Source organism: Petromyzon marinus, chromosome 25 (assembly GCF_048934315.1).
Source record: "Petromyzon marinus isolate PM22_M1 ecotype Great Lakes invasive population chromosome 25, UKy_Petmar_22M1.pri1.0, whole genome shotgun sequence".
Taxonomy (NCBI): domain Eukaryota; kingdom Metazoa; phylum Chordata; class Hyperoartia; order Petromyzontiformes; family Petromyzontidae; genus Petromyzon; species Petromyzon marinus.
Window position 1 is genome coordinate 19,927,807 of NC_133691.1, and position 144,179 is coordinate 20,071,985.

Sequence of the window (144,179 nt, forward strand, 5' to 3'; positions counted from 1 at the left end):
TTCACATATGTCCCAGTAGTTTCACAGATGCCCCAATAGTTTCACATATGTCCCATTAGTTTCACAGATGTCCCCATAGTTTCACAGATGTCCCAATAATTTCACAGATGTACCAGTAGTTTCACAGATGTCCCAATAGTTTCGCAGATGTCCCAATAGTTTCACAGATGTCCCAGAAGTTTTACAGATATTCCAGTAGGTTAACAGATGTCCCCATAGTTTCACAGATGTCCCAATAGTTTCAAAGATGTCTCAGTAGTTTTACAGATGTCCCAGTAGTTTCACAGATGATCCCAGTAGTTTCACAGATGCCCCAATAGTTTCACATATGTCCCATTAGTTGCACAGATGTCCCCATAGTTTCACAGATGTCCCAATAGTTTCACAGATGTCCCAATAAGTTCACATATGTCCCACTAGTGTCACAGATCACCCAGTCGTTTCACAGATGCCCCAATAGTTTCACATATGTCCCATTAGTTTCACAGATGTCCCCATAGTTTTACAGATGTCCCAATAATTTAACAGATGTACCAGTAGTTTAACAGATGTCCCAATAGTTTCACAGATGTCTCAATAGTTTCACAGATGTCCCAATAGATTCACATATGTCCCAGTAGTTTTACAGATGTCCCAGTAGATTCACAGATGTCCCAATAGTTCAACAGATGTCCCAGTAGTTTAACAGATGTCCCAGTAGTTTCACAGATGTCCCCATAGTTTCACAGATGTCCCAATAGTTTCACAGATGTCCCAATAGGTTCACATATGTCCCAGTAGTTTCACAGATGCCCCAATAGTTTCACATATGTCCCATTAGTTTCACAGATGTCCCCATAGTTTCACAGATGTCCCAATAATTTCACAGATGTACCAGTAGTTTCACAGATGTCCCAATAGTTTCACAGATGTCCCAATAGTTTCACAGATGTCCCAGAAGTTTTACAGATATTCCAGTAGGTTAACAGATGTCCCCATAGTTTCACAGATGTCCCAATAGTTTCAAAGATGTCCCAGTAGTTTTACAGATGTCCCAGTAGTTTCACAGATGATCCCAGTAGTTTCACAGATGCCCCAATAGTTTCACATATGTCCCATTAGTTGCACAGATGTCCCCATAGTTTCACAGATGTCCCAATAGTTTCACAGATGTCCCAATAGTTTCACAGATGTCCCAATAAGTTCACATATGTCCCACTAGTGTCACAGATCACCCAGTCGTTTCACAGATGCCCCAATAGTTTCACATATGTCCCATTAGTTTCACAGATGTCCCCATAGTTTTACAGATGTCCCAATAATTTAACATGTACCAGTAGTTTCACAGATGTCCCAATAGTTTCACATATGTCCCATTAGTTTCACAGATGTCCCCATAGCTTCACAGATGTCCCAATAGTTTCACAGATGTCCCAATAGTTTCACAGATGTCCCAATAAGTTCACATATGTCCCAGTAGTTTCACAGATCACCCAGTCGTTTCACAGATGCCCCAATAGTTTCACATATGTCCCATTAGTTTCACAGATGTCCCCATAGTATCACAGATGTCCCAATAATTTCACAGATGTACCAGTAGTTTCACAGATGTCCCAATAGTTTCACAGATGTCCCAATAGTTTCACAGATGTCCCAGGAGTTTTACAGATATTCCAGTAGGTTAACAGATGTCCCCATAGTTTCACAGATGTCCCAATAGTTTCAAAGATGTCCCAGTAGTTTTACAGATGTCCCAGTAGTTTCACAGATGATCCCAGTAGTTTCACAGATGCCCCAATAGTTTCACATATGTCCCATTAGTTGCACAGATGTCCCCATAGTTTCACAGATGTCCCAATAGTTTCACAGATGTCCCAATAGTTTAACAGATGTCCCAATAAGTTCACATATGTCCCACTAGTGTCACAGATCACCCAGTCGTTTCACAGATGCCCCAATAGTTTCACATATGTCCCATTAGTTTCACAGATGTCCCCATAGTTTTACAGATGTCCCAATAATTTAACAGATGTACCAGTAGTTTCACAGATGTCCCAATATTTTCAAATATGTCCCATTAGTTTCACAGATGTCCCCATAGTTTCACAGATGTCCCAATAGTTTCACAGATGTCCCAATAGTCTCACAGATGTCCCAATAAGTTCACATATGTCCCAGTAGTTTCACAGATCACCTAGTCGTTTCACAGATGCCCCAATAGTTTCGCATATGTCCCATTAGTTTCACAGATGTCCCCATAGTTTCACAGATGTCCCAATAATTTAACAGATGTATCAGTAGTTTCACAGATGTCCCAATAGTTTAACAGATGTCCCAAATAGTTTCACAGATGTCCCAATAGTTTCACAGATTTCCCAGTTGTTTCACAGATGTCTCAATAGTTTCACAGATGTCCCAATAGTTTCACAAATGTCCCAATAGATTCACATATGTCCCAGTAGTTTTACAGATGTCCCAGTAGATTCACAGATGTCCCAATAGTTCAACAGATGTCCCAGTAGTTTAACAGATGTCCCAGTAGTTTCACAGATGTCCCAGTAGGTTAACAGATGTCCCCATAGTTTCACAGATGTCCCAAAAGTTTCACAGATGTCCCAATAGGTTCACATATGTCCCAGTAGTTTCACAGATGTCCCAATAGTTTAACAGATGTCCCAAATAGTTTCACAGATGTCCCAATAGATTCACAGATGTCCCAATAGTTTCACAGATTTCCCAATAAGTTTCACAGATGTCCCAATAGTATCACAGATGTCCCAGAAGTTTTATAGATATTCCAGTAGGTTAATAGATGTCCCCATATTTTCACAGATGTTCCAATAGTTTCAAAGATGTCCCAGTAGTTTTACAGATGTCCCGCTAGTTTCACAGATGATCCCAGTAGTTTCACAGATGCCCCAATAGTTTCACATATGTCCCATTAGTTTCACAGATGTCCCCATAGTTTCACCGATGTCCCAATAGTTTCACAGATGTCCCAATAGTTTCACAGATGTCCCAATAAGTTCACATATGTCCCAGTAGTTTCACAGATCACCCAGTCGTTTCACAGATACCCCAATAGTTTCACATATGTCCCATTAGTTTCACAGATGTCCCCATAGTTTCACAGATGTCCCAATAATTTAACAGATGTACCAGTAGTTTCACAGATGTCCCAATACTTTAACAGATGTCCCAAATAGTTTCACAGATGTCCCAATAGTTTCACAGATGTCCCAGAAGTTTAACAGATGTCCCAATAGTTTCACAGATGTCCCAATAGTTTCAAAGATGTCCCAGTAGTTTTACAGATGTCCCAGTAGTTTCACATATGTCCCAGTAGTTTCACAGATGCCCCAATATTTTCACATATGTCCCATTAGTTTCACAGATGTCCCCATAGTTTCACAGATGTCCCAATAATTTCACAGATGTACCAGTAGTTTCACAGATGTCCCAATAGTTTCACAGATGTCCCAATAGATTCACATATGTCCCAGTAGTTTTACAGATGTCCCAGTAGATTCACAGATGTCCCAATAGTTCAACAGATGTCCCAGTAGTTTAACATATGTCCCAGTAGTTTCACAGATGTCCCAGTAGGTTAACAGATGTCCCCATAGTTTCACAGATGTCCCAAAAGTTTCACAGATGTCCCAATAGGTTCACATATGTCCCAGTAGTTTCACAGATGCCCCAATAGTTTCACATATGTCCCATTAGTTTCACAGATGTCCCCATAGTTTCACAGATGTCCCAATAATTTCACAGATGTACCAGTAGTTTCACAGATGTCCCAATAGTTTCACAGATGTCCCAATAGTTTCACAGATGTCCCAGAAGTTGTACAGATATTCCAGTAGGTTAACAGATGTCCCCATAGTTTCACAGATGTCCCAATAGTTTCAAAGATGTCCCAGTAGTTTTACAGATGTCCCAGTAGTTTCACAGATGATCCCAGTAGTTTCACAGATGCCCCAATAGTTTCAGATATGTCCCATTAGTTGCACAGATGTTCCCATAGTTTCACAGATGTCCCAATAGTTTCACAGATGTCCCAATAGTTTCACAGATGTCCCAATAAGTTAACATATGTCCCACTAGTGTCACAGATCACCCAGTCGTTTCACAGATGCCCCAATAGTTTCACATATGTCCCATTAGTTTCACAGATGTCCCCATAGTTTTACAGATGTCCCAATAATTTAACATGTACCAGTAGTTTCACAGATGTCCCAATAGTTTCACATATGTCCCATTAGTTTCACAGATGTCCCCATAGCTTCACAGATGTCCCAATAGTTTCACAGATGTCCCAATAGTTTCACAGATGTCCCAATAAGTTCACATATGTCCCAGTAGTTTCACAGATCACCCAGTCGTTTCACAGATGCCCCAATAGTTTCACATATGTCCCATTAGTTGCACAGATGTCCCCATAGTTTCACAGATGTCCCAATAGTTTCACAGATGTCCCAATAGTTTGACAGATGTCCCAATAAGTTCACATATGTCCCACTAGTGTCACAGATCACCCAGTCGTTTCACAGATGCCCCAATAGTTTCACATATGTCCCATTAGTTTCACAGATGTCCCCATAGTTTTACAGATGTCCCAATAATTTAACAGATGTACCAGTAGTTTCACAAATGTCCCAATATTTTCAAATATGTCCCATTAGTTTCACAGATGTCCCCATAGTTTCACAGATGTCCCAATAGTTTCACAGATGTCCCAATAGTCTCACAGATGTCCCAATAAGTTCACATATGTCCCAGTAGTTTCACAGATCACCAAGTCGTTTCACAGATGCCCCAATAGTTTCGCATATGTCCCATTAGTTTCACAGATGTCCCCATAGTTTCACAGATGTCCCAATAATTTAACAGATGTATCAGTAGTTTCACAGATGTCCCAATAGTTTAACAGATGTCCCAAATAGTTTCACAGATGTCCCAATAGTTTCACAGATTTCCCAGTTGTTTCACAGATGTCTCAATAGTTTCACAGATGTCCCAATAGTTTCACAGATGTCCCAATAGATTCACATATGTCCCAGTAGTTTTACAGATGTCCCAGTAGATTCACAGATGTCCCAATAGTTCAACAGATGTCCCAGTAGTTTAACAGATGTCCCAGTAGTTTCACAGATGTCCCAGTAGGTTAACAGATGTCCCCATAGTTTCACAGATGTCCCAAAAGTTTCACAGATGTCCCAATAGGTTCACATATGTCCCAGTAGTTTCACAGATGCCCCAATAGTTTCACATATGTCCCATTAGTTTCACAGATGTCCCCATAGTTTCACAGATGTCCCAATAATTTCACAGATGTACCAGTAGTTTCACAGATGTCCCAATAGTTTAACAGATGTCCCAAATAGTTTCACAGATGTCCCAATAGATTCACAGATGTCCCAATAGTTTCACAGATTTCCCAATAGTTTCACAGATGTCCCAATAGTTTCACAGATGTCCCAGAAGTTTTATAGATATTCCAGTAGGTTAATAGATGTCCCCATAGTTTCACAGATGTTCCAATAGTTTCAAAGATGTCCCAGTAGTTTTACAGATGTCCCGCTAGTTTCACAGATGATCCCAGTAGTTTCACAGATGCCCCAATAGTTTCACATATGTCCCATTAGTTTCACAGATGTCCCCATAGTTTCACCGATGTCCCAATAGTTTCACAGATGTCCCAATAGTTTCACAGATGTCCCAATAAGTTCACATATGTCCCAGTAGTTTCACAGATCACCCAGTCGTTTCACAGATGCCCCAATAGTTTCACATATGTCCCATTAGTTTCACAGATGTCCCCATAGTTTCACAGATGTCCCAATAATTTAACAGATGTACCAGTAGTTTCACAGATGTCCCAATACTTTAACAGATGTCCCAAATAGTTTCACAGATGTCCCAATAGTTTCACAGATGTCCCAGAAGTTTAACAGATGTCCCAATAGTTTCACAGATGTCCCAATAGTTTCAAAGATGTCCCAGTAGTTTTACAGATGTCCCAGTAGTTTCACATATGTCCCAGTAGTTTCACAGATGCCCCAATATTTTCACATATGTCCCATTAGTTTCACAGATGTCCCCATAGTTTCACAGATGTCCCAATAATTTCACAGATGTACCAGTAGTTTCACAGATGTCCCAATAGTTTCACAGATGTCCCAATAGATTCACATATGTCCCAGTAGTTTTACAGATGTCCCAGTAGATTCACAGATGTCCCAATAGTTCAACAGATGTCCCAGTAGTTTAACATATGTCCCAGTAGTTTCACAGATGTCCCAGTAGGTTAACAGATGTCCCCATAGTTTCACAGATGTCCCAAAAGTTTCACAGATGTCCCAATAGGTTCACATATGTCCCAGTAGTTTCACAGATGCCCCAATAGTTTCACATATGTCCCATTAGTTTCACAGATGTCCCCATAGTTTCACAGATGTCCCAATAATTTCACAGATGTACCAGTAGTTTCACAGATGTCCCAATAGTTTCACAGATGTCCCAATAGTTTCACAGATGTCCCAGAAGTTGTACAGATATTCCAGTAGGTTAACAGATGTCCCCATAGTTTCACAGATGTCCCAATAGTTTCAAAGATGTCCCAGTAGTTTTACAGATGTCCCAGTAGTTTCACAGATGATCCCAGTAGTTTCACAGATGCCCCAATAGTTTCACATATGTCCCATTAGTTGCACAGATGTTCCCATAGTTTCACAGATGTCCCAATAGTTTCACAGATGTCCCAATAGTTTCACAGATGTCCCAATAAGTTCACATATGTCCCACTAGTGTCACAGATCACCCAGTCGTTTCACAGATGCCCCAATAGTTTCACATATGTCCCATTAGTTTCACAGATGTCCCCATAGTTTTACAGATGTCCCAATAATTTAACATGTACCAGTAGTTTCACAGATGTCCCAATAGTTTCACATATGTCCCATTAGTTTCACAGATGTCCCCATAGCTTCACAGATGTCCCAATAGTTTCACAGATGTCCCAATAGTTTCACAGATGTCCCAATAAGTTCACATATGTTCCAGTAGTTTCACAGATCACCCAGTCGTTTCACAGATGCCCCAATAGTTTCACATATGTCCCATTAGTTTCACAGATGTCCCCATAGTATCACAGATGTCCCAATAATTTCACAGATGTACCAGTAGTTTCACAGATGTCCCAATAGTTTCACAGATGTCCCAATAGTTTCACAGATGTCCCAGGAGTTTTACAGATATTCCAGTAGGTTAACAGATGTCCCCATAGTTTCACAGATGTCCCAATAGTTTCAAAGATGTCCCAGTAGTTTTACAGATGTCCCAGTAGTTTCACAGATGATCCCAGTAGTTTCACAGATGCCCCAATAGTTTCACATATATCCCATTAGTTGCACAGATGTCCCCATAGTTTCACAGATGTCCCAATAGTTTCACAGATGTCCCAATAGTTTCACAGATGTCCCAATAAGTTCACATATGTCCCACTAGTGTCACAGATCACCCAGTCGTTTCACAGATGCCCCAATAGTTTCACATATGTCCCATTAGTTTCACAGATGTCCCCATAGTTTTACAGATGTCCCAATAATTTAACAGATGTACCAGTAGTTTCACAGATGTCCCAATATTTTCAAATATGTCCCATTAGTTTCACAGATGTCCCCATAGTTTCACAGATGTCCCAATAGTTTCACAGATGTCCCAATAGTCTCACAGATGTCCCAATAAGTTCACATATGTCCCAGTAGTTTCACAGATCACCAAGTCGTTTCACAGATGCCCCAATAGTTTCGCATATGTCCCATTAGTTTCACAGATGTCCCCATAGTTTCACAGATGTCCCAATAATTTAACAGATGTATCAGTAGTTTCACAGATGTCCCAATAGTTTAACAGATGTCCCAAATAGTTTCACAGATGTCCCAATAGTTTCACAGATTTCCCAGTTGTTTCACAGATGTCTCAATAGTTCCACAGATGTCCCAATAGTTTCACAGATGTCCCAATAGATTCACATATGTCCCAGTAGTTTTACAGATGTCCCAGTAGATTCACAGATGTCCCAATAGTTCAACAGATGTCCCAGTAGTTTAACATATGTCCCAGTAGTTTCACAGATGTCCCAGTAGGTTAACAGATGTCCCCATAGTTTCACAGATGTCCCAAAAGTTTCACAGATGTCCCAATAGGTTCACATATGTCCCAGTAGTTTCACAGATGCCCCAATAGTTTCACATATGTCCCATTAGTTTCACAGATGTCCCCATAGTTTCACAGATGTCCCAATAATTTCACAGATGTACCAGTAGTTTCACAGATGTCCCAATAGTTTCACAGATGTCCCAATAGTTTCACAGATGTCCCAGAAGTTGTACAGATATTCCAGTAGGTTAACAGATGTCCCCATAGTTTCACAGATGTCCCAATAGTTTCAAAGATGTCCCAGTAGTTTTACAGATGTCCCAGTAGTTTCACAGATGATCCCAGTAGTTTCACAGATGCCCCAATAGTTTCACATATGTCCCATTAGTTGCACAGATGTTCCCATAGTTTCACAGATGTCCCAATAGTTTCACAGATGTCCCAATAGTTTCACAGATGTCCCAATAAGTTCACATATGTCCCACTAGTGTCACAGATCACCCAGTCGTTTCACAGATGCCCCAATAGTTTCACATATGTCCCATTAGTTTCACAGATGTCCCCATAGTTTTACAGATGTCCCAATAATTTAACATGTACCAGTAGTTTCACAGATGTCCCAATAGTTTCACATATGTCCCATTAGTTTCACAGATGTCCCCATAGCTTCACAGATGTCCCAATAGTTTCACAGATGTCCCAATAGTTTCACAGATGTCCCAATAAGTTCACATATGTTCCAGTAGTTTCACAGATCACCCAGTCGTTTCACAGATGCCCCAATAGTTTCACATATGTCCCATTAGTTTCACAGATGTCCCCATAGTATCACAGATGTCCCAATAATTTCACAGATGTACCAGTAGTTTCACAGATGTCCCAATAGTTTCACAGATGTCCCAATAGTTTCACAGATGTCCCAGGAGTTTTACAGATATTCCAGTAGGTTAACAGATGTCCCCATAGTTTCACAGATGTCCCAATAGTTTCAAAGATGTCCCAGTAGTTTTACAGATGTCCCAGTAGTTTCACAGATGATCCCAGTAGTTTCACAGATGCCCCAATAGTTTCACATATATCCCATTAGTTGCACAGATGTCCCCATAGTTTCACAGATGTCCCAATAGTTTCACAGATGTCCCAATAGTTTCACAGATGTCCCAATAAGTTCACATATGTCCCACTAGTGTCACAGATCACCCAGTCGTTTCACAGATGCCCCAATAGTTTCACATATGTCCCATTAGTTTCACAGATGTCCCCATAGTTTTACAGATGTCCCAATAATTTAACAGATGTACCAGTAGTTTCACAGATGTCCCAATATTTTCAAATATGTCCCATTAGTTTCACAGATGTCCCCATAGTTTCACAGATGTCCCAATAGTTTCACAGATGTCCCAATAGTCTCACAGATGTCCCAATAAGTTCACATATGTCCCAGTAGTTTCACAGATCACCAAGTCGTTTCACAGATGCCCCAATAGTTTCGCATATGTCCCATTAGTTTCACAGATGTCCCCATAGTTTCACAGATGTCCCAATAATTTAACAGATGTATCAGTAGTTTCACAGATGTCCCAATAGTTTAACAGATGTCCCAAATAGTTTCACAGATGTCCCAATAGTTTCACAGATTTCCCAGTTGTTTCACAGATGTCTCAATAGTTCCACAGATGTCCCAATAGTTTCACAGATGTCCCAATAGATTCACATATGTCCCAGTAGTTTTACAGATGTCCCAGTAGATTCACAGATGTCCCAATAGTTCAACAGATGTCCCAGTAGTTTAACAGATGTCCCAGTAGTTTCACAGATGTCCCAGTAGGTTAACATATGTCCCCATAGTTTCACAGATTTCCCAAAAGTTTCACAGATGTCCCAATAGGTTCACATATGTCCCAGTAGTTTCACAGATGCCCCAATAGTTTCACATATGTCCCATTAGTTTCACAGATGTCCCCATAGTTTCACAGATGTCCCAATAATTTCACAGATGTACCAGTAGTTTCACAGATGTCCCAATAGTTTAACAGATGTCCCAAATAGTTTCACAGATGTCCCAATAGATTCACAGATGTCCCAATAGTTTCACAGATTTCCCAATAGTTTCACAGATGTCCCAATAGTTTCACAGATGTCCCAGAAGTTTTATAGATATTCCAGTAGGTTAATAGATGTCCCCATAGTTTCACAGATGTTCCAATAGTTTCAAAGATGTCCCAGTAGTTTTACAGATGTCCCGCTAGTTTCACAGATGATCCCAGTAGTTTCACAGATGCCCCAATAGTTTCACATATGTCCCATTAGTTTCACAGATGTCCCCATAGTTTCACCGATGTCCCAATAGTTTCACAGATGTCCCAATAGTTTCACAGATGTCCCAATAAGTTCACATATGTCCCAGTAGTTTCACAGATCACCCAGTCGTTTCACAGATGCCCCAATAGTTTCACATATGTCCCATTAGTTTCACAGATGTCCCCATAGTTTCACAGATGTCCCAATAATTTAACAGATGTACCAGTAGTTTCACAGATGTCCCAATACTTTTACAGATGTCCCAAATAGTTTCACAGATGTCCCAATAGTTTCACAGATGTCCCAGAAGTTTAACAGATGTCCCAATAGTTTCACAGATGTCCCAATAGTTTCAAAGATGTCCCAGTAGTTTTACAGATGTCCCAGTAGTTTCACATATGTCCCAGTAGTTTCACAAATGCCCCAATATTTTCACATATGTCCCATTAGTTTCACAGATGTCCCCATAGTTTCACAGATGTCCCAATAATTTCACAGATGTACCAGTAGTTTCACAGATGTCCCAATAGTTTCACAGATGTCCCAATAGATTCACATATGTCCCAGTAGTTTTACAGATGTCCCAGTAGATTCACAGATGTCCCAATAGTTCAACAGATGTCCCAGTAGTTTAACATATGTCCCAGTAGTTTCACAGATGTCCCAGTAGGTTAACAGATGTCCCCATAGTTTCACAGATGTCCCAAAAGTTTCACAGATGTCCCAATAGGTTCACATATGTCCCAGTAGTTTCACAGATGCCCCAATAGTTTCACATATGTCCCATTAGTTTCACAGATGTCCCCATAGTTTTACAGATGTCCCAATAATTTCATAGATGTACCAGTAGTTTCACAGATGTCCCAATAGTTTCACAGATGTCCCAATAGTTTCACAGATGTCCCAGAAGTTTTACAGATATTCCAGTAGGTTAACAGATGTCCCCATAGTTTCACAGATGTCCCAATAGTTTCAAAGATGTCCCAGTAGTTTTACAGATGTCCCAGTAGTTTCACAGATGATCCCAGTAGTTTCACAGATGCCCCAATAGTTTCACATATGTCCCATTAGTTGCACAGATGTTCCCATAGTTTCACAGATGTCCCAATAGTTTCACAGATGTCCCAATAGTTTCACAGATGTCCCAATGAGTTCACATATGTCCCACTAGTGTCACAGATCACCCAGTCGTTTCACAGATGCCCCAATAGTTTCACATATGTCCCATTAGTTTCACAGATGTCCCCATAGTTTTACAGATGTCCCAATAATTTAACATGTACCAGTAGTTTCACAGATGTCCCAATAGTTTCACATATGTCCCATTAGTTTCACAGATGTCCCCATAGCTTCACAGATGTCCCAATAGTTTCACAGATGTCCCAATAGTTTCACAGATGTCCCAATAAGTTCACATATGTCCCAGTAGTTTCACAGATCACCCAGTCGTTTCACAGATGCCCCAATAGTTTCACATATGTCCCATTAGTTTCACAGATGTCCCCATAGTATCACAGATGTCCCAATAATTTCACAGATGTACCAGTAGTTTCACAGATGTCCCAATAGTTTCACAGATGTCCCAATAGTTTCACAGATGTCCCAGGAGTTTTACAGATATTCCAGTAGGTTAACAGATGTCCCCATAGTTTCACAGATGTCCCAATAGTTTCAAAGATGTCCCAGTAGTTTTACAGATGTCCCAGTAGTTTCACAGATGATCCCAGTAGTTTCACAGATGCCCCAATAGTTTCACATATGTCCCATTAGTTGCACAGATGTCCCCATAGTTTCACAGATGTCCCAATAGTTTCACAGATGTCCCAATAGTTTCACAGATGTCCCAATAAGTTCACATATGTCCCACTAGTGTCACAGATCACCCAGTCGTTTCACAGATGCCCCAATAGTTTCACATATGTCCCATTAGTTTCACAGATGTCCCCATAGTTTTACAGATGTCCCAATAATTTAACAGATGTACCAGTAGTTTCACAGATGTCCCAATAGTTTCAAATATGTCCCATTAGTTTCACAGATGTCCACATAGTTTCACAGATGTCCCAATAGTTTCACAGATGTCCCAATAGTCTCACAGATGTCCCAATAAGTTCACATATGTCCCAGTAGTTTCACAGATCACCCAGTCGTTTCACAGATGCCCCAATAGTTTCGCATATGTCCCATTAGTTTCACAGATGTCCCCATAGTTTCACAGATGTCCCAATAATTTAACAGATGTATCAGTAGTTTCACAGATGTCCCAATAGTTTAACAGATGTCCCAAATAGTTTCACAGATGTCCCAATAGTTTCACAGATTTCCCAGTTGTTTCACAGATGTCTCAATAGTTTCACAGATGTCCCAATAGTTTCACAGATGTCCCAATAGATTCACATATGTCCCAGTAGTTTTACAGATGTCCCAGTAGATTCACAGATGTCCCAATAGTTCAACAGATGTCCCAGTAGTTTAACAGATGTCCCAGTAGTTTCACAGATGTCCCAGTAGGTTAAGAGATGTCCCCATAGTTTCACAGATGTCCCAAAAGTTTCACAGATGTCCCAATAGGTTCACATATGTCCCAGTAGTTTCACAGATGCCCCAATAGTTTCACATATGTCCCATTAGTTTCACAGATGTCCCCATAGTTTCACAGATGTCCCAATAATTTCACAGATGTACCAGTAGTTTCACAGATGTCCCAATAGTTTAACAGATGTCCCAAATAGTTTCACAGATGTCCCAATAGATTCACAGATGTCCCAATAGTTTCACAGATTTCCCAATAGTTTCACAGATGTCCCAATAGTTTCACAGATGTCCCAGAAGTTTTACAGATATTCCAGTAGGTTAACAGATGTCCCCATAGTTTCACAGATGTCCCAATAGTTTCAAAGATGTCCCAGTAGTTTTACAGATGTCCCGGTAGTTTCACAGATGATCCCAGTAGATTCACAGATGCCCCAATAGTTTCACAGATGTCCCCATAGTTTCACAGATGTCCCCATAGTTTTACAGATGTCCCAATGATTTAACAGATGTACCAGTAGTTTAACAGATGTCCCAATAGTTTCACAGATGTCTCAATAGTTTCACAGATGTCCCAATAGATTCACATATGTCCCAGTAGTTTTACAGATGTCCCAGTAGATTCACAGATGTCCCAATAGTTCAACAGATGTCCCAGTAGTTTAACAGATGTCCCAGTAGTTTCACAGATGTCCCCATAGTTTCACAGATGTCCCAATAGTTTCACAGATGTCCCAATAGGTTCACATATGTCCCAGTAGTTTCACAGATGCCCCAATAGTTTCACATATGTCCCATTAGTTTCACAGATGTCCCCATAGTTTCACAGATGTCCCAATAATTTCACAGATGTACCAGTAGTTTCACAGATGTCCCAATAGTTTCACAGATGTCCCAATAGTTTCACAGATGTCCCAGAAGTTTTACAGATATTCCAGTAGGTTAACAGATGTCCCCATAGTTTCACAGATGTCCCAATAGTTTCAAAGATGTCCCAGTAGTTTTACAGATGTCCCAGTAGTTTCACAGATGATCCCAGTAGTTTCACAGATGCCCCAATAGTTTCACATATGTCCCATTAGTTGCACAGATGTCCCCATAGTTTCACAGATGTCCCAATAGTTTCACAGATGTCCCAATAGTTTCACAGATGTCCCAATAAGTTCACATATGTCCCACTAGTGTCACAGATCACCCAGTCGTTTCACAGATGCCCCAATAGTTTCACATATGTCCCATTAGTTTCACAGATGTCCCCATAGTTTTACAGATGTCCCAATAATTTAACATGTACCAGTAGTTTCACAGATGTCCCAATAGTTTCACATATGTCCCATTAGTTTCACAGATGTCCCCATAGCTTCACAGATGTCCCAATAGTTTCACAGATGTCCCAATAGTTTCACAGATGTCCCAATAAGTTCACATATATCCCAGTAGTTTCACAGATCACCCAGTCGTTTCACAGATGCCCCAATAGTTTCACATATGTCCCATTAGTTTCACAGATGTCCCCATAGTATCACAGATGTCCCAATAATTTCACAGATGTACCAGTAGTTTCACAGATGTCCCAATAGTTTCACAGATGTCCCCATAGCTTCACAGATGTCCCAATAGTTTCACAGATGTCCCAATAGTTTCGCAGATGTCCCAATAAGTTCACATATATCCCAGTAGTTTCACAGATCACCCAGTCGTTTCACAGATGCCCCAATAGTTTCACATATGTCCCATTAGTTTCACAGATGTCCCCATAGTTTCACAGATGTCCCAATAATTTAACAGATGTACCAGTAGTTTCACAGATGTCCCAATACTTTAACAGATGTCCCAAATAGTTTCACAGATGTCCCAATAGTTTCACAGATGTCCCAGAAGTTTAACAGATGTCTCAATAGTTTCACAGATGTCCCAATAGTTTCAAAGATGTCCCAGTAGTTTTACAGATGTCCCAGTAGTTTCACATATGTCCCAGTAGTTTCACAGATGCCCCAATATTTTCACATATGTCCCATTAGTTTCACAGATGTCCCCATAGTTTCACAGATGTCCCAATAATTTCACAGATGTACCAGTAGTTTCACAGATGTCCCAATAGTTTCACAGATGTCCCAATAGATTCACATATGTCCCAGTAGTTTTACAGATGTCCCAGTAGATTCACAGATGTCCCAATAGTTCAACAGATGTCCCAGTAGTTTAACAGATGTCCAAGTAGTTTCACAGATGTCCCAGTAGGTTAACAGATGTCCCCATAGTTTCACAGATGTCCCAAAAGTTTCACAGATGTCCCAATAGGTTCACATATGTCCCAGTAGTTTCACAGATGCCCCAATAGTTTCACATATGTCCCATTAGTTTCACAGATGTCCCCATAGTTTCACAGATGTCCCAATAATTTCACAGATGTACCAGTAGTTTCACAGATGTCCCAATAGTTTAACAGATGTCCCAAATAGTTTCACAGATGTCCCAATAGATTCACAGATGTCCCAATAGTTTCACAGATTTTCTAATAGTTTCACAGATATCCCAATAGTTTCACAGATGTCCCAGAAGTTTTACAGATATTCCAGTAGGTTAATAGATGTCCCCATAGTTTCACAGATGTTCCAATAGTTTCAAAGATGTCCCAGTAGTTTTACAGATGTCCCGCTAGTTTCACAGATGATCCCAGTAGTTTCACAGATGCCCCAATAGTTTCACATATGTCCCATTAGTTTCACAGATGTCCCCATAGTTTCACCGATGTCCCAATAGTTTCACAGATGTCCCAATAGTTTCACAGATGTCCCAATAAGTTCACATATGTCCCAGTAGTTTCACAGATCACCCAGTCGTTTCACAGATGCCCCAATAGTTTCACATATGTCCCATTAGTTTCACAGATGTCCCCATAGTTTCACAGATGTTCCAATAATTTAACAGATGTACCAGTAGTTTCACAGATGTCCCAATACTTTAACAGATGTCCCAAATAGTTTCACAGATGTCCCAATAGTTTCACAGATGTCCCAGAAGTTTAACAGATGTCCCAATAGTTTCACAGATGTCCCAATAGTTTCAAAGATGTCCCAGTAGTTTTACAGATGTCCCAGTAGTTTCACATATGTCCCAGTAGTTTCACAGATGCCCCAATATTTTCACATATGTCCCATTAGTTTCACAGATGTCCCCATAGTTTCACAGATGTCCCAATAATTTCACAGATGTACCAGTAGTTTCACAGATGTCCCAATAGTTTCACGGATGTCCCAATAATTTCACAGATGTCCCAGAAGTTTTACAGATATTCCAGTAGGTTAACAGATGTCCCCATAGTTTCACAGATGTCCCAATAGTTTCAAAGATGTCCCAGTAGTTTTACAGATGTCCCAGTAGTTTCACAGATGATCCCAGTAGTTTCACAGATGCCCCAATAGTTTCACATATGTCCCATTAGTTGCACAGATGTCCCCATAGTTTCACAGATGTCCCAATAGTTTCACAGATGTCCCCATAGTTTCACAGATGTCCCAATAATTTCACAGATGTACCAGTAGTTTCACAGATGTCCCAATAGTTTAACAGATGTCCCAAATAGTTTCACAGATGTCCCAATAGATTCACAGATGTCCCAATAGTTTCACAGATGTCCCCATAGTTTCACAGATGTCCCAATAATTTCACAGATGTACCAGTAGTTTCACATATGTCCCATTAGTTGCACAGATGTCCCCATAGTTTCACAGATGTCCCAATAGTTTCACAGATGTCCCAATAGTTTCACAGATGTCCCAATAAGTTCACATATGTCCCACTAGTGTCACAGATCACCCAGTCGTTTCACAGATGCCCCAATAGTTTCACATATGTCCCATTAGTTTCACAGATGTCCCCATAGTTTTACAGATGTCCCAATAATTTAACAGATGTACCAGTAGTTTCACAGATGTCCCAATAGTTTCACATATGTCCCATTAGTTTCACAGATGTCCCCATAGCTTCACAGATGTCCCAATAGTTTCACAGATGTCACAATAGTTTCACAGATGTCCCAATAAGTTCACATATGTCCCAGTAGTTTCACAGATCACCCAGTCGTTTCACAGATGCCCCAATAGTTTCACATATGTCCCATTAGTTTCACAGATGTCCCCATAGTTTCACAGATGTCCTAATAATTTCACAGATGTACCAGTAGTTTCACAGATGTCCCAATAGTTTCACAGATGTCCCAATAGTTTCACAGATGTCCCAGGAGTTTTACAGATATTCCAGTAGGTTAACAGATGTCCCCATAGTTTCACAGATGTCCCAATAGTTTCAAAGATGTCCCAGTAGTTTTACAGATGTCCCAGTAGTTTCACAGATGATCCCAGTAGTTTCACAGATGCCCCAATAGTTTCACATATGTCCCATTAGTTGCACAGATGTCCCCATAGTTTCACAGATGTCCCAATAGTTTCACAGATGTCCCAATAGTTTCACAGATGTCCCAATAAGTTCAAATATGTCCCACTAGTGTCACAGATCACCCAGTCGTTTCACAGATGCCCCAATAGTTTCACATATGTCCCATTAGTTTCACAGATGTCCCCATAGTTTTACAGATGTCCCAATAATTTAACAGATGTACCAGTAGTTTAACAGATGTCCCAATAGTTTAACAGATGTCCCAGTTGTTTCACAGATGTCTCAATAGTTTCACAGATGTCCCAATAGATTCACATATGTCCCAGTAGTTTTACAGATGTCCCAGTAGATTCACAGATGTCCCAATAGTTTCACAGATGTCCCAATAGGTTCACATATGTCCCAGTAGTTTAACAGATGCCCCAGGAGTTTTACAGATATTCCAGTAGGTTAACAGATGTCCCCATAGTTTCACAGATGTCCCAATAGTTTCAAAGATGTCCCAGTAGTTTTACAGATGTCCCAGTAGTTTCACAGATGATCCCAGTAGTTTCACAGATGCCCCAATAGTTTCACATATGTCCCATTAGTTGCACATGTCCCCATAGTTTCACAGATGTCCCAATAGTTTCACAGATGTCCCAATAGTTTCACAGATGTCCCAATAAGTTCACATATGTCCCACTAGTGTCACAGATCACCCAGTCGTTTCACAGATGCCCCAATAGTTTTACATATGTCCCATTAGTTTCACAGATGTCCCCATAGTTTTACAGATGTCCCAATAATTTAACAGATGTACCAGTAGTTTCACAGATGTCCCAATAGTTTCACATATGTCCCATTAGTTTCACAGATGTCCCCATAGTTTCACAGATGTCCCAATAGTTTCACAGATGTCCCAATAGTCTCACAGATGTCCCAATAAGTTCACATATGTCCCAGTAGTTTCACAGATCACCCAGTCGTTTCACAGATGCCCCAATAGTTTCACATTTGTCCCATTAGTTTCACAGATGTCCCCATAGTTTCACAGATGTCCCAATAATTTAACAGATGTATCAGTAGTTTCACAGATGTCCCAATAGTTTAACAGATGTCCCAAATAGTTTCACAGATGTCCCAATAGTTTCACAGATGTCCCAGTTGTTTCACAGATGTCTCAATAGTTTCACAGATGTCCCAATAGTTTCACAGATGTCCCAATAGTTTCACATATGTCCCAGTAGTTTTACAGATGTCCCAGTAGATTCACAGATGTCCCAATAGTTCAACAGATGTCCCAGTAGTTTAACAGATGTCCCAGTAGTTTCACAGATGTCCCAGTAGGTAAACAGATGTCCCCATAGTTTCACAGATGTCCCAAAAGTTTCACAGATGTCCCAATAGGTTCACATATGTCCCAGTAGTTTCACAGATGCCCCAATAGTTTCACATATGTCCCATTAGTTTCACAGATGTCCCCATAGTTTCACAGATGTCCCAATAATTTCACAGATGTACCAGTAGTTTCACAGATGTCCCAATAGTTTAACAGATGTCCCAAATAGTTTCACAGATGTCCCAATAGATTCACAGATGTCCCAATAGTTTCACAGATTTCCCAATAGTTTCACAGATGTCCCAATAGTTTCACAGATTTCCCAGAAGTTTTACAGATATTCCAGTAGGTTAACAGATGTCCCCATAGTTTCACAGATGTTCCAATAGTTTCAAAGATGTCCCAGTAGTTTTACAGATGTCCCGCTAGTTTCACAGATGATCCCAGTAGTTTCACAGATGCCCCAATAGTTCCACATATGTCCCATTAGTTGCACAGATGTCCCCATAGTTTCACAGATGTCCCAATAGTTTCACAGATGTCCCAATAGTTTCACAGATGTCCCAATAAGTTCACATATGTCCCACTAGTGTCACAGATCACCCAGTCGTTTCACAGATGCCCCAATAGTTTCACATATGTCCCATTAGTTTCACAGATGTCCCCATAGTTTTACAGATGTCCCAATAATTTAACAGATGTACCAGTAGTTTAACAGATGTCCCAATAGTTTAACAGATGTCCCAGTTGTTTCACAGATGTCTCAATAGTTTCACAGATGTCCCAATAGATTCACATATGTCCCAGTAGTTTTACAGATGTCCCAGTAGATTCACAGATGTCCCAATAGTTTCACAGATGTCCCAATAGGTTCACATATGTCCCAGTAGTTTCACAGATGCCCCAATAGTTTCACATATGTCCCATTAGTTTCACAGATGTCCCCATAGTTTCACAGATGTCCCAATAATTTCACAGATGTACCAGTAGTTTCACAGATGTCCCAATAGTTTCACAGATGTCCCAATAGTTTCACAGATGTCCCAGAAGTTTTACAGATGTTCCAGTAGGTTAACAGATGTCCCCATAGTTTCACAGATGTCCCAATAGTTTCACAGATGTCCCAGTAAGTTCACATATGTCCCAGTAGTTTCACAGATCACCCAGTCGTTTCACAGATGCCCCAATAGTTTCACATATGTCCCATTAGTTTCACAGATGTCCCCATAGTTTCACAGATGTCCCAATAATTTCACAGATGTACCAGTAGTTTCACAGATGTCCCAATAGTTTCACAGATGTCCCAATAGTTTCACAGATGTCCCAGGAGTTTTACAGATATTCCAGTAGGTTAACAGATGTCCCCATAGTTTCACAGATGTTCCAATAGTTTCAAAGATGTCCCAGTAGTTTTACAGATGTCCCGCTAGTTTCACAGATGATCCCAGTAGTTTCACAGATGCCCCAATAGTTTCACATATGTCCCATTAGTTGCACAGATGTCCCCATAGTTTCACAGATGTCCCAATAGTTTCACAGATGTCCCAATAGTTTCACATATGTCCCATTAGTTTCACAGATGTCCCCATAGTTTTACAGATGTCCCAATAATTTAACAGATGTACCAGTAGTTTAACAGATGTCCCAATAGTTTAACAGATGTCCCAGTTGTTTCACAGATGTTTCAATAGTTTCACAGATGTCCCAATAGTTTCACAGATGTCCCAGGAGTTTTACAGATATTCCAGTAGGTTAACAGATGTCCCCATAGTTTCACAGATGTTCCAATAGTTTCAAAGATGTCCCAGTAGTTTTACAGATGTCCCGCTAGTTTCACAGATGATCCCAGTAGTTTCACAGATGCCCCAATAGTTTCACATATGTCCCATTAGTTGCACAGATGTCCCCATAGTTTCACAGATGTCCCAATAGTTTCACAGATGTCCCAATAGTTTCACATATGTCCCATTAGTTTCACAGATGTCCCCATAGTTTTACAGATGTCCCAATAATTTAACAGATGTACCAGTAGTTTAACAGATGTCCCAATAGATTAACAGATGTCCCAGTTGTTTCACAGATGTTTCAATAGTTTCACAGATGTCCCAATAGATTCACATATGTCCCAGTAGTTTTACAGATGTCCCAGTAGATTCACAGATGTCCCAATAGTTTCACAGATGTCCCAATAGGTTCACATATGTCCCAGTAGTTTCACAGATGCCCCAATAGTTTCACATATGTCCCATTAGTTGCACATGTCCCCATAGTTTCACAGATGTCCCAATAGTTTCACAGATGTCCCAATAAGTTCACATATGTCCCACTAGTGTCACAGATCACCCAGTCGTTTCACAGATGCCCCAATAGTTTCACATATGTCCCATTAGTTTCACAGATGTCCCCATAGTTTCACAGATGTCCCAATAATTTACAGATGTATCAGTAGTTTCACAGATGTCCCAATAGTTTAACAGATGTCCCAAATAGTTTCACAGATGTCCCAATAGTTTCACAGATGTCCCAGTTGTTTCACAGATGTCTCAATAGTTTCACAGATGTCCCAATAGTTTCACAGATGTCCCAATAGATTCACATATGTCCCAGTAGTTTTACAGATGTCCCAGTAGATTCACAGATGTCCCAATAGTTCAACAGATGTCCCAGTAGTTTAACAGATGTCCCAGTAGTTTCACAGATGTCCCAGTAGGTTAACAGATGTCCCCATAGTTTCACAGATGTCCCAAAAGTTTCACAGATGTCCCAATAGGTTCACATATGTCCCAGTAGTTTCACAGATGCCCCAATAGTTTCACATATGTCCCATTAGTTTCACAGATGTCCCCATAGTTTCACAGATGTCCCAATAATTTCACAGATGTACCAGTAGTTTCACAGATGTCCCAATAGTTTAACAGATGTCCCAAATAGTTTCACAGATGTCCCAATAGTTTCACAGATTTCCCAATAGTTTCACAGATGTCCCAATAGTTTCACAGATTTCCCAAAGTTTTACAGATATTCCAGTAGGTTAACAGATGTCCCCATAGTTTCACAGATGTTCCAATAGTTTCAAAGATGTCCCAGTAGTTTTACAGATGTCCCGCTAGTTTCACAGATGATCCCAGTAGTTTCACAGATGCCCCAATAGTTTCACATATGTCCCATTAGTTGCACAGATGTCCCCATAGTTTCACAGATGTCCCAATAGTTTCACAGATGTCCCAATAGTTTCACAGATGTCCCAATAAGTTCACATATGTCCCACTAGTGTCACAGATCACCCAGTCGTTTCACAGATGCCCCAATAGTTTCACATATGTCCCATTAGTTTCACAGATGTCCCCATAGTTTTACAGATGTCCCAATAATTTAACAGATGTACCAGTAGTTTAACAGATGTCCCAATAGTTTAACAGATGTCCCAGTTGTTTCACAGATGTCTCAATAGTTTCACAGATGTCCCAATAGATTCACATATGTCCCAGTAGTTTTACAGATGTCCCAGTAGATTCACAGATGTCCCAATAGTTTCACAGATGTCCCAATAGGTTCACATATGTCCCAGTAGTTTCACAGATGCCCCAATAGTTTCACATATGTCCCATTAGTTGCACATGTCCCCATAGTTTCACAGATGTCCCAATAGTTTCACAGATGTCCCAATAGTTTCACAGATGTCCCAATAAGTTCACATATGTCCCACTAGTGTCACAGATCACCCAGTCGTTTCACAGATGCCCCAATAGTTTCACATATGTCCCATTAGTTTCACAGATGTCCCCATAGTTTTACAGATGTCCCAATAATTTAACAGATGTACCAGTAGTTTCACAGATGTCCCAATAGTTTCACATATGTCCCATTAGTTTCACAGATGTCCCCATAGTTTCACAGATGTCCCAATAGTTTCACAGATGTCCCAATAGTCTCACAGATGTCCCAATAAGTTCACATATGTCCCAGTAGTTTCACAGATCACCCAGTCGTTTCACAGATGCCCCAATAGTTTCACATATGTCCCATTAGTTTCACACATGTCCCCATAGTTTCACAGATGTCCCAATAATTTAACAGATGTATCAGTAGTTTCACAGATGTCCCAATAGTTTAACAGATGTCCCAAATAGTTTCACAGATGTCCCAATAGTTTCACAGATGTCCCAGTTGTTTCACAGATGTCTCAATAGTTTCACAGATGTCCCAATAGTTTCACAGATGTCCCAATAGATTCACATATGTCCCAGTAGTTTTACAGATGTCCCAGTAGATTCACAGATGTCCCAATAGTTCAACAGATGTCCCAGTAGTTTAACAGATGTCCCAGTAGTTTCACAGATGTCCCAGTAGGTTAACAGATGTCCCCATAGTTTCACAGATGTCCCAAAAGTTTCACAGATGTCCCAATAGGTTCACATATGTCCCAGTAGTTTCACAGATGCCCCAATAGTTTCACATATGTCCCATTAGTTTCACAGATGTCCCCATAGTTTCACAGATGTCCCAATAATTTCACAGATGTACCAGTAGTTTCACAGATGTCCCAATAGTTTAACAGATGTCCCAAATAGTTTCACAGATGTCCCAATAGATTCACAGATGTCCCAATAGTTTCACAGATTTCCCAATAGTTTCACAGATGTCCCAATAGTTTCACAGATTTCCCAGATGTTTTACAGATATTCCAGTAGGTTAACAGATGTCCCCATAGTTTCACAGATGTTCCAATAGTTTCAAAGATGTCCCAGTAGTTTTACAGATGTCCCGCTAGTTTCACAGATGATCCCAGTAGTTTCACAGATGCCCCAATAGTTTCACATATGTCCCATTAGTTGCACAGATGTCCCCATAGTTTCACAGATGTCCCAATAGTTTCACAGATGTCCCAATAGTTTCACAGATGTCCCAATAAGTTCACATATGTCCCACTAGTGTCACAGATCACCCAGTCGTTTCACAGATGCCCCAATAGTTTCACATATGTCCCATTAGTTTCACAGATGTCCCCATAGTTTTACAGATGTCCCAATAATTTAACAGATGTACCAGTAGTTTAACAGATGTCCCAATAGTTTAACAGATGTCCCAGTTGTTTCACAGATGTCTCAATAGTTTCACAGATGTCCCAATAGATTCACATATGTCCCAGTAGTTTTACAGATGTCCCAGTAGATTGACAGATGTCCCAATATTTTCACAGATGTCCCAATAGGTTCACATATGTCCCAGTAGTTTCACAGATGCCCCAATAGTTTCACATATGTCCCATTAGTTTCACAGATGTCCCCATAGTTTCACAGATGTCCCAATAATTTCACAGATGTACCAGTAGTTTCACAGATGTCCCAATAGTTTCACAGATGTCCCAATAGTTTCACAGATGTCCCAGAAGTTTTACAGATATTCCAGTAGGTTAACAGATGTCCCCATAGTTTCACAGATGTCCCAATAGTTTCACAGATGTCCCAATAAGTTCACATATGTCCCAGTAGTTTCACAGATCACCCAGTCGTTTCACAGATGCCCCAATAGTTTCACATATGTCCCATTAGTTTCACAGATGTCCCCATAGTTTCACAGATGTCCCAATAATTTCACAGATGTACCAGTAGTTTAACAGATGTCCCAATAGTTTCACAGATGTCCCAATAGTTTCACAGATGTCCCAGGAGTTTTACAGATATTCCAGTAGGTTAACAGATGTCCCCATAGTTTCACAGATGTCCCAATAGTTTCACAGATGTCCCAATAGTTTCACAGATGTCCCAATAAGTTCACATATGTCCCACTAGTGTCACAGATCACCCAGTCGTTTCACAGATGCCCCAATAGTTTCACATATGTCCCATTAGTTGCACAGATGTCTCCATAGTTTCACAGATGTCCCAATAGTTTCACAGATGTCCCAATAGTTTCACAGATGTCCCAATAGTTTAACAGATGTCCCAATAGGTTCACATATGTCCCAGTAGTTTCACAGATGCCCCAATAGTTTCACATATGTCCCATTAGTTTCAGAGATGTCCCCATAGTTTCACAGATGTCCCAATAATTTCACAGATGTACCAGTAGTTTCACAGATGTCCCAATAGTTTCACAGATGTCCCAATAGTTTCACAGATGTCCCAGAAGTTTTACAGATATTCCAGTAGGTTAACAGATGTCCCCATAGTTTCACAGATGTCCCAATAGTTTCACAGATGTCCCAATAAGTTCACATATGTCCCAGTAGTTTCACAGATCACCCAGTCGTTTCACAGATGCCCCAATAGTTTCACATATGTCCCATTAGTTTCACAGATGTCCCCATAGTTTCACAGATGTCCCAATAATTTCACAGATGTACCAGTAGTTTCACAGATGTCCCAATAGTTTCACCGATGTCCCAATAGTTTCACAGATGTCCCAGGAGTTTTACAGATATTCCAGTAGGTTAACAGATGTCCCCATAGTTTCACAGATGTTCCAATAGTTTCAAAGATGTCCCAGTAGTTTTACAGATGTCCCGCTAGTTTCACAGATGATCCCAGTAGTTTCACAGATGCCCCAATAGTTTCACATATGTCCCATTAGTTGCACAGATGTCCCCATAGTTTCACAGATGTCCCAATAGTTTCACAGATGTCCCAATAGTTTCACAGATGTCCCAATAAGTTCACATATGTCCCACTAGTGTCACAGATCACCCAGTCGTTTCACAGATGCCCCAATAGTTTCACATATGTCCCATTAGTTTCACAGATGTCCCCATAGTTTTACAGATGTCCCAATAATTTAACAGATGTACCAGTAGTTTAACAGATGTCCCAATAATTTAACAGATGTCCCAGTTGTTTCACAGATGTCTCAATAGTTTCACAGATGTCCCAATAGATTCACATATGTCCCAGTAGTTTTACAGATGTCCCAGTAGATTCACAGATGTCCCAATAGTTTCACAGATGTCCCAATAGGTTCACATATGTCCCAGTAGTTTCACAGATGCCCCAATAGTTTCACATATGTCCCATTAGTTTCACAGATGTCCCCATAGTTTCACAGATGTCCCAATAATTTCACAGATGTACCAGTAGTTTCACAGATGTCCCAATAGTTTCACAGATGTCCCAATAGTTTCACAGATGTCCCAGAAGTTTTACAGATATTCCAGTAGGTTAACAGATGTCCCCATAGTTTCACAGATGTCCCAATAGTTTCACAGATGTCCCAATAAGTTCACATATGTCCCAGTAGTTTCACAGATCACCCAGTCGTTTCACAGATGCCCCAATAGTTTCACATATGTCCCATTAGTTTCACAGATGTCCCCATAGTTTCACAGATGTCCCAATAATTTCACAGATGTACCAGTAGTTTCACACATGTCCCAATAGTTTCACAGATGTCCCAATAGTTTCACAGATGTCCCAGGAGTTTTACAGATATTCCAGTAGGTTAACAGATGTCCCCATAGTTTCACAGATGTCCCAATAGTTTCAAAGATGTCCCAGTAGTTTTACAGATGTCCCAGTAGTTTCACAGATGATCCCAGTAGTTTCACAGATGCCCCAATAGTTTCACATATGTCCCATTAGTTGCACAGATGTCCCCATAGTTTCACAGATGTCCCAATAGTTTCACAGATGTCCCAATAGTCTCACAGATGTCCCAATAAGTTCACATATGTCCCAGTAGTTTCACAGATCACCCAGTCGTTTCACAGATGCCCGAATAGTTTCACATATGTCCCATTAGTTTCACAGATGTCCCCATAGTTTCACAGATGTCCCAATAATTTAACAGATGTATCAGTAGTTTCACAGATGTCCCAATAGTTTAACAGATGTCCCAAATAGTTTCACAGATATCCCAATAGTTTCACAGATGTCCCAGTTGTTTCACAGATGTCTCAATAGTTTCACAGATGTCCCAATAGTTTCACAAATGTCCCAATAGATTCACATATGTCCCAGTAGTTTTACAGATGTCCCAGTAGATTCACAGATGACCCAATAGTTCAACAGATGTCCCAGTAGTTTAACAGATGTCCCAGTAGTTTCACAGATGTCCCAGTAGGTTAACAGATGTCCCCATAGTTTCACAGATGTCCCAAAAGTTTCACAGATGTCCCAATAGGTTCACATATCTCCCAGTAGTTTCACAGATGCCCCAATAGTTTCACATATGTCCCATTAGTTTCACAGATGTCCCCATAGTTTCACAGATGTCCCAATAATTTCACAGATGTACCAGTAGTTTCACAGATGTCCCAATAGTTTAACAGATGTCCCAAATAGTTTCACAGATGTCCCAATAGATTCACAGATGTCCCAATAGTTTCACAGATGTCCCAGAAGTTTACAGATATTCCAGTAGGTTAACAGATGTCCCCATAATTTCACAGATGTTCCAATAGTTTCAAAGATGTCCCAGTAGTTTTACAGATGTCCCGCTAGTTTCACAGATGATCCCAGTAGTTTCACAGATGCCCCAATAGTTTCACATATGTCCCATTAGTTTCACAGATGTCCCCATAGTTTCACCGATGTCCCAATAGTTTCACAGATGTCCCAATAGTTTCACAGATGTCCCAATAAGTTCACATATGTCCCAGTAGTTTCACAGATCACCCAGTCGTTTCACAGATGCCCCAATAGTTTCACATATGTCCCATTAGTTTCACAGATGTCCCCATAGTTTCACAGATGTCCCAATAATTTAACAGATGTACCAGTAGTTTCACAGATGTCCCAATACTTTAACAGATGTCCCAAATAGTTTCACAGATGTCCCAATAGTTTCACAGATGTTCCAGAAGTTTAACAGATGTCCCAATAGTTTCACAGATGTCCCAATAGTTTCAAAGATGTCCCAGTACTTTTACAGATGTCCCAGTAGTTTCGCATATGTCCCAGTAGTTTCACAGATGCCCCAATATTTTCACATATGTCCCATTAGTTTCACAGATGTCTCCATAGTTTCACAGATGTCCCAATAATTTCACAGATGTACCAGTAGTTTCACAGATGTCCCAATAGTTTCACAGATGTCCCAATAAATTCACAGATGTCCCAGAAGTTTTACAGATATTCCAGTAGGTTAACAGATGTCCCCATAGTTTCACAGATGTCCCAATAGTTTCAAAGATGTCCCAGTAGTTTTACAGATGTCCCAGTAGTTTCACAGATGATCCCAGTAGTTTCACAGATGCCCCAATAGTTTCACATATGTCCCATTAGTTGCACAGATGTCCCCATAGTTTCACAGATGTCCCAATAGTTTCACAGATGTCCCAATAAGTTCACATATGTCCCACTAGTGTCACAGATCACCCAGTCATTTCACAGATGCCCCAATAGTTTCACATATGTCCCATTAGTTTCACAGATGTCCCCATAGTTTTACAGATGTCCCAATAATTTAACAGATGTACCAGTAGTTTCACAGATGTCCCAATAGTTTCACATATGTCCCATTAGTTTCACAGATGTCCCCATAGCTTCACAGATGTCCCAATAGTTTCACAGATGTCACAATAGTTTCACAGATGTCCCAATAAGTTCACATATGTCCCAGTAGTTTGACAGATCACCCAGTCGTTTCACAGATGCCCCAATAGTTTCACATATGTCCCATTAGTTTCACAGATGTCCCCATAGTTTCACAGATGTCCCAATAATTTCACAGATGTACCAGTAGTTTCACAGATGTCCCAATAGTTTCACAGATGTCCCAATAGTTTCACAGATATCCCAGGAGTTTTACTGATATTCCAGTAGGTTAACAGATGTCCCCATAGTTTCACAGATGTCCCAATAGTTTCAAAGATGTCCCAGTAGTTTTACAGATGTCCCAGTAGTTTCACAGATGATCCCAGTAGTTTCACAGATGCCCCAATAGTTTCACATATGTCCCATTAGTTGCACAGATGTCCCCATAGTTTCACAGATGTCCCAATAGTTTCACAGATGTCCCAATAGTTTCACAGATGTCCCAATAAGGTCACATATGTCCCACTAGTGTCACAGATCACCCAGTCGTTTCACAGATGCCCCAATAGTTTCACATATGTCCCATTAGTTTCACAGATGTCCCCATAGTTTTACAGATGTCCCAATAATTTAACAGATGTACCAGTAGTTTAACAGATGTCCCAATAGTTTAACAGATGTCCCAGTTGTTTCACAGATGTCTCAATAGTTTCACAGATGTCCCAATAGATTCACATATGTCCCAGTAGTTTTACAGATGTCCCAGTAGATTCACAGATGTCCCAATAGGTTCACATATGTCCCAGTAGTTTCACAGATGCCCCAATAGTTTCACATATGTCCCATTAGTTTCACAGATGTCCCCATAGTTTCACAGATGTCCCAATAATTTCACAGATGTACCAGTAGTTTCACAGATGTCCCAATAGTTTCACAGATGTCCCAATAGTTTCACAGATGTCCCAGAAGTTTTACAGATATTCCAGTAGGTTAACAGATGTCCCGATAGTTTCACAGATGTCCCAATAGTTTCAAAGATGTCCCAGTAGTTTTACAGATGTCCCAGTAGTTTCACAGATGATCCCAGTAGTTTCACAGATGCCCCAATAGTTTCACATATGTCCCATTAGTTGCACAGATGTCCCCATAGTTTCACAGATGTCCCAATAGTTTCACAGATGTCCCAATAGTTTCACAGATGTCCCAATAAGTTCACATATGTCCCACTAGTGTCACAGATCACCCAGTCGTTTCACAGATGCCCCAATAGTTTCACATATGTCCCATTAGTTTCACAGATGTCCCCATAGTTTTACAGATGTCCCAATAATTTAACAGATGTACCAGTAGTTTAACAGATGTCCCAATAGTTTAACAGATGTCCCAGTTGTTTCACAGATGTCTCAATAGTTTCACAGATGTCCCAATAGATTCACATATGTCCCAGTAGTTTTACATATGTCCCAGTAGATTCACAGATGTCCCAATAGGTTCACATATGTCCCAGTAGTTTCACAGATGCCCCAATAGTTTCACATATGTCCCATTAGTTTCACAGATGTCCCCATAGTTTCACAGATGTCCCAATAATTTCACAGATGTACCAGTAGTTTCACAGATGTCCCAATAGTTTCACAGATGTCCCAATAGTTTCACAGATGTCCCAGAAGTTTTACAGATATTCCAGTAGGTTAACAGATGTCCCCATAGTTTCACAGATGTCCCAATAGTTTCAAAGATGTCCCAGTAGTTTGACAGATGTCCCAGTAGTTTCACAGATGATCCCAGTAGTTTCACAGATGCCCCAATAGTTTCACATATGTCCCATTAGTTGCACAGATGACCCCATAGTTTCACAGATGTCCCAATAGTTTCACAGATGTCCCAATAGTTTCACAGATGTCCCAATAAGTTCACATATGTCCCACTAGTGTCACAGATCACCCAGTCGTTTCACAGATGCCCCAATAGTTTAACATATGTCCCATTAGTTTCACAGATGTCCCCATAGTTTTACAGATGTCCCAATAATTTAACATGTACCAGTAGTTTCACAGATGTCCTAATAGTTTCACATATGTCCCATTAGTTTCACAGATGTCCCCATAGCTTCACAGATGTCCCAATAGTTTCACAGATGTCCCAATAGTTTCACAGATGTCCCAATAAGTTCACATATGTCCCAGTAGTTTCACAGATCACCCAGTCGTTTCACAGATGCCCCAATAGTTTCACATATGTCCCATTAGTTTCACAGATGTCCCCATAGTTTCACAGATGTCCCAATAATTTAACAGATGTACCAGTAGTTTCACAGATGTCCCAATACTTTAACAGATGTCCCAAATAGTTTCACAGATGTCCCAATAGTTTCACAGATGTCACAATAGTTTCACAGATGTCCCGATAAGTTCACATATGTCCCAGTAGTTTCACAGATCACCCAGTCGTTTCACAGATGCCCCAATAGTTTCACATATGTCCCATTAGTTTCACAGATGTCCCCATAGTTTCACAGATGTCCCAATAATTTCACAGATGTACCAGTAGTTTCACAGATGTCCCAATAGTTTCACAGATGTCCCAATAGTTTCACAGATGTCCCAGGAGTTTTACTGATATTCCAGTAGGTTAACAGATGTCCCCATAGTTTCACAGATGTCCCAATAGTTTCAAAGATGTCCCAGTAGTTTTACAGATGTCCCAGTAGTTTCACAGATGATCCCAGTAGTTTCACAGATGCCCCAATAGTTTCACATATGTCCCATTAGTTGCACAGATGTCCCCATAGTTTCACAGATGTCCCAATAGTTTCACAGATGTCCCAATAGTTTCACAGATGTCCCAATAAGGTCACATATGTCCCACTAGTGTCACAGATCACCCAGTCGTTTCACAGATGCCCCAATAGTTTCACATATGTCCCATTAGTTTCACAGATGTCCCCATAGTTTTACAGATGTCCCAATAATTTAACAGATGTACCAGTAGTTTAACAGATGTCCCAATAGTTTAACAGATGTCCCAGTTGTTTCACAGATGTCTCAATAGTTTCACAGATGTCCCAATAGATTCACATATGTCCCAGTAGTTTTACAGATGTCCCAGTAGATTCACAGATGTCCCAATAGGTTCACATATGTCCCAGTAGTTTCACAGATGCCCCAATAGTTTCACATATGTCCCATTAGTTTCACAGATGTCCCCATAGTTTCACAGATGTCCCAATAATTTCACAGATGTACCAGTAGTTTCACAGATGTCCCAATAGTTTCACAGATGTCCCAATAGTTTCACAGATGTCCCAGAAGTTTTACAGATATTCCAGTAGGTTAACAGATGTCCCCATAGTTTCACAGATGTCCCAATAGTTTCAAAGATGTCCCAGTAGTTTTACAGATGTCCCAGTAGTTTCACAGATGTCCCAATAGTTTCACAGATGCCCCAATAGTTTCACATATGTCCCATTAGTTGCACAGATGTCCCCATAGTTTCACAGATGTCCCAATAGTTTCACAGATGTCCCAATAAGTTCACATATGTCCCACTAGTGTCACAGATCACCCAGTCATTTCACAGATGCCCCAATAGTTTCACATATGTCCCATTAGTTTCACAGATGTCCCCATAGTTTTACAGATGTCCCAATAATTTAACAGATGTACCAGTAGTTTCACAGATGTCCCAATAGTTTCACATATGTCCCATTAGTTTCACAGATGTCCCCATAGCTTCACAGATGTCCCAATAGTTTCACAGATGTCACAATAGTTTCACAGATGTCCCAATAAGTTCACATATGTCCCAGTAGTTTGACAGATCACCCAGTCGTTTCACAGATGCCCCAATAGTTTCACATATGTCCCATTAGTTTCACAGATGTCCCCATAGTTTCACAGATGTCCCAATAATTTCACAGATGTACCAGTAGTTTCACAGATGTCCCAATAGTTTCACAGATGTCCCAATAGTTTCACAGATATCCCAGGAGTTTTACTGATATTCCAGTAGGTTAACAGATGTCCCCATAGTTTCACAGATGTCCCAATAGTTTCAAAGATGTCCCAGTAGTTTTACAGATGTCCCAGTAGTTTCACAGATGATCCCAGTAGTTTCACAGATGCCCCAATAGTTTCACATATGTCCCATTAGTTGCACAGATGTCCCCATAGTTTCACAGATGTCCCAATAGTTTCACAGATGTCCCAATAGTTTCACAGATGTCCCAATAAGGTCACATATGTCCCACTAGTGTCACAGATCACCCAGTCGTTTCACAGATGCCCCAATAGTTTCACATATGTCCCATTAGTTTCACAGATGTCCCCATAGTTTTACAGATGTCCCAATAATTTAACAGATGTACCAGTAGTTTAACAGATGTCCCAATAGTTTAACAGATGTCCCAGTTGTTTCACAGATGTCTCAATAGTTTCACAGATGTCCCAATAGATTCACATATGTCCCAGTAGTTTTACAGATGTCCCAGTAGATTCACAGAAGTCCCAATAGGTTCACATATGTCCCAGTAGTTTCACAGATGCCCCAATAGTTTCACATATGTCCCATTAGTTTCACAGATGTCCCCATAGTTTCACAGATGTCCCAATAATTTCACAGATGTACCAGTAGTTTCACAGATGTCCCAATAGTTTCACAGATGTCCCAATAGTTTCACAGATGTCCCAGAAGTTTTACAGATATTCCAGTAGGTTAACAGATGTCCCGATAGTTTCACAGATGTCCCAATAGTTTCAAAGATGTCCCAGTAGTTTTACAGATGTCCCAGTAGTTTCACAGATGATCCCAGTAGTTTCACAGATGCCCCAATAGTTTCACATATGTCCCATTAGTTGCACAGATGTCCCCATAGTTTCACAGATGTCCCAATAGTTTCACAGATGTCCCAATAGTTTCACAGATGTCCCAATAAGTTCACATATGTCCCACTAGTGTCACAGATCACCCAGTCGTTTCACAGATGCCCCAATAGTTTCACATATGTCCCATTAGTTTCACAGATGTCCCCATAGTTTTACAGATGTCCCAATAATTTAACAGATGTACCAGTAGTTTAACAGATGTCCCAATAGTTTAACAGATGTCCCAGTTGTTTCACAGATGTCTCAATAGTTTCACAGATGTCCCAATAGATTCACATATGTCCCAGTAGTTTTACAGATGTCCCAGTAGATTCACAGATGTCCCAATAGGTTCACATATGTCCCAGTAGTTTCACAGATGCCCCAATAGTTTCACATATGTCCCATTAGTTTCACAGATGTCCCCATAGTTTCACAGATGTCCCAATAATTTCACAGATGTACCAGTAGTTTCACAGATGTCCCAATAGTTTCACAGATGTCCCAATAGTTTCACAGATGTCCCAGAAGTTTTACAGATATTCCAGTAGGTTAACAGATGTCCCCATAGTTTCACAGATGTCCCAATAGTTTCAAAGATGTCCCAGTAGTTTGACAGATGTCCCAGTAGTTTCACAGATGATCCCAGTAGTTTCACAGATGCCCCAATAGTTTCACATATGTCCCATTAGTTGCACAGATGACCCCATAGTTTCACAGATGTCCCAATAGTTTCACAGATGTCCCAATAGTTTCACAGATGTCCCAATAAGTTCACATATGTCCCACTAGTGTCACAGATCACCCAGTCGTTTCACAGATGCCCCAATAGTTTAACATATGTCCCATTAGTTTCACAGATGTCCCCATAGTTTTACAGATGTCCCAATAATTTAACATGTACCAGTAGTTTCACAGATGTCCTAATAGTTTCACATATGTCCCATTAGTTTCACAGATGTCCCCATAGCTTCACAGATGTCCCAATAGTTTCACAGATGTCCCAATAGTTTCACAGATGTCCCAATAAGTTCACATATGTCCCAGTAGTTTCACAGATCACCCAGTCGTTTCACAGATGCCCCAATAGTTTCACATATGTCCCATTAGTTTCACAGATGTCCCCATAGTTTCACAGATGTCCCAATAATTTAACAGATGTACCAGTAGTTTCACAGATGTCCCAATACTTTAACAGATGTCCCAAATAGTTTCACAGATGTCCCAATAGTTTCACAGATGTCCCAGAAGTTTAACAGATGTCCCAATAGTTTAACAGATGTCCCAATAGTTTAACAGATGTCCCAGTTGTTTCACAGATGTCTCAATAGTTTCACAGATGTCCCAATAGATTCACATATGTCCCAGTAGTTTTACAGATGTCCCAGTAGATTCACAGATGTCCCAATAGGTTCACATATGTCCCAGTAGTTTCACAGATGCCCCAATAGTTTCACATATGTCCCATTAGTTTCACAGATGTCCCCATAGTTTCACAGATGTCCCAATAATTTCACAGATGTACCAGTAGTTTCACAGATGTCCCAATAGTTTCACAGATGTCCCAATAGTTTCACAGATGTCCCAGAAGTTTTACAGATATTCCAGTAGGTTAACAGATGTCCCCATAGTTTCACAGATGTCCCAATAGTTTCAAAGATGTCCCAGTAGTTTGACAGATGTCCCAGTAGTTTCACAGATGATCCCAGTAGTTTCACAGATGCCCCAATAGTTTCACATATGTCCCATTAGTTGCACAGATGACCCCATAGTTTCACAGATGTCCCAATAGTTTCACAGATGTCCCAATAGTTTCACAGATGTCCCAATAAGTTCACATATGTCCCACTAGTGTCACAGATCACCCAGTCGTTTCACAGATGCCCCAATAGTTTAACATATGTCCCATTAGTTTCACAGATGTCCCCATAGTTTTACAGATGTCCCAATAATTTAACATGTACCAGTAGTTTCACAGATGTCCTAATAGTTTCACATATGTCCCAGTAGTTTCACAGATGTCCCAATACTTTAACAGATGTCCCAAATAGTTTCACAGATGTCCCAATAGTTTCACAGATGTCACAATAGTTTCACAGATGTCCCAATAAGTTCACATCTGTCCCAGTAGTTTCACAGATCACCCAGTCGTTTCACAGATGCCCCAATAGTTTCACATATGTCCCATTAGTTTCACAGATGTCCCCATAGTTTCACAGATGTCCCAATAATTTCACAGATGTACCAGTAGTTTCACAGATGTCCCAATAGTTTCACAGATGTCCCAATAGTTTCACAGATGTCCCAGAAGTTTTACAGATATTCCAGTAGGTTAACAGATGTCCCGATAGTTTCACAGATGTCCCAATAGTTTCAAAGATGTCCCAGTAGTTTTACAGATGTCCCAGTAGTTTCACAGATGATCCCAGTAGTTTCACAGATGCCCCAATAGTTTCACATATGTCCCATTAGTTGCACAGATGTCCCCATAGTTTCACAGATGTCCCAATAGTTTCACAGATGTCCCAATAGTTTCACAGATGTCCCAATAAGTTCACATATGTCCCACTAGTGTCACAGATCACCCAGTCGTTTCACAGATGCCCCAATAGTTTCACATATGTCCCATTAGTTTCACAGATGTCCCCATAGTTTTACAGATGTCCCAATAATTTAACAGATGTACCAGTAGTTTAACAGATGTCCCAATAGTTTAACAGATGTCCCAGTTGTTTCACAGATGTCTCAATAGTTTCACAGATGTCCCAATAGATTCACATATGTCCCAGTAGTTTTACAGATGTCCCAGTAGATTCACAGATGTCCCAATAGGTTCACATATGTCCCAGTAGTTTCACAGATGTCCCCATAGTTTCACAGATGTCCCAATAATTTCACAGATGTACCAGTAGTTTCACAGATGTCCCAATAGTTTCACAGATGTCCCAATAAGTTCACATATGTCCCACTAGTGTCACAGATCACCCAGTCGTTTCACAGATGCCCCAATAGTTTAACATATGTCCCATTAGTTTCACAGATGTCCCCATAGTTTTACAGATGTCCCAATAATTTAACATGTACCAGTAGTTTCACAGATGTCCTAATAGTTTCACATATGTTCCCTTAGTTTCACAGATGTCCCCATAGCTTCACAGATGTCCCAATAGTTTCACAGATGTCCCAATAGTTTCACATATGTCCCATTAGTTTCACAGATGTCCCCATAGCTTCACAGATGTCCCAATAGTTTCACAGATGTCACAATAGTTTCACAGATGTCCCAATAAGTTCACATATGTCCCAGTAGTTTGACAGATCACCCAGTCGTTTCACAGATGCCCCAATAGTTTCACATATGTCCCATTAGTTTCACAGATGTCCCCATAGTTTCACAGATGTCCCAATAATTTCACAGATGTACCAGTAGTTTCACAGATGTCCCAATAGTTTCACAGATGTCCCAATAGTTTCACAGATATCCCAGGAGTTTTACTGATATTCCAGTAGGTTAACAGATGTCCCCATAGTTTCACAGATGTCCCAATAGTTTCAAAGATGTCCCAGTAGTTTTACAGATGTCCCAGTAGTTTCACAGAGGATCCCAGTAGTTTCACAGATGCCCCAATAGTTTCACATATGTCCCATTAGTTGCACAGATGTCCCCATAGTTTCACAGATGTCCCAATAGTTTCACAGATGTCCCAATAGTTTCACAGATGTCCCAATAAGGTCACATATGTCCCACTAGTGTCACAGATCACCCAGTCGTTTCACAGATGCCCCAATAGTTTCACATATGTCCCATTAGTTTCACAGATGTCCCCATAGTTTTACAGATGTCCCAATAATTTAACAGATGTACCAGTAGTTTAACAGATGTCCCAATAGTTTAACAGATGTCCCAGTTGTTTCACAGATGTCTCAATAGTTTCACAGATGTCCCAATAGATTCACATATGTCCCAGTAGTTTTACAGATGTCCCAGTAGATTCACAGATGTCCCAATAGGTTCACATATGTCCCAGTAGTTTCACAGATGCCCCAATAGTTTCACATATGTCCCATTAGTTTCACAGATGTCCCCATAGTTTCACAGATGTCCCAATAATTTCACAGATGTACCAGTAGTTTCACAGATGTCCCAATAGTTTCACAGATGTCCCAATAGTTTCACAGATGTCCCAGAAGTTTTACAGATATTCCAGTAGGTTAACAGATGTCCCCATAGTTTCACAGATGTCCCAATAGTTTCAAAGATGTCCCAGTAGTTTGACAGATGTCCCAGTAGTTTCACAGATGATCCCAGTAGTTTCACAGATGCCCCAATAGTTTCACATATGTCCCATTAGTTGCACAGATGACCCCATAGTTTCACAGATGTCCCAATAGTTTCACAGATGTCCCAATAGTTTCACAGATGTCCCAATAAGTTCACATATGTCCCACTAGTGTCACAGATCACCCAGTCGTTTCACAGATGCCCCAATAGTTTAACATATGTCCCATTAGTTTCACAGATGTCCCCATAGTTTTACAGATGTCCCAATAATTTAACATGTACCAGTAGTTTCACAGATGTCCTAATAGTTTCACATATGTCCCAGTAGTTTCACAGATGTCCCAATACTTTAACAGATGTCCCAAATAGTTTCACAGATGTCCCAATAGTTTCACAGATGTCACAATAGTTTCACAGATGTCCCAATAAGTTCACATCTGTCCCAGTAGTTTCACAGATCACCCAGTCGTTTCACAGATGCCCCAATAGTTTCACATATGTCCCATTAGTTTCACAGATGTCCCCATAGTTTCACAGATGTCCCAATAATTTCACAGATGTACCAGTAGTTTCACAGATGTCCCAATAGTTTCACAGATGTCCCAATAGTTTCACAGATGTCCCAGGAGTTTTACTGATATTCCAGTAGGTTAACAGATGTCCCCATAGTTTCACAGATGTCCCAATAGTTTCAAAGATGTCCCAGTAGTTTTACAGATGTCCCAGTAGTTTCACAGATGATCCCAGTAGTTTCACAGATGCCCCAATAGTTTCACATATGTCCCATTAGTTGCACAGATGTCCCCATAGTTTCACAGATGTCCCAATAGTTTCACAGATGTCCCAATAGTTTCACAGATGTCCCAATAAGGTCACATATGTCCCACTAGTGTCACAGATCACCCAGTCGTTTCACAGATGCCCCAATAGTTTCACATATGTCCCATTAGTTTCACAGATGTCCCCATAGTTTTACAGATGTCCCAATAATTTAACAGATGTACCAGTAGTTTAACAGATGTCCCAATAGTTTAACAGATGTCCCAGTTGTTTCACAGATGTCTCAATAGTTTCACAGATGTCCCAATAGATTCACATATGTCCCAGTAGTTTTACAGATGTCCCAGTAGATTCACAGATGTCCCAATAGGTTCACATATGTCCCAGTAGTTTCACAGATGCCCCAATAGTTTCACATATGTCCCATTAGTTTCACAGATGTCCCCATAGTTTCACAGATGTCCCAATAATTTCACAGATGTACCAGTAGTTTCACAGATGTCCCAATAGTTTCACAGATGTCCCAATAGTTTCACAGATGTCCCAGAAGTTTTACAGATATTCCAGTAGGTTAACAGATGTCCCCATAGTTTCACAGATGTCCCAATAGTTTCAAAGATGTCCCAGTAGTTTTACAGATGTCCCAGTAGTTTCACAGATGTCCCAATAGTTTCACAGATGCCCCAATAGTTTCACATATGTCCCATTAGTTGCACAGATGTCCCCATAGTTTCACAGATGTCCCAATAGTTTCACAGATGTCCCAATAAGTTCACATATGTCCCACTAGTGTCACAGATCACCCAGTCATTTCACAGATGCCCCAATAGTTTCACATATGTCCCATTAGTTTCACAGATGTCCCCATAGTTTTACAGATGTCCCAATAATTTAACAGATGTACCAGTAGTTTCACAGATGTCCCAATAGTTTCACATATGTCCCATTAGTTTCACAGATGTCCCCATAGCTTCACAGATGTCCCAATAGTTTCACAGATGTCACAATAGTTTCACAGATGTCCCAATAAGTTCACATATGTCCCAGTAGTTTGACAGATCACCCAGTCGTTTCACAGATGCCCCAATAGTTTCACATATGTCCCATTAGTTTCACAGATGTCCCCATAGTTTCACAGATGTCCCAATAATTTCACAGATGTACCAGTAGTTTCACAGATGTCCCAATAGTTTCACAGATGTCCCAATAGTTTCACAGATATCCCAGGAGTTTTACTGATATTCCAGTAGGTTAACAGATGTCCCCATAGTTTCACAGATGTCCCAATAGTTTCAAAGATGTCCCAGTAGTTTTACAGATGTCCCAGTAGTTTCACAGATGATCCCAGTAGTTTCACAGATGCCCCAATAGTTTCACATATGTCCCATTAGTTGCACAGATGTCCCCATAGTTTCACAGATGTCCCAATAGTTTCACAGATGTCCCAATAGTTTCACAGATGTCCCAATAAGGTCACATATGTCCCACTAGTGTCACAGATCACCCAGTCGTTTCACAGATGCCCCAATAGTTTCACATATGTCCCATTAGTTTCACAGATGTCCCCATAGTTTTACAGATGTCCCAATAATTTAACAGATGTACCAGTAGTTTAACAGATGTCCCAATAGTTTAACAGATGTCCCAGTTGTTTCACAGATGTCTCAATAGTTTCACAGATGTCCCAATAGATTCACATATGTCCCAGTAGTTTTACAGATGTCCCAGTAGATTCACAGATGTCCCAATAGGTTCACATATGTCCCAGTAGTTTCACAGATGCCCCAATAGTTTCACATATGTCCCATTAGTTTCACAGATGTCCCCATAGTTTCACAGATGTCCCAATAATTTCACAGATGTACCAGTAGTTTCACAGATGTCCCAATAGTTTCACAGATGTCCCAATAGTTTCACAGATGTCCCAGAAGTTTTACAGATATTCCAGTAGGTTAACAGATGTCCCGATAGTTTCACAGATGTCCCAATAGTTTCAAAGATGTCCCAGTAGTTTTACAGATGTCCCAGTAGTTTCACAGATGATCCCAGTAGTTTCACAGATGCCCCAATAGTTTCACATATGTCCCATTAGTTGCACAGATGTCCCCATAGTTTCACAGATGTCCCAATAGTTTCACAGATGTCCCAATAGTTTCACAGATGTCCCAATAAGTTCACATATGTCCCACTAGTGTCACAGATCACCCAGTCGTTTCACAGATGCCCCAATAGTTTCACATATGTCCCATTAGTTTCACAGATGTCCCCATAGTTTTACAGATGTCCCAATAATTTAACAGATGTACCAGTAGTTTAACAGATGTCCCAATAGTTTAACAGATGTCCCAGTTGTTTCACAGATGTCTCAATAGTTTCACAGATGTCCCAATAGATTCACATATGTCCCAGTAGTTTTACAGATGTCCCAGTAGATTCACAGATGTCCCAATAGGTTCACATATGTCCCAGTAGTTTCACAGATGCCCCAATAGTTTCACATATGTCCCATTAGTTTCACAGATGTCCCCATAGTTTCACAGATGTCCCAATAATTTCACAGATGTACCAGTAGTTTCACAGATGTCCCAATAGTTTCACAGATGTCCCAATAGTTTCACAGATGTCCCAGAACTTTTACAGATATTCCAGTAGGTTAACAGATGTCCCCATAGTTTCACAGATGTCCCAATAGTTTCAAAGATGTCCCAGTAGTTTGACAGATGTCCCAGTAGTTTCACAGATGATCCCAGTAGTTTCACAGATGCCCCAATAGTTTCACATATGTCCCATTAGTTGCACAGATGACCCCATAGTTTCACAGATGTCCCAATAGTTTCACAGATGTCCCAATAGTTTCACAGATGTCCCAATAAGTTCACATATGTCCCACTAGTGTCACAGATCACCCAGTCGTTTCACAGATGCCCCAATAGTTTAACATATGTCCCATTAGTTTCACAGATGTCCCCATAGTTTTACAGATGTCCCAATAATTTAACATGTACCAGTAGTTTCACAGATGTCCTAATAGTTTCACATATGTTCCCTTAGTTTCACAGATGTCCCCATAGCTTCACAGATGTCCCAATAGTTTCACAGATGTCCCAATAGTTTCACATATGTCCCATTAGTTTCACAGATGTCCCCATAGCTTCACAGATGTCCCAATAGTTTCACAGATGTCACAATAGTTTCACAGATGTCCCAATAAGTTCACATATGTCCCAGTAGTTTGACAGATCACCCAGTCGTTTCACAGATGATCCAATAGTTTCACATATGTCCCATTAGTTTCACAGATGTCCCCATAGTTTCACAGATGTCCCAATAATTTCACAGATGTACCAGTAGTTTCACAGATGTCCCAATAGTTTCACAGATGTCCCAATAGTTTCACAGATATCCCAGGAGTTTTACTGATATTCCAGTAGGTTAACAGATGTCCCCATAGTTTCACAGATGTCCCAATAGTTTCAAAGATGTCCCAGTAGTTTTACAGATGTCCCAGTAGTTTCACAGAGGATCCCAGTAGTTTCACAGATGCCCCAATAGTTTCACATATGTCCCATTAGTTGCACAGATGTCCCCATAGTTTCACAGATGTCCCAATAGTTTCACAGATGTCCCAATAGTTTCACAGATGTCCCAATAAGGTCACATATGTCCCACTAGTGTCACAGATCACCCAGTCGTTTCACAGATGCCCCAATAGTTTCACATATGTCCCATTAGTTTCACAGATGTCCCCATAGTTTTACAGATGTCCCAATAATTTAACAGATGTACCAGTAGTTTAACAGATGTCCCAATAGTTTAACAGATGTCCCAGTTGTTTCACAGATGTCTCAATAGTTTCACAGATGTCCCAATAGATTCACATATGTCCCAGTAGTTTTACAGATGTCCCAGTAGATTCACAGATGTCCCAATAGGTTCACATATGTCCCAGTAGTTTCACAGATGCCCCAATAGTTTCACATATGTCCCATTAGTTTCACAGATGTCCCCATAGTTTCACAGATGTCCCAATAATTTCACAGATGTACCAGTAGTTTCACAGATGTCCCAATAGTTTCACAGATGTCCCAATAGTTTCACAGATGTCCCAGAAGTTTTACAGATATTCCAGTAGGTTAACAGATGTCCCGATAGTTTCACAGATGTCCCAATAGTTTCAAAGATGTCCCAGTAGTTTTACAGATGTCCCAGTAGTTTCACAGATGATCCCAGTAGTTTCACAGATGCCCCAATAGTTTCACATATGTCCCATTAGTTGCACAGATGTCCCCATAGTTTCACAGATGTCCCAATAGTTTCACAGATGTCCCAATAGTTTCACAGATGTCCCAATAAGTTCACATATGTCCCACTAGTGTCACAGATCACCCAGTCGTTTCACAGATGCCCCAATAGTTTCACATATGTCCCATTAGTTTCACAGATGTCCCCATAGTTTTACAGATGTCCCAATAATTTAACAGATGTACCAGTAGTTTAACAGATGTCCCAATAGTTTAACAGATGTCCCAGTTGTTTCACAGATGTCTCAATAGTTTCACAGATGTCCCAATAGATTCACATATGTCCCAGTAGTTTTACAGATGTCCCAGTAGATTCACAGATGTCCCAATAGGTTCACATATGTCCCAGTAGTTTCACAGATGCCCCAATAGTTTCACATATGTCCCATTAGTTTCACAGATGTCCCCATAGTTTCACAGATGTCCCAATAATTTCACAGATGTACCAGTAGTTTCACAGATGTCCCAATAGTTTCACAGATGTCCCAATAGTTTCACAGATGTCCCAGAAGTTTTACAGATATTCCAGTAGGTTAACAGATGTCCCCATAGTTTCACAGATGTCCCAATAGTTTCAAAGATGTCCCAGTAGTTTGACAGATGTCCCAGTAGTTTCACAGATGATCCCAGTAGTTTCACAGATGCCCCAATAGTTTCACATATGTCCCATTAGTTGCACAGATGACCCCATAGTTTCACAGATGTCCCAATAGTTTCACAGATGTCCCAATAGTTTCACAGATGTCCCAATAAGTTCACATATGTCCCACTAGTGTCACAGATCACCCAGTCGTTTCACAGATGCCCCAATAGTTTAACATATGTCCCATTAGTTTCACAGATGTCCCCATAGTTTTACAGATGTCCCAATAATTTAACATGTACCAGTAGTTTCACAGATGTCCTAATAGTTTCACATATGTCCCATTAGTTTCACAGATGTCCCCATAGCTTCACAGATGTCCCAATAGTTTCACAGATGTCCCAATAGTTTCACAGATGTCCCAATAAGTTCACATATGTCCCAGTAGTTTCACAGATCACCCAGTCGTTTCACAGATGCCCCAATAGTTTCACATATGTCCCATTAGTTTCACAGATGTCCCCATAGTTTCACAGATGTCCCAATAATTTAACAGATGTACCAGTAGTTTCACAGATGTCCCAATACTTTAACAGATGTCCCAAATAGTTTCACAGATGTCCCAATAGTTTCACAGATGTCCCAGAAGTTTAACAGATGTCCCAATAGTTTCACAGATGTCCCAATAGTTTCAAAGATGTCCCAGTAGTTTTACAGATGTCCCAGTAGTTTCACATATGTCCCATTAGTTTCACAGATGTCCCCATAGTTTCACAGATGTCCCAATAATTTCACAGATGTACCAGTAGTTTCACAGATGTCCCAATAGTTTCACAGATGTCCCAATAATTTCACAGATGTCCCAGAAGTTTTACAGATATTCCAGTAGGTTAACAGATGTCCCCATAGTTTCACAGATGTCCCAATAGTTTCAAAGATGTCCCAGTAGTTTTACAGATGTCCCAGTAGTTTCACAGATGATCCCAGTAGTTTCACAGATGCCCCAATAGTTTCACCTATGTCCCATTAGTTTCACAGATGTCCCCATAGCTTCACAGATGTCCCAATAGTTTCACAGATGTCACAATAGTTTCACAGATGTCCCAATAAGTCCACATATGTCCCAGTAGTTTCACAGATCACCCAGTCGTTTCACAGATGCCCCAATAGTTTCACATATGTCCCATTAGTTTCACAGATGTCCCCATAGTTTCACAGATGTCCCAATAATTTCACAGATGTACCAGTAGTTTCACAGATGTCCCAATAGTTTCACAGATGTCCCAATAGTTTCACAGATGTCCCAGGAGTTTTACTGATATTCCAGTAGGTTAACAGATGTCCCCATAGTTTCACAGATGTCCCAATAGTTTCAAAGATGTCCCAGTAGTTTTACAGATGTCCCAGTAGTTTCACAGATGATCCCAGTAGTTTCACAGATGCCCCAATAGTTTCACATATGTCCCATTAGTTGCACAGATGTCCCCATAGTTTCACAGATGTCCCAATAGTTTCACAGATGTCCCAATAGTTTCACAGATGTCCCAATAAGTTCACATATGTCCCACTAGTGTCACAGATCACCCAGTCGTTTCACAGATGCCCCAATAGTTTCACATATGTCCCATTAGTTTCACAGATGTCCCCATAGTTTTACAGATGTTCCAATAATTTAACAGATGTACCAGTAGTTTAACAGATGTCCCAATAGTTTAACAGATGTCCCAGTTGTTTCACAGATGTCTCAATAGTTTCACAGATGTCCCAATAGATTCACATATGTCCCAGTAGTTTTACAGATGTCCCAGTAGATTCACAGATGTCCCAATAGGTTCACATATGTCCCAGTAGTTTCACAGATGCCCCAATAGTTTCACATATGTCCCATTAGTTTCACAGATGTCCCCATAGTTTCACAGATGTCCCAATAATTTCACAGATGTACCAGTAGTTTCACAGATGTCCCAATAGTTTCACAGATGTCCCAATAGTTTCACAGATGTCCCAGAAGTTTTACAGATATTCCAGTAGGTTAACAGATGTCCCCATAGTTTCACAGATGTCCCAATAGTTTCAAAGATGTCCCAGTAGTTTTACAGATGTCCCAGTAGTTTCACAGATGATCCCAGTAGTTTCACAGATGCCCCAATAGTTTCACATATGTCCCATTAGTTGCACAGATGACCCCATAGTTTCACAGATGTCCCAATAGTTTCACAGATGTCCCAATAGTTTCACAGATGTCCCAATAAGGTCACATATGTCCCACTAGTGTCACAGATCACCCAGTCGTTTCACAGATGCCCCAATAGTTTCACATATGTCCCATTAGTTTCACAGATGTCCCCATAGTTTTACAGATGTCCCAATAATTTAACAGATGTACCAGTAGTTTAACAGGTGTCCCAATAGTTTAACAGATGTCCCAGTTGTTTCACAGATGTCTCAATAGTTTCACAGATGTCCCAATAGATTCACATATGTCCCAGTAGTTTTACAGATGTCCCAGTAGATTCACAGATGTCCCAATAGGTTCACATATGTCCCAGTAGTTTCACAGATGCCCCAATAGTTTCACATATGTACCATTAGTTTCACAGATGTCCCCATAGTTTCACAGATGTCCCAATAATTTCACAGATGTACCAGTAGTTTCACAGATGTCCCAATAGTTTCACAGATGTCCCAATAGTTTCACAGATGTCCCAGAAGTTTTACAGATATTCCAGTAGGTTAACAGATGTCCCCATAGTTTCACAGATGTCCCAATAGTTTCAAAGATGTCCCAGTAGTTTTACAGATGTCCCAGTAGTTTCACAGATGATCCCAGTAGTTTCACAGATGCCCCAATAGTTTCACATATGTCCCATTAGTTGCACAGATGTCCCCATCGTTTCACAGATGTCCCAAAAGTTTCACAGATGTCCCAATAGTTTCACAGATGTCCCAATAAGTTCACATATGTCCCACTAGTGTCACAGATCACCCAGTCGTTTCACAGATGCCCCAATAGTTTCACATATGTCCCATTAGTTTCACAGATGTCCCCATAGTTTTACAGATGTCCCAATAATTTAACAGATGTACCAGTAGTTTAACAGATGTCCCAATAGTTTAACAGATGTCCCAGTTGTTTCACAGATGTCTCAATAGTTTCACAGATGTCCCAATAGATTCACATATGTCCCAGTAGTTTTACAGATGTCCCAGTAGATTCACAGATGTCCCAATAGGTTCACATATGTCCCAGTAGTTTCACAGATGCCCCAATAGTTTCACATATGTCCCATTAGTTTCACAGATGTCCCCATAGTTTCACAGATGTCCCAATAATTTCACAGATGTACCAGTAGTTTCACAGATGTCCCAATAGTTTCACAGATGTCCCAATAGTTTCACAGATGTCCCAGAACTTTTACAGATATTCCAGTAGGTTAACAGATGTCCCCATAGTTTCACAGATGTCCCAATAGTTTCAAAGATGTCCCAGTAGTTTTACAGATGTCCCAGTAGTTTCACAGATGATCCCAGTAGTTTCACAGATGCCCCAATAGTTTCACATATGTCCCATTAGTTGCACAGATGACCCCATAGTTTCACAGATGTCCCAATAGTTTCACAGATGTCCCAATAGTTTCACAGATGTCCCAATAAGTTCACATATGTCCCACTAGTGTCACAGATCACCCAGTCGTTTCACAGATGCCCCAATAGTTTCACATATGTCCCATTAGTTTCACAGATGTCCCCATAGTTTTACAGATGTCCCAATAATTTAACATGTACCAGTAGTTTCACAGATGTCCTAATAGTTTCACATATGTCCCATTAGTTTCACAGATGTCCCCATAGCTTCACAGATGTCCCAATAGTTTCACAGATGTCCCAATAGTTTCACAGATGTCCCAATAAGTTCACATATGTCCCAGTAGTTTCACAGATCACCCAGTCGTTTCACAGATGCCCCAATAGTTTCACATATGTCCCATTAGTTTCACAGATGTTCCCATAGTTTCACAGATGTCCCAATAATTTAACAGATGTACCAGTAGTTTCACAGATGTCCCAATACTTTAACAGATGTCCCAAATAGTTTCACAGATGTCCCAATAGTTTCACAGATGCCCCAATAGTTTCACATATGTCCCATTAGTTTCACAGATGTCCCCATAGTTTCACAGATGTCCCAATAATTTCACAGATGTACCAGTAGTTTCACAGATGTCCCAATAGTTTCACAGATTTCCCAATAGTTTCACAGATGTCCCAGAAGTTTTACAGATATTCCAGTAGGTTAACAGATGTCCCCATAGTTTCACAGATGTCCCAATAGTTTCAAAGATGTCCCAGTAGTTTTACAGATGTCCCAGTAGTTTCACAGATGATCCCAGTAGTTTCACAGATGCCCCAATAGTTTCACATATGTCCCATTAGTTGCACAGATGACCCCATAGTTTCACAGATGTCCCAATAGTTTCACAGATGTCCCAATAGTTTCACAGATGTCCCAATAAGTTCACATATGTCCCACTAGTGTCACAGATCACCCAGTCGTTTCACAGATGCCCCAATAGTTTAACATATGTCCCATTAGTTTCACAGATGTCCCCATAGTTTTACAGATGTCCCAATAATTTAACATGTACCAGTAGTTTCACAGATGTCCTAATAGTTTCACATATGTCCCATTAGTTTCACAGATGTCCCCATAGCTTCACAGATGTCCCAATAGTTTCACAGATGTCCCAATAGTTTCACAGATGTCCCAATAAGTTCAAATATGTCCCAGTAGTTTCACAGATCACCCAGTCGTTTCACAGATGCCCCAATAGTTTCACATATGTCCCATTAGTTTCACAGATGTCCCCATAGTTTCACAGATGTCCCAATAATTTAACAGATGTACCAGTAGTTTCACAGATGTCCCAATACTTTAACAGATGTCCCAGAAGTTTAACAGATGTCCCAATAGTTTCACAGATGTCCCAATAGTTTCAAAGATGTCCCAGTAGTTTTACAGATGTCCCAGTAGTTTCACATATGTCCCAGTAGTTTCACAGATGCCCCAATATTTTCACATATGTCCCATTAGTTTCACAGATGTCCCCATAGTTTCACAGATGTCCCAATAATTTCACAGATGTACCAGTAGTTTCACAGATGTCCCAATAGTTTCACAGATGTCCCAATAATTTCACAGATGTCCCAGAAGTTTTACAGATATTCCAGTAGGTTAACAGATGTCCCCATAGTTTCACAGATGTCCCAATAGTTTCAAAGATGTCCCAGTAGTTTTACAGATGTCCCAGTAGTTTCACAGATGATCCCAGTAGTTTCACAGATGCTCCAATAGTTTCACCTATGTCCCATTAGTTGCACAGATGTCCCCATAGTTTCACAGATGTCCCAATAGTTTCACAGATGTCCCAATATTTTCACAGATGTCCCAATAAGTTCACATATGTCCCACTAGTGTCACAGATCACCCAGTCGTTTCACAGATGCCCCAATAGTTTCACATATGTCCCATTAGTTTCACAGATGTCCCCATAGTTTTACAGATGTCCCAATAATTTAACAGATGTACCAGTAGTTTCACAAATGCCCAAATAGTTTCACATATGTCCCATTAGTTTCACAGATGTCCCCATAGCTTCACAGATGTCCCAATAGTTTCACAGATGTCCCAATAAGTTCACATATGTCCCAATAAGTTCACATATGTCCCACTAGTGTCACAGATCACCCAGTCGTTTCACAGATGCCCCAATAGTTTCACATATGTCCCATTAGTTTCACAGATGTCCCCATAGTTTTACAGATGTCCCAATAATTTAACATGCACCAGTAGTTTCACAGATGTCCTAATAGTTTCACATATGTCCCATTAGTTTCACAGATGTCCCCAAAGCTTCACAGATGTCCCAATAGTTTCACAGATGTCCCAATAGTTTCACAGATGTCCCAATAAGTTCACATATGTCCCAGTAGTTTCACAGATCACCCAGTCGTTTCACAGATGCCCCAATAGTTTCACATATGTCCCATTAGTTTCACAGATGTCCCCATAGTTTCACAGATGTCCCAATAGTTTCACAGATGTCCCAGGAGTTTTACAGATATTCCAGTAAGTTAACAGATGTCCCCATAGTTTCACAGATGTCCCAATAGTTTCAAAGATGTCCCAGTAGTTTTACAGATGTCCCAGTAGTTTCACAGATGATCCCAGTAGTTTCACAGATGCCCCAATAGTTTCACATATGTCCCATTAGTTGCACAATGTCCCCATAGTTTCACAGATGTCCCAATAATTTCACAGATGTCCCAGAAGTTTTACAGATATTCCAGTAGGTTAACAGATGTCCCCATAGTTTCACAGATGTCCCAATAGTTTCAAAGATGTCCCAGTAGTTTTACAGATGTCCCAGTAGTTTCACAGATGATCCCAGTAGTTTCACAGATGCCCCAATAGTTTCACCTATGTCCCATTAGTTGCACAGATGTCCCCATAGTTTCACAGATGTCCCAATAGTTTCACAGATGTCCCAATAGTTTCACAGATGTCCCAATAAGTTCACATATGTCCCATTAGTTTCACAGATGTCCCCATAGTTTTACAGATGTCCCAATAATTTAACAGATGTACCAGTAGTTTCACAGATGTCCCAATAGTTTCACATATGTCCCAATAGTTTCAACGATGTCCCAATAAGTTCACATATGTCCCACTAGTGTCACAGATCACCCAGTCGTTTCACAGATGCCCCAATAGTTTAACATATGTCCCATTAGTTTCACAGATGTCCCCATAGTTTTACAGATGTCCCAATAATTTAACATGTACCAGTAGTTTCACAGATGTCCTAATAGTTTCACATATGTCCCATTAGTTTCACAGATGTCCCCATAGCTTCACAGATGTCCCAATAGTTTCACAGATGTCCCAATAGTTTCACAGATGTCCCAATAAGTTCAAATATGTCCCAGTAGTTTCACAGATCACCCAGTCGTTTCACAGATGCCCCAATAGTTTCACATATGTCCCATTAGTTTCACAGATGTCCCCATAGTTTCACAGATGTCCCAATAATTTAACAGATGTACCAGTAGTTTCACAGATGTCCCAATACTTTAACAGATGTCCCAGAAGTTTAACAGATGTCCCAATAGTTTCACAGATGTCCCAATAGTTTCAAAGATGTCCCAGTAGTTTTACAGATGTCCCAGTAGTTTCACATATGTCCCAGTAGTTTCACAGATGCCCCAATATTTTCACATATGTCCCATTAGTTTCACAGATGTCCCCATAGTTTCACAGATGTCCCAATAATTTCACAGATGTACCAGTAGTTTCACAGATGTCCCAATAGTTTCACAGATGTCCCAATAATTTCACAGATGTCCCAGAAGTTTTACAGATATTCCAGTAGGTTAACAGATGTCCCCATAGTTTCACAGATGTCCCAATAGTTTCAAAGATGTCCCAGTAGTTTTACAGATGTCCCAGTAGTTTCACAGATGATCCCAGTAGTTTCACAGATGCCCCAATAGTTTAACCTATGTCCCATTAGTTGCACAGATGTCCCCATAGTTTCACAGATGTCCCAATAGTTTCACAGATGTCCCAATAGTTTCACAGATGTCCCAATAAGTTCACATATGTCCCACTAGTGTCACAGATCACCCAGTCGTTTCACAGATGCCCCAATAGTTTCACATATGTCCCATTAGTTTCACAGATGTCCCCATAGTTTTACAGATGTCCCAATAATTTAACAGATGTACCAGTAGTTTCACAGATGTCCCAATAGTTTCACAGATGTCCCAATAAGTTCACATATGTCCCAGTAGTTTCACAGATCACCCAGTCGTTTCACAGATGCCCCAATAGTTTCACATATGTCCCATTAGTTTCACAGATGTCCCCATAGTTTCACAGATGTCCCAATAATTTCACAGATGTAACAGTAGTTTCACAGATGTCCCAATAGTTTCACAGATGTCCCAATAGTTTCACAGATGTCCCAGGAGTTTTACAGATATTCCAGTAAGTTAACAGATGTCCCCATAGTTTCACAGATGTCCCAATAGTTTCAAAGATGTCCCAGTAGTTTTACAGATGTCCCAGTAGTTTCACAGATGATCCTAGTAGTTTCACAGATGCCCCAATAGTTTCACATATGTCCCATTAGTTGCACAATGTCCCCATAGTTTCACAGATGTCCCAATAATTTCACAGATGTCCCAGAAGTTTTACAGATATTCCAGTAGGTTAACAGATGTCCCCATAGTTTCACAGATGTCCCAATAGTTTCAAAGATGTCCCAGTAGTTTTACAGATGTCCCAGTAGTTTCACAGATGATCCCAGTAGTTTCACAGATGCCCCAATAGTTTCACCTATGTCCCATTAGTTGCACAGATGTCCCCATAGTTTCACAGATGTCCCAATAGTTTCACAGATGTCCCAATAGTTTCACAGATGTCCCAATAAGTTCACATATGTCCCACTAGTGTCACAGATCACCCAGTCGTTTCACAGATGCCCCAATAGTTTCACATATGTCCCATTAGTTTCACAGATGTCCCCATAGTTTTACAGATGTCCCAATAATTTAACAGATGTACCAGTAGTTTCACAGATGTCCCAATAGTTTCACATATGTCCCATTAGTTTCACAGATGTCCCCATAGCTTCACAGATGTCCCAATAGTTTCACAGATGCCCCAATAGTTTCACATATGTCCCATTAGTTTCACAGATGTCCCCATAGTTTCACAGATGTCCCAATAATTTCACAGATGTACCAGTAGTTTCACAGATGTCCCAATAGTTTCACAGATTTCCCAATAGTTTCACAGATGTCCCAGAAGTTTTACAGATATTCCAGTAGGTTAACAGATGTCCCCATAGTTTCACAGATGTCCCAATAGTTTCAAAGATGTCCCAGTAGTTTTACAGATGTCCCAGTAGTTTCACAGATGATCCCAGTAGTTTCACAGATGCCCCAATAGTTTCACATATGTCCCATTAGTTGCACAGATGACCCCATAGTTTCACAGATGTCCCAATAGTTTCACAGATGTCCCAATAGTTTCACAGATGTCCCAATAAGTTCACATATGTCCCACTAGTGTCACAGATCACCCAGTCGTTTCACAGATGCCCCAATAGTTTAACATATGTCCCATTAGTTTCACAGATGTCCCCATAGTTTTACAGATGTCCCAATAATTTAACATGTACCAGTAGTTTCACAGATGTCCTAATAGTTTCACATATGTCCCATTAGTTTCACAGATGTCCCCATAGCTTCACAGATGTCCCAATAGTTTCACAGATGTCCCAATAGTTTCACAGATGTCCCAATAAGTTCAAATATGTCCCAGTAGTTTCACAGATCACCCAGTCGTTTCACAGATGCCCCAATAGTTTCACATATGTCCCATTAGTTTCACAGATGTCCCCATAGTTTCACAGATGTCCCAATAATTTAACAGATGTACCAGTACTTTCACAGATGTCCCAATACTTTAACAGATGTCCCAGAAGTTTAACAGATGTCCCAATAGTTTCACAGATGTCCCAATAGTTTCAAAGATGTCCCAGTAGTTTTACAGATGTCCCAGTAGTTTCACATATGTCCCAGTAGTTTCACAGATGCCCCAATATTTTCACATATGTCCCATTAGTTTCACAGATGTCCCCATAGTTTCACAGATGTCCCAATAATTTCACAGATGTACCAGTAGTTTCACAGATGTCCCAATAGTTTCACAGATGTCCCAATAATTTCACAGATGTCCCAGAAGTTTTTCAGATATTCCAGTAGGTTAACAGATGTCCCCATAGTTTCACAGATGTCCCAATAGTTTCAAAGATGTCCCAGTAGTTTTACAGATGTCCCAGTAGTTTTACAGATGATCCCAGTAGTTTCACAGATGCCCCAATAGTTTCACCTATGTCCCATTAGTTGCACAGATGTCCCCATAGTTTCACAGATGTCCCAATAGTTTCACAGATGTCCCAATAGTTTCACAGATGTCCCAATAAGTTCACATATGTCCCACTAGTGTCACAGATCACCCAGTCGTTTCACAGATGCCCCAATAGTTTCACATATGTCCCATTAGTTTCACAGATGTCCCCATAGTTTTACAGATGTCCCAATAATTTAACAGATGTACCAGTAGTTTCACAGATGTCCCAATAGTTTCACATATGTCCCATTAGTTTCACAGATGTCCCCATAGCTTCACAGATGTCCCAATAGTTTCACAGATGTCCCAATAAGTTCACATATGTCCCAATAAGTTCACATATGTCCCACTAGTGTCACAGATCACCCAGTCGTTTCACAGATGCCCCAATAGTTTCACATATGTCCCATTAGTTTCACAGATGTCCCCATAGTTTTACAGATGTCCCAATAATTTAACATGTACCAGTAGTTTCACAGATGTCCTAATAGTTTCACATATGTCCCATTAGTTTCACAGATGTCCCCATAGCTTCACAGATGTCCCAATAGTTTCACAGATGTCCCAATAGTTTCACAGATGTCCCAATAAGTTCACATATGTCCCAGTAGTTTCACAGATCACCCAGTCGTTTCACAGATGCCCCAATAGTTTCACATATGTCCCATTAGTTTCACAGATGTCCCCATAGTTTCACAGATGTCCCAATAATTTCACAGATGTAACAGTAGTTTCACAGATGTCCCAATAGTTTCACAGATGTCCCAATAGTTTCACAGATGTCCCAGGAGTTTTACAGATATTCCAGTAAGTTAACAGATGTCCCCATAGTTTCACAGATGTCCCAATAGTTTCAAAGATGTCCCAGTAGTTTTACAGATGTCCCAGTAGTTTCACAGATGATCCCAGTAGTTTCACAGATGCCCCAATAGTTTCACATATGTCCCATTAGTTGCACAATGTCCCCATAGTTTCACAGATGTCCCAATAATTTCACAGATGTCCCAGAAGTTTTACAGATATTCCAGTAGGTTAACAGATGTCCCCATAGTTTCACAGATGTCCCAATAGTTTCAAAGATGTCCCAGTAGTTTTACAGATGTCCCAGTAGTTTCACAGATGATCCCAGTAGTTTCACAGATGCCCCAATAGTTTCACCTATGTCCCATTAGTTGCGCAGATGTCCCCATAGTTTCACAGATGTCCCAATAGTTTCACAGATGTCCCAATAGTTTCACAGATGTCCCAATAAGTTCACATATGTCCCACTAGTGTCACAGATCAACCAGTCGTTTCACAGATGCCCCAATAGTTTCACATATGTCCCATTAGTTTCACAGATGTCCCCATAGTTTTACAGATGTCCCAATAATTTAACAGATGTACCAGTAGTTTCACAGATGTCCCAATAGTTTCACATATGTCCCATTAGTTTCACAGATGTCCCCATAGCTTCACAGATGTCCCAATATTTTCACAGATGTCCCAATAAGTTCACATATGTCCCAATAAGTTCACATATGTCCCACTAGTGTCACAGATCACCCAGTCGTTTCACAGATGCCCCAATAGTTTAACATATGTCCCATTAGTTTCACAGATGTCCCCATAGTTTTACAGATGTCCCAATAATTTAACATGTACCAGTAGTTTCACAGATGTCCTAATAGTTTAACATATGTCCCATTAGTCTCACAGATGTCCCCATAGCTTCACAGATGTCCCAATAGTTTCACAGATGTCCCAATAGTTTCACAGATGTCCCAATAAGTTCACATATGTCCCAGTAGTTTCACAGATCACCGAGTCGTTTCACAGATGCCCCAATAGTTTCACATATGTCCCATTAGTTTCACAGATGTCCCCATAGTTTCACAGATGTCCCAATAATTTAACAGATGTACCAGTAGTTTCACAGATGTCCCAATACTTTAACAGATGTCCCAAATAGATTCACAGATGTCCCAATAGTTTCACAGATGTCCCAGAAGTTTAACAGATGTCCCAATAGTTTCACAGATGTCCCAATAGTTTCAAAGATGTCCCAGTAGTTTTACAGATGTCCCAGTAGTTTCACATATGTCCCAGTAGTTTCACAGATGCCCCAATATTTTCACATATGTCCCATTAGTTTCACAGATGTCCCCATAGTTTTACAGATGTCCCAATAATTTAACATGTACCAGTAGTTTCACAGATGTCCTAATAGTTTCACATATGTCCCATTAGTCTCACAGATGTCCCCATAGCTTCACAGATGTCCCAATAGTTTCACAGATGTCCCAATAGTTTCACAGATGTCCCAATAAGTTCACATATGTCCCAGTAGTTTCACAGATCACCGAGTCGTTTCACAGATGCCCCAATAGTTTCACATATGTCCCATTAGTTTCACAGATGTCCCCATAGTTTCACAGATGTCCCAATAATTTAACAGATGTACCAGTAGTTTCACAGATGTCCCAATACTTTAACAGATGTCCCAAATAGTTTCACAGATGTCCCAATAGTTTCACAGATGTCCCAGAAGTTTAACAGATGTCCCAATAGTTTCACAGATGTCCCAATAGTTTCAAAGATGTCCCAGTAGTTTTACAGATGTCCCAGTAGTTTCACATATGTCCCAGTAGTTTCACAGATGCCCCAATATTTTCACATATGTCCCATTAGTTTCACAGATGTCCCCATAGTTTCACAGATGTCCCAATAATTTCACAGATGTACCAGTAGTTTCACAGATGTCCCAATAGTTTCACAGATGTCCCAATAATTTCACAGATGTCCCAGAAGTTTTACAGATATTCCAGTAGGTTAACAGATGTCCCCATAGTTTCACAGATGTCCCAATAGTTTCAAAGATGTCCCAGTAGTTTTACAGATGTCCCAGTAGTTTCACAGATGATCCCAGTAGTTTCACAGATGCCCCAATAGTTTCACCTATGTCCCATTAGTTGCACAGATGTCCCCATAGTTTCACAGATGTCCCAATAGTTTCACAGATGTCCCAATAGTTTCACAGATGTCCCAATAATTTCACATATGTCCCACTAGTGTCACAGATCACCCAGTCGTTTCACAGATGCCCCAATAGTTTCACATATGTCCCATTAGTTTCACAGATGTCCCCATAGTTTTACAGATGTCCCAATAATTTAACAGATGTACCAGTAGTTTCACAGATGTTCCAATAGTTTCACATATGTCCCATTAGTTTCACAGATGTCCCCATAGCTTCACAGATGTCCCAATAGTTTCACAGATGTCCCAATAAGTTCACATATGTCCCAATAAGTTCACATATGTCCCACTAGTGTCACAGATCACCCAGTCGTTTCACAGATGCCCCAATAGTTTCACATATGTCCCATTAGTTTCACAGATGTCCCCATAGTTTTACAGATGTCCCAATAATTTAACATGTACCAGTAGTTTCACAGATGTCCTAATAGTTTCACATATGTCCCATTAGTTTCACAGATGTCCCCATAGCTTCACAGATGTCCCAATAGTTTCACAGATGTCCCAATAGTTTCACAGATGTCCCAATAAGTTCACATATGTCCCAGTAGTTTCACAGATCACCCAGTCGTTTCACAGATGCCCCAATAGTTTCACATATGTCCCATTAGTTTCACAGATGTCCCCATAGTTTCACAGATGTCCCAATAATTTCACAGATGTAACAGTAGTTTCACAGATGTCCCAATAGTTTCACAGATGTCCCAATAGTTTCACAGATGTCCCAGGAGTTTTACAGATATTCCAGTAAGTTAACAGATGTCCCCATAGTTTCACAGATGTCCCAATAGTTTCAAAGATGTCCCAGTAGTTTTACAGATGTCCCAGTAGTTTCACAGATGATCCCAGTAGTTTCACAGATGCCCCAATAGTTTCACATATGTCCCATTAGTTGCACAATGTCCCCATAGTTTCACAGATGTCCCAATAGTTTCACAGATGTCCCAATAGTTTCACAGATGTCCCAATAAGTTCACATATGTCCCACTAGTGTCACAGATCACCCAGTCGTTTCACAGATGCCCCAATAGTTTCACATATGTCCCATTAGTTTCACAGATGTCCCCATAGTTTTACAGATGTCCCAATAATTTAACAGATGTACCAGTAGTTTCACAGATGTCCCAATAGTTTCACATATGTCCCATTAGTTTCACAGATGTCCCCATAGTTTCACAGATGTCCCAATAGTTTCACAGATGTCCCAATAGTTTCACAGATGTCCCAATAAGTTCACATATGTCCCAGTAGTTTCACAGATCACCCAGTCGTTTCACAGATGCCACAATAGTTTCACATATGTCCCATTAGTTTCACAGATGTCCCCATAGTTTCACAGATGTCCCAATAATTTAACAGATGTATCAGTAGTTTCACAGATGTCCCAATAGTTTAACAGATGTCCCAAATAGTTTCACAGATGTCCCAATAGTTTCACAGATGTCCCAGTTGTTTCACAGATGTCTCAATAGTTTCACAGATGTCCCAATAGTTTCACAGATGTCCCAATAGATTCACATATGTCCCAGTAGTTTTACAGATGTCCCAGTAGATTCACAGATGTCCCAATAGTTCAACAGATGTCCCAGTAGTTTAACAGATGTCCCAGTAGTTTCACAGATGTCCCAGTAGGTTAACAGATGTCCCCATAGTTTCACAGATGTCCCAAAAGTTTCACAGATGTCCCAATAGGTTCACATATGTCCCAGTAGTTTCACAGATGCCCCAATAGTTTCACATATGTCCCATTAGTTTCACAGATGTCCCCATAGTTTCACAGATGTCCCAATAATTTCACAGATGTACCAGTAGTTTCACAGATGTTCCAATAGTTTAACAGATGTCCCAAATACTTTCACAGATGTCCCAATAGATTCACAGATGTCCCAATAGTTTCACAGATTTCCCAATAGTTTCACAGATGTCCCAATAGTTTCACAGATGTCCCAGAAGTTTTACAGATATTCCAGTAGGTTAACAGATGTCCCCATAGTTTCACAGATGTCCCAATAGTTTCAAAGATGTCCCAGTAGTTTTACAGATGTCCCGCTAGTTTCACAGATGATCCCAGTAGTTTCACAGATGCCCCAATAGTTTCACATATGTCCCATTAGTTTCACAGATGTCCCCATAGTTTCACAGATGTCCCAATAGTTTCACAGATGTCCAAATAGTTTCACAGATGTCCCAATAAGTTCACATATGTCCCAGTAGTTTCACAGATCACCCAGTCGTTTCACAGATGCCCCAAAAGTTTCACATATGTCCCATTAGTTTCACAGATGTCCCCATAGTTTCACAGATGTCCCAATAATTTAACAGATGTACCAGTAGTTTCACAGATGTCCCAATACTTTAACAGATGTCCCAAATAGTTTCACAGATGTCCCAATAGTTTCACAGATGTCCCAGAAGTTTAACAGATGTCCCAATAGTTTAACAGATGTCCCAGTTGTTTCACAGATGTCTCAATAGTTTCACAGATGTCCCAATAGTTTCACAGATGTCCCAATAGGTTCACATATGTCCCAGTAGTTTTACAGATGTCCCAGTAGATTCACAGATGTCCCAATAGTTCAACAGATGTCCCAGTAGATTAACAGATGTCCCAATAGTTTTACAGATGTCCCAGTAGGTTAACAGATGTCCCCATAGATTCACAGATGTCCCAATAGTTTCACAGATGTCCCAGTAGTTTTACAGATATCCCAGTAGGTTAACAGATGTCCCCATAGTTTCACAGATGTACCAGTAGTTTCACAGATGTCCCAATAGTTTCACAGATGTCCCAATAGTTTCACACATTTCCCAATAGTTTCACATATGTCCCAGTAGTTTTACAGATGTCCCAATAGTTTCACAGATGTCCCAATAGTTTCACAGATGTCCCAATAGTTTCACAGATGTCCCAATAAGTTCACATATGTCCCACTAGTGTCACAGATCACCCAGTCGTTTCACAGATGCCCCAATAGTTTCACATATGTCCCATTAGTTTCACAGATGTCCCCATAGTTTTACAGATGTCCCAATAATTTAACAGATGTACCAGTAGTTTCACAGATGTCCCAATAGTTTCACAGATGTCCCAATAAGTTCACATATGTCCCACTAGTGTCACAGATCACCCAGTCGTTTCACAGATGCCCCAATAGTTTCACATATGTCCCATTAGTTTCACAGATGTCCCCATAGTTTTACAGATGTCCCAATAATTTAACATGTACCAGTAGTTTGACAGATGTCCTAATAGTTTCACATATGTCCCCATAGTTTCACAGATGTCCCAATAGTTTCACACATTTCCCAATAGTTTCACATATGTCCCAGTAGTTTTACAGATGTCCCAATAGTTTCACAGATGTCCCAATAGTTTCACAGATGTCCCAATAGTTTCACAGATGTCCCAATAAGTTCACATATGTCCCACTAGTGTCACAGATCACCCAGTCGTTTCACAGATGCCCCAATAGTTTCACATATGTCCCATTAGTTGCACAATGTCCCCATAGTTTCACAGATGTCCCAATAATTTCACAGATGTCCCAGAAGTTTTACAGATATTCCAGTAGGTTAACAGATGTCCCCATAGTTTCACAGATGTCCCAATAGTTTCAAAGATGTCCCAGTAGTTTTACAGATGTCCCAGTAGTTTCACAGATGATCCCAGTAGTTTCACAGATGCCCCAATAGTTTCACATATGTCCCATTAGTTGCACAATGTCCCCATAGTTTCACAGATGTCCCAATAATTTCACAGATGTCCCAGAAGTTTTACAGATATTCCAGTAGGTTAACAGATGTCCCCATAGTTTCACAGATGTCCCAATAGTTTCAAAGATGTCCCAGTAGTTTTACAGATGTCCCAGTAGTTTCACAGATGATCCCAGTAGTTTCACAGATGCCCCAATAGTTTCACCTATGTCCCATTAGTTGCACAGATGTCCCCATAGTTTCACAGATGTCCCAATAGTTTCACAGATGTCCCAATAGTTTCACAGATGTCCCAATAAGTTCACATATGTCCCACTAGTGTCACAGATCACCCAGTCGTTTCACAGATGCCCCAATAGTTTCACATATGTCCCATTAGTTTCACAGATGTCCCCATAGTTTTACAGATGTCCCAATAATTTAACAGATGTACCAGTAGTTTCACAGATGTCCCAATAGTTTCACATATGTCCCATTAGTTTCACAGATGTCCCCATAGCTTCACAGATGTCCCAATAGTTTCACAGATGCCCCAATAGTTTCACATATGTCCCATTAGTTTCACAGATGTCCCCATAGTTTCACAGATGTCCCAATAATTTCACAGATGTACCAGTAGTTTCACAGATGTCCCAATAGTTTCACAGATTTCCCAATAGTTTCACAGATGTCCCAGAAGTTTTACAGATATTCCAGTAGGTTAACAGATGTCCCCATAGTTTCACAGATGTCCCAATAGTTTCAAAGATGTCCCAGTAGTTTTACAGATGTCCCAGTAGTTTCACAGATGATCCCAGTAGTTTCACAGATGCCCCAATAGTTTCACATATGTCCCATTAGTTGCACAGATGACCCCATAGTTTCACAGATGTCCCAATAGTTTCACAGATGTCCCAATAGTTTCACAGATGTCCCAATAAGTTCACATATGTCCCACTAGTGTCACAGATCACCCAGTCGTTTCACAGATGCCCCAATAGTTTAACATATGTCCCATTAGTTTCACAGATGTCCCCATAGTTTTACAGATGTCCCAATAATTTAACATGTACCAGTAGTTTCACAGATGTCCTAATAGTTTCACATATGTCCCATTAGTTTCACAGATGTCCCCATAGCTTCACAGATGTCCCAATAGTTTCACAGATGTCCCAATAGTTTCACAGATGTCCCAATAAGTTCAAATATGTCCCAGTAGTTTCACAGATCACCCAGTCGTTTCACAGATGCCCCAATAGTTTCACATATGTCCCATTAGTTTCACAGATGTCCCCATAGTTTCACAGATGTCCCAATAATTTAACAGATGTACCAGTACTTTCACAGATGTCCCAATACTTTAACAGATGTCCCAGAAGTTTAACAGATGTCCCAATAGTTTCACAGATGTCCCAATAGTTTCAAAGATGTCCCAGTAGTTTTACAGATGTCCCAGTAGTTTCACATATGTCCCAGTAGTTTCACAGATGCCCCAATATTTTCACATATGTCCCATTAGTTTCACAGATGTCCCCATAGTTTCACAGATGTCCCAATAATTTCACAGATGTACCAGTAGTTTCACAGATGTCCCAATAGTTTCACAGATGTCCCAATAATTTCACAGATGTCCCAGAAGTTTTTCAGATATTCCAGTAGGTTAACAGATGTCCCCATAGTTTCACAGATGTCCCAATAGTTTCAAAGATGTCCCAGTAGTTTTACAGATGTCCCAGTAGTTTTACAGATGATCCCAGTAGTTTCACAGATGCCCCAATAGTTTCACCTATGTCCCATTAGTTGCACAGATGTCCCCATAGTTTCACAGATGTCCCAATAGTTTCACAGATGTCCCAATAGTTTCACAGATGTCCCAATAAGTTCACATATGTCCCACTAGTGTCACAGATCACCCAGTCGTTTCACAGATGCCCCAATAGTTTCACATATGTCCCATTAGTTTCACAGATGTCCCCATAGTTTTACAGATGTCCCAATAATTTAACAGATGTACCAGTAGTTTCACAGATGTCCCAATAGTTTCACATATGTCCCATTAGTTTCACAGATGTCCCCATAGCTTCACAGATGTCCCAATAGTTTCACAGATGTCCCAATAAGTTCACATATGTCCCAATAAGTTCACATATGTCCCACTAGTGTCACAGATCACCCAGTCGTTTCACAGATGCCCCAATAGTTTCACATATGTCCCATTAGTTTCACAGATGTCCCCATAGTTTTACAGATGTCCCAATAATTTAACATGTACCAGTAGTTTCACAGATGTCCTAATAGTTTCACATATGTCCCATTAGTTTCACAGATGTCCCCATAGCTTCACAGATGTCCCAATAGTTTCACAGATGTCCCAATAGTTTCACAGATGTCCCAATAAGTTCACATATGTCCCAGTAGTTTCACAGATCACCCAGTCGTTTCACAGATGCCCCAATAGTTTCACATATGTCCCATTAGTTTCACAGATGTCCCCATAGTTTCACAGATGTCCCAATAATTTCACAGATGTAACAGTAGTTTCACAGATGTCCCAATAGTTTCACAGATGTCCCAATAGTTTCACAGATGTCCCAGGAGTTTTACAGATATTCCAGTAAGTTAACAGATGTCCCCATAGTTTCACAGATGTCCCAATAGTTTCAAAGATGTCCCAGTAGTTTTACAGATGTCCCAGTAGTTTCACAGATGATCCCAGTAGTTTCACAGATGCCCCAATAGTTTCACATATGTCCCATTAGTTGCACAATGTCCCCATAGTTTCACAGATGTCCCAATAATTTCACAGATGTCCCAGAAGTTTTACAGATATTCCAGTAGGTTAACAGATGTCCCCATAGTTTCACAGATGTCCCAATAGTTTCAAAGATGTCCCAGTAGTTTTACAGATGTCCCAGTAGTTTCACAGATGATCCCAGTAGTTTCACAGATGCCCCAATAGTTTCACCTATGTCCCATTAGTTGCGCAGATGTCCCCATAGTTTCACAGATGTCCCAATAGTTTCACAGATGTCCCAATAGTTTCACAGATGTCCCAATAAGTTCACATATGTCCCACTAGTGTCACAGATCAACCAGTCGTTTCACAGATGCCCCAATAGTTTCACATATGTCCCATTAGTTTCACAGATGTCCCCATAGTTTTACAGATGTCCCAATAATTTAACAGATGTACCAGTAGTTTCACAGATGTCCCAATAGTTTCACATATGTCCCATTAGTTTCACAGATGTCCCCATAGCTTCACAGATGTCCCAATAGTTTCACAGATGTCCCAATAAGTTCACATATGTCCCAATAAGTTCACATATGTCCCACTAGTGTCACAGATCACCCAGTCGTTTCACAGATGCCCCAATAGTTTAACATATGTCCCATTAGTTTCACAGATGTCCCCATAGTTTTACAGATGTCCCAATAATTTAACATGTACCAGTAGTTTCACAGATGTCCTAATAGTTTAACATATGTCCCATTAGTCTCACAGATGTCCCCATAGCTTCACAGATGTCCCAATAGTTTCACAGATGTCCCAATAGTTTCACAGATGTCCCAATAAGTTCACATATGTCCCAGTAGTTTCACAGATCACCGAGTCGTTTCACAGATGCCCCAATAGTTTCACATATGTCCCATTAGTTTCACAGATGTCCCCATAGTTTCACAGATGTCCCAATAATTTAACAGATGTACCAGTAGTTTCACAGATGTCCCAATACTTTAACAGATGTCCCAAATAGATTCACAGATGTCCCAATAGTTTCACAGATGTCCCAGAAGTTTAACAGATGTCCCAATAGTTTCACAGATGTCCCAATAGTTTCAAAGATGTCCCAGTAGTTTTACAGATGTCCCAGTAGTTTCACATATGTCCCAGTAGTTTCACAGATGCCCCAATATTTTCACATATGTCCCATTAGTTTCACAGATGTCCCCATAGTTTTACAGATGTCCCAATAATTTAACATGTACCAGTAGTTTCACAGATGTCCTAATAGTTTCACATATGTCCCATTAGTCTCACAGATGTCCCCATAGCTTCACAGATGTCCCAATAGTTTCACAGATGTCCCAATAGTTTCACAGATGTCCCAATAAGTTCACATATGTCCCAGTAGTTTCACAGATCACCGAGTCGTTTCACAGATGCCCCAATAGTTTCACATATGTCCCATTAGTTTCACAGATGTCCCCATAGTTTCACAGATGTCCCAATAATTTAACAGATGTACCAGTAGTTTCACAGATGTCCCAATACTTTAACAGATGTCCCAAATAGTTTCACAGATGTCCCAATAGTTTCACAGATGTCCCAGAAGTTTAACAGATGTCCCAATAGTTTCACAGATGTCCCAATAGTTTCAAAGATGTCCCAGTAGTTTTACAGATGTCCCAGTAGTTTCACATATGTCCCAGTAGTTTCACAGATGCCCCAATATTTTCACATATGTCCCATTAGTTTCACAGATGTCCCCATAGTTTCACAGATGTCCCAATAATTTCACAGATGTACCAGTAGTTTCACAGATGTCCCAATAGTTTCACAGATGTCCCAATAATTTCACAGATGTCCCAGAAGTTTTACAGATATTCCAGTAGGTTAACAGATGTCCCCATAGTTTCACAGATGTCCCAATAGTTTCAAAGATGTCCCAGTAGTTTTACAGATGTCCCAGTAGTTTCACAGATGATCCCAGTAGTTTCACAGATGCCCCAATAGTTTCACCTATGTCCCATTAGTTGCACAGATGTCCCCATAGTTTCACAGATGTCCCAATAGTTTCACAGATGTCCCAATAGTTTCACAGATGTCCCAATAATTTCACATATGTCCCACTAGTGTCACAGATCACCCAGTCGTTTCACAGATGCCCCAATAGTTTCACATATGTCCCATTAGTTTCACAGATGTCCCCATAGTTTTACAGATGTCCCAATAATTTAACAGATGTACCAGTAGTTTCACAGATGTTCCAATAGTTTCACATATGTCCCATTAGTTTCACAGATGTCCCCATAGCTTCACAGATGTCCCAATAGTTTCACAGATGTCCCAATAAGTTCACATATGTCCCAATAAGTTCACATATGTCCCACTAGTGTCACAGATCACCCAGTCGTTTCACAGATGCCCCAATAGTTTCACATATGTCCCATTAGTTTCACAGATGTCCCCATAGTTTTACAGATGTCCCAATAATTTAACATGTACCAGTAGTTTCACAGATGTCCTAATAGTTTCACATATGTCCCATTAGTTTCACAGATGTCCCCATAGCTTCACAGATGTCCCAATAGTTTCACAGATGTCCCAATAGTTTCACAGATGTCCCAATAAGTTCACATATGTCCCAGTAGTTTCACAGATCACCCAGTCGTTTCACAGATGCCCCAATAGTTTCACATATGTCCCATTAGTTTCACAGATGTCCCCATAGTTTCACAGATGTCCCAATAATTTCACAGATGTAACAGTAGTTTCACAGATGTCCCAATAGTTTCACAGATGTCCCAATAGTTTCACAGATGTCCCAGGAGTTTTACAGATATTCCAGTAAGTTAACAGATGTCCCCATAGTTTCACAGATGTCCCAATAGTTTCAAAGATGTCCCAGTAGTTTTACAGATGTCCCAGTAGTTTCACAGATGATCCCAGTAGTTTCACAGATGCCCCAATAGTTTCACATATGTCCCATTAGTTGCACAATGTCCCCATAGTTTCACAGATGTCCCAATAGTTTCACAGATGTCCCAATAGTTTCACAGATGTCCCAATAAGTTCACATATGTCCCACTAGTGTCACAGATCACCCAGTCGTTTCACAGATGCCCCAATAGTTTCACATATGTCCCATTAGTTTCACAGATGTCCCCATAGTTTTACAGATGTCCCAATAATTTAACAGATGTACCAGTAGTTTCACAGATGTCCCAATAGTTTCACATATGTCCCATTAGTTTCACAGATGTCCCCATAGTTTCACAGATGTCCCAATAGTTTCACAGATGTCCCAATAGTTTCACAGATGTCCCAATAAGTTCACATATGTCCCAGTAGTTTCACAGATCACCCAGTCGTTTCACAGATGCCACAATAGTTTCACATATGTCCCATTAGTTTCACAGATGTCCCCATAGTTTCACAGATGTCCCAATAATTTAACAGATGTATCAGTAGTTTCACAGATGTCCCAATAGTTTAACAGATGTCCCAAATAGTTTCACAGATGTCCCAATAGTTTCACAGATGTCCCAGTTGTTTCACAGATGTCTCAATAGTTTCACAGATGTCCCAATAGTTTCACAGATGTCCCAATAGATTCACATATGTCCCAGTAGTTTTACAGATGTCCCAGTAGATTCACAGATGTCCCAATAGTTCAACAGATGTCCCAGTAGTTTAACAGATGTCCCAGTAGTTTCACAGATGTCCCAGTAGGTTAACAGATGTCCCCATAGTTTCACAGATGTCCCAAAAGTTTCACAGATGTCCCAATAGGTTCACATATGTCCCAGTAGTTTCACAGATGCCCCAATAGTTTCACATATGTCCCATTAGTTTCACAGATGTCCCCATAGTTTCACAGATGTCCCAATAATTTCACAGATGTACCAGTAGTTTCACAGATGTTCCAATAGTTTAACAGATGTCCCAAATACTTTCACAGATGTCCCAATAGATTCACAGATGTCCCAATAGTTTCACAGATTTCCCAATAGTTTCACAGATGTCCCAATAGTTTCACAGATGTCCCAGAAGTTTTACAGATATTCCAGTAGGTTAACAGATGTCCCCATAGTTTCACAGATGTCCCAATAGTTTCAAAGATGTCCCAGTAGTTTTACAGATGTCCCGCTAGTTTCACAGATGATCCCAGTAGTTTCACAGATGCCCCAATAGTTTCACATATGTCCCATTAGTTTCACAGATGTCCCCATAGTTTCACAGATGTCCCAATAGTTTCACAGATGTCCAAATAGTTTCACAGATGTCCCAATAAGTTCACATATGTCCCAGTAGTTTCACAGATCACCCAGTCGTTTCACAGATGCCCCAAAAGTTTCACATATGTCCCATTAGTTTCACAGATGTCCCCATAGTTTCACAGATGTCCCAATAATTTAACAGATGTACCAGTAGTTTCACAGATGTCCCAATACTTTAACAGATGTCCCAAATAGTTTCACAGATGTCCCAATAGTTTCACAGATGTCCCAGAAGTTTAACAGATGTCCCAATAGTTTAACAGATGTCCCAGTTGTTTCACAGATGTCTCAATAGTTTCACAGATGTCCCAATAGTTTCACAGATGTCCCAATAGGTTCACATATGTCCCAGTAGTTTTACAGATGTCCCAGTAGATTCACAGATGTCCCAATAGTTCAACAGATGTCCCAGTAGATTAACAGATGTCCCAATAGTTTTACAGATGTCCCAGTAGGTTAACAGATGTCCCCATAGATTCACAGATGTCCCAATAGTTTCACAGATGTCCCAGTAGTTTTACAGATATCCCAGTAGGTTAACAGATGTCCCCATAGTTTCACAGATGTACCAGTAGTTTCACAGATGTCCCAATAGTTTCACAGATGTCCCAATAGTTTCACACATTTCCCAATAGTTTCACATATGTCCCAGTAGTTTTACAGATGTCCCAATAGTTTCACAGATGTCCCAATAGTTTCACAGATGTCCCAATAGTTTCACAGATGTCCCAATAAGTTCACATATGTCCCACTAGTGTCACAGATCACCCAGTCGTTTCACAGATGCCCCAATAGTTTCACATATGTCCCATTAGTTTCACAGATGTCCCCATAGTTTTACAGATGTCCCAATAATTTAACAGATGTACCAGTAGTTTCACAGATGTCCCAATAGTTTCACAGATGTCCCAATAAGTTCACATATGTCCCACTAGTGTCACAGATCACCCAGTCGTTTCACAGATGCCCCAATAGTTTCACATATGTCCCATTAGTTTCACAGATGTCCCCATAGTTTTACAGATGTCCCAATAATTTAACATGTACCAGTAGTTTGACAGATGTCCTAATAGTTTCACATATGTCCCCATAGTTTCACAGATGTCCCAATAGTTTCACACATTTCCCAATAGTTTCACATATGTCCCAGTAGTTTTACAGATGTCCCAATAGTTTCACAGATGTCCCAATAGTTTCACAGATGTCCCAATAGTTTCACAGATGTCCCAATAAGTTCACATATGTCCCACTAGTGTCACAGATCACCCAGTCGTTTCACAGATGCCCCAATAGTTTCACATATGTCCCATTAGTTTCACAGATGTCCCCATAGTTTTACAGATGTCCCAATAATTTAACAGATGTACCAGTAGTTTCACAGATGTCCCAATAGTTTCACAGATGTCCCAATAGTTTCACACATTTCCCAATAGTTTCACATATGTCCCAGTAGTTTTACAGATGTCCCAATAGTTTCACAGATGTCCCAATAGTTTCACAGATGTCCCAATAGTTTCACAGATGTCCCAATAAGTTCACATATGTCCCACTAGTGTCACAGATCACCCAGTCGTTTCACAGATGCCCCAATAGTTTCACATATGTCCCATTAGTTTCACAGATGTCCCCATAGTTTTACAGATGTCCCAATAATTTAACAGATGTACCAGTAGTTTCACAGATGTCCCAATAGTTTCACAGATGTCCCAATAAGTTCACATATGTCCCACTAGTGTCACAGATCACCCAGTCGTTTCACAGATGCCCCAATAGTTTCACATATGTCCCATTAGTTTCACAGATGTCCCCATAGTTTTACAGATGTCCCAATAATTTAACATGTACCAGTAGTTTGACAGATGTCCTAATAGTTTCACATATGTCCCCATAGTTTCACAGATGTCCCAATAGTTTCACATATGTCCCATTAGTTTCACAGATGTCCCCATAGATTCACAGATGTCCCAATAAGTTCACATATGTCCCAGTAGTGTCACAGATCACCCAGTCGTTTCACATATGCCCCAATAGTTTCACATATGTCCCATTAGTTTCACAGATGTCCCAATAATTTCACAGATGTACGTGTAGTTTCACAGATGTCCCAATAGTTTCACAGATGTCCCAATAGTTTCACAGATGTCCCAGGAGATTTACAGATATTCCAGTAGGTTAACAGATGTCCCCATAGTTTCACAGATGTCCCAATAGTTTCACAGATGTCCCAATAGTTTCACAGATGTCCCAATAAGTTCACATATGTCCCACTAGTGTCACAGATCACCCAGTCGTTTCACAGATGCCCCAATAGTTTCACATATGTCCCATTAGTTTCACAGATGTCCCCATAGTTTTACAGATGTCCCAATAATTTAACAGATGTACCAGTAGTTTAACAGATGTCCCAAATAGTTTCACAGATGTCCCAATAGTTTCACAGATGTCCCAGTTGTTTCACAGATGTCTCAATAGTTTCACAGATGTCCCAATAGTTTCACAGATGTCCCAATAGATTCACATATGTCCCAGTAGTTTTACAGATGTCCCAGTAGATTCACAGATGTCCCAATAGTTCAACAGATGTCCCAGTCGTTTAACAGATGTCCCAGTAGTTTCACAGATGTCCCAGTAGGTTAACAGATGTCCCCATAGTTTCACAGATGTCCCAAAAGTTTCACAGATGTCCCAATAGGTTCACATATGTCCCAGTAGTTTCACAGATGCCCCAATAGTTTCACATGTCCCATTAGTTTCACAGATGTCCCCATAGTTTCACAGATGTCCCAATAATTTCACAGATGTACCAGTAGTTTCACAGATGTCCCAATAGTTTAACAGATGTCCCAAATACTTTCACAGATGTCCCAATAGATTCACAGATGTCCCAATAGTTTCACAGATTTCCCAATAGTTTCACAGATGTCCCAATAGTTTCACAGATGTCCCATAAGTTTTACAGATATTCCAGTAGGTTAACAGATGTCCCCATAGTTTCACAGATGTCCCAATAGTTTCAAAGATGTCCCAGTAGTTTTACAGATGTCCCGCTAGTTTCACAGATGATCCCAGTAGTTTCACAGATGCCCCAATAGTTTCACATATGTCCCATTAGTTTCACAGATGTCCCCATAGTTTCACAGATGTCCCAATAGTTTCACAGATGTCCCAATAGTTTCACAGATGTCCCAATAAGTTCACATACGTCCCAGTAGTTTCACAGATCACCCAGTCGTTTCACAGATGCCCCAATAGTTTCACATATGTCCCATTAGTTTCACAGATGTCCCCATAGTTTCACAGATGTCCCAATAATTTAACAGATGTACCAGTAGTTTCACAGATGTCCCAATACTTTAACAGATGTCCCAAATAGTTTCACAGATGTCCCAATAGTTTCACAGATGTCCCAGAAGTTTAACAGATGTCCCAATAGTTTAACAGATGTCCCAGTTGTTTCACAGATGTCTCAATAGTTTTACAGATGTCCCAATAGTTTCACAGATGTCCCAATAGGTTCACATATGTCCCAGTAGTTTTACAGATGTCCCAGTAGATTCACAGATGTCCCAATAGTTCAACAGATGTCCCAGTAGATTAACAGATGTCCCAATAGTTTCACAGATGTCCCAGTAGGTTAACAGATGTCCCCATAGTTTCACAGATGTCCCAATAGTTTCACAGATGTCCCAGTAGTTTTACAGATATCCCAGTAGGTTAACAGATGTCCCCATAGTTTCACAGATGTACCAGTAGTTTCACAGATGTCCCAATAGTTTCACAGATGTCCCAATAGTTTCACACATTTCCCAATAGTTTCACATATGTCCCAGTAGTTTTACAGATGTCCCAATAGTTTCACAGATGTCCCAATAGTTTCACAGATGTCCCAATAGTTTCACAGATGTCCCAATAAGTTCACATATGTCCCACTAGTGTCACAGATCACCCAGTCGTTTCACAGATGCCCCAATAGTTTCACATATGTCCCATTAGTTTCACAGATGTCCCCATAGTTTTACAGATGTCCCAATAATTTAACAGATGTACCAGTAGTTTCACAGATGTCCCAATAGTTTCACAGATGTCCCAATAAGTTCACATATGTCCCACTAGTGTCACAGATCACCCAGTCGTTTCACAGATGCCCCAATAGTTTCACATATGTCCCATTAGTTTCACAGATGTCCCCATAGTTTTACAGATGTCCCAATAATTTAACATGTACCAGTAGTTTGACAGATGTCCTAATAGTTTCACATATGTCCCCATAGTTTCACAGATGTCCCAATAGTTTCACATATGTCCCATTAGTTTCACAGATGTCCCCATAGATTCACAGATGTCCCAATAAGTTCACATATGTCCCAGTAGTGTCACAGATCACCCAGTCGTTTCACAGATGCCCCAATAGTTTCACATATGTCCCATTAGTTTCACAGATGTCCCAATAATTTCACAGATGTACTAGTAGTTTCACAGATGTCCCAATAGTTTCACAGATGTCCCAATAGTTTCACAGATGTCCCAGGAGTTTTACAGATATTCCAGTAGGTTAACAGATGTCCCCATAGTTTCACAGATGTCCCAATAGTTTCACAGATGTCCCAATAGTTTCACAGATGTCCCAATAAGTTCACATATGTCCCACTAGTGTCACAGATCACCCAGTCGTTTCACAGATGCCCCAATAGTTTCACATATGTCCCATTAGTTTCACAGATGTCCCCATAGTTTTACAGATGTCCCAATAATTTAACAGATGTACCAGTAGTTTAACAGATGTCCCAATAGTTTAACAGATGTCCCAGTTGTTTCACAGATGTCTCAATAGTTTCACAGATGTCCCAATAGATTCACATATGTCCCAGTAGTTTTACAGATGTCCCAGTAGATTCACAGATGTCCCAATAGTTCAACAGATGTCCCAGTAGTTTAACAGATGTCCCAGTAGTTTCACAGATGTCCCAGTAGGTTAACAGATGTCCCAGTAGGTTAACAGATATCCCCATAGTTTCACAGATGTCCCAATAGTTTCACAGATGTCCCAATAGGTTCACAGATGTCCCAATAATTTCACAGATGTCCCAGAAGTTTTACAGATATTCCAGTAGGTTAACAGATGTCCCCATAGTTTTACAGATGTCCCAATAATTTAACAGATGTACCAGTAGTTTCACAGATGTCCCAGTAGTTTCACAGATGTCCCAATAGTTTCACAGATGTCCCAATAAGTTCACATATGTCCCACTAGTGTCACAGATCACCCAGTCGTTTCACAGATGCCCCAATAGTTTCACATATGTCCCATTAGTTTCACAGATATCCCCATAGTTTTACAGATGTCCCAATAATTTAACAGATGTACCAGTAGTTTCACAGATGTCCCAATAAGTTCACATATGTCCCAGTAGTTTCACAGATCACCCAGTCGTTTCACAGATGCCCCAATAGTTTCACATATGTCCCATTAGTTTCACAGATGTCCCCATAGTTTCACAGATGTCCCAATAATTTAACAGATGTACCAGTAGTTTCACAGATGTCCCAATACTTTAACAGATGTCCCAAATAGTTTCACAGATGTCCCAATAGTTTCACAGATGTCCCAGAAGTTTAACAGATGTCCCAATAGTTTAACAGATGTCCCAGTTGTTTCACAGATGTCTCAATAGTTTCACAGATGTCCCAATAGTTTCACAGATGTCCCAATAGGTTCACATATGTCCCAGTAGTTTTACAGATGTCCCAGTAGATTCACAGATGTCCCAATAGTTCAACAGATGTCCCAGTAGATTAACAGATGTCCCAATAGTTTCACAGATGTCCCAGTAGGTTAACAGATGTCCCCATAAATTTTGATTTAAAGCTTTCGTGACTGCAGTAATTCATATTCTTAGTTTTTTCGGTAAAGTCACGTTGAAGAGAAACAACAAAATAACAAAATATATATAAAACAATAAAAAATTCTCACGACGTTTCGAAACGTCGTGAGAATTTTTTATTGTTTTATATATATTTTGTTATTTTGTTGTTTCTCTTCAACGTGACTTTACCGAAAAAACTAAGAATATAGATGTCCCCATAGTTTCACAGATGTCCCAATAGTTTCACAGATGTCCCAGTAGTTTTACAGATATCCCAGTAGGTTAACAGATGTCCCCATAGTTTCACAGATGTACCAGTAGTTTCACAGATGTCCCAATAGTTTCACAGATGTCCCAATAGTTTCACACATTTCCCAATAGTTTCACATATGTCCCAGTAGTTTTACAGATGTCCCAATAGTTTCACAGATGTCCCAATAGTTTCACAGATGTCCCAATAGTTTCACAGATGTCCCAATAGTTTCACAGATGTCCCAATAAGTTCACATATGTCCCACTAGTGTCACAGATCACCCAGTCGTTTCACAGATGCCCCAATAGTTTCACATATGTCCCATTAGTTTCACAGATGTCCCCATAGTTTTACAGATGTCCCAATAATTTAACAGATGTACCAGTAGTTTCACAGATGTCCCAATAGTTTCACAGATGTCCCAATAAGTTCACATATGTCCCACTAGTGTCAAAGATCACCCAGTCGTTTCACAGATGCCCCAATAGTTTCACATATGTCCCATTAGTTTCACAGATGTCCCCATAGTTTTACAGATGTCCCAATAATTTAACATGTACCAGTAGTTTGACAGATGTCCTAATAGTTTCACATATGTCCCCATAGTTTCACAGATGTCCCAATAGTTTCACATATGTCCCATTAGTTTCACAGATGTCCCCATAGATTCACAGATGTCGCAATAAGTTCACATATGTCCCAGTAGTGTCACAGATCACCCAGTCGTTTCACAGATGCCCCAATAGTTTCACATATGTCCCATTAGTTTCACAGATGTCCCAATAATTTCACAGATGTACCAGTAGTTTCACAGATGTCCCAATAGTTTCACAGATGTCCCAATAGTTTCACAGATGTCCCAGGAGTTTTACAGATATTCCAGTAGGTTAACAGATGTCCCCATAGTTTCACAGATGTCCCAATAGTTTCACAGATGTCCCAATAGTTTCACAGATGTCCCAATAAGTTCACATATGTCCCACTAGTGTCACAGATCACCCAGTCGTTTCACAGATGCCCCAATAGTTTCACATATGTCCCATTAGTTTCACAGATGTCCCCATAGTTTTACAGATGTCCCAATAATTTAACAGATGTACCAGTAGTTTAACAGATGTCCCAATAGTTTAACAGATGTCCCAGTTGTTTCACAGATGTCTCAATAGTTTCACAGATGTCCCAATAGATTCACATATGTCCCAGTAGTTTTACAGATGTCCCAGTAGATTCACAGATGTCCCAATAGTTCAACAGATGTCCCAGTAGTTTAACAGATGTCCCAGTAGTTTCACAGATGTCCCAGTAGGTTAACAGATGTCCCAGTAGGTTAACAGATATCCCCATAGTTTCACAGATGTCCCAATAGTTTCACAGATGTCCCAATAGGTTCACAGATGTCCCAATAATTTCACAGATGTCCCAGAAGTTTTACAGATATTCCAGTAGGTTAACAGATGTCCCCATAGTTTTACAGATGTCCCAATAATTTAACAGATGTACCAGTAGTTTCACAGATGTCCCAGTAGTTTCACAGATGTCCCAATAGTTTCACAGATGTCCCAATAAGTTCACATATGTCCCACTAGTGTCACAGATCACCCAGTCGTTTCACAGATGCCCCAATAGTTTCACATATGTCCCATTAGTTTCACAGATGTCCCCATAGTTTTACAGATGTCCCAATAATTTAACAGATGTACCAGTAGTTTCACAGATGTCCCAATAAGTTCACATATGTCCCAGTAGTTTCACAGATCACCCAGTCGTTTCACAGATGCCCCAATAGTTTCACATATGTCCCATTAGTTTCACAGATGTCCCCATAGTTTCACAGATGTCCCAATAATTTAACAGATGTACCAGTAGTTTCACAGATGTCCCAATACTTTAACAGATGTCCCAAATAGTTTCACAGATGTCCCAATAGTTTCACAGATGTCCCAGAAGTTTAACAGATGTCCCAATAGTTTAACAGATGTCCCAGTTGTTTCACAGATGTCTCAATAGTTTCACAGATGTCCCAGAAGTTTAACAGATGTCCCAATAGTTTAACAGATGTCCCAGTTGTTTCACAGATGTCTCAATAGTTTCACAGATGTCCCAATAGTTTCACAGATGTCCCAATAGGTTCACATATGTCCCAGTAGTTTTACAGATGTCCCAGTAGATTCACAGATGTCCCAATAGTTCAACAGATGTCCCAGTAGTTTTACAGATGTCCCAGTAGATTCACAGATGTCCCAATAGTTCAACAGATGTCCCAGTAGATTAACAGATGTCCCAATAGTTTCACAGATGTCCCAGTAGGTTAACAGATGTCCCCATAGTTTCACAGATGTCCCAATAGTTTCACAGATGTCCCAGTAGTTTTACAGATATCCCAGTAGGTTAACAGATGTCCCCATAGTTTCACAGATGTACCAGTAGTTTCACAGATGTCCCAATAGTTTCACAGATGTCCCAATAGTTTCACACATTTCCCAATAGTTTCACATATGTCCCAATAAGTTCACATATGTCCCAGTAGTTTCACAGATATTCCCAATCGTTTCACAGATGCCCCAATAGTTTCACATATGTCCCATTAGTTTCACAGATGTCCCCATAGTTTCACAGATGTCCCAGTAGTTTAACAGATGTCCCAGTAGTTTCACAGATGTCCCAGTAGGTTAACAGATGTCCCCATAGTTTCACAGATGTCCCAAAAGTTTCACAGATGTCCCAATAGGTTCACATATGTCCCAGTAGTTTCACAGATGCCCCAATAGTTTCACATATGTCCCATTAGTTTCACAGATGTCCCCATAGTTTCACAGATGTCCCAATAATTTCACAGATGTACCAGTAGTTTCACAGATGTCCCAATAGTTTAACAGATGTCCCAAATAGTTTCACAGATGTCCCAATAGATTCACAGATGTCCCAATAGTTTCACAGATTTCCCAATAGTTTCACAGATGTCCCAATAGTTTCACAGATGTCCCAGAAGTTTTACAGATATTCCAGTAGGTTAACAGATTTCCCCATAGTTTCACAGATGTCCCAATAGTTTCAAAGATGTCCCAGTAGTTTTACAGATGTCCCGCTAGTTTCACAGATGATCCCAGTAGTTTCACAGATGCCCCAATAGTTTCACATATGTCCCAGTAGTTTCACAGATGTCCCCAAAGTTTGACAGATGTCCCAATAGTTTCAAAGATGTCCCAATAGTTTCACAGATGTCCCAATAAGTTCACATATGTCCCAGTAGTTTCACAGATCACCCAGTCGTTTCACAGATGCCCCAATAGTTTCACATATGTCCCAATAGTTTCACAGATGTCCCAATAGTTTCACAGATGTCCCAATAAGTTCACATATGTCCCAGTAGTTTCACAGATCACCCAGTCGTTTCACAGATGCCCCAATAGTTTCAAATATGTCCCATTAGTTTCACAGATGTCCCCATAGTTTCACAGATGTCCCAATAATTTCACAGATGTACCAGTAGTTTCACAGATGTCCCAATAGTTTCACAGATGTCCCAATAGTTTCACAGATGTCCCAGGAGTTTTACAGATATTCCAGTAAGTTAACAGATGTCCCCATAGTTTCACAGATGTCCCAATAGTTTCAAAGATGTCCCAGTAGTTTTACAGATGTCCCAGTAGTTTCACAGATGATCCCAGTAGTTTCACAGATGCCCCAATAGTTTCACATATGTCCCATTAGTTGCACAATGTCCCCATAGTTTCACAGATGTCCCAATAGTTTCACAGATGTCCCAATAGTTTCACAGATGTCCCAATAAGTTCACATATGTCCCACTAGTGTCACAGATCACCCAGTCGTTTCACAGATGCCCCAATAGTTTCACATATGTCCCATTAGTTTCACAGATGTCCCCATAGTTTTACAGATGTCCCAATAATTTAACAGATGTACCAGTAGTTTCACAGATGTCCCAATAGTTTCACAGATGTCCCAATAGTTTCACAGATGTCCCAATAGTTTCACAGATGTCCCAATAAGTTCACATATGTCCCAGTAGTTTCACAGATATTCCCAATCGTTTCACAGATGCCCCAATAGTTTCACATATGTCCCATTATTTTCACAGATGTCCCCATAGTTTCACAGATGTCCCAGTAGTTTAACAGATGTCCCAGTAGTTTCACAGATGTCCCAGTAGGTTAACAGATGTCCCCATAGTTTCACAGATGTCCCAAAAGTTTCACAGATGTCCCAATAGGTTCACATATGTCCCAGTAGTTTCACAGATGCCCCAATAGTTTCACAGATGTCCCAATAGATTCACAGATGTCCCAATAGATTCACAGATGTCCCAATAGTTTCACAGATTTCCCAATAGTTTCACAGATGTCCCAATAGTTTCACAGATGTCCCAGAAGTTTTACAGATATTCCAGTAGGTTAACAGATTTCCCCATAGTTTCACAGATGTCCCAATAGTTTCAAAGATGTCCCAGTAGTTTTACAGATGTCCCGCTAGTTTCACAGATGATCCCAGTAGTTTCACAGATGCCCCAATAGTTTCACATATGTCCCATTAGTTTCACAGATGTCCCCAAAGTTTGACAGATGTCCCAATAGTTTCAAAGATGTCCCAATAGTTTCACAGATGTCCCAATAAGTTCACATATGTCCCAGTAGTTTCACAGATCACCCAGTCGTTTCACAGATGCCCCAATAGTTTCACATATGTCCCAATAGTTTCACAGATGTCCCAATAGTTTCACAGATGTCCCAATAAGTTCACATATGTCCCAGTAGTTTCACAGATCACCCAGTCGTTTCACAGATGCCCCAATAGTTTCAAATATGTCCCATTAGTTTCACAGATGTCCCCATAGTTTCACAGATGTCCCAATAATTTCACAGATGTACCAGTAGTTTCACAGATGTCCCAATAGTTTCACAGATGTCCCAATAGTTTCACAGATGTCCCAGGAGTTTTACAGATATTCCAGTAAGTTAACAGATGTCCCCATAGTTTCACAGATGTCCCAATAGTTTCAAAGATGTCCCAGTAGTTTTACAGATGTCCCAGTAGTTTCACAGATGATCCCAGTAGTTTCACAGATGCCCCAATAGTTTCACATATGTCCCATTAGTTGCACAATGTCCCCATAGTTTCACAGATGTCCCAATAGTTTCACAGATGTCCCAATAGTTTCACAGATGTCCCAATAAGTTCACATATGTCCCACTAGTGTCACAGATCACCCAGTCGTTTCACAGATGCCCCAATAGTTTCACATATGTCCCATTAGTTTCACAGATGTCCCCATAGTTTTACAGATGTCCCAATAATTTAACAGATGTACCAGTAGTTTCACAGATGTCCCAATAGTTTCACAGATGTCCCAATAGTTTCACAGATGTCCCAATAGTTTCACAGATGTCCCAATAAGTTCACATATGTCCCAGTAGTTTCACAGATATTCCCAATCGTTTCACAGATGCCCCAATAGTTTCACATATGTCCCATTATTTTCACAGATGTCCCCATAGTTTCACAGATGTCCCAGTAGTTTAACAGATGTCCCAGTAGTTTCACAGATGTCCCAGTAGGTTAACAGATGTCCCCATAGTTTCACAGATGTCCCAAAAGTTTCACAGATGTCCCAATAGGTTCACATATGTCCCAGTAGTTTCACAGATGCCCCAATAGTTTCACATATGTCCCATTAGTTTCACAGATGTCCCCATAGTTTCACAGATGTCCCAATAATTTCACAGATGTACCAGTAGTTTCACAGATGTCCCAATAGTTTAACAGATGTCCCAAATAGTTTCACAGATGTCCCAATAGATTCACAGATGTCCCAATAGTTTCACAGATTTCCCAATAGTTTCACAGATGTCCCAATAGTTTCACAGATGTCCCAGAAGTTTTACAGATATTCCAGTAGGTTAACAGATTTCCCCATAGTTTCACAGATGTCCCAATAGTTTCAAAGATGTCCCAGTAGTTTTACAGATGTCCCGCTAGTTTCACAGATGATCCCAGTAGTTTCACAGATGCCCCAATAGTTTCACATATGTCCCATTAGTTTCACAGATGTCCCCAAAGTTTGACAGATGTCCCAATAGTTTCAAAGATGTCCCAATAGTTTCACAGATGTCCCAGTAAGTTCACATATGTCCCAGTAGTTTCACAGATCACCCAGTCGTTTCACAGATGCCCCAATAGTTTCACATATGTCCCATTAGTTTCACAGATGTTCCCATAGTTTCACAGATGTCCCAATAATTTAACAGATGTACCAGTAGTTTCACAGATGTCCCAATACTTTAACAGATGTCCCAAATAGTTTCACAGATGTCCCAATAGTTTCACAGATGTCCCAGAAGTTTAACAGATGTCCCAATAGTTTAACAGATGTCCCAGTTGTTTCACAGATGTCTCAATAGTTTCACAAATGTCCCAATAGTTTCACAGATGTCCCAATAGGTTCACATATGTCCCAGTAGTTTTACAGATGTCCCAGTAGATTCACAGATGTCCCAATAGTTCAACAAATGTCCCAGTAGATTAACAGATGTCCCAATAGTTTCACAGATGTCCCAGTAGGTTAATAGATGTCCCCATAGTTTCACAGATGTCCCAATAGTTTCACAGATGTCCCAGTAGTTTTACAGATATCCCAGTAGGTTAACAGATGTCCCCATAGTTTCACAGATGTACCAGTAGTTTCACAGATGTCCCAATAGTTTCACAGATGTCCCAATAGTTTCACACATTTCCCAATAGTTTCACATATGTCCCAGTAGTTTTACAGATGTCCCAATAGTTTCACAGATGTCCCAATAGTTTCACAGATGTCCCAATAGTTTCACAAATGTCCCAATAAGTTCACATATGTCCCACTAGTGTCACAGATCACCCAGTCGTTTCACAGATGCCCCAATAGTTTCACATATGTCCCATTAGTTTCACAGATGTCCCCATAGTTTTACAGATGTCCCAATAATTTAACAGATGTACCAGTAGTTTAACAGATGTCCCAATAGTTTAACAGATGTCCCAGTTGTTTCACAGATGTCTCAATAGTTTCACAGATGTCCCAATAGATTCACATATGTCCCAGTAGTTTTACAGATGTCCCAGTAGATTCACAGATGTCCCAATAGGTTCACATATGTCCCAGTAGTTTCACAGATGCCCCAATAGTTTCACATATGTCCCATTAGTTTCACAGATGTCCCCATAGTTTCACAGATGTCCCAATAATTTCACAGATGTGCCAGTAGTTTCACAGATGTCCCAATAGTTTCACAGATGTCCCAATAGTTTCACAGATGTCCCAGAAGTTTTACAGATATTCCAGTAGGTTAACAGATGTCCCCATAGTTTCACAGATGTCCCAAAAGTTTCAAAGATGTCCCAGTAGTTTTACAGATGTCCCAGTAGTTTCACAGATGATCCCAGTAGTTTCACAGATGCCCCAATAGTTTCACATATGTCCCATTAGTTGCACAATGTCCCCGTAGTTTCACAGATGTACCAATAGTTTCACAGATGTCCCAATAGTTTCACAGATGTCCCAATAAGTTCACATATGTCCCACTAGTGTCACAGATCACCCAGTCGTTTCACAGATGCCTCAATAGTTTCACATATGTCCCATTAGTTTCACAGATGTCCCCATAGTTTTACAGATGTCCCAATAATTTAACAGATGTACCAGTAGTTTCACAGATGTCCCAATAGTTTCACATACGTCCCATTAGTTTAACAGATGTCCCAGTAGTTTCACAGATGTCCCAGTAGGTTAACAGATGTCCCCATAGTTTCACAGATGTCCCAAAAGTTTCACAGATGTCCCAATAGGTTCACATATGTCACAGTAGTTTCACAGATGCCCCAATAGTTTCACATATGTCCCATTAGTTTCACAGATGTCCCCATAGTTTCACAGATGTCCCAATAATTTCACAGATGTACCAGTAGTTTCACAGATGTCCCAATAGTTTCACAGATGTCCCAATAGTTTCACAGATGTCCCAGGAGTTTTACAGATATTCCAGTAAGTTAACAGATGTCCCCATAGTTTCACAGATGTCCCAATAGTTTCAAAGATGTCCCAGTAGTTTTACAGATGTCCCAGTAGTTTCACAGATGATCCCAGTAGTTTCACAGATGCCCCAATAGTTTCACATATGTCCCATTAGTTGCACAATGTCCCCATAGTTTCACAGATGTCCCAATAGTTTCACAGATGTCCCAATAGTTTCACAGATGTCCCAATAAGTTCACATATGTCCCACTAGTGTCACAGATCACCCAGTCGTTTCACAGATGCCCCAATAGTTTCACATATGTCCCATTAGTTTCACAGATGTCCCCATAGTTTTACAGATGTCCCAATAATTTAACAGATGTACCAGTAGTTTCACAGATGTCCCAATAGTTTCACAGATGTCCCAATAGTTTCACAGATGTCCCAATAGTTTCACAGATGTCCCAATAAGTTCACATATGTCCCAGTAGTTTCACAGATATTCCCAATCGTTTCACAGATGCCCCAATAGTTTCACATATGTCCCATTATTTTCACAGATGTCCCCATAGTTTCACAGATGTCCCAGTAGTTTAACAGATGTCCCAGTAGTTTCACAGATGTCCCAGTAGGTTAACAGATGTCCCCATAGTTTCACAGATGTCCCAAAAGTTTCACAGATGTCCCAATAGGTTCACATATGTCCCAGTAGTTTCACAGATGCCCCAATAGTTTCACATATGTCCCATTAGTTTCACAGATGTCCCCATAGTTTCACAGATGTCCCAATAATTTCACAGATGTACCAGTAGTTTCACAGATGTCCCAATAGTTTAACAGATGTCCCAAATAGTTTCACAGATGTCCCAATAGATTCACAGATGTCCCAATAGTTTCACAGATTTCCCAATAGTTTCACAGATGTCCCAATAGTTTCACAGATGTCCCAGAAGTTTTACAGATATTCCAGTAGGTTAACAGATTTCCCCATAGTTTCACAGATGTCCCAATAGTTTCAAAGATGTCCCAGTAGTTTTACAGATGTCCCGCTAGTTTCACAGATGATCCCAGTAGTTTCACAGATGCCCCAATAGTTTCACATATGTCCCATTAGTTTCACAGATGTCCCCAAAGTTTGACAGATGTCCCAATAGTTTCAAAGATGTCCCAATAGTTTCACAGATGTCCCAATAAGTTCACATATGTCCCAGTAGTTTCACAGATCACCCAGTCGTTTCACAGATGCCCCAATAGTTTCACATATGTCCCAATAGTTTCACAGATGTCCCAATAGTTTCACAGATGTCCCAATAAGTTCACATATGTCCCAGTAGTTTCACAGATCACCCAGTCGTTTCACAGATGCCCCAATAGTTTCAAATATGTCCCATTAGTTTCACAGATGTCCCCATAGTTTCACAGATGTCCCAATAATTTCACAGATGTACCAGTAGTTTCACAGATGTCCCAATAGTTTCACAGATGTCCCAATAGTTTCACAGATGTCCCAGGAGTTTTACAGATATTCCAGTAAGTTAACAGATGTCCCCATAGTTTCACAGATGTCCCAATAGTTTCAAAGATGTCCCAGTAGTTTTACAGATGTCCCAGTAGTTTCACAGATGATCCCAGTAGTTTCACAGATGCCCCAATAGTTTCACATATGTCCCATTAGTTGCACAATGTCCCCATAGTTTCACAGATGTCCCAATAGTTTCACAGATGTCCCAATAGTTTCACAGATGTCCCAATAAGTTCACATATGTCCCACTAGTGTCACAGATCACCCAGTCGTTTCACAGATGCCCCAATAGTTTCACATATGTCCCATTAGTTTCACAGATGTCCCCATAGTTTTACAGATGTCCCAATAATTTAACAGATGTACCAGTAGTTTCACAGATGTCCCAATAGTTTCACAGATGTCCCAATAGTTTCACAGATGTCCCAATAGTTTCACAGATGTCCTAATAAGTTCACATATGTCCCAGTAGTTTCACAGATATTCCCAATCGTTTCACAGATGCCCCAATAGTTTCACATATGTCCCATTATTTTCACAGATGTCCCCATAGTTTCACAGATGTCCCAGTAGTTTAACAGATGTCCCAGTAGTTTCACAGATGTCCCAGTAGGTTAACAGATGTCCCCATAGTTTCACAGATGTCCCAAAAGTTTCACAGATGTCCCAATAGGTTCACATATGTCCCAGTAGTTTCACAGATGCCCCAATAGTTTCACATATGTCCCATTAGTTTCACAGATGTCCCCATAGTTTCACAGATGTCCCAATAATTTCACAGATGTACCAGTAGTTTCACAGATGTCCCAATAGTTTAACAGATGTCCCAAATAGTTTCACAGATGTCCCAATAGATTCACAGATGTCCCAATAGTTTCACAGATTTCCCAATAGTTTCACAGATGTCCCAATAGTTTCACAGATGTCCCAGAAGTTTTACAGATATTCCAGTAGGTTAACAGATTTCCCCATAGTTTCACAGATGTCCCAATAGTTTCAAAGATGTCCCAGTAGTTTTACAGATGTCCCGCTAGTTTCACAGATGATCCCAGTAGTTTCACAGATGCCCCAATAGTTTCACATATGTCCCATTAGTTTCACAGATGTCCCCAAAGTTTGACAGATGTCCCAATAGTTTCAAAGATGTCCCAATAGTTTCACAGATGTCCCAATAAGTTCACATATGTCCCAGTAGTTTCACAGATCACCCAGTCGTTTCACAGATGCCCCAATAGTTTCACATATGTCCCAATAGTTTCACAGATGTCCCAATAGTTTCACAGATGTCCCAATAAGTTCACATATGTCCCAGTAGTTTCACAGATCACCCAGTCGTTTCACAGATGCCCCAATAGTTTCAAATATGTCCCATTAGTTTCACAGATGTCCCCATAGTTTCACAGATGTCCCAATAATTTCACAGATGTACCAGTAGTTTCACAGATGTCCCAATAGTTTCACAGATGTCCCAATAGTTTCACAGATGTCCCAGGAGTTTTACAGATATTCCAGTAAGTTAACAGATGTCCCCATAGTTTCACAGATGTCCCAATAGTTTCAAAGATGTCCCAGTAGTTTTACAGATGTCCCAGTAGTTTCACAGATGATCCCAGTAGTTTCACAGATGCCCCAATAGTTTCACATATGTCCCATTAGTTGCACAATGTCCCCATAGTTTCACAGATGTCCCAATAGTTTCACAGATGTCCCAATAGTTTCACAGATGTCCCAATAAGTTCACATATGTCCCACTAGTGTCACAGATCACCCAGTCGTTTCACAGATGCCCCAATAGTTTCACATATGTCCCATTAGTTTCACAGATGTCCCCATAGTTTTACAGATGTCCCAATAATTTAACAGATGTACCAGTAGTTTCACAGATGTCCCAATAGTTTCACAGATGTCCCAATAGTTTCACAGATGTCCCAATAGTTTCACAGATGTCCTAATAAGTTCACATATGTCCCAGTAGTTTCACAGATATTCCCAATCGTTTCACAGATGCCCCAATAGTTTCACATATGTCCCATTATTTTCACAGATGTCCCCATAGTTTCACAGATGTCCCAGTAGTTTAACAGATGTCCCAGTAGTTTCACAGATGTCCCAGTAGGTTAACAGATGTCCCCATAGTTTCACAGATGTCCCAAAAGTTTCACAGATGTCCCAATAGGTTCACATATGTCCCAGTAGTTTCACAGATGCCCCAATAGTTTCACATATGTCCCATTAGTTTCACAGATGTCCCCATAGTTTCACAGATGTCCCAATAATTTCACAGATGTACCAGTAGTTTCACAGATGTCCCAATAGTTTAACAGATGTCCCAAATAGTTTCACAGATGTCCCAATAGATTCACAGATGTCCCAATAGTTTCACAGATTTCCCAATAGTTTCACAGATGTCCCAATAGTTTCACAGATGTCCCAGAAGTTTTACAGATATTCCAGTAGGTTAACAGATTTCCCCATAGTTTCACAGATGTCCCAATAGTTTCAAAGATGTCCCAGTAGTTTTACAGATGTCCCGCTAGTTTCACAGATGATCCCAGTAGTTTCACAGATGCCCCAATAGTTTCACATATGTCCCATTAGTTTCACAGATGTCCCCAAAGTTTGACAGATGTCCCAATAGTTTCAAAGATGTCCCAATAGTTTCACAGATGTCCCAATAAGTTCACATATGTCCCAGTAGTTTCACAGATCACCCAGTCGTTTCACAGATGCCCCAATAGTTTCACATATGTCCCATTAGTTTCACAGATGTCCCCATAGTTTCACAGATGTCCCAATAATTTAACAGATGTACCAGTAGTTTCACAGATGTCCCAATACTTTAACAGATGTCCCAAATAGTTTCACAGATGTCCCAATAGTTTCACAGATGTCCCAGAAGTTTAACAGATGTCCCAATAGTTTAACAGATGTCCCAGTTGTTTCACAGATGTCTCAATAGTTTCACAAATGTCCCAATAGTTTCACAGATGTCCCAATAGGTTCACATATGTCCCAGTAGTTTTACAGATGTCCCAGTAGATTCACAGATGTCCCAATATTTCAACAGATGTCCCAGTAGATTAACAGATGTCCCAATAGTTTCACAGATGTCCCAGTAGGTTAACAGATGTCCCCATAGTTTCACAGATGTCCCAATAGTTTCACAGATGTCCCAGTAGTTTTACAGATATCCCAGTAGGTTAACAGATGTCCCCATAGTTTCACAGATGTACCAGTAGTTTCACAGATGTCCCAATAGTTTCACAGATGTCCCAATAGTTTCACACATTTCCCAATAGTTTCACATATGTCCCAGTAGTTTTACAGATGTCCCAATAGTTTCACAGATGTCCCAATAGTTTCACAGATGTCCCAATAGTTTCACAAATGTCCCAATAAGTTCACATATGTCCCACTAGTGTCACAGATCACCCAGTCGTTTCACAGATGCCCCAATAGTTTCACATATGTCCCATTAGTTTCACAGATGTCCCCATAGTTTTACAGATGTCCCAATAATTTAACAGATGTACCAGTAGTTTAACAGATGTCCCAATAGTTTAACAGATGTCCCAGTTGTTTCACAGATGTCTCAATAGTTTCACAGATGTCCCAATAGATTCACATATGTCCCAGTAGTTTTACAGATGTCCCAGTAGATTCACAGATGTCCCAATAGGTTCACATATGTCCCAGTAGTTTCACAGATGCCCCAATAGTTTCACATATGTCCCATTAGTTTCACAGATGTCCCCATAGTTTCACAGATGTCCCAATAATTTCACAGATGTGCCAGTAGTTTCACAGATGTCCCAATAGTTTCACAGATGTCCCAATAGTTTCACAGATGTCCCAGAAGTTTTACAGATATTCCAGTAGGTTAACAGATGTCCCCATAGTTTCACAGATGTCCCAATAGTTTCAAAGATGTCCCAGTAGTTTTACAGATGTCCCAGTAGTTTCACAGATGATCCCAGTAGTTTCACAGATGCCCCAATAGTTTCACATATGTCCCATTAGTTGCACAATGTCCCCGTAGTTTCACAGATGTCCCAATAGTTTCACAGATGTCCCAATAGTTTCACAGATGTCCCAATAAGTTCACATATGTCCCACTAGTGTCACAGATCACCCAGTCGTTTCACAGATGCCCCAATAGTTTCACATATGTCCCATTAGTTTCACAGATGTCCCCATAGTTTTACAGATGTCCCAATAATTTAACAGATGTACCAGTAGTTTCACAGATGTCCCAATAGTTTCACATACGTCCCATTAGTTTAACAGATGTCCCAGTAGTTTCACAGATGTCCCAGTAGGTTAACAGATGTCCCCATAGTTTCACAGATGTCCCAAAAGTTTCACAGATGTCCCAATAGGTTCACATATGTCACAGTAGTTTCACAGATGCCCCAATAGTTTAACATATGTCCCATTAGTTTCACAGATGTCCCCATAGTTTCACAGATGTCCCAATAATTTCACAGATGTACCAGTAGTTTCACAGATGTCCCAATAGTTTAACAGATGTCCCAAATAGTTTCACAGATGTCCCAATAGATTCACAGATGTACCAATAGTTTTACAGATTTCCCAATAGTTTCACAGATGTCCCAATAGTTTCACAGATGTCCCAGAAGTTTTACAGATATTCCAGTAGGTTAACAGATGTCCCCATAGTTTCACAGATGTCCCAATAGTTTCAAAGATGTCCCAGTAGTTTTACAGATGTCCCGCTAGTTTCACAGATGATCCCAGTAGTTTCACAGATGCCCCAATAGTTTCACATATGTCCCATTAGTTTCACAGATGTCCCCATAGTTTCACAGATGTCCCAATAGTTTCACAGATGTCCCAATAGTTTCACAGATGTCCCAATAAGTTCACATATGTCCCAGTAGTTTCACAGATCACCCAGTCGTTTCACAGATGCCCGAATAGTTTCACATATGTCCCATTAGTTTCACAGATGTCCCCATAGTTTCACAGATGTCCCAATAATTTAACAGATGTTCCAGTAGATTCACAAATGTCCCAATACTTTAACAGATGTCCCAAATAGTTTCACAGATGTCCCAATAGTTTCACAGATGTCCCAGAAGTTTAACAGATGTCCCAATAGTTTAACAGATGTCCCAGTTGTTTCACAGTTGTCTCAATAGTTTCACAGATGTCCCAATAGTTTCACAGATGTCCCAATAGGTTCACATGTGTCCCAGTAGTTTTACAGATGTCCCAGTAGATTCACAGATGTCCCAATAGTTCAACAGATGTCCCAGTAGATTAACAGATGTCCCAATAGTTTCACAGATGTCCCAGTAGGTTAACAGATGTCCCCATAGTTTCACAGATGTCCCAATAGTTTCACAGATGTCCCAGTAGTTTTACAGATATCCCAGTAGGTTAACAGATTTCCCCATAGTTTCACAGATGTACTAGTAGTTTCACAGATGTCCCAATAGTTTCACAGATGTCCCAATAGTTTCACACATTTCCCAATAGTTTCACATATGTCCTAGTAGTTTTACAGATGTCCCAATAGTTTCACAGATGTCCCAATAATTTAACAGATGTACCAGTAGTTTCACAGATGTCCCAATAGTTTAAAAGATGTCCCAAATAGTTTCACAGATGTCCCAATAGTTTCACAGATGTCCCCATAGTTTCACAGATGTCCCAATAGTTTCACATATGTCCCATTAGTTTCACAGATGTCCCCATAGATTCACAGATGTCCCAATAAGTTCACATATGTCCCAGTAGTGTCACAGATCACCCAGTCGTTTCACAGATGCCCCAATAGTTTCACATATGTCTCATTAGTTTCACAGATGTCCCCATAGTTTCACAGATGTCCCAATAATTTAACAGATGTACCAGTAGTTTCACAGATGTCCCAAAAGTTTAACAGATGTCCCAAATAGTTTCACAGATGTCCCAATAGTTTCACAGATGTCCTAGGAGTTTCACAGATGTCCCAATAGTTTCACAGATGTCCCAGAAGTTTTACAGATATTCCAGTAGGTTAACAGATGTCCCCATAGTTTCACAGATGTCCCAATAGTTTCAAAGATGTCCCAGTAGTTTTACAGATGTCCCGGTAGTTTCACAGATGATCCCAGTAGTTTCACAGATGCCCCAATAGTTTCACATATGTCCCATTAGTTGCACAGATGTCGCCATTGTTTCACAGATGTCCCAATAGTTTCACAGATGTCCCAATAGTTTCACAGATGTCCAAATAAGTTCACATATGTCCCAGTAGTGTCACAGATCACCCAGTCGTTTCACAGATGCCCCAATAGTTTCACATATGTCCCATTAGTTTCACAGATGTCCCCATAGTTTCACAGATGTCCCAATAATTTAACAGATGTACCAGTAGTTTCACAGATGTCCCAATAGTTTAACAGATGTCCCAAATAGTTTCACAGATGTCCCAATAGTTTCACAGATGTCCCAGGAGTTTAACAGATGTCCCAATAGTTTAACAGATGTCCCAGTTGTTTCACAGATGTCCCAATAGTTTCACAGATGTCCCAATAGTTTCACACATTTCCCAATAGTTTCACATATGTCCTAGTAGTTTTACAGATGTCCCAATAGTTTCACAGATGTCCCAATAATTTAACAGATGTACCAGTAGTTTCACAGATGTCCCAATAGTTTAAAAGATGTCCCAAATAGTTTCACAGATGTCCCAATAGTTTCACAGATGTCCCCATAGTTTCACAGATGTCCCAATAGTTTCACATATGTCCCATTAGTTTCACAGATGTCCCCATAGATTCACAGATGTCCCAATAAGTTCACATATGTCCCAGTAGTGTCACAGATCACCCAGTCGTTTCACAGATGCCCCAATAGTTTCACATATGTCTCATTAGTTTCACAGATGTCCCCATAGTTTCACAGATGTCCCAATAATTTAACAGATGTACCAGTAGTTTCACAGATGTCCCAAAAGTTTAACAGATGTCCCAAATAGTTTCACAGATGTCCCAATAGTTTCACAGATGTCCTAGGAGTTTCACAGATGTCCCAATAGTTTCACAGATGTCCCAGAAGTTTTACAGATATTCCAGTAGGTTAACAGATGTCCCCATAGTTTCACAGATGTCCCAATAGTTTCAAAGATGTCCCAGTAGTTTTACAGATGTCCCGGTAGTTTCACAGATGATCCCAGTAGTTTCACAGATGCCCCAATAGTTTCACATATGTCCCATTAGTTGCACAGATGTCGCCATTGTTTCACAGATGTCCCAATAGTTTCACAGATGTCCCAATAGTTTCACAGATGTCCAAATAAGTTCACATATGTCCCAGTAGTGTCACAGATCACCCAGTCGTTTCACAGATGCCCCAATAGTTTCACATATGTCCCATTAGTTTCACAGATGTCCCCATAGTTTCACAGATGTCCCAATAATTTAACAGATGTACCAGTAGTTTCACAGATGTCCCAATAGTTTAACAGATGTCCCAAATAGTTTCACAGATGTCCCAATAGTTTCACAGATGTCCCAGGAGTTTAACAGATGTCCCAATAGTTTAACAGATGTCCCAGTTGTTTCACAGATGTCTCAATAGTTTCACAGATGTCCCAATAGTTTCACAGATGTCCCAATAGGTTCACATATGTCCCAGTAGTTTTACAGATGTCCCAGTAGATTCACAGATGGCCCAATAGTTCAACAGATGTCCCAGTAGTTTCACAGATGTCCCAGTAGGTTAACAGATGTCCCCATAGTTTCACAGATGTCCCAATAGTTTCACAGATGTCCCAGTAGTTTTACAGATATCCCAGTAGGTTAACAGATGTCCCCATAGTTTCACAGATGTACCAGTAGTTTCACAGATGTCCCAATAGTTTCACAGATGTCCCAATAGTTTCACACATTTCCCAATAGTTTCACATATGTCCCAGTAGTTTTACAGATGTCCCAATAGTTTCACAGATGTCCCAATAATTTAACAGATGTACCAGTAGTTTCACAGATGTCCCAATAGTTTAACAGATGTCCCAAATAGTTTCACAGATGTCCCAATAGTTTCACAGATGTCCCCATAGTTTCACAGATGTCCCAATAGTTTCACATATGTCCCATTAGTTTCACAGATGTCCCCATAGATTCACAGATGTCCCAATAAGTTCACATATGTCCCAGTAGTGTCACAGATCACCCAGTAGTTTCACAGATGCCCCAATAGTTTCACATATGTCCCATTAGTTTCACAGATGTCCCCATAGTTTTACAGATTTCCCAATAATTTCCCAGATGTTCCAGTAGTTTCACAGATGTCCCAATAGTTTAACAGATGTCCCAAATAGTGTCACAGATGTCCCCATAGTTTCACAGATGTCCCAATAATTTCACAGATGTCCCAATAGGTTCACATATGTCCCAGTAGTTTCACAGATGCCCCAATAGTTTCACATATGTCCCATTAGTTTCACAGATGTCTCAATACTTTCACAGATGTCCCAATAGTTTAACAGATGTCCCAGTTGTTTCACAGATGTCTCAATATTTTCACAGATGTCCCAATAGTTTCACAGATGTCCCAATAGGTTCAAAAATGTCCCAGTAGTTTTACAGATGTCCCAGTAGATTCACAGATGTCCCAATAGTTCAACAGATGTCCCAGTAGTTTAACAGATGTCCCAGTAGTTTCACAGATGTCCCAGTAGTTTTACAGATATCCCAGTAGGTTAACAGATGTCCCCATAGTTTCACAGATGTACCAGTAGTTTCACAGATGTCCCAATAGTTTCACAGATGTCGCAATAGTTTCACACATTTCCCAATAGTTTCACATATGTCCCAATAGTTTCACAGATGTCCCAATAGGTTCACATATGTCCCAGTAGTTTCACAGATCACCCAGTAGTTTCACAGATGCCCCAATAGTTTCACATATGTCCCATTAGTTTCACAGATGTCCCCATAGTTTCACAGATTTCCCAATAATTTCACAGATGTACCAGTAGTTTCACAGATGTCCCAATAGTTTAACAGATGTCCCAAATAGTTTCACAGATGTCCCCATAGTTTCACAGATGTCCCAATAATTTCACAGATGTCCCAATAGGTTCACATATGTCCCAGTAGTTTCACAGATGCCCCAATAGTTTCACATATGTCCCATTAGTTTCACAGATGTCCCCATAGTTTCACAGATGTCCCAATAATTTCACAGATGTACCAGTAGTTTCACAGATGTCCCAATAATTTAACAGATGTCCCAAATAGTTTCACAGATGTCCAAGAAGTTTTACAGATATTCCAGTAGGTTAACAGATGTCCCCATAGTTTCACAGATGTCCCAATAGTTTCAAAGATGTCCCAGTAGTTTTACAGATGTCCCGGTAGTTTCACAGATGATCCCAGTAGTTTCACAGATGCCCCAATAGTTTCACATATGTCCCATTAGTTTCACAGATGTCCCCATAGTTTCACAGATGTACCAGTAGTTTCACAGATGTCCCAATAGTTTAACAGATGTCCCAAATAGTTTCACAGATGTCCCAATAGTTTCACAGATGTCCCAGAAGTTTAACAGATGTCCCAGTAGTGTCACAGATCACCCAGTCGTTTCACAGATGCCCCAATAGTTTCACATATGTCCCATTAGTTTCACAGATGTCCCCATAGTTTCACAGATGTCCCAATAGTTTAACAGATGTCCCAAATAGTTTGACAGATGTCCCAATAGTTTCACAGATGTCCCAGGAGTTTAACAGATGTCCCAATAGTTTAACAGATGTCCCAGTTGTTTCACAGATGTCTCAATAATTTCACAGATGTCCCAATAGTTTCACAGATGTCCCAATAGGTTCACATATGTCCCAGTAGTTTTACAGATGTCCCAGTACATTCACAGATGTCCCAATAGTTCAACAGATGTCCCAGTAGTTTCACAGATGTCCCAGTAGGTTAACAGATGTCCCCATAGTTTCACAGATGTCCCAATAGTTTCACAGATGTCCCAGTAGTTTTACAGATATCCCAGTAGGTTAACAGATGTCCCCATAGTTTCACAGATGTACCAGTAGTTTCACAGATGTCACAATAGTTTCACAGATGTCCCAATAGTTTCACACATTTCCCAATAGTTTCACATATGTCCCAGTAGTTTTACAGATGTCCCAATAGTTTCACAGATGTCCCAATAATTTAACAGATGTACCAGTAGTTTCACAGATGTCCCAATAGTTTAACAGATGTCCCAAATAGTTTCACAGAAGTCCCAATAGTTTCACAGATGTCCCCATAGTTTCACAGATGTCCCAATAGTTTCACATATGTCCCTTTAGTTTCACAGATGTCTCCATAGATTCACAGATGTCCCAATAAGTTCACATATGTCCCAGTAGTGTCACAGATCACCCAGTCGTTTCACAGATGCCCCAATAGTTTCACATATGTCCCATTAGTTTCACAGATGTCCCCATAGTTTCACAGATGTCCCAATAATTTAACAGATGTACCAGTAGTTTCACAGATGTCCCAATAGTTTAACAGATGTCCCAAATAGGTTGACAGATGTCCCAATAGTTTCACAGATATCCCAGGAGTTTAACAGATGTCCCAGTAGATTCACAGATGTCCCAATAGTTCAACAGATGTCCCAGTAGTTTCACAGATGTCCCAATAGTTTCACAGATGTCCCAATAGGTTCACATATGTCCCAGTAGTTTTACAGATGTCCCAGTAGATTCACAGATGTCCCAATAGTTCAACAGATGTCCCAGTAGTTTCACAGATGTCCCAGTAGGTTAACAGATGTCCCCATAGTTTCACAGATGTCCCAATAGTTTAACAGATGTCCCAATAATTTCACAGATGTCCCAATAGGTTCACATATGTCCCAGTAGTTTCACAGATGCCCCAATAGTTTCACATATGTCCCATTAGTTTCACAGATGTCTCAATACTTTCACAGATGTCCCAATAGTTTAACAGATGTCCCAGTTGTTTCACAGATGTCTCAATATTTTCACAGATGTCCCAATAGTTTCAAAGATGTCCCAATAGGTTCACATATGTCCCAGTAGTTTTACAGATGTCCCAGTAGATTCACAGATGTCCCAATAGTTCAACAGATGTCCCAGTAGTTTAACAGATGTCCCAGTAGTTTCACAGATGTCCCAGTAGGTTAACAGATGTCCCCATAGTTTCACAGATGTCCCAATAGTTTCACAGATGTCCCAGTAGTTTTACAGATATCCCAGTAGGTTAACAGATGTCCCCATAGTTTCACAGATGTACCAGTAGTTTCACAGATGTCCCAATAGTTTCACAGATGTCGCAATAGTTTCACACATTTCCCAAAAGTTTCACATATGTCCCAATAGTTTCACAGATGTCCCAATAGGTTCACATATGTCCCAGTAGTTTCACAGATCACCCAGTAGTTTCACAGATGCCCCAATAGTTTCACATATGTTCCATTAGTTTCACAGATGTCTCCATAGTTTCACAGATTTCCCAATACTTTCACAGATGTACCAGTAGTTTCACAGATGTCCCAATAGTTTAACAGATGTCCCAAATAGTTTCACAGATGTCCCCATAGTTTCACAGATGTCCCAATAATTTCACAGATGTCCCAATAGGTTCACATATGTCCCAGTAGTTTCACAGATGCCCCAATAGTTTCACATATGTCCCATTAGTTTCACAGATGTCCCCATAGTTTCACAGATGTCCCAATAATTTCACAGATGTACCAGTAGTTTCACAGATGTCCCAATAATTTAACAGATGTCCCAAATAGTTTCACAGATGTCCAAGAAGTTTTACAGATATTCCAGTAGGTTAACAGATGTCCCCATAGTTTCACAGATGTCCCAATAGTTTCAAAGATGTCCCAGTAGTTTTACAGATGTCCCGGTAGTTTCACAGATGATCCCAGTAGTTTCACAGATGCCCCAATAGTTTCACATATGTCCCATTAGTTTCACAGATGTCCCCATAGTTTCACAGATGTACCAGTAGTTTCACAGATGTCCCAATAGTTTAACAGATGTCCCAAATAGTTTCACAGATGTCCCAATAGTTTCACAGATGTCCCAGAAGTTTAACAGATGTCCCAGTAGTGTCACAGATCACCCAGTCGTTTCACAGATGCCCCAATAGTTTCACATATGTCCCATTAGTTTCACAGATGTCCCCATAGTTTCACAGATGTCCCAATAGTTTAACAGATGTCCCAAATAGTTTGACAGATGTCCCAATAGTTTCACAGATGTCCCAGGAGTTTAACAGATGTCCCAATAGTTTAACAGATGTCCCAGTTGTTTCACAGATGTCTCAATAATTTCACAGATGTCCCAATAGTTTCACAGATGTCCCAATAGGTTCACATATGTCCCAGTAGTTTTACAGATGTCCCAGTACATTCACAGATGTCCCAATAGTTCAACAGATGTCCCAGTAGTTTCACAGATGTCCCAGTAGGTTAACAGATGTCCCCATAGTTTCACAGATGTCCCAATAGTTTCACAGATGTCCCAGTAGTTTTACAGATATCCCAGTAGGTTAACAGATGTCCCCATAGTTTCACACATGTACCAGTAGTTTCACAGATGTCACAATAGTTTCACAGATGTCCCAATAGTTTCACACATTTCCCAATAGTTTCACATATGTCCCAGTAGTTTTACAGATGTCCCAATAGTTTCACAGATGTCCCAATAATTTAACAGATGTACCAGTAGTTTCACAGATGTCCCAATAGTTTAACAGATGTCCCAAATAGTTTCACAGAAGTCCCAATAGTTTCACAGATGTCCCCATAGTTTCACAGATGTCCCAATAGTTTCACATATGTCCCATTAGTTTCACAGATGTCTCCATAGATTCACAGATGTCCCAATAAGTTCACATATGTCCCAGTAGTGTCACAGATCACCCAGTCGTTTCACAGATGCCCCAATAGTTTCACATATGTCCCATTAGTTTCACAGATGTCCCCATAGTTTCACAGATGTCCCAATAATTTAACAGATGTACCAGTAGTTTCACAGATGTCCCAATAGTTTAACAGATGTCCCAAATAGTTTGACAGATGTCCCAATAGTTTCACAGATATCCCAGGAGTTTAACAGATGTCCGAGTAGATTCACAGATGTCCCAATAGTTCAACAGATGTCCCAGTAGTTTCACAGATGTCCCAATAGTTTCACAGATGTCCCAATAGGTTCACATATGTCCCAGTAGTTTTACAGATGTCCCAGTAGATTCACAGATGTCCCAATAGTTCAACAGATGTCCCAGTAGTTTCACAGATTTCCCAGTAGGTTAACAGATGTCCCCATAGTTTCACAGATGTCCCAATAGTTTCACAGATGTCCCAGTAGTTTCACAGATGTCCCAATAGTTTAACACATGTCCCAAATAGTTTCACAGATGTCCCAGTAGTTTCACAGATGTCCCAGTAGTTTCACAGATGTCCCAATAGTTTCACAGATGTCCCAGTAGTTTCACAGATGTCCCAATAGTTTAACAGATGTCCCAAATAGTTTCACAGATGTCCCAATAGTTTCACAGATGTCCCAGTAGTTTCACAGATGCCCCAATAGTTTCACATATGTCCCATTAGTTTCACAGATGTCCCAATAAGTTCACATATGTCCCAGTAGTGTCACAGATCACCCAGTCGTTTCACAGATGCCCCAATAGTTTCACATATGTCCCATTAGTTTCACAGATGTCCCCATAGTTTCACAGATGTCCCAATAATTTAACAGATGTACCAGTAGTTTCACAGATGTCCCAATAGTTTAACAGATGTCCCAAATAGTTTGACAGATGTCCCAATAGTTTCACAGATGTCCCAGGAGTTTAACAGATGTCCCAGTAGATTCACAGATGTCCCAATAGTTCAACAGATGTCCCAGTAGTTTCACAGATGTCCCAATAGTTTCACAGATGTCCCAATAGTTTCACAGATGTCCCAGTCGTTTCACAGATGTCCCAATAGTTTAACACATGTCCCAAATAGTTTCACAGATGTCCCAGTAGTTTCACAGATGTCCCAGTAGTTTCACAGATGTCCCAATAGTTTCACAGATGTCCCAGTAGTTTCACAGATGTCCCAATAGTTTAACAGATGTCCCAAATAGTTTCACAGATGTCCCAATAGTTTCACAGATGTCCCAGTAGTTTCACAGATGCCCCAATAGTTTCACATATGTCCCATTAGTTTCACAGATGTCCCAATAAGTTCACATATGTCCCAGTAGTGTCACAGATCACCCAGTCGTTTCACAGATGCCCCAATAGTTTCACATATGTCCCATTAGTTTCACAGATGTCCCCATAGTTTCACAGATGTCCCAATAATTTAACAGATGTACCAGTAGTTTCACAGATGTCCCAATAGTTTAACAGATGTCCCAAATAGTTTGACAGATGTCCCAATAGTTTCACAGATGTCCCAGGAGTTTAACAGATGTCCCAATAGTTTAACAGATGTCCCAGTTGTTTCACAGATGTCCCAGTAGTTTCACAGATGTCCCAATAGTTTCACAGATGTCCCAATAGGTTCACATATGTCCCAGTAGTTTTACAGATGTCCCAGTAGATTCACAGATGTCCCAATAGTTCAACAGATGTCCCAGTAGTTTCACAGATGTCCCAGTAGGTTAACAGATGTCCCCATAGTTTCACAGATGTCCCAATAGTTTCACAGATGTCCCAGTAGTTTTACAGATATCCCAGTAGATTAACAGATGTCCCCATAGTTTCACAGATGTACCAGTAGTTTCACAGATGTCCCAATAGTTTCACAGATGTCCCAATAGTTTCACACATTTCCCAATAGTTTCACATATGTCCCAATAATTTAACAGATGTACCAGTAGTTTCACAGATGTCCCAATAGTTTTAACAGATGTCCCAAATAGTTTCACAGATGTCCCAATAGTTTCACAGATGTCCCCATAGTTTCACGTATGTCCCAATAGTTTCACATATGTCCCATTAGTTTCACCGATGTCCCCATAGATTCACAGATGTCCCAATAAGTTCACATATGTCCCAGTAGTGTCACAGATCACCCAGTCGTTTCACAGATGCCCCAATAGTTTCACATATGTCCCATTAGTTTCACAGATGTCCCCATAGTTTCACAGATGTCCCAATAATTTAACAGATGTACCAGTAGTTTCACAGATGTCCCAATAGTTTAACAGATGTCCCAAATAGTTTCACAGATGTCCCAATAGTTTCACAGATGTCCCAGGAGTTTCACAGATGTCCCAGGAGTTTCACAGATGTCCCAACAGTTTAACAGATGTCCCAAATAGTTTCACAGATGTCCCAATAGTTTCACAGATGTCCCAGAAGTTTAACAGATGTCCCAGTAGTGTCACAGATCACCCAGTCGTTTCACAGATGCCCCAACAGTTTCACATATGTCCCATTAGTTTCACAGATGTCCCCATAGTTTCACAGATGTCCCAACAATTTAACAGATGTACCAGTAGTTTCACAGATGTCCCAATAGTTTGACAGATGTCCCAAATATTTTGACAGATGTCCCAATAGTTTCACAGATGTCCCAGGAGTTTAACAGATGTCCCAATAGTTTAACAGATGTCCCAGTTGTTTCACAGATGTCTCAATAGTTTCACAGATGTCCCAATAGTTTCACAGATGTCCCAATAGATTCACATATGTCCCAGTAGTTTTACAGATGTCCCAGTAGATTCACAGATGTCCCAATAGTTCAACAGATGTCCCAGTAGTTTCACAGATGTCCCAGTAGGTTAACAGATGTCCCCATAGTTTCACAGATGTCCCAATAGTTTCACAGATGTCCCAGTAGTTTTACAGATATCCCAGTAGGTTAACAGATGTCCCCATAGTTTCACAGATGTACCAGTAGTTTCACAGATGTCCCAATAGTTTCACAGATGTCCCAATAGTTTCACACATTTCCCAATAGTTTCACATATGTCCCAGTAGTTTTACAGATGTCCCAATAGTTTCACAGATGTCCCAATAATTTAACAGATGTACCAGTAGTTTCACAGATGTCCCAATAGTTTCACAGATGTCCCAATAGGTTCACATATGTCCCAGTAGTTTTACAGATGTCCCAGTAGATTCACAGATGTCCCAATAGTTCAACAGATGTCCCAGTAGTTTCACAGATGTCCCAGTAGGTTAACAGATGTCCCCATAGTTTCACAGATGTCCCAATAGTTTCACAGATGTCCCAGTAGTTTCACAGATGTCCCAATAGTTTAACACATGTCCCAAATAGTTTCACAGATGTCCCAGTAGTTTCACAGATGTCCCAGTAGTTTCACAGATGTCCCAATAGTTTCACAGATGTCCCAGTAGTTTCACAGATGTCCCAATAGTTTAACAGATGTCCCAAATAGTTTCACAGATGTCCCAATAGTTTCACAGATGTCCCAGTAGTTTCACAGATGCCCCAATAGTTTCACATATGTCCCATTAGTTTCACAGATGTCCCAATAAGTTCACATATGTCCCAGTAGTGTCACAGATCACCCAGTCGTTTCACAGATGCCCCAATAGTTTCACATATGTCCCATTAGTTTCACAGATGTCCCCATAGTTTCACAGATGTCCCAATAATTTAACAGATGTACCAGTAGTTTCACAGATGTCCCAATAGTTTAACAGATGTCCCAAATAGTTTGACAGATGTCCCAATAGTTTCACAGATGTCCCAGGAGTTTAACAGATGTCCCAGTAGATTCACAGATGTCCCAATAGTTCAACAGATGTCCCAGTAGTTTCACAGATGTCTCAATAGTTTCACAGATGTCCCAATAGTTTCACAGATGTCCCAGTCGTTTCACAGATGTCCCAATAGTTTAACACATGTCCCAAATAGTTTCACAGATGTCCCAGTAGTTTCACAGATGTCCCAGTAGTTTCACAGGTGTCCCAATAGTTTCACAGATGTCCCAGTAGTTTCACAGATGTCCCAATAGTTTAACAGATGTCCCAAATAGTTTCACAGATGTCCCAATAGTTTCACAGATGTCCCAGTAGTTTCACAGATGCCCCAATAGTTTCACATATGTCCCATTAGTTTCACAGATGTCCCAATAAGTTCACATATGTCCCAGTAGTGTCACAGATCACCCAGTCGTTTCACAGATGCCCCAATAGTTTCACATATGTCCCATTAGTTTCACAGATGTCCCCATAGTTTCACAGATGTCCCAATAATTTAACAGATGTACCAGTAGTTTCACAGATGTCCCAATAGTTTAACAGATGTCCCAAATAGTTTGACAGATGTCCCAATAGTTTCACAGATGTCCCAGGAGTTTAACAGATGTCCCAATAGTTTAACAGATGTCCCAGTTGTTTCACAGATGTCCCAGTAGTTTCACAGATGTCCCAATAGTTTCACAGATGTCCCAATAGGTTCACATATGTCCCAGTAGTTTTACAGATGTCCCAGTAGATTCACAGATGTCCCAATAGTTCAACAGATGTCCCAGTAGTTTCACAGATGTCCCAGTAGGTTAACAGATGTCCCCATAGTTTCACAGATGTCCCAATAGTTTCACAGATGTCCCAGTAGTTTTACAGATATCCCAGTAGGTTAACAGATGTCCCCATAGTTTCACAGATGTACCAGTAGTTTCACAGATGTCCCAATAGTTTCACAGATGTCCCAATAGTTTCACACATTTCCCAATAGTTTCACATATGTCCCAATAATTTAACAGATGTACCAGTAGTTTCACAGATGTCCCAATAGTTTTAACAGATGTCCCAAATAGTTTCACAGATGTCCCAATAGTTTCACAGATGTCCCCATAGTTTCACGGATGTCCCAATAGTTTCACATATGTCCCATTAGTTTCACAGATGTCCCCATAGATTCACAGATGTCCCAATAAGTTCACATATGTCCCAGTAGTGTCACAGATCACCCAGTCGTTTCACAGATGCCCCAATAGTTTCACATATGTCCCATTAGTTTCACAGATGTCCCCATAGTTTCACAGATGTCCCAATAGTTTAACAGATGTCCCAAATAGTTTCACAGATGTCCCAATAGTTTCACAGATGTCCCAGGAGTTTCACAGATGTCCCAGGAGTTTCACAGATGTCCCAACAGTTTAACAGATGTCCCAAATAGTTTCACAGATGTCCCAATAGTTTCACAGATGTCCCAGAAGTTTAACAGATGTCCCAGTAGTGTCACAGATCACCCAGTCGTTTCACAGATGCCCCAACAGTTTCACATATGTCCCATTAGTTTCACAGATGTCCCCATAGTTTCACAGATGTCCCAACAATTTAACAGATGTACCAGTAGTTTCACAGATGTCCCAATAGTTTGACAGATGTCCCAAATATTTTGACAGATGTCCCAATAGTTTCACAGATGTCCCAGGAGTTTAACAGATGTCCCAATAGTTTAACAGATGTCCCAGTTGTTTCACAGATGTCTCAATAGTTTCACAGATGTCCCAATAGTTTCACAGATGTCCCAATAGATTCACATATGTCCCAGTAGTTTTACAGATGTCCCAGTAGATTCACAGATGTCCCAATAGTTCAACAGATGTCCCAGTAGTTTCACAGATGTCCCAGTAGGTTAACAGATGTCCCCATAGTTTCACAGATGTCCCAATAGTTTCACAGATGTCCCAGTAGTTTTACAGATATCCCAGTAGGTTAACAGATGTCCCCATAGTTTCACAGATGTACCAGTAGTTTCACAGATGTCCCAATAGTTTCACAGATGTCCCAATAGTTTCACACATTTCCCAATAGTTTCACATATGTCCCAGTAGTTTTACAGATGTCCCAATAGTTTCACAGATGTCCCAATAATTTAACAGATGTACCAGTAGTTTCACAGATGTCCCAATAGTTTAACAGATGTCCCAAATAGTTTCACAGATGTCCCAATAGTTTCACAGATGTCCCCATAGTTTCACAGATGTCCCAATAGTTTCACATATGTCCCATTAGTTTCACAGATGTCCCCATAGATTCACAGATGTCCCAATAAGTTCACATATGTCCCAGTAGTGTCACAGATCACCCAGTAGTTTCACAGATGCCCCAATAGTTTCACATATGTCCCATTAGTTTCACAGATGTCCCCATAGTTTCACAGATGTCCCAATAATTTAACAGATGTACCAGTAGTTTCACAGATGTCCCAATAGTTTAACAGATGTCCCAAATAGTTTGACAGATGTCCCAATAGTTTCACAGATGTCCCAGGAGTTTAACAGATGTCCCAATAGTTTAACAGATGTCCCAGTTGTTTCACAGATGTCCCAGTAGTTTCACAGATGTCCCAATAGTTTCACAGATGTCCCAATAGGTTCACATATGTCCCAGTAGTTTTACAGATGTCCCAGTAGATTCACAGATGTCCCAATAGTTCAACAGATGTCCCAGTAGTTTCACAGATGTCCCAGTAGGTTAACAGATGTCCCCATAGTTTCACAGATGTCCCAATAGTTTCACAGATGTCCCAGTAGTTTTACAGATATCCCAGTAGGTTAACAGATGTCCCCATAGTTTCACAGATGTACCAGTAGTTTCACAGATGTCCCAATAGTTTCACAGATGTCCCAATAGTTTCACACATTTCCCAATAGTTTCACATATGTCCCAATAATTTAACAGATGTACCAGTAGTTTCACAGATGTCCCAATAGTTTTAACAGATGTCCCAAATAGTTTCACAGATGTCCCAATAGTTTCACAGATGTCCCCATAGTTTCACGTATGTCCCAATAGTTTCACATATGTCCCATTAGTTTCACAGATGTCCCCATAGATTCACAGATGTCCCAATAAGTTCACATATGTCCCAGTAGTGTCACAGATCACCCAGTCGTTTCACAGATGCCCCAATAGTTTCACATATGTCCCATTAGTTTCACAGATGTCCCCATAGTTTCACAGATGTCCCAATAATTTAACAGATGTACCAGTAGTTTCACAGATGTCCCAATAGTTTAACAGATGTCCCAAATAGTTTCACAGATGTCCCAATAGTTTCACAGATGTCCCAGGAGTTTCACAGATGTCCCAGGAGTTTCACAGATGTCCCAACAGTTTAACAGATGTCCCAAATAGTTTCACAGATGTCCCAATAGTTTCACAGATGTCCCAGAAGTTTAACAGATGTCCCAGTAGTGTCACAGATCACCCAGTCGTTTCACAGATGCCCCAACAGTTTCACATATGTCCCATTAGTTTCACAGATGTCCCCATAGTTTCACAGATGTCCCAACAAGTTAACAGATGTACCAGTAGTTTCACAGATGTCCCAATAGTTTGACAGATGTCCCAAATATTTTGACAGATGTCCCAATAGTTTCACAGATGTCCCAGGAGTTTAACAGATGTCCCAATAGTTTAACAGATGTCCCAGTTGTTTCACAGATGTCTCAATAGTTTCACAGATGTCCCAATAGTTTCACAGATGTCCCAATAGATTCACATATGTCCCAGTAGTTTTACAGATGTCCCAGTAGATTCACAGATGTCCCAATAGTTCAACAGATGTCCCAGTAGTTTCACAGATGTCCCAGTAGGTTAACAGATGTCCCCATAGTTTCACAGATGTCCCAATAGTTTCACAGATGTCCCAGTAGTTTTACAGATATCCCAGTAGGTTAACAGATGTCCCCATAGTTTCACAGATGTACCAGTAGTTTCACAGATGTCCCAATAGTTTCACAGATGTCCCAATAGTTTCACACATTTCCCAATAGTTTCACATATGTCCCAGTAGTTTTACAGATGTCCCAATAGTTTCACAGATGTCCCAATAATTTAACAGATGTACCAGTAGTTTCACAGATGTCCCAATAGTTTCACAGATGTCCCAATAGGTTCACATATGTCCCAGTAGTTTTACAGATGTCCCAGTAGATTCACAGATGTCCCAATAGTTCAACAGATGTCCCAGTAGTTTCACAGATGTCCCAGTAGGTTAACAGATGTCCCCATAGTTTCACAGATGTCCCAATAGTTTCACAGATGTCCCAGTAGTTTCACAGATGTCCCAATAGTTTAACACATGTCCCAAATAGTTTCACAGATGTCCCAGTAGTTTCACAGATGTCCCAGTAGTTTCACAGATGTCCCAATAGTTTCACAGATGTCCCAGTAGTTTCACAGATGTCCCAATAGTTTAACAGATGTCCCAAATAGTTTCACAGATGTCCCAATAGTTTCACAGATGTCCCAGTAGTTTCACAGATGCCCCAATAGTTTCACATATGTCCCATTAGTTTCACAGATGTCCCAATAAGTTCACATATGTCCCAGTAGTGTCACAGATCACCCAGTCGTTTCACAGATGCCCCAATAGTTTCACATATGTCCCATTAGTTTCACAGATGTCCCCATAGTTTCACAGATGTCCCAATAATTTAACAGATGTACCAGTAGTTTCACAGATGTCCCAATAGTTTAACAGATGTCCCAAATAGTTTGACAGATGTCCCAATAGTTTCACAGATGTCCCAGGAGTTTAACAGATGTCCCAGTAGATTCACAGATGTCCCAATAGTTCAACAGATGTCCCAGTAGTTTCACAGATGTCTCAATAGTTTCACAGATGTCCCAATAGTTTCACAGATGTCCCAGTCGTTTCACAGATGTCCCAATAGTTTAACACATGTCCCAAATAGTTTCACAGATGTCCCAGTAGTTTCACAGATGTCCCAGTAGTTTCACAGATGTCCCAATAGTTTCACAGATGTCCCAGTAGTTTCACAGATGTCCCAATAGTTTAACAGATGTCCCAAATAGTTTCACAGATGTCCCAATAGTTTCACAGATGTCCCAGTAGTTTCACAGATGCCCCAATAGTTTCACATATGTCCCATTAGTTTCACAGATGTCCCAATAAGTTCACATATGTCCCAGTAGTGTCACAGATCACCCAGTCGTTTCACAGATGCCCCAATAGTTTCACATATGTCCCATTAGTTTCACAGATGTCCCCATAGTTTCACAGATGTCCCAATAATTTAACAGATGTACCAGTAGTTTCACAGATGTCCCAATAGTTTAACAGATGTCCCAAATAGTTTGACAGATGTCCCAATAGTTTCACAGATGTCCCAGGAGTTTAACAGATGTCCCAATAGTTTAACAGATGTCCCAGTTGTTTCACAGATGTCCCAGTAGTTTCATAGATGTCCCAATAGTTTCACAGATGTCCCAATAGGTTCACATATGTCCCAGTAGTTTTACAGATGTCCCAGTAGATTCACAGATGTCCCAATAGTTCAACAGATGTCCCAGTAGTTTCACAGATGTCCCAGTAGGTTAACAGATGTCCCCATAGTTTCACAGATGTCCCAATAGTTTCACAGATGTCCCAGTAGTTTTACAGATATCCCAGTAGGTTAACAGATGTCCCCATAGTTTCACAGATGTACCAGTAGTTTCACAGATGTCCCAATAGTTTCACAGATGTCCCAATAGTTTCACACATTTCCCAATAGTTTCACATATGTCCCAATAATTTAACAGATGTACCAGTAGTTTCACAGATGTCCCAATAGTTTTAACAGATGTCCCAAATAGTTTCACAGATGTCCCAATAGTTTCACAGATGTCCCCATAGTTTCACGGATGTCCCAATAGTTTCACATATGTCCCATTAGTTTCACAGATGTCCCCATAGATTCACAGATGTCCCAATAAGTTCACATATGTCCCAGTAGTGTCACAGATCACCCAGTCGTTTCACAGATGCCCCAATAGTTTCACATATGTCCCATTAGTTTCACAGATGTCCCCATAGTTTCACAGATGTCCCAATAGTTTAACAGATGTCCCAAATAGTTTCACAGATGTCCCAATAGTTTCACAGATGTCCCAGGAGTTTCACAGATGTCCCAGGAGTTTCACAGATGTCCCAACAGTTTAACAGATGTCCCAAATAGTTTGACAGATGTCCCAAATATTTTGACAGATGTCCCAATAGTTTCACAGATGTCCCAGGAGTTTAACAGATGTCCCAATAGTTTAACAGATGTCCCAGTTGTTTCACAGATGTCTCAATAGTTTCACAGATGTCCCAATAGTTTCACAGATATCCCAATAGATTCACATATGTCCCAGTAGTTTTACAGATGTCCCAGTAGATTCACAGATGTCCCAATAGTTCAACAGATGTCCCAGTAGTTTCACAGATGTCCCAGTAGGTTAACAGATGTCCCCATAGTTTCACAGATGTCCCAATAGTTTCACAGATGTCCCAGTAGTTTTACAGATATCCCAGTAGGTTAACAGATGTCCCCATAGTTTCACAGATGTACCAGTAGTTTCACAGATGTCCCAATAGTTTCACAGATGTCCCAATAGTTTCACACATTTCCCAATAGTTTCACATATGTCCCAGTAGTTTTACAGATGTCCCAATAGTTTCACAGATGTCACAATAATTTAACAGATGTACCAGTAGTTTCACAGATGTCCCAATAGTTTAACAGATGTCCCAAATAGTTTCACAGATGTCCCAATAGTTTCACAGATGTCCCCATAGTTTCACAGATGTCCCAATAGTTTCACATATGTCCCATTAGTTTCACAGATGTCCCCATAGATTCACAGATGTCCCAATAAGTTCACATATGTCCCAGTAGTGTCACAGATCACCCAGTAGTTTCACAGATGCCCCAATAGTTTCACATATGTCCCATTAGTTTCACAGATGTCCCCATAGTTTCACAGATTTCCCAATAATTTCCCAGATGTTCCAGTAGTTTCACAGATGTCCCAATAGTTTAACAGATGTCCCAAATAGTTTCACAGATGTCCCCATAGTTTCACAGATGTCCCAATAATTTCACAGATGTCCCAATAGGTTCACATATGTCCCAGTAGTTTCACAGATGCCCCAATAGTTTCACATATGTCCCATTAGTTTCACAGATGTCTCAATACTTTCACAGATGTCCCAATAGTTTAACAGATGTCCCAGTTGTTTCACAGATGTCTCAATATTTTCACAGATGTCCCAATAGTTTCACAGATGTCCCAATAGTTTCACATATGTCCCAGTAGTTTTACAGATGTCCCAGTAGATTCACAGATGTCCCAATAGTTCAACAGATGTCCCAGTAGTTTAACAGATGTCCCAGTAGTTTCACAGATGTCCCAGTAGGTTAACAGATGTCCCCATAGTTTCACAGATGTCCCAATAGTTTCACAGATGTCCCAGTAGTTTTACAGATATCCCAGTAGGTTAACAGATGTCCCCATAGTTTCACAGATGTACCAGTAGTTTCACAGATGTCCCAATAGTTTCACAGATGTCGCAATAGTTTCACACATTTCCCAATAGTTTCACATATGTCCCAATAGTTTCACAGATGTCCCAATAGGTTCACATATGTCCCAGTAGTTTCACAGATCACCCAGTAGTTTCACAGATGCCCCAATAGTTTAACATATGTCCCATTAGTTTCACAGATGTCCCCATAGTTTCACAGATTTCCCAATAATTTCACAGATGTACCAGTAGTTTCACAGATGTCCCAATAGTTTAACAGATGTCCCAAATAGTTTCACAGATGTCCCCATAGTTTCACAGATGTCCCAATAATTTCACAGATGTCCCAATAGGTTCACATATGTCCCAGTAGTATCACAGATGCCCCAATAGTTTCACATATGTCCCATTAGTTTCACAGATGTCCCCATAGTTTCACAGATGTCCCAATAATTTCACAGATGTACCAGTAGTTTCACAGATGTCCCAATAATTTAACAGATGTCCCAAATAGTTTCACAGATGTCCAAGAAGTTTTACAGATATTCCAGTAGGTTAACAGATGTCCCCATAGTTTCACAGATGTCCCAATAGTTTCAAAGATGTCCCAGTAGTTTTACAGATGTCCCGGTAGTTTCACAGATGATCCCAGTAGTTTCACAGATGCCCCAATAGTTTCACATATGTCCCATTAGTTTCACAGATGTCCCCATAGTTTCACAGATGTACCAGTAGTTTCACAGATGTCCCAATAGTTTAACAGATGTCCCAAATAGTTTCACAGATGTCCCAATAGTTTCACAGATGTCCCAGAAGTTTAACAGATGTCCCAGTAGTGTCACAGATCACCCAGTCGTTTCACAGATGCCCCAATAGTTTCACATATGTCCCATTAGTTTCACAGATGTCCCCATAGTTTCACAGATGTCCCAATAGTTTAACAGATGTCCCAAATAGTTTGACAGATGTCCCAATAGTTTCACAGATGTCCCAGGAGTTTAACAGATGTCCCAATAGTTTAACAGATGTCCCAGTTGTTTCACAGATGTCTCAATAATTTCACAGATGTCCCAATAGTTTCACAGATGTCCCAATAGGTTCACATATGTCCCAGTAGTTTTACAGATGTCCCAGTACATTCACAGATGTCCCAATTGTTCAACAGATGTCCCAGTAGTTTCACAGATGTCCCAGTAGGTTAACAGATGTCCCCATAGTTTCACAGATGTCCCAATAGTTTCACAGATGTCCCAGTAGTTTTACAGATATCCCAGTAGGTTAACAGATGTCCCCATAGTTTCACAGATGTACCAGTAGTTTCACATATGTCCCAGTAGTTTTACAGATGTCCCAATAGTTTCACAGATGTCCCAATAATTTAACAGATGTACCAGTAGTTTCACAGATGTCCCAATAGTTTAACAGATGTCCCAAATAGTTTCACAGAAGTCCCAATAGTTTCACAGATGTCCTAATAGTTTCACTGATGTCCCAATAGTTTCACATATGTCCCATTAGTTTCACAGATGTCTCCATAGATTCACAGATGTCCCAATAAGTTCACATATGTCCCAGTAGTGTCACAGATCACCCAGTCGTTTCACAGATGCCCAATAGTTTCACATATGTCCCATTAGTTTCACAGATGTCCCCATAGTTTCACAGATGTCCCAATAATTTAACAGATGTACCAGTAGTTTCACAGATGTCCCAATAGTTTAACAGATGTCCCAAATAGTTTGACAGATGTCCCAATAGTTTCACAGATATCCCAGGAGTTTAACAGATGTCCCAGTAGATTCACAGATGTCCCAATAGTTCAACAGATGTCCCAGTAGTTTCACAGATGTCCCAATAGTTTCACAGATGTCCCAATAGGTTCACATATGTCCCAGTAGTTTTACAGATGTCCCAGTAGATTCACAGATGTCCCAATAGTTCAACAGATGTCCCAGTAGTTTCACAGATGTCCCAATAGTTTCACATATGTCCCATTAGTTTCACAGATGTCCCCATAGATTCACAGATGTCCCAATAAGTTCACATATGTCCCAGTAGTGTCACAGATCACCCAGTCGTTTCACAGATGCCCCAATAGTTTCACATATGTCCCATTAGTTTCACAGATGTCCCCATAGTTTCACAGATGTCCCAATAATTTAACAGATGTACCAGTAGTTTCACAGATGTCCCAATAGTTTAACAGATGTCCCAAATAGTTTCACAGATGTCCCAATAGTTTCACAGATGTCCCAGGAGTTTCACAGATGTCCCAGGAGTTTCACAGATGTCCCAACAGTTTAACAGATGTCCCAAATAGTTTCACAGATGTCCCAATAGTTTCACAGATGTCCCAGAAGTTTAACAGATGTCCCAGTAGTGTCACAGATCACCCAGTCGTTTCACAGATGCCCCAACAGTTTCACATATGTCCCATTAGTTTCACAGATGTCCCCATAGTTTGACAGATGTCCCAACAATTTAACAGATGTACCAGTAGTTTCACAGATGTCCCAATAGTTTGACAGATGTCCCAAATATTTTGACAGATGTCCCAATAGTTTCACAGATGTCCCAGGAGTTTAACAGATGTCCCAATAGTTTAACAGATGTCCCAGTTGTTTCACAGATGTCTCAATAGTTTCACAGATGTCCCAATAGTTTCACAGATGTCCCAATAGGTTCACATATGTCCCAGTAGTTTTACAGATGTCCCAGTAGATTCACAGATGTCCCAATAGTTCAACAGATGTCCCAGTAGTTTCACAGATGTCCCAGTAGGTTAACAGATGTCCCCATAGTTTCACAGATGTCCCAATAGTTTCACAGATGTCCCAGTAGTTTTACAGATATCCCAGTAGGTTAACAGATGTCCCCATAGTTTCACAGATGTACCAGTAGTTTCACAGATGTCCCAATAGTTTCAAAGATGTCCCAATAGTTTCACACATTTCCCAATAGTTTTACATACGTCCCAGTAGTTTTACAGATGTCCCAATAGTTTCACAGATGTCCCAATAATTTAACAGATGTACCAGTAGTTTCACAGATGTCCCAATAGTTTAACAGATGTCCCAAATAGTTTCACAGATGTCCCAATAGTTTCACAGATGTCCCCATAGTTTCACAGATGTCCCAATAGTTTCACATATGTCCCATTAGTTTCACAGATGTCCCCATAGATTCACAGATGTCCCAATAAGTTCACATATGTCCCAGTAGTGTCACAGATCACCCAGTAGTTTCACAGATGCCCCAATAGTTTCACATATGTCCCATTAGTTTCACAGATGTCCCCATAGTTTCACAGATTTCCCAATAATTTCCCAGATGTTCCAGTAGTTTCACAGATGTCCCAATAGTTTAACAGATGTCCCAAATAGTTTCACAGATGTCCCCATAGTTTCACAGATGTCCCAATTATTTCACAGATGTCCCAATAGGTTCACATATGTCCCAGTAGTTTCACAGATGCCCCAATAGTTTCACATATGTCCCATTAGTTTCACAGATGTCTCAATACTTTCACAGATGTCCCAATAGTTTAACAGATGTCCCAGTTGTTTCACAGATGTCTCAATATTTTCACAGATGTCCCAATAGTTTCACAGATGTCCCAATAGGTTCACATATGTCCCAGTAGTTTTACAGATGTCCCAGTAGATTCACAGATATCCCAATAGTTCAACAGATGTCCCAGTAGTTTAACAGATGTCCCAGTAGTTTCACAGATGTCCCAGTAGGTTAACAGATGTCCCCATAGTTTCACAGATGTCCCAATAGTTTCACAGATGTCCCAGTAGTTTTACAGATATCCCAGTAGGTTAACAGATGTCCCCATAGTTTCACAGATGTACCAGTAGTTTCACAGATGTCCCAATAGTTTCACAGATGTCGCAATAGTTTCACACATTTCCCAATAGTTTCACATATGTCCCAATAGTTTCACAGATGTCCCAATAGGTTCACATATGTCCCAGTAGTTTCACAGATCACCCAGTAGTTTCACAGATGCCCCAATAGTTTAACATATGTCCCATTAGTTTCACAGATGTCCCCATAGTTTCACAGATTTCCCAATAATTTCACAGATGTACCAGTAGTTTCACAGATGTCCCAATAGTTTAACAGATGTCCCAAATAGTTTCACAGATGTCCCCATAGTTTCACAGATGTCCCAATAATTTCACAGATGTCCCAATAGGTTCACATATGTCCCAGTAGTTTCACAGATGCCCCAATAGTTTCACATATGTCCCATTAGTTTCACAGATGTCCCCATAGTTTCACAGATGTCCCAATAATTTCACAGATGTACCAGTAGTTTCACAGATGTCCCAATAATTTAACAGATGTCCCAAATAGTTTCACAGATGTCCAAGAAGTTTTACAGATATTCCAGTAGGTTAACAGATGTCCCCATAGTTTCACAGATGTCCCAATAGTTTCAAAGATGTCCCAGTAGTTTTACAGATGTCCCGGTAGTTTCACAGATGATCCCAGTAGTTTCACAGATGCCCCAATAGTTTCACATATGTCCCATTAGTTTCACAGATGTCCCCATAGTTTCACAGATGTACCAGTAGTTTCACAGATGTCCCAATAGTTTAACAGATGTCCCAAATAGTTTCACAGATGTCCCAATAGTTTCACAGATGTCCCAGAAGTTTAACAGATGTCCCAGTAGTGTCACAGATCACCCAGTCGTTTCACAGATGCCCCAATAGTTTCACATATGTCCCATTAGTTTCACAGATGTCCCCATAGTTTCACAGATGTCCCAATAGTTTAACAGATGTCCCAAATAGTTTGACAGATGTCCCAATAGTTTCACAGATGTCCCAGGAGTTTAACAGATGTCCCAATAGTTTAACAGATGTCCCAGTTGTTTCACAGATGTCTCAATAATTTCACAGATGTCCCAATAGTTTCACAGATGTCCCAATAGGTTCACATATGTCCCAGTAGTTTTACAGATGTCCCAGTACATTCACAGATGTCCCAATTGTTCAACAGATGTCCCAGTAGTTTCACAGATGTCCCAGTAGGTTAACAGATGTCCCCATAGTTTCACAGATGTCCCAATAGTTTCACAGATGTCCCAGTAGTTTTACAGATATCCCAGTAGGTTAACAGATGTCCCCATAGTTTCACAGATGTACCAGTAGTTTCACATATGTCCCAGTAGTTTTACAGATGTCCCAATAGTTTCACAGATGTCCCAATAATTTAACAGATGTACCAGTAGTTTCACAGATGTCCCAATAGTTTAACAGATGTCCCAAATAGTTTCACAGAAGTCCCAATAGTTTCACAGATGTCCCCATAGTTTCACAGATGTCCCAATAGTTTCACATATGTCCCATTAGTTTCACAGATGTCTCCATAGATTCACAGATGTCCCAATAAGTTCACATATGTCCCAGTAGTGTCACAGATCACCCAGTCGTTTCACAGATGCCCCAATAGTTTCACATATGTCCCATTAGTTTCACAGATGTCCCCATAGTTTCACAGATGTCCCAATAATTTAACAGATGTACCAGTAGTTTCACAGATGTCCCAATAGTTTAACAGATGTCCCAAATAGTTTGACAGATGTCCCAATAGTTTCACAGATATCCCAGGAGTTTAACAGATGTCCCAGTAGATTCACAGATGTCCCAATAGTTCAACAGATGTCCCAGTAGTTTCACAGATGTCCCAATAGTTTCACAGATGTCCCAATAGGTTCACATATGTCCCAGTAGTTTTACAGATGTCCCAGTAGTTTCACAGATGTCCCAATAGTTTCACATATGTCCCATTAGTTTCACAGATGTCCCCATAGATTCACAGATGTCCCAATAAGTTCACATATGTCCCAGTAGTGTCACAGATCACCCAGTCGTTTCACAGATGCCCCAATAGTTTCACATATGTCCCATTAGTTTCACAGATGTCCCCATAGTTTCACAGATGTCCCAATAATTTAACAGATGTACCAGTAGTTTCACAGATGTCCCAATAGTTTAACAGATGTCCCAAATAGTTTCACAGATGTCCCAGGAGTTTCACAGATGTCCCAGGAGTTTCACAGATGTCCCAACAGTTTAACAGATGTCCCAAATAGTTTCACAGATGTCCCAATAGTTTCACAGATGTCCCAGAAGTTTAACAGATGTCCCAGTAGTGTCACAGATCACCCAGTCGTTTCACAGATGCCCCAACAGTTTCACATATGTCCCATTAGTTTCACAGATGTCCCCATAGTTTGACAGATGTCCCAACAATTTAACAGATGTACCAGTAGTTTCACAGATGTCCCAATAGTTTGACAGATGTCCCAAATATTTTGACAGATGTCCCAATAGTTTCACAGATGTCCCAGGAGTTTAACAGATGTCCCAATAGTTTAACAGATGTCCCAGTTGTTTCACAGATGTCTCAATAGTTTCACAGATGTCCCAATAGTTTCACAGATGTCCCAATAGGTTCACATATGTCCCAGTAGTTTTACAGATGTCCCAGTAGATTCACAGATGTCCCAATAGTTCAACAGATGTCCCAGTAGTTTCACAGATGTCCCAGTAGGTTAACAGATGTCCCCATAGTTTCACAGATGTCCCAATAGTTTCACAGATGTCCCAGTAGTTTTACAGATATCCCAGTAGGTTAACAGATGTCCCCATAGTTTCACAGATGTACCAGTAGTTTCACAGATGTCCCAATAGTTTCAAAGATGTCCCAATAGTTTCACACATTTCCCAATAGTTTCACATATGTCCCAGTAGTTTTACAGATGTCCCAATAGTTTCACAGATGTCCCAATAATTTAACAGATGTACCAGTAGTTTCACAGATGTCCCAATAGTTTAACAGATGTCCCAAATAGTTTCACAGATGTCCCAATAGTTTCACAGATGTCCCCATAGTTTCACAGATGTCCCAATAGTTTCACATATGTCCCATTAGTTTCACAGATGTCCCCATAGATTCACAGATGTCCCAATAAGTTCACATATGTCCCAGTAGTGTCACAGATCACCCAGTAGTTTCACAGATGCCCCAATAGTTTCACATATGTCCCATTAGTTTCACAGATGTCCCCATAGTTTCACAGATTTCCCAATAATTTCCCAGATGTTCCAGTAGTTTCACAGATGTCCCAATAGTTTAACAGATGTCCCAAATAGTTTCACAGATGTCCCCATAGTTTCACAGATGTCCCAATAATTTCACAGATGTCCCAATAGGTTCACATATGTCCCAGTAGTTTCACAGATGCCCCAATAGTTTCACATATGTCCCATTAGTTTCACAGATGTCTCAATACTTTCACAGATGTCCCAATAGTTTAACAGATGTCCCAGTTGTTTCACAGATGTCTCAATATTTTCACAGATGTCCCAATAGTTTCACAGATGTCCCAATAGGTTCACATATGTCCCAGTAGTTTTACAGATGTCCCAGTAGATTCACAGATGTCCCAATAGTTCAACAGATGTCCCAGTAGTTTAACAGATGTCCCAGTAGTTTCACAGATGTCCCAGTAGGTTAACAGATGTCCCCATAGTTTCACAGATGTCCCAATAGTTTCACAGATGTCCCAGTAGTTTTACAGATATCCCAGTAGGTTAACAGATGTCCCCATAGTTTCACAGATGTACCAGTAGTTTCACAGATGTCCCAATAGTTTCACAGATGTCGCAATAGTTTCACACATTTCCCAATAGTTTCACATATGTCCCAATAGTTTCACAGATGTCCCAATAGTTTCACATATGTCCCATTAGTTTCACAGATGTCCCCATAGTTTCACAGATTTCCCAATAATTTCACAGATGTACCAGTAGTTTCACAGATGTCCCAATAGTTTAACAGATGTCCCAAATAGTTTCACAGATGTCCCCATAGTTTCACAGATGTCCCAATAATTTCACAGATGTCCCAATAGGTTCACATATGTCCCAGTAGTTTCACAGATGCCCCAATAGTTTCACATATGTCCCATTAGTTTCACAGATGTCCCCATAGTTTCACAGATGTCCCAATAATTTCACAGATGTACCAGTAGTTTCACAGATGTCCCAATAATTTAACAGATGTCCCAAATAGTTTCACAGATGTCCAAGAAGTTTTACAGATATTCCAGTAGGTTAACAGATGTCCCCATAGTTTCACAGATGTCCCAATAGTTTCAAAGATGTCCCAGTAGTTTTACAGATGTCCCGGTAGTTTCACAGATGATCCCAGTAGTTTCACAGATGCCCCAATAGTTTCACATATGTCCCATTAGTTTCACAGATGTCCCCATAGTTTCACAGATGTACCAGTAGTTTCACAGATGTCCCAATAGTTTAACAGATGTCCCAAATAGTTTCACAGATGTCCCAATAGTTTCACAGATGTCCCAGAAGTTTAACAGATGTCCCAGTAGTGTCACAGATCACCCAGTCGTTTCACAGATGCCCCAATAGTTTCACATATGTCCCATTAGTTTCACAGATGTCCCCATAGTTTCACAGATGTCCCAATAGTTTAACAGATGTCCCAAATAGTTTGACAGATGTCCCAATAGTTTCACAGATGTCCCAGGAGTTTAACAGATGTCCCAATAGTTTAACAGATGTCCCAGTTGTTTCACAGATGTCTCAATAATTTCACAGATGTCCCAATAGTTTCACAGATGTCCCAATAGGTTCACATATGTCCCAGTAGTTTTACAGATGTCCCAGTACATTCACAGATGTCCCAATAGTTCAACAGATGTCCCAGTAGTTTCACAGATGTCCCAGTAGGTTAACAGATGTCCCCATAGTTTCACAGACGTCCCAATAGTTTCACAGATGTCCCAGTAGTTTTACAGATATCCCAGTAGGTTAACAGATGTCCCCATAGTTTCACAGATGTACCAGTAGTTTCACAGATGTCACAATAGTTTCACAGATGTCCCAATAGTTTCACACATTTCCCAATAGTTTCACATATGTCCCAGTAGTTTTACAGATGTCCCAATAGTTTCACAGATGTCCCAATAATTTAACAGATGTACCAGTAGTTTCACAGATGTCCCAATAGTTTAACAGATGTCCCAAATAGTTTCACAGAAGTCCCAATAGTTTCACAGATGTCCCCATAGTTTCACAGATGTCCCAATAGTTTCACATATGTCCCATTAGTTTCACAGATGTCTCCATAGATTCACAGATGTCCCAATAAGTTCACATATGTTCCACTAGTGTCACAGATCACCCAGTCGTTTCACAGATGCCCCAATAGTTTCACATATGTCCCATTAGTTTCACAGATGTCCCCATAGTTTCACAGATGTCCCAATAATTTAACAGATGTACCAGTAGTTTCACAGATGTCCCAATAGTTTAACAGATGTCCCAAATAGTTTGACAGATGTCCCAATAGTTTCACAGATATCCCAGGAGTTTAACAGATGTCCCAGTAGATTCACAGATGTCCCAATAGTTCAACAGATGTCCCAGTAGTTTCACAGATGTCCCAATAGTTTCACAGATGTCCCAATAGGTTCACATCTGTCCCAGTAGTTTTACAGATGTCCCAGTAGATTCACAGATGTCCCAATAGTTCAACAGATGTCCCAGTAGTTTCACAGATGTCCCAGTAGGTTAACAGATGTCCCCATAGTTTCACAGATGTCCCAATAGTTTCACAGATGTCCCAGTAGTTTCACAGATGTCCCAATAGTTTAACACATGTCCCAAATAGTTTCACAGATGTCCCAGTAGTTTCACAGATGTCCCAGTAGTTTCACAGATGTCCCAATAGTTTCACAGATGTCCCAGTAGTTTCACAGATGTCCCAATAGTTTAACAGATGTCCCAAATAGTTTCACAGATGTCCCAATAGTTTCACAGATGTCCCAGTAGTTTCACAGATGCCCCAATAGTTTCACATATGTCCCATTAGTTTCACAGATGTCCCAATAAGTTCACATATGTCCCAGTAGTGTCACAGATCACCCAGTCGTTTCACAGATGCCCCAATAGTTTCACATATGTCCCATTAGTTTCACAGATGTCCCCATAGTTTCACAGATGTCCCAATAATTTAACAGATGTACCAGTAGTTTCACAGATGTCCCAATAGTTTAACAGATGTCCCAAATAGTTTGACAGATGTCCCAATAGTTTCACAGATGTCCCAGGAGTTTAACAGATGTCCCAGTAGATTCACAGATGTCCCAATAGTTCAACAGATGTCCCAGTAGTTTCACAGATGTCCCAATAGTTTCACAGATGTCCCAATAGGTTCACATATGTCCCAGTAGTTTTACAGATGTCCCAGTAGATTCACAGATGTCCCAATAGTTCAACAGATGGCCCAGTAGTTTCACAGATGTCCCAGTAGGTTAACAGATGTCCCCATAGTTTCACAGATGTCCCAATAGTTTCACAGATGTCCCAGTCGTTTCACAGATGTCCCAATAGTTTAACACATGTCCCAAATAGTTTCACAGATGTCCCAGTAGTTTCACAGATGTCCCAGTAGTTTCACAGATGTCCCAATAGTTTCACAGATGTCCCAGTAGTTTCACAGATGTCCCAATAGTTTAACAGATGTCCCAAATAGTTTCACAGATGTCCCAATAGTTTCACAGATGTCCCAGTAGTTTCACAGATGCCCCAATAGTTTCACATATGTTCCATTAGTTTCACAGATGTCCCAATAAGTTCACATATGTCCCAGTAGTGTCACAGATCACCCAGTCGTTTCACAGATGCCCCAATAGTTTCACATATGTCCCATTAGTTTCACAGATGTCCCCATAGTTTCACAGATGTCCCAATAATTTAACAGATGTACCAGTAGTTTCACAGATGTCCCAATAGTTTAACAGATGTCCCAAATAGTTTGACAGATGTCCCAATAGTTTCACAGATGTCCCAGGAGTTTCACAGATGTCCCAATAATTTAACAGATGTACCAGTAGTTTCACAGATGTCCCAATAGTTTAACAGATGTCCCAAATAGTTTGACAGATGTCCCAGTAGATTCACAGATGTCCCAATAGTTCAACAGATGTCCCAGTAGTTTCACAGATGTCCCAGTAGGTTAACAGATGTCCCCATAGTTTCACAGATGTCCCAATAGTTTCACAGATGTCCCAGTAGTTTTACAGATATCCCAGTAGGTTAACAGATGTCCCCATAGTTTCACAGATGTACCAGTAGTTTCACATATGTCCCAATAGTTTCACAGATGTCCCAATAGTTTCACACATTTCCCAATAGTTTCACATATGTCCCAATAATTTAACAGATGTACCAGTAGTTTCACAGATGTCCCAATAGTTTTAACAGATGTCCCAAATAGTTTCACAGATGTCCCAATAGTTTCACAGATGTCCCCATAGTTTCACAGATGTCCCAATAGTTTCACATATGTCCCATTAGTTTCACAGATGTCCCCATAGATTTACAGATGTCCCAATAAGTTCACATATGTCCCAGTAGTGTCACAGATCACCCAGTCGTTTCACAGATGCCCCAATAGTTTCACATATGTCCCATTAGTTTCACAGATGTCCCCATAGTTTCACAGATGTCCCAATAATTTAACAGATGTACCAGTAGTTTCACAGATGTCCCAATAGTTTAACAGATGTCCCAAATAGTTTCACAGATGTCCCAATAGTTTCACAGATGTCCCAGGAGTTTCACAGATGTCCCAGGAGTTTCACAGATGTCCCAATAGTTTCACAGATGTCCCAGAAGTTTTACAGATATTCCAGTAGGTTAACAGATGTCCCCATAGTTTCACAGATGTCCCAATAGTTTCAAAGATGTCCCAGTAGTTTTACAGATGTCCCGGTAGTTTCACAGATGATCCCAGTAGTTTCACAGAGGCCCCAATAGTTTCACATATGTCCCATTAGTTGCACAGATGTCCCCATAGTTTCACAGATGTCCCAATAGTTTCACAGATGTCCCAGAAGTTTAACAGATGTCCCAGTAGTGTCACAGATCACCCAGTCGTTTCACAGATGCCCCAATAGTTTCACATATGTCCCATTAGTTTCACAGATGTCCCCATAGTTTCACAGATGTCCCAATAATTTAACAGATGTACCAGTAGTTTCACAGATGTCCCAATAGTTTAACAGATGTCCCAAATAGTTTGACAGATGTCCCAATAGTTTCACAGATGTCCCAGGAGTTTAACAGATGTCCCAATAGTTTAACAGATGTCCCAGTTGTTTCACAGATGTCTCAATAGTTTCACAGATGTCCCAATAGTTTCACAGATGTCCCAATAGGTTCACATATGTCCCAGTAGTTTTACAGATGTCCCAGTAGATTCACAGATGTCCCAATAGTTCAACAGATGTCCCAGTAGTTTCACAGATGTCCCAGTAGGTTAACAGATGTCCCCATAGTTTCACAGATGTCCCAATAGTTTCACAGATGTCCCAGTAGTTTTACAGATATCCCAGTAGGTTAACAGATGTCCCCATAGTTTCACAGATGTCCCATTAGTTTCACAGATGTCCCAATAAGTTCACATATGTCCCAGTAGTGTCACAGATCACCCAGTCGTTTCACAGATGCCCCAAGAGTTTCACATATGTCCCATTAGTTTCACAGATGTCCCCATAGTTTCACAGATGTCCCAATAATTTAACAGATGTACCAGTAGTTTCACAGATGTCCCAATAGTTTAACAGATGGCCCAAATAGTTTGACAGATGTCCCAATAGTTTCACAGATGTCCCAGGAGTTTAACAGATGTCCCAATAGTTTAACAGATGTCCCAGTTGTTTCACAGATGTCCCAGTAGTTTCACAGATGTCCCAATAGTTTCACAGATGTCCCAATAGGTTCACATATGTCCCAGTAGTTTTACAGATGTCCCAGTAGATTCACAGATGTCCCAATAGTTCAACAGATGTCCCAGTAGTTTCACAGATGTCCCAGTAGGTTAACAGATGTCCCCATAGTTTCACAGATGTCCCAATAGTTTCACAGATGTCCCAGTAGTTTTACAGATATCCCAGTAGGTTAACAGATGTCCCCATAGTTTCACAGATGTACCAGTAGTTTCACAGATGTCCCAATAGTTTCACAGATGTCCCAATAGTTTCACACATTTCCCAATAGTTTCACATATGTCCCAATAATTTAACAGATGTACCAGTAGTTTCACAGATGTCCCAATAGTTTTAACAGATGTCCCAAATAGTTTCACAGATGTCCCAATAGTTTCACAGATGTCCCCATAGTTTCACAGATGTCCCAATAGTTTCACATATGTCCCATTAGTTTCACAGATGTCCCCATAGATTCACAGATGTCCCAATAAGTTCACATATGTCCCAGTAGTGTCACAGATCACCCAGTCGTTTCACAGATGCCCCAATAGTTTCACATATGTCCCATTAGTTTCACAGATGTCCCCATAGTTTCACAGATGTCCCAATAATTTAACAGATGTACCAGTAGTTTCACAGATGTCCCAATAGTTTAACAGATGTCCCAAATAGTTTGACAGATGTCCCAATAGTTTCACAGATGTCCCAGGAGTTTCACAGATGTCCCAGTAGATTCACAGATGTCCCAATAGTTCAACAGATGTCCCAGTAGTTTCACAGATGTCCCAATAGTTTCACAGATGTCCCAATAGGTTCACATATGTCCCAGTAGTTTTACAGATGTCCCAGTAGATTCACAGATGTCCCAATAGTTCAACAGATGTCCCAGTAGTTTCACAGATGTCCCAGTAGGTTAACAGATGTCCCCATAGTTTCACAGATGTCCCAATAGTTTCACAGATGTCCCAGTCGTTTCACAGATGTCCCAATAGTTTCACACATTTCCCAATAGTTTCACATATGTCCCAGTAGTTTCACAGATGTCCCAGTAGTTTCACAGATGTCCCAATAGTTTCACAGATGTCCCAGTAGTTTCACAGATGTCCCAATAGTTTAACAGATGTCCCAAATTGTTTCACAGATGTCCCAATAGTTTCACAGATGTCCCAGTAGTTTCACAGATGCCCCAATAGTTTCACATATGTCCCATTAGTTTCACAGATGTCCCAATAAGTTCACATATGTCCCAGTAGTGTCACAGATCACCCAGTCGTTTCACAGATGCCCCAATAGTTTCACATATGTCCCATTAGTTTCACAGATGTCCCCATAGTTTCACAGATGTCCCAATAATTTAACAGATGTACCAGTAGTTTCACAGATGTCCCAATAGTTTAACAGATGTCCCAAATAGTTTGACAGATGTCCCAATAGTTTCACAGATGTCCCAGGAGTTTAACAGATGTCCCAGTTGTTTCACAGATGTCCCAGTAGTTTCACAGATGTCCCAATAGTTTCACAGATGTCCCAATAGGTTCACATATGTCCCAGTAGTTTTACAGATGTCCCAGTAGATTCACAGATGTCCCAATAGTTCAACAGATGTCCCAGTAGTTTCACAGATGTCCCAGTAGGTTAACAGATGTCCCCATAGTTTCACAGATGTCCCAATAGTTTCACAGATGTCGCAGTAGTTTTACAGATATCCCAGTAGGTTAACAGATGTCCCCATAGTTTCACAGATGTACCAGTAGTTTCACATATGTCCCAATAGTTTCACAGATGTCCCAATAGTTTCACACATTTCCCAATAGTTTCACATATGTCCCAATAATTTAACAGATGTACCAGTAGTTTCACAGATGTCCCAATAGTTTTAACAGATGTCCCAAATAGTTTCACAGATGTCCCAATAGTTTCACAGATGTCCCCATAGTTTCACAGATGTCCCAATAGTTTCACATATGTCCCATTAGTTTCACAGATGTCCCCATAGATTCACAGATGTCCCAATAAGTTCACATATGTCCCAGTAGTGTCACAGATCACCCAGTCGTTTCACAGATGCCCCAATAGTTTCACATATGTCCCATTAGTTCCACAGATGTCCCCATAGTTTCACAGATGTCCCAATAATTTAACAGATGTACCAGTAGTTTCACAGATGTCCCAATAGTTTAACAGATGTCCCAAATAGTTTCACAGATGTCCCAATAGTTTCACAGATGTCCCAGGAGTTTCACAGATGTCCCAGGAGTTTCACAGATGTCCCAATAGTTTCACAGATGTCCCAGAAGTTTTACAGATATTCCAGTAGGTTAACAGATGTCCCCATAGTTTCACAGATGTCCCAATAGTTTCAAAGATGTCCCAGTAGTTTTACAGATGTCCCAGTAGTTTCACAGATGATCCCAGTAGTTTCACAGAGGCCCCAATAGTTTCACATATGTCCCATTAGTTGCACAGATGTCCCCATAGTTTCACAGATGTCCCAATAGTTTCACAGATGTCCCAGAAGTTTAACAGATGTCCCAGTAGTGTCACAGATCACCCAGTCGTTTCACAGATGCCCCAATAGTTTCACATATGTCCCATTAGTTTCACAGATGTCCCCATAGTTTCACAGATGTCCCAATAATTTAACAGATGTACCAGTAGTTTCACAGATGTCCCAATAGTTTAACAGATGTCCCAAATAGTTTGACAGATGTCCCAATAGTTTCACAGATGTCCCAGGAGTTTAACAGATGTCCCAATAGTTTAACAGATGTCCCAGTTGTTTCACAGATGTCTCAATAGTTTCACAGATGTCCCAATAGTTTCACAGATGTCCCAATAGGTTCACATATGTCCCAGTAGTTTTACAGATGTCCCAGTAGATTCACAGATGTCCCAATAGTTCAACAGATGTCCCAGTAGTTTCACAGATGTCCCAGTAGGTTAACAGATGTCCCCATAGTTTCACAGATGTCCCAATAGTTTCACAGATGTCCCAGTAGTTTTACAGATATCCCAGTAGGTTAACAGATGTCCCCATAGTTTCACAGATGTCCCATTAGTTTCACAGATGTCCCAATAAGTTCACATATGTCCCAGTAGTGTCACAGATCACCCAGTCGTTTCACAGATGCCCCAATAGTTTCACATATGTCCCATTAGTTTCACAGATGTCCCCATAGATTCACAGATGTCCCAATAAGTTCACATATGTCCCAGTAGTGTCACAGATCACCCAGTCGTTTCACAGATGCCCCAATAGTTTCACATATGTCCCATTAGTTTCACAGATGTCCCCATAGTTTCACAGATGTCCCAATAATTTAACAGATGTACCAGTAGTTTCACAGATGTCCCAATAGTTTAACAGATGTCCCAAATAGTTTCACAGATGTCCCAATAGTTTCACAGATGTCCCAGGAGTTTCACAGATGTCCCAGGAGTTTCACAGATGTCCCAATAGTTTCACAGATGTCCCAGAAGTTTTACAGATATTCCAGTAGGTTAACAGATGTCCCCATAGTTTCACAGATGTCCCAATAGTTTCAAAGATGTCCCAGTAGTTTTACAGATGTCCCGGTAGTTTCACAGATGATCCCAGTAGTTTCACAGAGCCCCCAATAGTTTCACATATGTCCCATTAGTTGCACAGATGTCCCCATAGTTTCACAGATGTCCCAATAGTTTCACAGATGTCCCAGAAGTTTAACAGATGTCCCAGTAGTGTCACAGATCACCCAGTCGTTTCACAGATGCCCCAATAGTTTCACATATGTCCCATTAGTTTCACAGATGTCCCCATAGTTTCACAGATGTCCCAATAATTTAACAGATGTACCAGTAGTTTCACAGATGTCCCAATAGTTTAACAGATGTCCCAAATAGTTTGACAGATGTCCCAATAGTTTCACAGATGTCCCAGGAGTTTAACAGATGTCCCAATAGTTTAACAGATGTCCCAGTTGTTTCACAGATGTCTCAATAGTTTCACAGATGTCCCAATAGTTTCACAGATGTCCCAATAGGTTCACATATGTCCCAGTAGTTTTACAGATGTCCCAGTAGATTCACAGATGTCCCAATAGTTCAACAGATGTCCCAGTAGTTTCACAGATGTCCCAGTAGGTTAACAGATGTCCCCATAGTTTCACAGATGTCCCAATAGTTTCACAGATGTCCCAGTAGTTTTACAGATATCCCAGTAGGTTAACAGATGTCCCCATAGTTTCACAGATGTCCCATTAGTTTCACAGATGTCCCAATAAGTTCACATATGTCCCAGTAGTGTCACAGATCACCCAGTCGTTTCACAGATGCCCCAATAGTTTCACATATGTCCCATTAGTTTCACAGATGTCCCCATAGTTTCACAGATGTCCCAATAATTTAACAGATGTACCAGTAGTTTCACAGATGTCCCAATAGTTTAACAGATGTCCCAAATAGTTTGACAGATGTCCCAATAGTTTCACAGATGTCCCAGGAGTTTAACAGATGTCCCAATAGTTTAACAGATGTCCCAGTTGTTTCACAGATGTCCCAGTAGTTTCACAGATGTCCCAATAGTTTCACAGATGTCCCAATAGGTTCACATATGTCCCAGTAGTTTTACAGATGTCCCAGTAGATTCACAGATGTCCCAATAGTTCAACAGATGTCCCAGTAGTTTCACAGATGTCCCAGTAGGTTAACAGATGTCCCCATATTTTCACAGATGTCCCAATAGTTTCACAGATGTCCCAGTAGTTTTACAGATATCCCAGTAGGTTAACAGATGTCCCCATAGTTTCACAGATGTACCAGTAGTTTCACAGATGTCCCAATAGTTTCACAGATGTCCCAATAGTTTCACACATTTCCCAATAGTTTCACATATGTCCCAATAATTTAACAGATGTACCAGTAGTTTCACAGATGTCCCCATAGTTTCACAGATGTCCCAATAGTTTCACATATGTCCCATTAGTTTCACAGATGTCCCCATAGATTCACAGATGTCCCAATAAGTTCACATATGTCCCAGTAGTGTCACAGATCACCCAGTCGTTTCACAGATGCCCAATAGTTTCACATATGTCCCATTAGTTTCACAGATGTCCCCATAGTTTCACAGATGTCCCAATAATTTAACAGATGTACCAGTAGTTTCACAGATGTCCCAATAGTTTAACAGATGTCCCAAATAGTTTCACAGATGTCCCAATAGTTTCACAGATGTCCCAGGAGTTTCACAGATGTCCCAGGAGTTTCACAGATGTCCCAATAGTTTCACAGATGTCCCAGAAGTTTTACAGATATTCCAGTAGGTTAACAGATGTCCCCATAGTTTCACAGATGTCCCAATAGTTTCAAAGATGTCCCAGTAGTTTTACAGATGTCCCGGTAGTTTCACAGATGATCCCAGTAGTTTCACAGAGGCCCCAATAGTTTCACATATGTCCCATTAGTTGCACAGATGTCCCCATAGTTTCACAGATGTCCCAATAGTTTCACAGATGTCCCAGAAGTTTAACAGATGTCCCAGTAGTGTCACAGATCACCCAGTCGTTTCACAGATGCCCCAATAGTTTCACATATGTCCCATTAGTTTCACAGATGTCCCCATAGTTTCACAGATGTCCCAATAATTTAACAGATGTACCAGTAGTTTCACAGATGTCCCAATAGTTTAACAGATGTCCCAAATAGTTTGACAGATGTCCCAATAGTTTCACAGATGTCCCAGGAGTTTAACAGATGTCCCAATAGTTTAACAGATGTCCCAGTTGTTTCACAGATGTCTCAATCGTTTCAGAGATGTCCCAATAGTTTCACAGATGTCCCAATAGGTTCACATATGTCCCAGTAGTTTTACAGATGTCCCAGTAGATTCACAGATGTCCCAATAGTTCAACAGATGTCCCAGTAGTTTCACAGATGTCCCAGTAGGTTAACAGATGTCCCCATAGTTTCACAGATGTCCCAATAGTTTCACAGATGTCCCAGTAGTTTTACAGATATCCCAGTAGGTTAACAGATGTCCCCATAGTTTCACAGATGTACCAGTAGTTTCACAGATGTCCCAATAGTTTCACAGATGTCCCAACAGTTTCACACATTTCCCAATAGTTTCACATATGTCCCAGTAGTTTTACAGATGTCCCAATAGTTTCACAGATGTCCCAATAATTTAACAGATGTACCAGTATTTTCACAGATGTCCCAATAGTTTAACAGATGTCCCAAATAGTTTCACAGATGTCCCAATAGTTTCACGGATGTCCCCATAGTTTCACAGATGTCCCAATAGTTTCACATATGTCCCATTAGTTTCACAGATGTCCCCATAGATTCACAGATGTCCCAATAAGTTCACATATGTCCCAGTAGTGTCACAGATCACCCAGTCGATTCACAGATGCCCAAATAGTTTCACATATGTCCCATTAGTTTCACAGATGTCCCCATAGTTTCACAGATGTCCCAATAATTTAACAGATGTACCAGTAGTTTCACAGATGTCCCAATAGTTTAACAGATGTCCCAAATAGTTTGACAGATGTCCCAATAGTTTCACAGATGTCCCAGGAGTTTAACAGATGTCCCAATAGTTTAACAGATGTCCCAGTTGTTTCACAGATGTCTCAATAGTTTCACAGATGTCCCAATAGTTTCACAGACGTCCCAATAGGTTCACATATGTCCCAGTAGTTTTACAGATGTCCCAGTAGATTCACAGATGTCCCAATAGTTCAACAGATGTCCCAGTAGTTTCACAGATGTCCCAGTAGGTTAACAGATGTCCCCATAGTTTCACAGATGTCCCAATAGTTTCACAGATGTCCCAGTAGTTTTACAGATATCCCAGTAGTTTCACAGATGTCCCAATAGTTTCACAGATGTCCCAATAGTTTCACACATTTCCCAATAGTTTCACATATGTCCCAGTAGTTTTACAGATGTCCCAATAGTTTCACAGATGTCCCAATAATTTAACAGATGTACCAGTAGTTTCACAGATGTCCCAATAGTTTAACAGATGTCCCAAATAGTTTCACAGATGTCCCAATAGTTTCACAGATGTCCCAATAGTTTCACATATGTCCCATTAGTTTCACAGATGTCCCCATAGATTCACAGATGTCCCAATAAGTTCACATATGTCCCAGTAGTGTCACAGATCACCCAGTCGTTTCACAGATGCCCCAATAGTTTCACATATGTCCCATTAGTTTCACAGATGTCCCCATAGTTTCACAGATGTCCCAATAATTTAACAGATGTACCAGTAGTTTCACAGATGTCCCAATAGTTTAACAGATGTCCCAAATAGTTTGACAGATGTCCCAATAGTTTCACAGATGTCCCAGGAGTTTAACAGATGTCCCAGTAGATTCACAGATGTCCCAATAGTTCAACAGATGTCCCAGTAGTTTTACAGATGTCCCAGTAGATTCACAGATGTCCCAATAGTTCAACAGATGTCCCAGTAGTTTCACAGATGTCCCAGTAGGTTAACAGATGTCCCCATAGTTTCACAGATGTCCCAATAGTTTCACAGATGTCCCAGTAGTTTCACAGATGTTCCAATAGTTTAACACATGTCCCAAATAGTTTCACAGATGTCCCAGTAGTTTCACAGATGTCCCAGTAGTTTCACAGATGTCCCAATAGTTTCACAGATGTCCCAGTAGTTTCACAGATGTCCCAATAGTTTAACAGATGTCCCAAATAGTTTCACAGATGTCCCAATAGTTTCACAGATGTCCCAGTAGTTTCACAGATGCCCCAATAGTTTCACATATGTCCCATTAGTTTCACAGATGTCCCAATAAGTTCACATATGTCCCAGTAGTGTCACAGATCACCCAGTCGTTTCACAGATTCCCCAATAGTTTCACATATGTCCCATTAGTTTCACAGATGTCCCCATAGTTTCACAGATGTCCCAATAATTTAACAGATGTACCAGTAGTTTCACAGATGTCCCAATAGTTTAACAGATGTCCCAAATAGTTTGACAGATGTCCCAATAGTTTCACAGATGTCCCAGGAGTTTAACAGATGTCCCAATAGTTTAACAGATGTCCCAGTTGTTTCACAGATGTCCCAGTAGTTTCACAGATGTCCCAATAGTTTCACAGATGTCCCAATAGGTTCACATATGTCCCAGTAGTTTTACAGATGTCCCAGTAGATTCACAGATGTCCCAATAGTTCAACAGATGTCCCAGTAGTTTCACAGATGTCCCAGTAGGTTAACGGATGTCACCATAGTTTCACAGATGTCCCAATAGTTTCAAAGATGTCCCAGTAGTTTTACAGATATCCCAGTAGGTTAACAGATGTCCCCATAGTTTCACAAATGTACCAGTAGTTTCACAGATGTCTCAATAGTTTCACAGATGTCCCAATAGTTTCACACATTTCCCAATAGTTTCACATATGTCCCAGTAGTTTTACAGATGTCCCAATAGTTTCACAGATGTCCCAATAATTTAACAGATGTACCAGTAGTTTCACAGATGTCCCAATAGTTTTAACAGATGTCCCAAATAGTTTTACAGATGTCCCAATAGTTTCACAGATGTCCCCATAGTTTCACAGATGTCCCAATAGTTTCACATATGTCCCATTAGTTTCACAGATGTCCCCATAGATTCACAGATGTCCCAATAAGTTCACATATGTCCCAGTAGTGTCACAGATCACCCAGTCGTTTCACAGATGCCCCAATAGTTTCACATATGTCCCATTAGTTTCACAGATGTCCCCATAGTTTCTCAGATGTCCCAATAATTTAACAGATGTACCAGTAGTTTCACAGATGTCCCAATAGTTTAACAGATGTCCCAAATAGTTTCACAGATGTCCCAATAGTTTCACAGATGTCCCAGGAGTTTCACAGATGTCCCAGGAGTTTCACAGATGTCCCAATAGTTTCACAGATGTCCCAGAAGTTTTACAGATATTCCAGTAGGTTAACAGATGTCCCCATAGTTTCACAGATGTCCCAATAGTTTCAAAGATGTCCCAGTAGTTTTACAGATGTCCCGGTAGTTTCACAGATGATCCCAGTAGTTTCACAGATGCCCCAATAGTTTCACATATGTCCCATTAGTTGCACAGATGTCCCCATAGTTTCACAGATGTCCCAATAGTTTCACAGATGTCCCAGTAGTTTTACAGATATCCCAGTAGGTTAACAGATGTCCCCATAGTTTCACAGATGTCCCATTAGTTTCACAGATGTCCCAATAAGTTCACATATGTCCCAGTAGTGTCACAGATCACCCAGTCGTTTCACAGATGCCCCAATAGTTTCACATATGTCCCATTAGTTTCACAGATGTCCCCATAGTTTCACAGATGTCCCAATAATTTAACAGATGTACCAGTAGTTTCACAGATGTCCCAATAGTTTAACAGATGTCCCAAATAGTTTGACAGATGTCCCAATAGTTTCACAGATGTCCCAGGAGTTTAACAGATGTCCCAATAGTTTAACAGATGTCCCAGTTGTTTCACAGATGTCCCAGTAGTTTCACAGATGTCCCAATAGTTTCACAGATGTCCCAATAGGTTCACATATGTCCCAGTAGTTTTACAGATGTCCCAGTAGATTCACAGATGTCCCAATAGTTCAACAGATGTCCCAGTAGTTTCACAGATGTCCCAGTAGGTTAACAGATGTCCCCATATTTTCACAGATGTCCCAATAGTTTCACAGATGTCCCAGTAGTTTTACAGATATCCCAGTAGGTTAACAGATGTCCCCATAGTTTCACAGATGTACCAGTAGTTTCACAGATGTCCCAATATTTTCATAGATGTCCCAATAGTTTCACACATTTCCCAATAGTTTCACATATGTCCCAATAATTTAACAGATGTACCAGTAGTTTCACAGATGTCCCCATAGTTTCACAGATGTCCCAATAGTTTCACATATGTCCCATTAGTTTCACAGATGTCCCCATAGATTCACAGATGTCCCAATAAGTTCACATATGTCCCAGTAGTGTCACAGATCACCCAGTCGTTTCACAGATGCCCCAATAGTTTCACATATGTCCCATTAGTTTCACAGATGTCCCCATAGTTTCACAGATGTCCCAATAATTTAACAGATGTACCAGTAGTTTCACAGATGTCCCAATAGTTTAACAGATGTCCCAAATAGTTTCACAGATGTCCCAATAGTTTCACAGATGTCCCAGGAGTTTCACAGATGTCCCAGGAGTTTCACAGATGTCCCAATAGTTTCACAGATGTCCCAGAAGTTTTACAGATATTCCAGTAGGTTAACAGATGTCCCCATAGTTTCACAGATGTCCCAATAGTTTCAAAGATGTCCCAGTAGTTTTACAGATGTCCCGGTAGTTTCACAGATGATCCCAGTAGTTTCACAGAGGCCCCAATAGTTTCACATATGTCCCATTAGTTGCACAGATGTCCCCATAGTTTCACAGATGTCCCAATAGTTTCACAGATGTCCCAGAAGTTTAACAGATGTCCCAGTAGTGTCACAGATCACCCAGTCGTTTCACAGATGCCCCAATAGTTTCACATATGTCCCATTAGTTTCACAGATGTCCCCATAGTTTCACAGATGTCCCAATAATTTAACAGATGTACCAGTAGTTTCACAGATGTCCCAATAGTTTAACAGATGTCCCAAATAGTTTGACAGATGTCCCAATAGTTTCACAGATGTCCCAGGAGTTTAACAGATGTCCCAATAGTTTAACAGATGTCCCAGTTGTTTCACAGATGTCTCAATCGTTTCAGAGATGTCCCAATAGTTTCACAGATGTCCCAATAGGTTCACATATGTCCCAGTAGTTTTACAGATGTCCCAGTAGATTCACAGATGTCCCAATAGTTCAACAGATGTCCCAGTAGTTTCACAGATGTCCCAGTAGGTTAACAGATGTCCCCATAGTTTCACAGATGTCCCAATAGTTTCACAGATGTCCCAGTAGTTTTACAGATATCCCAGTAGGTTAACAGATGTCCCCATAGTTTCACAGATGTACCAGTAGTTTCACAGATGTCCCAATAGTTTCACAGATGTCCCAACAGTTTCACACATTTCCCAATAGTTTCACATATGTCCCAGTAGTTTTACAGATGTCCCAATAGTTTCACAGATGTCCCAATAATTTAACAGATGTACCAGTATTTTCACAGATGTCCCAATAGTTTAACAGATGTCCCAAATAGTTTCACAGATGTCCCAATAGTTTCACGGATGTCCCCATAGTTTCACAGATGTCCCAATAGTTTCACATATGTCCCATTAGTTTCACAGATGTCCCCATAGATTCACAGATGTCCCAATAAGTTCACATATGTCCCAGTAGTGTCACAGATCACCCAGTCGATTCACAGATGCCCAAATAGTTTCACATATGTCCCATTAGTTTCACAGATGTCCCCATAGTTTCACAGATGTCCCAATAATTTAACAGATGTACCAGTAGTTTCACAGATGTCCCAATAGTTTAACAGATGTCCCAAATAGTTTGACAGATGTCCCAATAGTTTCACAGATGTCCCAATAGTTTCACAGATGTCCCAATAGGTTCACATATGTCCCAGTAGTTTTACAGATGTCCCAGTAGATTCACAGATGTCCCAATAGTTCAACAGATGTCCCAGTAGTTTCACAGATGTCCCAGTAGGTTAACAGATGTCCCCATAGTTTCACAGATGTCCCAATAGTTTCACAGATGTCCCAGTAGTTTTACAGATATCCCAGTAGGTTAACAGATGTCCCCATAGTTTCACAGATGTACCAGTAGTTTCACAGATGTCCCAATAGTTTCACAGATGTCCCAATAGTTTCACACATTTCACAATAGTTTCACATATGTCCCAGTAGTTTTACAGATGTCCCAATAGTTTCACAGATGTCCCAATAATTTCACAGATGTACCAGTAGTTTCACAGATGTCCCAATAGTTTAACAGATGTCCCAAATAGGTTGACAGATGTCCCAATAGTTTCACAGATGTCCCAGGAGTTTAACAGATGTCCCAATAGTTTAACAGATGTCCCAGTTGTTTCACAGATGTCTCAATAGTTTCACAGATGTCCCAATAGTTTCACAGATGTCCCAGTAGTTTTACAGATATCCCAGTAGGTTAACAGATGTCCCCATAGTTTCACAGATGTACCAGTAGTTTCACAGATGTCCCAATAGTTTCACAGATGTCCCAATAGTTTCACACATTTCCCAATAGTTTCACATATGTCCCAGTAGTTTTACAGATGTCCCAATAGTTTCACAGATGTCCCAATAATTTAACAGATGTACCAGTAGTTTCACAGATGTCCCAATAGTTTAACAGATGTCCCAAATAGTTTCACAGATGTCCCAGAAGTTTTACAGATATTCCAGTAGGTTAACAGATGTCCCCATAGTTTCACAGATGTCCCAATAGTTTCAAAGATGTCCCAGTAGTTTTACAGATGTCCCGGTTGTTTCACAGATGATCCCAGTAGTTTCACAGATGCCCCAATAGTTTCACATATGTCCCATTAGTTTCACAGATGTCCCCATAGTTTCACAGATGTACCAGTAGTTTCACAGATGTCCCAATAGTTTAACAGATGTCCCAAATAGTTTCGCAGATGTCCCAATAGTTTCACAGATGTCCCAGAAGTTTAACAGATGTCCCAGTAGTGTTACAGATCACCCAGTCGTTTCACAGATGCCCCAATAGTTTAACATATGTCCCATTAGTTTCACAGATGTCCCCATAGTTTCAAAGATGTCCCAATAATTTAACAGATGTACCAGTAGTTTCACAGATGTCCCAATAGTTTAACAGATGTCCCAAATAGGTTGACAGATGTCCCAATAGATTCACAGATGTCCCAGGAGTTTAACAGATGTCCCAATAGTTTAACAGATGTCCCAGTTGTTTCACAGATGTCTCAATAGTTTCACAGATGTCCCAATAGTTTCACAGATGTCCCAGTAGTTTTACAGATATCCCAGTAGGTTAACAGATGTCCCCATAGTTTCACAGATGTACCAGTAGTTTCACAGATGTCCCAGTAGTTTTACAGATGTCCCAATAGTTTCACAGATGTCCCAATAATTTAACAGATGTACCAGTAGTTTCACAGATGTCCCAGTAGTTTAACAGATGTGCCAAATAGTTTCACAGATGTCCCAGAAGTTTTACAGATATTCCAGTAGGTTAACAGATGTCCCCATAGTTTCACAGATGTCCCAATAGTTTCAAAGATGTCCCAGTAGTTTTACAGATGTCCCGGTTGTTTCACAGATGATCCCAGTAGTTTCACAGATGCCCCAATAGTTTCACATATGTCCCATTAGTTTCACAGATGTCCCCATAGTTTCACAGATGTACCAGTAGTTTCACAGATGTCCCAATAGTTTAACAGATGTCCCAAATAGTTTCACAGATGTCCCAATAGTTTCACAGATGTCCCAGAAGTTTAACAGATGTCCCAGTAGTGTCACAGATCACCCAGTCGTTTCACAGATGCCCCAATAGTTTCACATATGTCCCATTAGTTTCACAGATGTCCCCATAGTTTCACAGATGTCCCAATAATTTAACAGATGTACCAGTAGTTTCACAGATGTCCCAATAGTTTAACAGATGTCCCAAATAGGTTGACAGATGTCCCAATAGTTTCACAGATGTCCCAGGAGTTTAACAGATGTCCCAATAGTTTAACAGATGTCCCAGTTGTTTCACAGATGTCTCAATAGTTTCACAGATGTCCCAATAGTTTCACAGATGTCCCAGTAGTTCTACAGATATCCCAGTAGGTTAACAGATGTCCCCATAGTTTCACAGATGTACCAGTAGTTTCACAGATGTCCCAATAGTTTCACAGATGTCCCAATAGTTTCACACATTTCCCAATAGTTTCACATATGTCCCAGTAGTTTTACAGATGTCCCAATAGTTTCACAGATGTCCCAATAATTTAACAGATGTACCAGAAGTTTCACAGATGTCCCAATAGTTTAACAGATATCCCAAATAGTTTCACAGATGTCCCAGAAGTTTTACAGATATTCCAGTAGGTTAACAGATGTCCCAATAGTTTCACAGATGTCCCAATAGTTTCAAACACAGAAATATTTCCTCTTCACATGCGATTTTCCTCAAATAATTTAAGGCAGCTCATGATGTGACAGTGGAGGCTGCTTTGTAAAGGTGAACTATGTCCCTGTTTCCTTTGGATTTCCACGTGCATCTGAAATCTTATTGAAATGCACATGTAAATGTTTTGGATACGCCACTTTTATATTTATAGTGAAATAAAATCTGAACATTGTAAATAGTTGATGGGTGCATTGTAATTGTGTGAAGTCATAATTGCCATTCATCCTCCCATTAACCACAACATCTGGTATGGAGGCAATCCATCCCATGTTCCTGTCCAGTGAGCTCCCTCCGCTCCATAAATATCTTTGTTGTGTTGTCTATATGCACGGTTTGCAGAGTGCACTCAGACTGACATAAGTGCCGTTGCGATATCACCACGACCGAGGGGCAACTAGCGTGCAATGCTCTGTTTGATAGATATGTTTCAGCAGTTAAGGGTGAAAAGTTAGACAAGCGGGATTTGATTGCTGAAAAAAAAATCTTCGGGTTGGCCATCGCAAACGATGATGACTGCCGAGAAGAGCTGCTCGTAGCATTTTCCTGCACACTGGTGGGAAGAGCCCAGCAACTTGAGCGGAAGCATCGATCGCACTGTCGGCAAGAGTTGCTCGTCTGCTGAATGGGACTTGTGTTGTGCCGTTACTGGTGTTGATGCCGATGGGCTCTTTCACGTTTTTCTTTAATCCGCTTGGCTGAGTCGGCTATGGAACTTCTCCACTGCTTACAGCTGCTCTCAAAGTAAACATCTAGAAAAAATATCTACGGACAAAAATAATGCTTACCCAATGTTACTGATAATCTTGGACCAATATCTTTAAATGGTAACTGTTTGAGGCCAAACCAGTGTGATGAGACCCATGGAGATGACACTTCTCCGTTGTACCTACTGCAAACAGGGTACGCAGCAGCATTGGTGCCTGATTAGATTTCTTGAAGTGGAATCTGATCATTTGCTGTAACTGCTGCAATGGAACAATCTTTGCGGTGGCGGAATGTTATGACACGTCTGTTATTCATAGCCATGCACTTAGTGTCCTGCCTCGCACAAGCATACAATGTCACCGACCATCCAAAATTATAATTTCAATCATGAAAGAATCTTACAAGTTAGTGAGTTTTTTTTCGTACATACGTCAGGAAGCAGCTGGTTGTGTATGGAGCTGGTTAAGCATGGGGCTGGTTATGCATGGGGCTGGTTATGCATGGGGCTGGTTATGCATGGGGCTGCTTATGCATGGGGCTGCTTATGCATGGGGCTGGTTATGCATGGGGCTGGTTATGCATGGGGCTGGTTATGCATGGGGCTGGTTATGCATGGGGCTGGTTATGCATGGGGCTGGTTATGCATGGGGCTGGTTATGCATGGGGCTGGTTATGCATGGGGCTGGTTATGCATGGGGCTGGTTAAGCAGGTGTGAATTATCGTGTGTGGGAGGGAGGGGAGTCAGCCTAATTTCCAGTTTAGTCAAGTAAACTCAGGGTCTCTGGAGTGGCATTCATGAGGGGGCCCCAGATATGGGACAACTCCCCTTCCCTATTCCTCAGTTTAAGACTCAAGTGTTCTAAAGCTACTACACCATTGTCTCGTGAGTAGAGCTCTGAGTAGTGTTCTACCCACCTGGCCATTTGCTCTTGTTTATCAGTGATGATGGCCCCTGTGCTGGATTTAAGGGGGGCAGTCCTCCTGATGTTTGGACCAAAGGCTGTCTTGATGCCTTCATACATGGCACGGATATTGCCAGTGTCAGAGGCGAGTTGGATCCTACTACTGAGATTCACCCAGTAGTCGTTGGCACAGCGTCTGGCGGTCGTTTGAGCTGCACTGCGAGCAGCTTTCAGTGCCCTTAACGATCCTGTACTTGGGACTTGCTTGTACTTCAAGAGCGCCATGCGTTTGGCTTGGAGGATGGGTTCCAATATAGCCAGGTGTTCCTCAAACCAGTCTGTGTTCCGCCTTGTCTGCTTGCCGAAGCTATTGATGGCTGCATTAAAGATGGCGTCTCTGATGTATGCCCACTTTGTCTCCACGCTTCCATCTGGTGTGTCGTGTAGGGACTGCTCAAGGCTGTGCTGGAAAATTGAGGGAGCTCTGGGAGGGATGTCTTGGCAGAGTTGATGCGTAGGTAGCGCTTTTGTTTGAGTCTGTGTATCTTTTTGGGGCGTAGTCTGACCTTGCTGGATACCAGCGAGTGATCGGTGTCACAGACTGCACTGTGGTAGCTGCGTGTGATGAGTACCGAGTTGAGGAGGGCTCGTCGGGTGATGATGAGGTCCAGTTGGTGCCAATTAAGAGACCTTGGATGTCTCCATGATACTTTATGGCATGGTTTTGTGAGAAAGAATGAGTTTCTGATACAGAGATTGTGGTATGAACAAAGCTCCAGTAGTCTTTGGCCACTGGCATTTATCTTTCCAATGCCATGATAGCCAAGGCATGCGGGCCACGCGTCGTGGTCAGCCCCAACCCTTGCATTGAAGTCTCCTAACAGAAACATGTGCTCAGAGCTGGGGATTTTGCGAATAATATTGTGAAGCTCTTCATAGAATTGGTCATGAATCTCCGGAGGTGAGTAGAGTGTTGGGGCGTAGACACTCAGGATGTTTACATGGCCAGAAGCAGTGAGCAATCTCATGAGTAGAATCCGCTCGGAGCCTGCAGTCGGTGGTTCTATCATGCCAAGGAGTGTGTTTTTGACAGCAAACCCAACATCATGTTGCCTTGGTTCGTTCTGCTGTTTTCCTTGCCAGTAGAAAGTGTAGTCACTCTCTCGTAGTGAGCCACTGCCAGCAAGCCGGGTCTCCTGCAGTGCTGCAATATCGACATGGAGTCTCGCCAACTCCCTGTCGATAACTCCAGTCTTGCGGATGTCCTCAATCTGCAATAGATCTTCGGAGAGTCCAGAACACATTGTGCGTACATTCCAGCTTGCAAAATGAAGGGCTGGAACCTTCTTTCGTTTTGTTTTGCTTTTGTCTGGTGCAAGTTTTGCAGCCCACTTGTCTGTTGATGAACCATAAGGTCCAAGCACCCATTGGAGCAGGTGAGCCGTGGCGGGAAAGGACCTTATTGGCCGGGGGCTGCCCAGCCTGAGGCGGGTGGCGGTAGCTATCCATTGGGGTGCAATGACCCCTCCCACCGACGATGGAAACCCGTGGCGCCCATTTTTTACGCCAATCTAAAATGAGCTTATAACCCGTGACTGCTGCCATCCGTGTTTCTTGGCCACGATTAGGTGGCCGAGGAGTGTCCTCTCCCCATTTTTGCACCTCTTGTTAGCGCAAAGCCTGGGCAGGTTATTCTGGAAATCCTGGGTTGCCCATGCGTCAGGATCCCCCCTCGGCCTTGCCGGTGATGTCCAAAGGAGTGCGTAGCACGACGTTTGGTACCAGTTTGGCTGCAGGGGCTGCCGGGAATGTGCCGCAGTGTGTCACAAAACCGCCTGAGGGGCCCCACTCCTGATTTTCTGTCGGGGTTTACTCCCTTAGCCATTGACTCTCCCGAGACACTCACAAGGCAGTGAGAAAACCGCGTAACCCTGGAAGGGGCCCTTACCAGCTACTGACAGCTGTGCCTGGGACTCGCGTAAGGCAGGGTCGTCACGCCCTGAGGTAGTTTATCACAAACTACCCGCTACCACACCGCGGGGCCAAATTGGTCACCCCGTGCCCCTTACAAATCTCAACGTTCATCTTACAAAGTCCCATCACAAGGGGAGAAACACAAAACATTGTTTTGCCCGTTTTGAAACGGCTCTAGTAAGCCGTATGGACCTGAAAAACTAAATTTCCCTTCGGCTCTAAGAGATTCGTTTGTGACTGAACTGGAGATTAATGAATGATAAACCAGCCAGGGCTTCCCTCGCTGTACGCGGGTTTGGTTTGTTGCGCTATTTCACGCTGTGGAGTCCGTCCATAAATGACGTCACGCGATTTTGGACGATTTTTGACCCCCCCCCCCCCATCGTCACGCGGCGTCACAAAAAGTCAGACCCCCCCCTCAAATATGACGTCACAAAGCTGTGCTCCGCCCCCCCCCCCCCCCCCCCCAAAATATAAAATATGCTTCAAATCGCTTTGAACTATTGTCATTGTAGTGCATATTTAATGTGGCGCTGCACTCTGATGTTATGGGAGAAAAGATTTGTTAAAAAGTATATTTAATTAAGTAGAACGTGTTGTCTATATTTATTTAAGGTGACGTCATATTTCTCAACCCCCCCCCCCTCATCGTCACACATCGTTACAAATGTCTGACCCCCCCCCCCCCCCACGTGCGTGACGTCATTTATGGACGGCCCCAGTGCAATGCGGCTACCTCTGACCCAAAAGTTGCTCTCTGGGGTTGCTGTGCGCATGTGTGGTGGGGGGAGCGGTGGCGCAGCAGTTAGCGCACTGCGCTACGAACCCCGACTACAGGGATGAAAATGATTAAGAGAGGCGTATCAGGGCAGAGCAAAGTGCTTATTGTTATCTTAACTTAATAATGAAACGTAACTGAGCCATATGCCTTAAGCAGAACGTTTTTTTTTCAAACAGATGCATCACAAACGGAAAATAGAACCAATGTTTAGAAATGCACAAGGAAGCGTAGAGATGATGCACATCCTAAGAAAAACACTGATACTGGAAGACGGACACGTCAATTGGACATCATATGCAAATTAAGGACGTAATTTTAGTTTAGAAAGGTGGGGTGAGGCAGGACACACAACTTGAAGTGATGACGGCCGGTGGTCGAGACTAACGTGGGAATGGGAGCTAAGGAGGGAACACAACCGGCAGTGTCAACTGCGGAGATGGAGTGAATAAATCAACAGTATCTGAATTTTGATTTGTGAGAATTTTATTGTTTTATATCTTTATTATTGTATTTTCTTTGGTTCTTTCAGTAAAGTCACATAGAATGAGAATAAAATAATAAAATAACACAATAAAATTCTCACGACGTTTTGGCCACAACGCAAGCGGCCATCTTCAGGTGAAAGGTACAGAACTGTCGGGACGACAGAGCTTCAATGAACAATGTTAAGATTCGTAGCGACTTTTAAGCTGGTTGGGAGAAGTGAGGCACCTTGAGAAAGGGGTTTACATAGCAATAGCTGAGGGATTAGCTTGTGACTGGTCACGGAAATGGCTATGTTAATGTCAAAACCTACACATCCACAGAGGCAACTAGTAATTTAGCATTGAAATAGCTAAGGGATTAGCCTATGCAAATAGCTGAGGGATTAGCTTCTGAATGGTCACGGAAATGGCTATGTTAAAGTCAAAACCTACACATCCACAGAGGCAACTAGTAATTTAGCATTGAAATAGCTAAGGGATTAACTTGTGACTGGTCACAGGAATGGCTATGTTAAAGTCAAAACCTACACATCCACAGAGGCAACTAGTAATTTTGCATTGAAATAGCTAAGGGATTAGCTTGTGCAAATAGCTGAGGGAGTAGCTTTCGACTGGTCATGGAAATGGCTATGTTAAAGTAAAAACCTACACATCCACAGAGGCAACTAGTAATTTAGCATTAAAATAGCTAAGGGATTAGCTTGTGACTGGTCACAGAAATAGATGTTAAAGTAAAAGCCTACACATCCACAGAGGCACCTCGTTCATGGACGCCAAAGGGGGCTGCAACAACTCAACTGTCATACAGTAAAGCGATGTGCAAACCAACCGGCTACCATGAGAGATTCGTTCATGAGGCCATCCACATATACAAACACAGAGACAATTTCAACCGAGAAGATGGATTCTGGCTTAGTAACCATTGGAAAGATGTTTTAAACCATTTCGGTTCTTAATTAATTGTATTTTACGAGGACCTTCAGACTGCAGCTCTTTCACTGGCACTGACTTTTAATACCTCTCACACCACGGTTAATGGTATGGTTTATAACATGGAGTATAACAGCGCCTCGCAGCTGTTTCTCCCCTCCTTCCTCCTCTGCTCCAACCATGGATGGACTCGTCCGTCTGAGCGTAGCTGTCCGTGGTGAGGAAGGTAAGAATCCACCCGTTTTTTCACCATATAACATTGTGATATAACATTGAGGTAGTTTATATTTTAGTTTTTATTGGTTTACTATATGATATTCATTATATAGTGTAGTGTATACCCAGTTAATGTTAATAGCTCAGCTTATTGAAGAATATATTGAGTACATTTATTATATTGATGTAATTTAGAATTAGGTTTCTCACATCGCTTTACCGTATGACAGTTGAGTTGTTGCAGCCCCCTTTGGCGTCCATGTACGAGGTGCCTCTGTGGATGTGTAGGCTTTGACTTTAACATAGGTATTTCTATGACCAGTCACAAGCTTATCCCTTATCTATTTCAATGCTAAATTCTCCAGTTTGATTTGTACTAGGTGCCTCTGTGGATGTGTAGGTTTTGACTTTAACATAGCCATTTCCGTGACCAGTCATAAGCTAATCCCTTAGCTATCTCAATGCTAAATTACAAGTTGCCTCTGTGAATGTGTAGGTTTTGACTTTAACATAGCTATTTCCGTAACCAGTCACAAGCTAATCCCTCAGCTATTTGATATGTAAACCCCTTTGTCAAGGTGCCTCACTTCTCCCAACCAGCTTAATAGTCGCTACGAATTTTAACAGCGTTCATTGAAGCTCTGTGGATGTGTAGGCCTTTACTTTAACATTTAATTCTGTGACCAGTCACAAGCTAATCCCTTAGCTATTTCAATGCTAAATTACTAGTTGCCTCTGTGGATGTGTAGGTCTTTACTTTAACATAGCCATTTCTGTGACCAGTCACAAGCTAATCCCTCAGCTATTTGCACAAGCTAATCCCTTAGCTATTTCAATGCTAAATTACTAGTTGCCTCTGTGGATGTGTAGGTTTTGACTTTAACATAGCCATTCCTGTGACCAGTCACAAGCGAATCCATTATCTATTTCAATGCTAAATTACTAGTTGCTTCTGTGGATGTGTAGGTTTTGACTTTAATATAGCCATTTCCGTGACCAGTCACAAGCTAATCCCTCAGCTATTGATATGTAAACCCCTTTGTCAAGGTGCCTCACTTCTCCCAACAAGCTTAAAAGTCGCTACGAATCTTAACATCGTTCATTGAAGCTCTGTCGTCCCGACAGTTCTTTACCTTTCACCTGAAGACGGCCGCTTGCGTTGTGGCCAAAACGTCGTGAGAATTTTATTGTGTTTTTTAATTATTTTATTCTCATTCTACGTGACTTTACCGAAAGAACCAAAGAAGATGAATCCTTGCAGTCACGAAAGCTTCAAATCGAAAAATGTAACTTTATTGTTTCCCTTCTACGTGACTTCACCGAAAGAACCAAGAATATAGTATATGAATTAGATCATTTATTTATTTTGCTAACTTTATCATTAATCGTACACTTTAATTGCACTAGTTTAATATCTTAAGGTTTAGTTTCTAATTCTCTAGGATAAAACAAGTTATTTTGTCAAAAAGAATGACGTTAATTGGCGCATACATTGAAAGTGCATTTTTAAATTAACCGTGTCAGTCTTCAAATACTGTTCTGGTTATTCCCACATTGTTGGTGTCTCTATTGTCTCCTGCACCCACTAACAACGGAGTTATTGTTGGGGTGGAGAGAAGCACAGCCAGCAGCCAGCCAGGAAACTCGAGACATAGAATATTTTAATAGCAGCGTGACTTACACTGCTACAGCAGCGATGTTGTCATGTAAATATTTACATTCTCTGTGTCGCAAACATTAAATGGAAACTAATTTTTTTTTGTGGTACGCATGTCCCCACGATTTGAGGGCCAATTCCTTAGCGAAGGATTTTCTACCAATTGAAGGATGATACAAGTGAAATGTGAAGTTGTAAGATTGATCTTAGATCATTGCAAGCCAATCCCAGATTCTGAGTGCGGAGTGACTCGGCAGGGCCGACGGCGTGAGCCTGGCACCTTGGGAGTTGTCATGGACAGGGAGCAATGAGGCCGCGTTACCGGTTGTCTTAGTTTTGGGGAATTCTGTCTCCAGAACTCTGATCCACAGTAACGATGAAACAAACACAATGTAGAAAAAAGAACAGTTGCAAATGTTGCAGGAAATTGAAAGGCATTTTATTACAAAAATCATTACCATTCACACAAACAGTATAGTATTATAGTAGTTCGAAAATTAGACTGTAGAAAATAGTCATGTGTAATGATGAAAAATACTTGAATATAACATTTATCATTATCTTATTAGAATATATGAACGTGTAATGGCAAATTAAAACGATGCGATACGATTTGACAATCCTTTACAGCGATACACTTAATCCAGTGAAGTTGAATGTGAACGCTGAAACACGTAAATATTACTGAACATATCGTGAATAGAAGAAACTGATTTAACAAAATATCCATGCAATTAAAACATCAATGAAGCAGGTTGCTGGAATGGATGCTCCAGGCGCCACTCTACGCGTGAGTGGTGCCAGTGGACTGAGAGGCCGTGCCAGGAGTCGCTGTCGCTGGCTGCTCAATGACCACCACCCTCTCGGCCGCTGCAGGGAGGGCGCGGCGCTGAGCCTTGAACTTCAGCTTCCCGTCTTCAGTCAAGCAGCAGCTCACGCTCTGCGGGTCCACGTCCCTGGGCAGCTGCGTCTCCCTGTGGAACTCCTGGCAGCTGTGACTGTAGCTGCCGATGCTGACTTCTCCGCTCTTCACCTCGCGCCGTCCGGCCACCGCCAGCTTGTCTCCAGACACCTTCACGGCCAGGTCCTGTGGGGAGAAGTCCTGCACGTCCAGGGACGCGACAAACCCGCCTCCCTGCTCCTGTGGATCTTCAATCTGGAACCCACTGCTCACGGCCGGCTGCTGCAGCAGTGCATCTCCGAGGCTGCCCGGAGCCCGCGTGTGGCTGCTGAGCTGATCGACTCCACGGAAGATTCTCTCCATCCTCTCGATCTCGCTCCTCATGTCTCGCTGCAGCTGCTGGAAAATACTTTCACCGCGGGGGTTCCAGACCGGCCAGCCTGGCCAGACGCTCCTCTCCATAACGTGCATCGCAGGGAAGTAAACACTGAGGGCCATGCTTGTTGATGTGCTTCACAGTGAGGCTCGCTTCAGTTGTGAGCGCTGCTCCCTCCTCCGCCGATGTTCTGCCAGTGCAGCTACAGGAGCTGCTTTTATAGCCCTGGCAGTAGCTATGAGCAGATGCCAGGGGGAGCCAGAAGCGTCCAGAATGACGCAGCTGCTCCCAGGGCTTCCCTCATCCGCAGCAAATAGCAGTGACTCATACCTGGGGTTCAGCTGTGTGACGCCTTCTCTAAACTAAAAATGATATTTCCATTGGAAGCAAGCAGGCAAGACACAACTTTAATACACTATAGTACACCAGGACAGTGATATTTTGAAATGTACATATTGTCAATGAGAAAACGTGGTGTGCATTTGTGTCATTCCTTCACGTAAAGTCCTGGTCACAAAAGCAAAGTTTATGGGGAATAATAATAATACCCATTTTATATAGTTTTGAGGCATAAGCAATTAGAAAATAACACTTACTACCCAGGAACAAAAATCGTGTTACATAGTGAATTATCAGTGCAGAGCGAATTCCATGGCAGTAAACTGCTCACAGACTGCAGCCCGAGACACGAGTCACGCTCTTGATTCTGTGCGGATGGAGGAAGCCCCTGGGAGCAGCTGCGTCATTCTGGATTCTTCTGGCTGCCCCTGGCATCTGCTCGTAGCTACTGCCAGGGCTATAAAAGCAGCTCCTGTAGCTGCACTGGCAGAACATCGGAAGAGCAGGGAGCAGCGCTAACAGCTGAAGCGAGCCTCACTGTGAAGCACATCAACATGGAAGCATGAGATGTCCTTAATTAACGCTAAGACACATTAATCAAAAACGCTAAAACACCTATTAGCAACATCAGTAAGGATGAGCGCTTTGAGCTTCCTCAATTAAAAAAGAGAGAGGACATCGTCATCCTCTCAGCCGACAAGGGCGATGTCACTGTCATCATGGAAAAAAAAACACATACAATAACAAAATTCAGGACCTACTGAATGATTGTAGCTATACCAAAGTCAATAGAGATCCCACCAACCGCCTTGTTACAAAAACCAACAATATCATCACTGATTCAACATCTTTAATCGAACCAACCAAGCGGCTTTCCTTAAAACCCTCTGCTGCTAGACCACACAGATTTTATGGCTTACCAAAAATCCATAAAGAAGATACACCACTTCGTTCTATCATCTTCATCATTAACTCACCCACCCACAAACTGGCCCGATTTCTGTCTGAGACCTTACAACCATTCACTGGTAAGACCACCTCAGCTGTACTTAAATCAGCTCACTTGGTATCGTTAATTAAGGACATCTCACTATCTCCAGGTGATTTGCTTGTCACTTTCGATCTAGTATCGTTGTTTACCAAAGTTCCTGTGCCTGACACCATTACAATCATTGAAGATGTGGTCCAACAAGGATTGAATGCTGATGTACCGGCCCTGGTTAGACACTGCCTCACCAACACTTCCTTCACCTGGAATGGAACATTGTACAAACAAGTTGAAGCTACCCCAATAGATTCGCCCTTATCTCCAGTTGTAGCCAATGTTTTCATGGAAAAATGTTTTGAGACGGATGCCATCCAGGC